This window comes from Microtus pennsylvanicus, chromosome 13 (genome assembly GCF_037038515.1).
Source record: "Microtus pennsylvanicus isolate mMicPen1 chromosome 13, mMicPen1.hap1, whole genome shotgun sequence".
Taxonomy (NCBI): Eukaryota; Metazoa; Chordata; class Mammalia; order Rodentia; family Cricetidae; genus Microtus; species Microtus pennsylvanicus.
The window spans coordinates 77,115,232-77,217,597 of NC_134591.1; the positions used below are offsets into that span (position 1 = coordinate 77,115,232).

Below are 102,366 nucleotides of genomic sequence, written 5' to 3' on the forward strand. Positions count from 1 at the left end.
CCACACGGCAGCTCGCAACTGTAACTCCAGTTCCAGGGAATCTGACACCTTCACACCAATGCACATAAAGCTAAATAAAATAATAAAAAATGTTAAAGTGTGCTATCAAGCAGTCAGCTCTTACTTATTTTTATCACCATCAAATCGCCATATTATTTGAGACTATACTATGAGAGGAGTTTGTTTAGGGTTCTGGTAAGATGGCTCAGGGTAAAGGCACCTGTTGCTAAGCCTGACAACCTAAGTTCAGTCCTGGGGACCCACATGAAAGCAATTAATGTCAATGATAAAGAGACAGGTAGTTTAGGTCAGAGTAAACGTTTGCCAGAAATGGATTGTAGCTCATGGCCATGTCTATGGTTTGTCCATGGCCGTAGGAAATCTGGAGCTTTGCTGTTTCATCTTTGGAAACAGTGGCCTTTTGTTAGAACCTGAAGTTCACAGCTAGTTGATCCTGAGTCTTGACGAATGTACCTGAGGTCTACTTTATGAAGTTTAGACCTACTGAAATACCATCTCATGCTTACTCTGAGCATCTGTTCTCTTGGAGCACACACAGCCAACCCTGTCCCTGGCCTCGGTCTCACGGCGCCTCCCTCAGGCCATCTCCGAAAGTATGAGCGGCTTGTTCTGTGCCAGTAAATAGCAAGAGCAAGATCCCACATGAAGTTTTTAGACAGACACAGTGCTCTCAGGAAGTCAAAACATGGACCCTGCTCTGCATCTCAAAATAGACACCTCTCGGGCTGGAGAGATGGCTCAGTGGTCCTGAGTTCAATTCCCGGCAACCACATGGTGGCTCACAACCATCTGTAATGGGGTCTGGTGCCCTCTTCTAGCCTTCAGGCATACACGCAGAAAGAATATTGTATACATAAATAAATATTTAAAAAAATAGACACCTCTCTTCGGGACATCAGACGGCCAGCAGAACCCTCCAGCTCGGCATTTCTGACCACCTACTGTGTGACTTGTACCAGAATGGGAGGTACATTGTGCCAGAGTTCTTTGGCTTTGGAGAATCTCGCCCTGTGTATTTATTAAACAGTTCCAGGGACCAAACCTCAGAGAGCACACACACATACTAGGCAAGTGCTCCACGTTTGAGCTCTACCTCCAGCCCTGCAATTCTCCTCTGACCCTAGTCCCATCCTTCTTTCATACCTGCTTTTTAAGTTTGTGTGTGCGCGCGTACCATGATGCACAACGTAGAGGTCAGAGGACAACCTCCAGGAGTCAGTTCTTTCCTTCCACGATGTTGAGCACCACTGCTGAGCAGTCTCTCATGACCTGACTGACCTCAGAATTTCTATGTAGCCCAGGCTAACCTCAGTGTTCTTGCTTCAGCCTCCTGGGTGCTGGGGTCACAGGTTTACTTCCCATTCTCTCACTTTTCAAGGGCCTCTGTGCGCTCATAGGTGTTTTGCGAAAGGCTGCTTTGAAGCTGCAGTGTGTACATTGTGTGCAGGCTAGGGAGATGGCTCAGTGGAAAAGGGTGTTTGCTGTGCACACATGAGGACCTAGGTGTGGATCCCAGCACACCGTGAAAACAAATGGGTATGGCTGTGCAAGCCTGTAACCCCAGTGCCGTGGGGAGCAGAGATAGAAGGATCCCTGGGACTTGCTGGTCACCAGCCTAACTCCATGCTCACTGCGATCTCAAGAGTGATAGAACAAGACTCCTGACATCCTCTGCTGACCCCCACATGGGTGTCCACTCTCACACACGTACATACATCAAACTATAAATGCAAAATAAACCAGCGTGGTAGCGTATGCCTTTAATGTCTTAACTCAGGAGGCAGTGGCAAGAGGATTGCTGTGAGTTTGGGGACAGCTTGGCTTACACAGTGAGTTCCATTACAGCTAGGGTTACACTGAGACCCTGTCTCAAAAGATAAATAAATAAAAATTTAAGAAAGAAGAATACTGGCTTTAAAGCGGGGGGAGAAGGGGAGCTGGTGAGTTTACTCAAAGGGTAAGTAAGAGTGCTTGCTGAGTGAAAACCTGACCTCAGGCTCCCACGGGGAAGAGAACCAATCTCTGAGCACTGTCCTCTGCCTTCCACGCATGTGCCATTGCGTGCACCACCCCTCACCCCACCCCCATATACAGACTCAAAGAACAGTAAAAGTGGGCAGTGGTGGCTCAGGCCTTTAATCCCAACACTCGGGAGGCAGAGGCAGGCGGATCTCTCTGATTTCGAGGTCAGCCTGATCTACAAGAGCTAGTTCCAGGACAGGCTCCAAAGCTATAGAGAAACCCTGTCTCGGAAAACAAAACAAAAAAAACCCAGTAAAAGTATTAAAAAATACTTGGTAAAAGGATGACACTGTGTCTGGCTTAACTAAGGCCATGTGTGTTGAGAGTCTAGGTGTCTGGAGGGATGGGAAGGTCTTGGGCGACACTGGAGCAGCCAGTGCAGCCCACAGCTCACAGCTCTGTCCCTCCAGTGGTACCCTCTCCTCGAGGTGAGGTGAAGAAGGACTTTCTGTTATATTTCCTCTTAATGATGCAAATGAGCTTTAAGAGACCTCGCCATAGCTGATCAAGAGTATGAATGGGCTTGTGGGGTTGTCTCAGCAGGGCGCCATTGGCAGCAGAACCGGAAGGCAAATTAAAACTAGTTCCTTTATCTCTTCCAGCCCCTGCAACCCTTCTAGCTTGCTGCTTCTGAAAGGCAAAGGAGCGGAAAGGGCAGCTCCAAGTTGTTTTTACAAGTTTGTGTCACCTGTCTGCATGCTCAGAGACTCCCTGCCTCCCTCCCTGCGAGCCTCATTCCTACTACTGCTTTTCTGCTAGTTAGTGAAATACGCGTCCCTTTCTGTCCTGTGCGTACTTAGCGGCCAATTAGTCAGACGAGCAGAAAAGCTCCCCTGCTGTGCACTGTGCCAGGGGCGCGAAGAAGCCAACAAGGCGTTGCTGCTGTGACTACTTTTCAAGCTCTTTTATCTCTCAGGAAAGGGCCTCTCTGGATCTGGTCTCCTCCCCGGAGCCTGGAGCTATTTCAATCTAACTACTCATTAAAGTCAATTTAAGATATTACTGAAACCTTTAGATTCTTTACATGAATCACCTCTACTTGAATTTGGTTAAAAATAGCTCACTTTCACAGCTCACGGGCGCCGTCTCCAGCAGCCTCAGCCCCCAACAGAAATATTGATATCCAACAATACTAGCTGCTTATTAAAAGCCCAAGCTGCCAGGCATGGTGTCACGTACCTACCTACACTCCCTTACCTCCGAAGTTCAGGCCAGCACAGACTGTGTGTCAGACCTCATTGTTAAGTTGGGAGCATAGCCCCCAGCCTCCAGGCCTAAACGTTGTATTGGTCTGGACTCCAAATCCCAGCATGCCAGGTCCTGACACCCACACAGCGTGTTTAAGATAGCTCCCAAAGGATAAACGTGTTCTCTTTCTTCCTCATCCCCACCCTCCCACCCCTACTCCCCCACCTCACCCCCATGGTGGTTGCCTTAGCGGCCTTCTGGTTCCCCCTCGGGACCACCCGAGAACACAGGAATCCCATTAAACCTGGATATTTGTGATTTGGCTTGATTGGGATTTTTGCATCAGCAGAGAGCTTGCATTAGGAAAAATTCCTAACACTCATCTCCAAACAACGAACAGTCATGAAAAAGGCTGAGATTTTATTTTACAAGCAAACAATTATATCACCACCCAAACCAGGTGTGGTGGCACACATACCGATTAAATCCAGCTTTTGAAGCTAGGTGGTGGTGGCTTACACCTTTAAAACCAACATTCGGGAGTCAGAGAGGCAGACAGATCTCTGAGTTCAAGATCAGCCTGGTCTACAAAACAAGTTTCTGGATAACTAGGGCAGTTACACAGAGAAACCCTGTTTCAAAAAACAGACAACCCAGCATCTGAGCAACAGGGGCAGAAGAATCAGAAGTGTTTTTTCTTTAGGGGGACTGGGAGGCGGGGGTTGGTCCTTGGGTACACAGAAGGAGCTCAAGGTCATCCTTGGTCAAGTACTGAGTTCAAAAGCAACCTCGGATGTACGAGACCAGGTCTTAAATGTGGGTGTGTTAGGTGGGATGTGAGCTCGAGCCACGTCTTCTTGGGAGGTCAGGGGATAACTCAGGGTTAGGCTCTCTCTGCCTGCTGCGTGGATCCTAGTATTGAACTAGATATCAGACTTGGTGGCGTGTACCTTTAATCACTGAGTTACCTATCTCTCCATGCCCTGTCCCTACTCCCTCCTCTGTCTTAGAAAACAACAAGAGGAACAGGAAGCTCCTTGACTATAGCTGCTTTGAGAAACTGCAGTATTGCACCGAGAATTATTTTTTCACACCTCCTCCCTTGGGTGGAGTATGCTTCCTTGCCTAGTCGCTTGTTTGGGCTTGGCCAGGGGACAATTGGCCACTGGAATGTTTGTGGTTCTGGCTCCTGGAAGGAGCTTCAGGGAGCTTTCACTATTGCTCTTTTCTGCCGTCCATCTTTGAAGAATATGGCTGACTAGCCCCTGGGCTAAAGAGCCGTGGAGACACGTGGAGCAATCCTAGTCCAGACTGCTTCTGAACCCTCTTGATCCAGCCAACCAGGCAGAGTGACTGGCCAGCCCACAGCCTGAAGCCTGACAATTTTAGCCCTTGAGAGAGAGAACAAAGAGTTCCTAACCAGCAAATGTCAGGTGGCTCTTGTGCTAGTTACTTTTCTATTGCTGTGTCAAAACATCTTGGCCGAGCAGGGCGGTGGTGGCGCACGCCTGTAATCCCAGCACTTGGGAGGCAGAAGCAAGAGGATCTCTGTGAGTTCCAGGCTAGCTTGGCCTATAGAGCTAGTTCCAGGACAAGAAGAGCTGCATAGCAAAAACCCTGTCTTGAAACACAAGCAAAAAAGACTTAAACTTTTATTAGTTTTTATTTGGGGATTTTTTTTCCTTTGCTTTGGTTTGCTTTGAGGCAGGGTCTCAGCCAGGCTGTCTGTAAACTTGCTATATAGTGAAGAGGGCAACCTGAATTGCATCCTCCTGCCTCAGCTTCTGTAGTGCTACCATATCCAATTCAAGTGTAACCTTAAATGTTACCTTCCTAAGGATGAAGGATCCTAATGGAGCCTTGACCCTAATACAAGGTTGTCTTCCTAGCAATAGTTCAGCCTCCGTCGCTTAGCTACAGTTACAAAGAATCACTCTTTGTTCTTCTCATTCACGTGTGTCATACCCACCAGGAGGGCAAAGGAAATCTAAGAGATTTGCTGCCTTAACCCCTGCCTCCTAGGGTGCTGTGTACCTGGGAAGTACTCAGTGACTGTTCCTAGAGTGACTGATAGAGACAAGTTCATGTCTGGACCCTAGAGAGCTGGCTCAGTGTTTAAAAGTGTATAGCTCTTGCAGAGGACCCAAGTTCAGTTCCCCAGGTGGATCACAAACACAACTAACTCCAGCTCCAGGGGAATCTGAGGCTTCCGGCCTCTGAGTGCCAGCTCACACATACCTGTACACATAATTAAAGATAATAAAATATGGGGCTAGAGAGATCCCTCCCCGGTTAAGAAGGCTGACTGCTCTTCCAGAGGTCCTGAGTTCAGTTCCCAGCAACCACATGGTGGCCCACAACCATCTAATAGGACCTAATGCTGTCTTCTGGCATGGAGGTGTACATGCACAGCATTCATACATAAAGTAAAAGTAAATAAATGAAAATTAAATAATAGTAAAGTCACTCTTTAAAGGAATTTGTGCTTTATCTGAAGTAAAGGCTGCCTGTGGCATTGGCAACAAGTGAATCCGTGATTAGAAGGTCACATGGGAGCTGAGTATAGAGTGGGATGAATATCAAAAAAGAGACTTGGGGCCAGGCAGTGGTGGCGCACACCTTTAACCCCAGCACTCGGGAGGCAGAGGCAGGCGGATCTCTGTGAGTTCGAGACCAGCCTGGTCTACAAGAGCTAGTTCCAGGATAGGCTCTAAAGTTACAGAAAAACCCTGTCTTGTAAAACAAAACAAACAAACAAACAAAAAAAACCAAGCAAACAAAAACAGGCTCAGGGGAGGAGGGGGAGGGAAATAAGAGGCGGAGGCGGGGAGGAGGCAGAAATTTTTAATAAAAAATAAAAAAAAAATGAAGAAAAAAAAACAGGCTCAGGAAAAGATACCTGCAAAGGAGACAGTCTTGCTGGCCTCAGAGGCCAGTTAGTTACAGTAATAATGAGAGGTGTCAGAGTGCTACTGAGCTAGAAGTGGACACTATGGTAATACAGTAAGAGGAACATCACTAACAGCAAGGAGGCTGGCAGCCTGGGAAGGTTAGACCATAATCGAATTGCCTGTGAGTTTCAGACAAGTGACAACAGCCCTAGAATATGAAAATAGCATCAAAACCGTGCCCCCTTTTTGGTTCTTAACTTTAAAAATAGTGTGAAAGCTTTTGAAAGACGCTATTCTAAGTACCACAGGATGTACAGACAGCAAGTAGAGCCTTATAGGATTTGATTGTTGAGTTGAAATTCTCAGCAGAGCCTGGTGGTACGCACCTGGGATCCTGGCCCCAGGAGGTGAGAACAGGAAGATCAGGAGTTCGAGGGCATCTCACAAAGCCAGGAATAGCGCGGCTGCTGTAGGAGGATCGTGAGTTCAGGGCTATCTCACGAGCTCAAGGCTCTCGAGGAGCTAGGACTGCTTACTGCGCAAGCATGAGGACCAGAGTTCAAATCTGTAGTGCGAATTCTAATTGGTCTTAATAATACAATCCCTGAGTCAGGTATTAGGGGTGGAAGCTGAGAGATCAGAGAAGCAGAGCAGCCAGCCACTAGACATACCTTTTTCCTCTATCAGTGCTCAGGGCAAAGGGGCGATCCCATCCTCAGACTGCATCCTCAGACCACATCTCTAGACTGCATCCTCAGACTGTATCCTCAGACTGTATCCTCAGACCGCATCCTCAGACTGCATCCTCAGACCACATCTCTAGACTGCATCCTCAGACTGCATCCTCAGACTCACTGCCTCCTCAGACTGCATCCTCAGACCACATCTCTAGACTGCATCCTCAGACTGCATTCTCAGACTGCATCCTCAGACTCACTGCCTCCTCAGACTGCATCCTCAGACGTATCCTCAGACTGTATCCTCAGACCACATCTCCAGACTGCATCCTCAGACTGCATCCTCAGACTGTATCCTCAGACTGCATCCTCAGACTGTATCCTCAGACTGCATACTCAGACTGCATCCTCAGACCACATCTCCAGACTGCATCCTCAGACTGTATCCTCAGACTGTATCCTCAGACTGTATCCTCAGACCACATCTCCAGACTGCATCCTCAGACCACATCTCCAGACTGCATCCTCAGACTGCATCCTCAGACTGCATCCTCAGACTGCATCCTCAGACTGCATCCTCAGACTGCATCCTCAGACTGTATCCTCAGACTGTATCCTCAGACCACATCTCCAGACTGCATCCTCAGACTGCATCCTCAGACTGCATCCTCAGACTGTATCCTCAGACTGCATCCTCAGACTGCATCCTCAGACTGCATCCTCAGACTGCATCCTCAGACTGCATCCTCAGACTGTATCCTCAGACTGCATCCTCAGACTGCATCCTCAGACTGCATCCTCAGACTGCATCCTCAGACTGTATCCTCAGACCACATCTCCAGACTGCATCCTCAGACTGCATCCTCAGACTGCATCCTCAGACTGTATCCTCAGACTGTATCCTCAGACCACATCTCCAGACTGCATCCTCAGACTGCATCCTCAGACTGTATCCTCAGACCACATCTCCAGACTGCATCCTCAGACTGCATCCTCAGACCACATCTCCAGACTGCCTCCTCAGACTGCATCCTCAGACTGCATCCTCAGACTGCATCCTCAGACTGCATCCTCAGACTGCATCCTCAGACTCACTGCCTCCTCAGACTGCCTCCTCAGACTGCATCCTCAGACTGTATCCTCAGACTGCACCCTCAGACTGCATCCTCAGACTGCATCCTCAGACTGCATCCTCAGACTGCATCCTCAGACCACATCTCCAGACTGCATCCTCAGACTGTATCCTCAGACTGTATCCTCAGACTGCATGCTCAGACTGTATCCTCAGACTCACTGCCTCCTCAGACTGCATCCTCAGACTGCATCCTCAGACTGTATCCTCAGACTGCATCCTCAGACTGCATCCTCAGACTGCATCCTCAGACTGTATCCTCAGACTGCATCCTCAGACTGCATCCTCAGACTGCATCCTCAGACTGCATCCTCAGACTGCATCCTCAGACTGCATCCTCAGACTGCCTCCTCAGACTGCATCCTCAGACTGCATGCTCAGACTGTATCCTCAGACTGCATCCTCAGACTGCATCCTCAGACTGTATCCTCAGACTGCATCCTCAGACTGCATCCTCAGACCACATCTCTAGACTGCATCCTCAGACTGCATCCTCAGACTGCATGCTCAGACTGCATACTCAGACTGCATACTCAGACTGCATACTCAGACTGCATCTTCAGGTGACTGCTTCAGACTGTACTGAGCTCCTGTCTCCTCCCGCCTTATATTCCTTTTTCTGTCCTGCCATATCACTGCTGTCTCCACCTCCCTAGTGCTGGAATTAAAAGCACATGATCCCAAGTGCTGGGGCCACCTTTGTGTGAGCTCTATTTCTATTAGACAGATTCAGTCTCACGTAGCCCAGGGTGGCCTTGAACTAACAGAGATCCGTTTGCCTCTATCTCCCAAATCCTGGGATTAAAGGTGTGTGCCACCACTGCCTGGCCTCTAGTGGCTTAGCTCTGCACTCTGATCTTCAAGCAAGCTTTATTTGTTAAAACACAAATAAAATCTCACCACACAAATCCACAGCACCCACACAAAAAGAGGGTGTGCCGACATGAGCCCATAGCCCCAGTGCTCTGCAGAGCAGATGCCTGAGGATCCCTGGGCTTTGCTAACTGCCAGGCCATGAGAAAAACGTGGCACTCTAGATTCAGTGAGAGACCCTGCCTCAAGGAAACAGAGTGGAGATTGAGCAGGACACCCAATGTCTTCCTTTGGCCTGTACGTGGGCACACACGGGTGTGCACCCTACACATAAGTGTGCACACTCCGTACATACATACAGCACATGCATAGACAAATCTCACCAACATTTCATGCCCTTTCTTTGCTACCATAAAAGGAAGCCTGCTGAAGCAATTTTGTTTTTAAATTCTACTTTGTCCACCATGTTTCCAAGCATAACCTAATTTGTCATTTTTTAAAGGGAAAAAGCAACAGAAAAAAATATTCTTTTGCTGGTATCATGATATATTTCTCTGGGCACTATAGCTTCTGTTAATTAAAATGATTTAAACAAAAGATCCAAGAGTGTAGCTTCCATAAAAAAAAAATGGCCTGTGTTGGCTCTAGTGTTCATTGCTTAAATAATTAATAGTCATTACTGCCTGTCATGTAGCACGTGGGAGCAGAGTGAGTAAGCTCAGATCCCCGCATATCTGCCCCGTGCCTGTCCCTTCCGCATACGCGTTTGTGTGAGGCTCATCATTAGCAGACATGGGGCATAGAGGCGCACCCTCAGCCGTGACTATTATCAACTTTTAAAAAGCAGCCTCTGGTTAACCAGCTGGGAGGCAGTACTGCCGACGGGAAGTAACTTCCCATGGAAATTGTAATGAGGAAACAAGGAGGCTGGGTTGTGGAGAAACAAATTACAAAGTTCGTTTAGATTGAACAATCTCCGCTGGACAGAATAAAATCTGGCTGTCCCAGTGTGTGAGGTGAGAGGGCAAAGTTAGACCTCAGTGGTATAAATCCCAGAGGACTCTAGCAGAAGAAGCCTGTGGCACAGGAGGGTGTTGTCTCGAGGAGGCTGACAACTTCTACCATCTTGTGAGGTGGACATGCAGAACAAAGCTACAGATAGTAGCAACAGGCTCTGGGCTTGTTTCTCACTCCGTCGAACGGTCTGTATCCCTCACGGTGGCCAGGAAGGAGTTGCTTGTCAGCCGTGGTCCCTTCGGCCTCTCGGGATACTCTGACTGTCCCGCAGCATCTACGGGTCTGCAACTCAGTTAGCTGTGTTCTAGGAGGGAGTCGTGGCTGTGTTAGCCCTCACAGAGAGATTTGCTCTTAGGGATTACCTTTTTCTTCAGCCCTTAACTGGACAATAACCAGGGTCAAACGGTAGTAGACAGACTACATTTCGAGGCAACAGGCCGAGTGTATGGATCCAAGGTGAGATCTCAGTTGCTCTGTCTTTACCGCGATTAATATGTCTGAAGCTGCGCCTGCAGTCCAATACAGTACATTCTCAGAAACATGCAGGTCTACTGAACTACCAGGCTCAGGAATGAGGTGTGATTTCTTTTCTCTGACCCCTAACAGGTATATCAGGGCTTTGTGATGTGGTGGGGAACGTACTTATCAGATGCTGTGGAGACCAACGAACGCTCTGGGAGCAGGCTGGCAGCTAGCCAGATGGTCACAGCTGCACCTACCGCACTCAGAATACAAAATATGTATATGCACTCATCTACAAAATGCTTTCATCATTACTTTTAATAATTCCTTATTATCTCCAAAGGAAAATTGGTGGAATTTTTGCCAAGGCTCAACCGAGGAGAATGGAACATGACTGCCAGTCTTTGTCCCTCGTGCATTTGGCCTCCAAATATCTGTCCTCTGAAAAGTTAAGAGCCACGCCAAATATAAGCAGATCACAGGCGTAGGGACCAGAATGAAAGGTAAAAACACAAACCTGTGTGTGTGCACGTGTGCGTACATATTCCTTGGTGCACATATTAACGTCACAGGAGGATTGTTGAGCGTCAGTTTTCAGCTTCCAGTTTGTTCAAGGCAGGGTCTTTTATTCAGCTATGTGTACACCAGACCAGCTGGCTGTGACCTTCCAGGGATTCTCGTGTCTCTGCCTCTTTACCAGGGCTCTAGAATTAAACATAAACCAACATGCCTGGCCTTGTATGAGTTCAGGGAATCAGATAATTCTTGCATAGTGATTGCTTTGCCCAGTGAGTCACCTGTCCAGCCCTTGTGAGTGTGTGCATGTGTAGGTGTTTGCGTATGTACGTGTGTGTGTGTGTATATGTGTGTGTGTGTGTGTGTGTGTGTGTGTGTAGTAGAACTTTTGGAGTTGATTCTCTCTTTCCATGTTTACACGGGTGTAGGATAGCAAACGCGCAATCAGGCTTGTGAGGCAAGTACTTTTACCCCCTGTGCCACATCAGTGGCCTTTGTTAGCATTTCTGAGACAGGATCTCATTTCCATAGCCCAGGCTAGCCTTCAGCTCAGTATGTAACTGTGAGGTCTCACAGCAATCCTCCTGTTTCAGCTTCCTGAAGTTACAGATGTGAGCTACCATGCGTGGCTTGGTATTATTTGTTAGTTAATAGTTGTTACATTTAGATTTTTTGAAAATTGGTTCATCCCCTCCTTTTGTAATGCTGGGTCCATCAAATTCAGTGCCTTGTTCATGCTAGGTAAGCATGTCACCACGGAGGTACACCATGGGATGGTGCTGTCCACATTTAATCCACCTAGTCCAGATGATACCTTGCAGACATGCCCACAGACTTGTCTCCAGGGTGATCTAAGACCCTGTCACATTGACAATCAATATAAATATCACTGTTGATTTATATAAATTGGTTATCTTTATTATCTTATGTTTTTTCTGTTTCTGAATCTGTTCTGAGCTGTGTAACTGGTGCCCATCCTGGCACTGAGCTTATGTTCTTCCTGCTTTTGCTTGGCAACTGCCCAACTCTGGTTGCCCTTTAACTCGCCAGGAAGACCAAGTTGGCTTTAAACTCACAGAGAAAGATGGTTGTCACCATTCTCTTCTCAGCTTTATTTTTGCTAGTGCGTGCGTGCGTGCGTGCGTGCGTGTGTGTGTGTGTGTGTGTGTGTCTTTGCACGTATGGGAGGGGGAGCTGGTGTGCCATGCAGCGTGAGTGCACAAGCCAGAGGGCCACTCTGCGGGATCTGTTCTCTTCTTCCACTTCTGTGTGAGTTCTAGGGCAGGGGGAGGAGGCGGGACTCAGGTGATGGAGCTTGCGCACGAGCGCCCTTTACCCACTGAGCCATGATGTCTTCCATTCATTGCCAATTCTGAAAGTTTAAAGGAAGACTTCAATTGGTCCACGTTGTGTCACGTGTCTCCCCTACTTCAGGGGGAGGTAAATACTGTAAGGGGCAGCCTCACGAATGCGCCAGAGGGCTCAGGCTAACTTCCCCTGGGAGGGGAGATGGCTTGGGGGCTGTCAGCACTGACAAATGCTCCTGTTTCCTAGGCAGAGGGTGAAGCCAGAGCGAATCTAAAGTCACAGTGCTGCCTAGAAATGCAAATTGCTCAACTCTGAGCCCGTGGGGTAGTTGAGAGACTGACTGTATTGATGAACTTACTGTAATTTTAAACTATAAGAATAATACAGGGGGCTGGAGAGATGGCTTAGTGGTTAGGAGAACTGGCTGCTCTTGCAGAGGACCAGAGTTAGGTTCCCAGCACCCACAAGGTAGTTCACACACATCTGTCCTCCAGTTTCAGGGGATCCAGTGCCCTCTTGTGGACTCTGAGGGCACTGCATGCAAGTAGTAATACATGCAGGCAAACACATATAAAACAAAACAAACAAATCTTTAAAAATTACATGTGAAAAATTTGGGAAGAATAAGAAAAGTATCCATTATTTTACACTAACGCATCTTAATCTTCTGCATTCCTTTCCCACCTGCTCCTTAAACATATCTTAAAAAAATATAATCCAGCCAGGCGGTGGTGGTGCACGCCTTTAATCCCAGCACTCGGGAGGCAGAGGCAGGCGGATCTCTGTGAGTTCGAGACCAGCCTGGTCTACAAGAGCTAGTTCCAGGACAGGCTCCAAAACCACAGAGAAACCCTGTCTCGAAAAACCAAATATATATATATATATATATATATATATATATTCCATCCCGTATTCACCAGGAATCTTGGAGGACCCATTGATAAGCTGTATTGGCAAAAGTTTGTTGAAATTTTGCTCCAGGCGCAGGATTCTTTGGAGATCTAGTCATGAATAAGACATTTCTGGCCTTGGAGGATTCATAATCTCATAACTACATGTCCCTCAGTCATGACTACAATACAGTCTGTGGAATCAAGAGTGAAGAGTGATGTGGGCATTTCCAAATAGAAGAAGAGCGTTTTTAAAATGTTTACTCTGAGAGTCGGGAGCTTGGTCACTGAATCTCCAGCACCCACGTAAAAGCTTGTAATCAACTTGCTGAGTAGGCAGAGCTCTGGGGCTTGCCAGTCTAGCCAATCTAGACTTAATTAATCAAAAGAAAATTTAAACAAGTTAGAATGGAAATGCTCTCTATGGATGGAAAATGCTACCCCAGAAGCCATAGGTCTCTAAGCAACAATCCCAGGGTCAGGTATGGGCCTCTCCCTGTCAGCTGGCCAGGGAGCCACAGAGGCTCCAGAACAATAGAAGTCTATTGCATTGGATTGCTCCTGATCACCCACCCACGATACTGAAGACACCGACCACACACTGGAATGTATCACACCGCCAAATCAAGCTGGAACTGAGCCAGCAGCTTCCTCCCTCCTGGACGGCAAATCGTCATGAGGTGCTGTGCAGGCTGCTGGGTAGGAACACTCAAGAGGCTGGAGCAGTGGCTCGGTGGTTAAGACATGGGCTGTTCCTCCAGAGGACCTGAGTTCAATTCCCAGCACCCAGATGGCAGCTTACAACTTCCTGTAACTCCAGTTGTAGGGGATCCAATAGCCTCATACAGACATACATGCAGGCAAAACTCCAATGCACGTGAAATAAAAATAAATGTCATTAAAAAAATCAAGGAAACCTCATCAAGTGTTTCTCAGCTCCACATTCTGTGAGAGACACTGACTGACTCACAACAAAACAAAAACCATAATAGAAGAAGGTGGAAAATAATAGGGGGAGATACAAGACTTGACATTCACACACATGTGCACACACAAACAATATGTGCACATATAACTGTTGTATAGCAGTTTCCTCCAAGATTATAACCTGTCTTTGTAGCGAGCTCCTTAAGATACAGGATGTTAAGCTGGGGCAGTGCTGGGCATATTCTTTTAATCCCAGCACTCAGGAGACTGAGGCAGGTGGATCTCTGTGAGTTCAAGGCCAGCCTGATCTACAGAGTAAATTCCAGGACAACTAGGGCTACATAAAGAAACCCTGTCTCAAACAAAAACAAAACCAACCAACCCAACCAAACAAAAAAAGACACAGGCCAGGTGGTGGTGGCTCACACCTTTAATCCCAGCACTTGAAAGGCAGAGGCAGGCAGATCTCTGTGAGTTTATTTTATGGAGCTAGTTCCAGGACAGCTAAGGCTACACAGAGAAAACCTGTCTCGAAAAAACTAAACAAAACAAGACACAGGATGTTAGGGGGCTGGAGAGATGGCTCAGTGGTTAAGAGCACTGACTGCTCCTCCAGAGGATCCGGGTTCAATTCCCAGCACCCCCATGGCAGCTCACAGCTGTCTGTAGCTCCAGTTCAAGAGAATCTGACATCGTTATACCAATGTGCATGAAATAAAGTTAAATAAAGTTTTAAAAAAAAGACACAGGATGTTAAAGTGGAGTTGAAGCACCTGTATGTTCCAAGGGAAGGTGTAATATTCCATCCCACAGCTGACCTCATTAAGCCCAGGAGGTAAATAATTCAGTGGCTTCAGGAAGTTCCTGAAATTGATCAGATTCACTAGGCTCCTCTCTTCCCAAGCATATATAGGCAGTAAGGCCTGCTGAGCTGCCTAGAAGGGGCATGGGCTGCTGAGCTGCAGGGAAAGACTGTTCTCCAGCCTGTTGAGCTGCCTGCAGATTGTGCAGTGTGTCCCAGGTTTCCAGCTTTTGTGAGCTCACAGGATATGTGGGTGTGGGTGATACAGCTGCCTTCGAGTCATTTCTGTGCCTGTAACTTCACCCATGCTCCTGGAAGTAATACTAATAAGATTCATTTGGTTTTACCAAGTTGAACTTAGGTAGATAGTTGGCCTGTAGTTAGCACCCTGTCTGAGAGGAGGAGGTGCTTGCTCAAGGCTCCCCAAGAATAGTGCCATACAACAGCAATACACAAAAGTTTATTGTATTTTAATTTTTGTCTTTCTTAACTTTATTTTCAAATAGGAAATGCTTCAGAAATTTGTATGTCTTCTTTGGGCCGGGGCCATGTTGATTCCTATATCATTTCAATTTTAGTATACAACTTTCAATTAATAATTTATACAGGTGTATACCTGTTTTATGTCCACCATGTGTAGTGCCCATGGACACTAGAAGAGGGTGTTGAATCCCCTAGAACTCGAATTTCAGTCATAGGTGGGCTACCTGATGTGGGTGTTTGGAACCAAACCCAGGTCCTCTGCAAGATCAGTTAGTGCTCTTAAACACCATTTTTTTCCACAGCTAATTTTTATTTTTCAATTATATGTATATGTGATATATTATATGTATATCAGAGTGTGGTTTTGTACATGTGAATGCAGTGCTCACAGAGGCAGAAGAGGGCATTGGATCCCCCGGAGCTGGAGTTAAGGTGGTTTGTGAGCCATTTGACATGGACACTAGGAATGGAATCACGCTTGGGGCTTCTGCAAGGGCACTATGTACTCTTAATCACTGAGTCATCTCTCCAGCCCCTCCCAAGAGGAAGGGGGAAATGTACAGAAGAGGGCGGAATAAAGAACAGAAGACACTGGAAGGTGGAGAAGCTGTTAAGGAGGGCCTCTGAACTGACAGCACCCTTTGTAAACGGTGGGTCAAAACATTTTAAACCAGGGGCTGAAGAGATGGATGGCTCAACTGTTAAGAGCACTTGCTGCTTTTGTAGAGGACCAGAGTTCAGTGTCCAGACTCACATGGCTGCTCACAACCATCTGTAACTCCAGTTTCAGGTCAGATATACACGTTACACAAACATGCATGTGGATACACACATAAATCTTTCAAAAAATAAATACTGGAAATGAGGCCACACTTAAACATTCTCGTCCTTTTAAAAGGATGTCGAATACCAAAAGCAATTCGTGTTTTACTTAAAATGTGCTATTACCCTTTTTGACCCTCTCCAGATACAGCAATATTTTTTATCACAGGCCCTGGGCACTCCGGGCGACACAGATCCCAGGCTAGGCCACAAATCCAAGAGCGGACCTAAGTGTTTCAAGGCACCACGCCCCTAAATAGTCTGCAACCTCTTCCATTTCAGATTCTTTCGGGGTTCTGGGTCAACTAGCCTTAGCAAAGAGTCTACCCTATGTGACCCCTCGGTGCCCACAACGCCCGCTCCTCCCCTGGGTTTTCCTTACGGAGTCAACTACTACCCCTCCACCAGGAGACCCCGCCTCCGAGCAGAGATGCCCAATGAACTGCCTTCCTCCCAGTGAGGCTCCGGACTCCGCCCTCCAGCCAGCCCCACAAGCAGCGCTAACCAATACCAGGCTCTCTCCCTCCCTCGGGCTCCGCCCCTCAAGGCCCCGCCCCTCGCTGGCACCGCCCCCAGGGGCGTGGCCTTTGCCGCGCCTCCGCCGAGCGCGCGGAGCCCAATGCCGCCCCCTCCGCCGGTCCCTCCTCCGGCGGCCTGGCGCCTCCCTCCTTCCCCGCCGCGGTGACTCACGGAGAGGCGGAGGCTGAGGCGGCCGCTCCTGCTGCTGCTGCTGCCGCCGCCGCGGCTGCTGCTCCGGCTGAGCGCGCCCCGGAACAGGCCGCCGCGCTCCGGACCCGCAGCCCCCGGCGCCGCGCGCTCGGGCGGCCCAGGTAAGCGCGAGGCCGAGCCGCGACCGCAGCACGGGGTCGGCGCGGCGCAGGGGCACGGGGGAGCCGCTGGCCCTTTGTCTCCCGGGGAGGGGCCGCGGAAGGCACCTTCGACCCCGCCGAGACCCACCGGGCCGGCCCCGCTGGCGCGACGCCCTGGGCCTGGACCCGTCGTCCCCACCACGGCCGGCGCTGCTACCTCCCGCCTCAGACCCCCCTGCTACCTTCTTCCCTTTCCTTTGGGGTTCTCCCCCTCCACAGGTGTCCCAGTTGCTCACCCTCTGGGCCCGTGTGCTTGACATCGCCTGTCCACCCTCCTGGTCCCATTGCCCTGTCTCCTCTTTACCTCACGTACACCCCTCTCCCAGCATCCTGACTCTCCTTGTTTCCCCTACTAAATGCTGCCAAGGTCTCTCTGGCTGCCCAGCCTCCCTTCCTCCCTCTGTAGTTTGAATGCACTGTCCGCTCCCCCAGTACCACCTCTCCCTTGTGTTTTTAGAAGGTATATGTGAGAGACACATGGCTCATGTTCGCAGGGTATTTGTGAACATGAACCTGCAGGTTTAACCACTTGGACCTCCAAACTGCCCTTAACCCCTCCTCTTTGCCACCCCATTAACGATGCACTTCCCTTTCTCTTGAGCCTGGAGCTCTGGACACCCTGCCTCTTGAGGCCCTGCAGCCCTTGCTTGTTCCTGTGTATGGAACTTGTCTGAGCAGTATCTCTGTCGAGTTAGCTTATGGGAAGGCCCAGGGGTATTGTGCTGGGCACAAATCAACAGTTTTATAAATAATGGGACGTGTGGCTTGCAGCACTTCCTATCTGAGGATCTAACTATGCCCCTAGCTGTTAATTACTTTGTCTCCTGTTGCAGATGTCAAGGAAGTGTGCTTAGATAACTGCTGGGTAAATTGAGGCACAGATATGGTATAGGAGCTGGAGGCAAGTCAGTTTTTCTTGAGATTTACCTCCCAAGTGCGTTGGCTTCTGGTTCCCTGCTGCAGCCACTGGGCTCTTGTTCCTGGCTGGAACCCTGTGATAACTGATCTCTTCTGCCATTAAAGTGTTCGGAGATGCCAGAACTTCCTTGGATTCAAAGCAGGACTTTGAATCACAAATAAAGGTGCCAACTGTTAAGTGCCAGTGTGTCATTCATGGCTTCCTGGTAGAGTCATTGTGGTCCATGTGGACAGAAGTCACTGCTGTGAGATGGAAATTCATTCACGAACTCCATGCTCTGAGGCTTACACAATCCTTGTCTTCTGGGAGATGACATTCCAAGAAGGAAAGAGGACAGATAATAACGAGTAAATAAGTAGGTGGCTGAAAGTCATTTCAGTGTTAAGTGCTGCGAAGGGGCCAGAGCACTAAGAATCGACAACAGCCTGGATGTGGTGGCGCAGCATTTGGGAGGTGGCGGCGAGGAGATCAGGAGCTCAAGGTCAGCCTGGGCTTCTTGAGACCCTCATAGAGAGAGGGAGGGTGTTGGGAGAGAAAGGAAGAACCTGTAGGTTAAAAGAATACATTTTGTAGGTTATAGTATATTATCCAAAGAGTTAGAAGCCATTAGAGTCTGTTAAACAGAAAGGTATTAAGATATGATCTAAGTTTTAAAGGATTGCTCTGGCCGCCATAAAGAGACAGAATTATGGGGTGTGGAGGTGGAGGAAAAGGCACTAGTTGATTGTTGAAATTGCCCAGCTAGAGATGGTGGTGATTTTGCATCTGGGTGATGGTAGTAGAAGGATGGAACAAGAGCCAGCCCTGTTTGTTCCTCCCACCCCTCTCCACACACACACACACACACACACACACACACACACACACACACACACTCAGGTATGATGTTGCTCCTGCCTTTTGCAGTCTGGTGGACTCATGACTTAGCTCAGAGAGAAGTCACCATAGTACAGCAGTGTGCTCGTGGGATAGGCTACCCCTGTGATGGAAGAGAGCTTGTGGGCTTATAAATTAGAGGTGGAGGAGAGAGAACGCATTGGGCTTCCTTCCCATATCCAGCTGCAGCGTTTAAATGGAGACATTAGTGCCCTGCCTCTGTTGTGAAGTGCTGGACAAAGACACTGAAGGGGCTAAGAATGCAGCTCAGTTAGAGGAAATGTGTGAGGCTCTGGGTTTGGTACCCAGTACTCCCAGATTAAGAAATTTGTCTCTGAGCTGTCTGAGGCCAGGGTCTCCACTGGAATTGTCTTTCAGTGTTTGAGGTCAGTGACCTTTAATCCCAGCCCTTGGGAGGCAAAGACAAGCAAATTTCTGTGAGTTTAAGGTTGTACAGAGTGAGTTCCAGGACAGCCAGGAGCTATCGGGAAACTCCGAAGTTAAACAAAAAGCAAAATCAAAAGATTAAAATTTTAAAAAAGGTGAGGGGAGAAAGAAAAGGAAAAGTAGTAAGCTAGGATGGTTTGTTACAGCGAGGGAACACCTGAGTGTCATGAACTCGAGCTATTTAACAGAATTAAACTTGCTCTATGCTGCTGTAATTCTAAATGTCACAGAGGCCTTCGGAGGTGACACGTGTGGGCAGTGGGGACCTAGGGGCTGGACTCCTTGGAAATCCCGGAGCAGGTTGTGCCTTTCCTTTGGTGCCTGTCATGTCGTCTGTTTCAGCTTCGTGTATACATATATGTGTCTCGGAGCGGTCTGAGGCCACGGTCTCCACTGGACTCATCTGTGTCTTTCACAGTGTTCGAGGTCGGTGACCTGCACAGTGTAAAGGTTGACGGCCAGCGGTGCCGCCCGTGCCCGCGTCTTTTCTCATCATCTGAGGAATCCCAGCAGGCTGCCGTTGACTGTGCTCACTGGAGAGAGCAGCTCTTCCTAGATAGGGCTGTTCTCTGTCCAGCCCTGCCCCCAGAGAACAGCTGCCGAGGGTGCTGACCACGGAGTTATTTAACACCCCACAAATATGAGATGTAGCTCTTAATTAGAGCGCGAACTTTATACCGAGACTCTGGGCTTGGATCTCGGTTCTGCCGTCTTTGACTCTGCGAGCTTCAGAACATTATTAACCTCTCCATGTCTGAGCTTGCCTCATCTGTAAAGTAGTGCTTTTTCCCTTGTGGAGTTGTTGAAAGGGTTAAATTAGCGAGCCCTATTCAGTGCCCAGGATGGCACCTTGTATTTAGTGTTCGCTTCATTGAACTGATAGCTATTGTTTCGCTTTTCAAAGGATTGGGGCTGGGGAAATGGCACAGATGGTGAAGTGTTTGCCATACAAGAGTAAGAACTGGAGTTTGGATCCCCAGAACCCACACCAATGCTGGGTGGGTGTGGTGGCCTGCTGTAACTCCCCAGAGTAAGCCTGCTAGCCAGACTAGCCGCAGGAGGCTTTGGCCTTGATTGAGAGACCCTGCCCCAGTGAATGAGCAATCAAAGATAATCCCAGGCATGAACTTTGGGTTACCTCATGCATATGCACACGCACATAAACCTCCACACATGGAAAACATGCATGTACATGCACACCACATACATGAGACTGGAAAAGGAAAGTTAATTAGTTTGGTGTGGGGCATGTGTGCGTGCACGTAACACACTCTCGGGAGTTGGTTCTCCCTCTTTTCTGTGGGGTCTGGGCTTGAACTCAGGTCACCAGGCTTGCCAGGCAAGTGTTTTCACGTGCCGAGCCTCCATCAGCCCTGTTATTCCAGTTTTCTTTCATCGATTTCTTACTTCCTGCGAGAATTTAAGCTCTTCGAGAGCAGAGTTTGTTTTTGTTTATTATTTATGGTCCAATTCAGCAATTCGGTAAATCATTGTTTAGTTGAAGCTGGGCATGATGGCACACACCTTTAATCCCAACACACAGGAGGAAGAGGCAGGAGGATCTTTGTGAGTTTGAGTCTGAGGCCAACCAGGGAGGACCACATAGTTGAGACCGTCTTTCAAAAAAGAAGTAAGCCAGGCGATGGTGGTGCACGCCTTTAATCCCAGCACTCGGGAGACAGAGGCAGGCGGATCTCTGTGAGTTCGAGGCCAGCCTGGTCTACAGAGCTAGTTCCAGGACAGGCTCCAAAGCCACAGAGAAACCCTGTTTCGAAAAACCAAAAAAAAAAAAAAAGAAAAAAAAGAAAAGAAAAGAAAAGAAGTTAAAATAACTGACACCAGACACCAGTCACTACTGTGTTGCAGATGTAGCCAAGATTCATGGTCTAATGAAGTTAGTTTTAAGATCTAGCATTTCTTTAGTTCTGTTGGAAGCTAGACTTCAGGCCTCAGATGTGCAAGGCGGGGCTCTCCTACTCAACTGCTGCCCAGCCCCACTTGCTTCCTCTACTGATCCTGTCTCCTAGTCGGTCAGCTTCTTAGCTCAGTGGTAGCGCACACACTTAGTATGCCTGAAGCCCGCTGTTCTATGTTTAGCAATGAAGAATAAAACAAAAAATAAATAATAAGTGAGCAAAAGACTGTGGGGTATTGAGCTGGGGCATGATGTCATCCCAGGGAGATCAGGAGCTCAAGGCTGTCCACAGCTTTATGTATGAGACTTTGTCCCAAACAAAGAACGTGGGATGTTGAGGGAATAAACCTGGTTATAGCCGAGACAAATGAGTGTGAGGGTCTAGCTAGTTCTGAGGGGTGACTTTTTTTTTTTTTTTTTTTTTTTTGGTTTTTCGAGACAGGGTTTCTCTGTAGCTTTGGAGCCTGTCCTGGCACTAGCACTTGTAGACCAGGCTGGCCTCGAACTCACAGAGATCCGCCTGCCTCTGCCTCCCGAGTGCTGGGATTAAAGGCGTGCGCCACCACCGCCCGGCTGAGGGGTGACTTTTGAATGATGACCTGGTGAGCCAAAGGGACAGCTTGTAGGCAGCAAAGTAATGGGGGGCTGGAGTGTGGTGAGCTGAGTCAGGGCTGGATGGTGGCTGTGGTAGGAATTTGGGTTTCTCATGGATTCTGTACAGTAAGGACTTGCTGCATGAGACCTTTTCCTGGAGCTCTCAGATGTCTGAATGCATCCTTGGAGAAGAAGCAGGATGCTAGCAAGAACAGTTGGAGTAGGAGCCTCTTGTTCTGGCCAACAGAGTCTGATTGAATAACCCTCAGGTAATCTAGGAGTCATAGGCTAGGCTGACCAAGATCTAGAGACTCAACTGAGCTTTCTTTCCTCCTGGAATCTGCAAATCAGCAAGCATTGCCTAGTGCTAAGGCACTGGGTGAGCATGGGCAGCCCTTAGCTCCTTGCCCTCCAGCAGGGGATATCTCATGAGCTTTGGTTTAAGCTATGTAAATTAGTTCTCCCTCCCCCTTTTCTCTGCCCATGTTCCTTCTCCTCTTTATTATTATTATTATTATTTTGCAGTGCTTAAGTCTAATGCAGGGTGTTGCACATGTTAAGCAAGTGCTCTCCCAGCCCCGAGCTTCTGATATATCATGATTGAATAGGTAGCTTTCCTGTCTCCTCTTTGCTTCTACACTCGTGCCAAGTATCAGCAGGCCTGCTGCGGAGTCAGGCACGCTGTCGCCTATGAGCGCCTGCTGTCTGGTCACCTGATGAGAACACAGTGATGTCTAGAAAGCACTGGCCTTCTTTGCTGTGAATGGAGCAGAATTGGAAACTTATTGCAGTCAGAGAGAAGCAGGCAGAGGCACAGCTCACTGGGAACCGAGCTGGCATCTGGCCTGATCCAGCGGCCAGCTCCCAACCTCCCTCAGGCATGCCATTGTCCATTATGAGCGTGATGCCGCATGCCTGCCAACCTTGAGAGGCCAAAGGCGTTAGCAGGGATCAAGCTAGTCTCCTGTTGTGTAAGTCACACTTGGGGTCCTGAGGCATTTCATTGACAGAGTCTGAAGCAGCGATTAGTCACACATTGTCTGTGTAGGTGCAGCCTCAAGCTCGTGTAGCAGGGCTTCTTAAGAGAGTAAGAATGACGTGTGCTTATTTAGAAGACGAGGAAGTGAGCGGCAGTGACGCTTGTGTCCATTGTCTCATTTGAGCTTCACTATGGTTTTGGAAATGTGTGGTTATTACTACTTATATAACCGGAAGTGGAGGTCTGGAAAGGTGAGCAAGCTTGTTTGTGGTCCAGCTCATCCTGGACAGAGAGCTGGCTCTCTGGCTGTGGCCCTTTTCTCTTGAGGGGGCTAATTAACCTTTCTTTACTCACTTTCCCTGATGGTAAATGGGAATAATGATACTTAGGCTTGAACTTGGTTTATGAGAGAGGACTGGGCACCAGCTGCAGACTTGCTCTGTTATTAAAGGCCTGTTATGCTCTGGTCCTCCACAAAGCCTTCCTGTGCTTGGAATAACTGCACTAAAACATTGTTCTCCTCCTTTGGAAGTTTCTGAAGGACTGAGGGTCACCAATGAGTCTGTTTTTTATAGTTGTGTTCTGTGTAAGCTTCTGTAAGATGTGTGTAAACCATGCATCATACATGATGGTCATTTGTCATACCCTGATGTCATGTGTGGAGCAGATAAAGCTGATCCCTAATCTTGTTCTGATGCCATTTGTCATTCAAACCAAGACCAGAGATGGAGAAGTGTTGTCTCCTACTTGTCCATCTTTCTTCTAATGAGCTGTTACTCCAGTTTATACATAGTTGGGGACTAGGAACGTAGGTCAGCCAATACAGTACTTACCTGACTTGTAGGTGCTGGGACTATGTGGTAGATAGCAGAAGTATCACCAAAAGGCTAACTGTCTAATGGAGTCATGTGAGTCAAAAACACAAGAGTGTTTTGAATTCTCGGGAACAGACCAGGGGTAGAGTTCTCAGAGGTGCACAACAGATCAGGTGCCACATCACTGGGAAGAAGAACAAGGGGAAGAGTTAATAGCCCAGCGCCTTTGTGTCTGGTGACAGATGTGACATTTAGTATCTAATGATAGCCACAAGAACACCTTGGAGGCCAGGGTTAGCCAGACCTTGCTTCCATGGTGGGCATGCTGGTGTGTTCCTGTGATCCTAGCGCTTAGGAGGCTGAGGCAGAAGGTAGAAGAGTGTAAGAACAGTCTTGGCTACATAGCTAATAGCCTGAGTGGCTGTCAGGTACTGTCTGGAAAGAAGGAAGTTGCTTCCTCTTAAAGGGCTACTTTGGTGGTTGGTGGCAGAGGCAGACAGATCTCTGTGAGTTTGAGGCCAGTCTAGTCTATGAAGAGAGTTCTAGGACAGCCAGGTCTGTTCCATAGAGAAATCCTGTCTCAAAAAGAAAAAGGGGGTAATGGCCTTGAACTCACTGTGTAGAGCAATCTGAACTCACAAGAGATCCACCTGCCTTTGCCTTTCTGTGTGGGACTATCGTGTGTATTGCCACGCTGTGTGAGACTATCGTGTGTATCGCCACGCTGTGTGGGACTATCGTGTGTATCGCCACGCTGTGTGAGACTATCGTGTGTATCGCCACGCTGTGTGAGACTATCGTGTGTATCGCCACGCTGTGTGAGACTATCGTGTGTATCGCCACGCTGTGTGAGACTATCGTGTGTATCGCCACGCCAGGCCACCTGTTGTGTTTCAGTAGCCATTGCCTTTCCTTGTTTCTGCAGGATTCTTTTCCTATCAGTCAGGTTCCTCTGCTGCCAACTTCAGACAAGGGCGCATGGTGGTGGGTAAGCTGTGGGGGCCTCTGCTGTGTCCACGGAGTTCATCATGGAGCTTGTGCATGCGGAAACCCTGTTATTGCCCCTGTTTCAGGTCAAATGCGCAGAATGGGGTGGGGGCAAGACTCTTCTTCCCCAAATCTGCCCAGCACCAGGCCTGCCCATCTCCTCAGAGGTCAAGGTGAGGGAGATCCAGCAGGTTACATGGAAGCACACAGTGTTCCTTCCCCCTCCAGTTTGGCCAGGTGGAGGGAGCAAAGGGCTGGAGAGGTAACTTCCCACATTTGGAGGGAGAGAGGAAGGTGGAAGGCCATTGTGCAGCCCTCCTGGGCTAATGGACTGCCCCGCCCCCAGACTTTGACTGGGGCAGAATCTGTCTGATTAGAAGGTGGGCCCAGCAAGGACACCAGGTCACTCAGTGCCCCTGTACTTCTACAAGTGAGGTTAGAGCCTGTGGTGATGCTGTGGCAGTCAGAAGAATGTGACCCACTTCTGCTGCCTCTTCTGTGTAGGGAGCTGGGCCGTAGGCTTTGAGACAGGCTCCAATTAAGCCTTCCTCGGGCCTGCCAGTCACCTAAGTGTCTAACCACATGTTTCCTGCTGCTGGATCCTGTGGTCCTTGTCCCTAAACTGAGCAAGCAAATGAGCTTACCGCCTGTTATTCTGCAACCTTGGACTCCACCAGTGGGGTTTCCTGTGGAGATCAGGGTTCTTCATGGATCAAACACCTCTCACTGTGTGGTCCCACCCCTGTTCTTCCTGCTAAATCATGAGGCCAATCGTGAACCAGTTTCCAAGGAGATGGTTAGCCCTGCCCATACCTGAGTCTCAGCATGCTGCCCTAGGCAGCCCAGCTTCCCAGAGACCCATCCCAGCCATCTCCCTGTCTCTGTCCCATTGAGGACTGGGGAATAAGACCCACTTCTAGTTTCTATCAGATGGCAAGTATTTAATGCCCTTTTGATTGTTATGTGTCTCGTGTGTTAAGTGGGGGCTGCTGATGTAAACACACAAAGGTATGAATACTGCTAGTATAAAACCTGGTAAATCTGTCCTCTGATTGGTGCCGTTTTCTTTATGAAGGCCACAAAAGGTGGAAACTGCAAAGGCCAGTCATGGCTATGCTGTGTGAATCCTTTCCTAACTATGTTTCTCTTGATTTCTAGACTGAGGAAGAGGGGCCCCTCATCCTGTCTGTCAGTGTTGATGACAATGCTTGCAGGCTTAGGAACTTGGCCTTCCTCTGGCCAGTCACTGGGGCTGGCAGAAGATGGGGTGCAGGTGGTTCTTAGAAGGGTATGGTGGGGCTTTCAGGCAAACAGCTGGCTGTGAGGCATCCCTCCATCTCTCCTCCCCATTTCCACTTTTTTCTCAGCATAACCTGCTGCAGCTTGAGACAGAACTCACTGGGGTGCAGACAGCTAATGCTGAGCTGGGATCACCTCCTCCTGGGGATGCTGCCACTGCCACCTGAGAGGCCTCAGGCTGTCCATTCTCGTTGCACTTTGGGTAGTGACCAGTTACACTCACTCCTTGATCTCTGCAGAGCAAGGACTTCTGAGGCCTCTCAGTACTATGGATGCTATCAAACACTGCCCGGGACCTGCAGGCCCACTCAGATGCAGTGTGCTCATTTATCTTGATCGTTGGACCCTGGGTCGTTCCTCTTTCTTTTTTTAAAGATCTATTTTTTTTAAATTCTGTGTGTATGAGTGTTTTCCCCCGTGTATGCATGTACACCATGTGTGGACCTAGTGCCCAAGAAGGCAGAGCAGGGCACTGGATCCTCTGGAACTGGAGTTACAGATGATTTTTAGCTGTCATTTGGAGGCTGAGACCTCCAATCAGTGCTCTTATCTGCCGAGCCATCTCACAGGAGGAGGACAGGCCCTCTGGCATTCTATACACACAGGCTTCTAAAGATTTAATTAAGGCTTTTGTTGTGAAACGTGACAGTCTTTGGTGAGTGACTTTAATTTAAAACCAGGAATGTTTGCCGGTTTCCCCAGGGACTTCTGCTCCCTTTTGAGGCTTGGTGGTTTGGGGAATGAGGGGTGTCACTACAAGTGGGAAGTATGGCTTTAGCTCCTGAGCTAGATTACCAGGGTGTGTCCAGTTCTGAGTAGATCCATCAGCCTATTGGCAGTAGGGACAGTTCCTTGGAAGCCTCCTGCCAGTCCCTGTGGCTTCCAGTCTTGTTTCTGATCACTTTCCTGAGCTTGCTTTCCTTGGAAGCCCTGGTGTAAGCCCCATCCTACCCCTGTTTCGCTATCACAGGAGCTAGCTCCTTGGAGCATGCACTGCCTGGTCGCTCCTCACCTGAGCCGTGGCCAGCACTGCCCATGCCTTCAGGATGGACGAGGCCTTGTGACCCCTCTTCAGTGTTCTTGGTACCATGTCCCAGTTATTGAAGAAACACCTGGGAGATCCCGAGGACATCTGTGTTGGGAACAGCCTGTCAGCAGCTGGGGAGGAAGGAAACTAAGTCCTCAGCAGCCAATGAAGGGGAGGTTCCTCCTTCCTTGGATTATGTTCTGTTCCGAGGTAGCTGGGGGCGGAGGAAAGGGAAGCTTGCTGGCTGTGGCTCAGCAGAAGTGTTCCCCGGAGGCCTTCAGCTGCATTATTAGGAATGTGAGAACTGAAGGAGGTACCTGTGTCTTAGCACAAATTCCCACGTTCCTATGTACTAAGATTCCGTTCATTAGAAAGAGGCAGAGACCCTACAACTTAGGGTGGTCACTAGGAGTCAGCTCAGGTCGTCACCCTGAGGTTCTAAGCTGGATCTGAGAATACAGATTTGTCATTCCCAAAGCTGGGCAAAGAAATGGAGTGGCTTATAGGCCAAGCCTGCTGCCTCTGGGGACACAAGTAATGATAATGAGCCCTCACGCCACAGGCCAGCCTATTGATTTACGTTCTAGCCCCAATGGTAGAAGGCTTGGGGTTCCCTGGGCCATCAGAGGTGGCTGGGGAGGCCAAGGCAGAAGACCTGTGGAAAGATGTTTCTATTTGTTCGATTGATTATTTTATGTATATAAATGTATGTCTGTGCACCGTGTGCATGCCTGGTGCCCACAGAGGCCAGAAGAGGGCATCAGATCCTCTCGGTTGGAGTTAGAGATGGAAGTGAGCTGCCTGTGCATTCTGGGAATTGAACCCAGATCCTTTGGGAGAGCAGTCAGTAATTTTAACCACTGAGCCAGGGAGGTTATTCCTGAAGCAGTAGGCTACTCTAGGTTAGTCTGGGAGAGAGACCCTGTGGTCCTGTGAGGCTTGGGCTGGCTACCCAGGCCTGCTTTTGAGGTGGGCTTGGCCCATAATGATGAAGGCCACTAAGTAGGTCTATGGCTCAGCGAGGAGACCGTATGCAGTTCACAAAGAAGCTGGAATGGCCTTTCCGTGTAAATACACAACACCATCCTAGTTTCCTCCTGGGTCGGGGTTCTCTGGCAGTGCAAGAGGTGTTGTACACTCTGGGAAGCTGAGGGAGTTGCTTATAAATAGGCCAGGGCCCTAGACTCCGTGTCAGCCGCCCCTCTGGGGCTTGACAGGCTGATGATCCTGGGACAGGTTAGATTAGAGGAAGATCCGAGCCGGATCCTGTAGGCGAGCTGGTTCCTGACTTAAGGTCTCAGACCATGACTTGGCCGGGTTTCAGTGTGCCAGCTGTTCTCTAGGGAGGGGACAAAAAAGAACTATGCCTTTCTTCCCCTCATCTCTGTCTCCTCCTGTGCAGAAAAGAGACCTCTCTGGTTCTCGGTCAGAACTCTGGAGGGACAGAGCTCAGAAGCAGGAGTGTTGGGAGCAGTCAAGAAGCTTCCTTAGCTCAACATCCTCTTCCTGTGTGCTTTGTTCTCTGCTGACATACCAGGGCCTGATGCCTTGCTCTGGACAGTGGCATACAGTCTCTCTGTTACGGATTTTCTGTGAGTTCTATCTAATGGGAGGTGTGAGTCCATTGTAATGCATTTCTGAGAACAAGGCCCTGGGCCAGCCTTAAACTGCCCCCTCTTGCACTCAGCCACATTCTGGACTCAGTGACCTGAGTAGATGGAGGTGCAGGCAGAAGTGTAGACACGCACTGTGACATGCATGTCACATGGTCATGGGTTGGTGTTATGGATCAGGGCGGGAAGGAAGAATGTTTGAGGCTGAGGAAATAGATGCAAAGGCCCAGAGTATGTAGAGCAGGGTGTGATTGGCAACTGTGATGTGGCCATCAGACGGTTTTTCTTGGCCTTGATTCCTGGCTCTGATATAGTACAGTTGTGCCTGGCGTCCTTAGAGCCACCTGCAGACACTAAATTCTGCGGATGCTCAACTCCCTTGTGTGAAGCGATGTGTTTTCACACCACTTGTGCACATCTTCAAATATACTTTGTTTTTTAAGATAGTCTCATAGCTCAGCGTGGCTTCAGACTCCATTAGTACCCAAGGATGATCTTGAATTTCTGATCTTCCTGGCTTCACCTCCTAAATTCTGGGATTATACATGTGTGCACAGTTGGGCAATGGTGGCGCACGCCTTTAATCCCAGAACTCAGGAGGCAGACGCAGGCGGATCTCTGTGAGTTTAAGACCAACATGGTCTATAGAGTGAGTTTTAGGACAGTTCCAAAGCTACACAGAGAAACCCTGTATTGAAAACCAAAAAAAATAAATACTAAGTGTGTACAACACACAGTTTTGTGTGATGTTGGGGATACAGCTCAGGTCTTCCATAGGCTAGGTAAGCACTCTGAACTGAGCTACACCCCATGCCCTCCAGTATTCTTTATTTTTCTGATTTATTTATTTGCTAAGCTTGGTGTCACATTCTAGCACCAAGAGAGAAAGAGGCAGGCTGATCTCTGTGAATTTGAGTTCAACCTGGTCTATATAGTGAGACCCTGTCTCAAAAAAACCTTACATGTAAAGTGGGCAGTGGTGACACTTGCCTTTAATCCCAGCAGTCAGGAGGCAGAGGCCAATAGATTTCTGAGTTTAAGACTGGCCTGATCATGCTGGAGAGGTGGCTCAGTGGTTAAGAGCATTGACTGTTCTTTCAGAGGACCTGAGTTCAATTCCCAGCAACTACAGGGTGGCTCACAACCATCTATAATGAGATCTGGCGCCCTCTTCTGGCCTGTAGGCATACATAAAGGCAGAATGTTGTATACATAATAAAAAAATAAATTAAAAAAAAAACTGGCCTGATCTACTAAGTGAGTTCCAGGACAGCTTTCAGAGAAACGGTGTCTCAAAAACCAAAACCTTCCATGGGCTGGTTCAGAAGTTTAGAAAGATTGCTATTGTTGTAGAGGACCCAAATTTGGTTCTGATTATTCAAGCCAGGTGGCTCACAACCACCTCTAACTCCAGCTCCAGGGCATCTGATGCCCTCCTCTGGTCTCCACAGGCATATATCTGCATATGCATGTGCTTATACCTACGTACAGACACACATCAATAAAAATGAATCTTTTTTTTTTAATGCTGGGGCTAAAAAGATGATGGCTCAGTGCTTAAGGGTGTACTGCTTTTGCAGAAGACCTAAGTTCAGTTCCCAGCACCCAAGTGATGTAACTCACAGCCATCTGAAACTCCAGCTCAGGGGACCTGAAGCCTTAGCATCCTTGGTCACTGCACTCATATGCACATACCCATATTTAGCACCCACAATTAAAATAAAGTGAAAATTTTTGAAAAACAAAATGTTTCTAGCTGGAAACAGTGGTACACTGCACTCAGGAGGCAGAGGCAGGTGCATCTTTGTTAGTTCGAAGCCAGCCTAGTCTACAGAGTGAGTTCTAAACCAGCCAGCCAGGACTATGTAGTGAAATCCTATCTCTAAACAAACAAACAACAAATAAACATATAAACAATGAAAGTCTTGTAGGGTTGGAGAATGTAGCTTAGAGGTGTGAATGTGTGCATGTGTGAATCTGTGTTACAGGGCCAGAAAAATTATCTTTAGATGGTGCCAAATGTCTCCTGGGAAGTGAAATTGCTCCCGTGAGAGCCACAATGTAGAAGGAATAATGGTGAGCCTGGATCTGTCCCTGTCCCTGCTATGGGCAGGATGAAAGGGGCCCTTTTGGCTTCTTTTGTAGCCTGTTAGTCTTGGGAAATCTGTCTCCAGGTGGGTCCTGGAGCCCTTTTGTTTTATGTGATGGTGGCCTTTGGAACCTTCACTGAGCCAGCCTCACTGCCCAAAAGGGAAGAGTCACACACATCTCCAGGGCTCTCATGGACTTTCCGTCCTCCCCATCCTGCTGTGCTGTGGCGTTTCTCCTGTGACAGGTTGGAGTACTAGTTAGATTCAGTACAGTCAGAGCCTTCACTGAAGGATGGTCATGAGGGCTGTGCTCCTGGATTATCCTGAAGCCCCGTGAGTGGCGCTGCTGTGACTGGGACAGGCAGCAGCTTGGCTCGGAAGGGAAAACATGTAGTTAGAGTCAGAGAGACTGCATCACCCCCGCATGGCCTCACAGCTGTTTCCTACTTGATGAAGCCTCATGCACTGAGACTAAGGTGGGCCATCCTGGATGCGACTGAAGCCAGGGCCTTTGGAGAACCACTGCGTCCTCCTCCCTTGCCCAGAAACAACCAAGAGTTAGTTGACGCCTCGGATCTTGTGCTTCTTAGGAACCAGACAAATGGGTCTGGAGAGATGGCCCAGAGCTTAAGAGCACAGACTGCTCTTTTAGAGGACCCAGGTTTGGTTCCTAGAACCCACGTGGTGGCTTGCAACTGTCTCTGATTCCAGTTCCAGGGGTCCTGGCCTCTGAGAGTACTGTACGCTCCTGTGCACAGTCGGAGACCCAGGGAAAACATCCATACACATAAAAATAAAGAGATAAAACCCCGATGTAACCACAGTATAATCATTCCACTCCACATGGATAGCCCTGACACAGTATTCTCACGTGTTACATGATCTCCAGTTGCCCAGTAATGTCCTCTGTAGCTCTGCCCTCTGCTTGTAGGATGCAGCTCAAAGCAGGGACTCAAATCCAGGCTGTGCTTTGGAGTCCTTTGTGGCCTTGGCGGATTGCTTAGCTTCTCCCGATCCTCAGTTGCCTCACCCATAAAATGGAAATAATTTCTACCTTGCAGGCTTGTGAAGACTAAATTTAACTAAGACAATGTGTAGACCATGACTGGTTCCACTCCTGGCACTTGGAAAATGCCACAGCAGCAGTCATAATTACCATTGTTCTGCAGCATGGCCTGGCTTCATACAGCAGGAAGGAACTGGAGGCAGGTTTGAATTTGGGTTGGCATCCTTGGGACAGATTCCTAATCCCAAACTCATTTCCCAAGAATGGCACTGCGCCCTGCAAACTGCGTAACTTGCCCGAGCCATCATCAGGAGCCACGTTGTTGCAGGTTAATTGCTGAGGATGGAGCAGGTGGAATTTTTCTGTGGCGCCCATGTTTATTAAGTCCCTAGAGGACCTTAGGTGCTGCCCTGTGTGGGATTCCAGCAGAAGACATAACTCAGCCCTCCTCCCTCTCCCTGACCCAGAACACATTTTTACTGATTACCAGGAGGGTGACAGAGGAGCCCACATGACCTGGGTTCAAATCCTGATTCGGGTTAAAAAACCTGAATCATCATGGTGCAGTTTACATGGTTGGTGGTGATAGAGATGGTGTGGCTTATTTGCAGAGCCAGGGGAAGTGCTTTGCCCGCATCCTGTTTAATATAACGTTCTCAAGTGGCCATGGTTTTGATTGTCACGCCTGCAGAGGAGGTACTGGCATCTGGTAAGTAGAGGATGCTGGTGGTCATCGTACAGCACACAGGACAGCCTACGACGAGGACCCAGCTGTTAACCGTCCTCAGGGTGATGCCCAGATACCCCTGTGAAAGATCCCCAGTGATTGGGGCATAGGGGGTAGGAGGGAGTCCCCTCTAGATCCTCTCCCCTCCCATTCCTGTGAACCAGCTGGGGCCTGGTGGTCAGATTCAGAAGGGGAATGAAGAGAAAGAAGCTTGGAGATTTTAAGCATGTAGATTTTTAAATTTTTATGTGTATTTATGTGTGTGTACTGTGTGTGGAAGCAGAGGACAGCCTGTAGAGTTCTCTCCCACTAATAGAAGTTTTACATATATATATGTATATATAATATATATCGTTTAATTTTACTTATTTAACTTGTATTTAATTTATATTTATATTTTATTATATATTTATTTTGAAATTATATAATTCTATTTAATTTTTATTTTACTATATTTAAATATATATTTAATGTATGATACTATAGGCGTGTTCTGCTGTGGTGGCCCCGCTCCTCAGCCTCTTTAAAGAGAACTTTTTATCTTAGAACAGTCTCACTAAGTCTGGCCTTGACTTACTCTGTAGCCTAATCAGGCCTGGAAATTACAGTTCTCTGCCTCAGCCTCCCCAGGCCTACAGGCCAGCAGTGGTGTGACAGTGACTTCCTGTTTGCTGCTGTCATCCTCATGCCGCAGGTCAGGAGTCTGAGAAGGCTGTCCCTGTAAGAGCCCCAGTGTGCACCTTCATGCTTCCCCCACAGAATGTGGGTCCTGAGGTCTGTCAGCACAGTGGGTCCCCAACCTGGGGACTTCCTGTCACCATCCTCTTCTAAGACTCTTGCAGCGCCTCTGCCTTCACCCTGTGCACATACTGATGGTGTAAATGCACACATTTTCCCAAGGCCACTCGCTGTTGTCAGGGACCGGGTGTGTCTTCAAGTTCCAGTGTCTTGCCCTGGTGCCTGGCAGTCAGTCACAAAGCCTTACATTGGCCCGACACAAAGTTTTCTTGTTCCTGCTTTTGTTGGACCCTTCCCTGCCTGTTTGGGCTCACTGGTGTTGGTTAGGTAATATTTGGGGTGCCTCTTTGCCTCGGCATTGCTCTGTTCCCTGCCCCCGTATGTCACATAGTTAGAAGGCTGGAGGAGGCCACTGTGACTCAGTTCCTTTTCACCTGTAGGAGGACAAGGGCTGGGTTCCTCTGGCAGCAGACTCTGAACTGATGACCAATGACCTGGGCTGGATAACCAGTGATCTTGTCCTCTCATCTCAACCTTTGACTGGAGGTTGTGTGGGGGGACAGGAGCTTTGTACAGCCAGTCTGTCTCCCATTTAGTTCCTGACCTGCGGTGGAGGCAGAGGGTGCTGGTACTGTAGCAGTGAGGGCCTGCATATCCATTCTGCAGACTCCAAAGTGGTCATTTCCTTTTCCTCTTGTCCCCAGCCCCAAGGCTGCATCTGCTTGGGAGAAAACCTGAGCTTGGGAGCTGACCTCTGCCTTCCTGTTTCAGGCTTTGCCTGGGATGATTCTAAGAAACAATGGCCTTTGTGTTCACTTAGAAAGTCCTCCCTGACACTGGAGTCATCCTAGCCCACAGCCCCAGCAGTGCTTGCTTGTGCGCTCTGTGTGTATGTGCGTGTGTTCGCAGGTGGGATCTGTGCAGGCTTAGCACAAGCGATTGATGCCTGTAGGTGGTCCTCCTTTTCCTGTCTGTGCCTCCTCCCCAGGTTTCTCTGTGCTCTGCTTTCTTCTGTCTTCGTGCTGTGATCTTTGTACCCTTTCTCATGTGTAGACCCCTCTCTTCTTCCTTTGCTTGCTTGATTTAGTCAGTTCATTTACATATATATATTTGTTGTTGTTGGTTTTTTTTGTTTTTTTTTAGACAAGTTCTCAAGTAGCCTGGACTGGTCTGGTCTCAGGTCCCTAAATAACTGAGGATGACTTTGGACTCTTGCCTTCATCTCCCAAATCCTGGCCTTCTAGACTTGTACCACCAAGCCTGACTCCCTTGTTCATTTGGACTGTGTGGATGTGGCTTGAGAATCACCCCCAAACACACTGTTGGCTGGCCCCACCTTCAAGAGGCAAAAGGAAGATTAAGAGTAGTTCCAGACAAGACCCAGGCCAGTCTCCAGCAAATAGTACAGTGGCCACCTAGCAGGAGTGGACCCGTACAGGTACAAGGACAAATAGGACTGTCTCTGCCCTGCTTCTGAAGTGGGACAGAGAGGTGGCTGTCAGCACCAGTGCTGAGTTTGGGGGTGGGGGACTGCTTAGAGCCATAAACCCAGGAAGAAGCCGAAGCCGAGGAGTGCCCCTGAGGAGAGGATAGGTTAGCACTCTCCCACGTGCAGTAGGTGCTGGCTAGCAACTGCTCTTACTGTGCCCTGTCTGCCGCGCTGGGGTGGGAGGGGCTTCTCCCGTGATGGCTGGGTTAGTGACAGGTGAACAGTGGGGCCTGACTGAGGCGAAGTGGGTAGAGGGCTCGCAGCAGAGCTGTTCTCGCTTGCTCGTCATGCACGCTGGGGCTTCGCCTAGGCCACTTAGCTCGGTCATTTAGTTCCCTAGACCAGGGCTTGATGCTCTGGCAAGCTGGGTTTGGTTCAGGGAGGCCCAGACACCTTGGGCCTCAGGTTTCTCTGCTGTTCTGGGTGTTCTGCAGCAGCCCAGGCCTTCCTGTGTTATCACCTGTATGGGCTCACAAGGCTTCTCCCCCATAGCCCCATAGGAGGTCCTGATGCCTCCACTCTGGTCCCAGGCATCTTTGGAAATGTTCACTTGTGCTTACTCTACGCCAAGGAAGAGTCTGCGTCATCTCTCTGTAGGCTTCTCAGTCCTGCTTGTCCAGCTTGTCCTCTGGACTGTCACTGGGGCCCAGGTAGTCTCCTCACAGCAGTTCAAACAGGCCAAGCTCCAGGAAGCATGTCCCCAGGATGCCTTATATTTCTTTCTGTGTTCTTTGTCACCCTGTCAGAGAAGCGTTGTTGATGTGGGATTCCCTGTGTATGCTGTGATGTTTTATTACCATTGGTTAATAAAGAATCTGCTTTGGGCCTATGGCAGGGCAGAATAGAGCAAGGCAAAAATTCCAAACAGAGATTGAGGAAAAAAGAAGGCGGAGTCAGGGAGACGCCATTAGCCATCCAAGGAGACAGACACCAGACGGAACCTTACCTCCAGAATATTAGCCTCGAGGTAAAATACAAAATAATAGCAATGGGATAATTTAAGATGTAAGAGTTAGTTAATAAGAAGTGTCAAGCAGTGTTTTAATTAGTATAGTTTCTGTGTGATTATTTCAGGTCTGGGCAGCCAGGAAACAAGCGAACAGTCTCCGTTCACATTTTGTCCTGAGTATGATTTGCATGGTGTCTGTCTCCCCTCATCGCAGGTCGATCTTCCTATATATTCTCAGTGCCTGCTGTCGAGAAGATAGATGCCAGTAATTGTTGTTAGTGCCTGTGTCTGCACCTTCCTCTTTCTCTTCCAGCTAAGTCCTATTCATCTATCAAGACCCAGGTCCTGTGCTTACACACACACACACACACACACACACACACACACACACACACACACGCTTTGCTACTCACTGCTTTGAATTAGGCCTTGGGTCTTTCCTTCTCCTGCCTCTGAGCTCCTGTAGTAAGGGAGGCAATCCCTGGTACAATCTGTAATCTTTGTTTGGCATTCTAGAAATGTTTGTGTTTTAATCTATCTTTGTGGCTCATCATAGTATCTTTATTTGTGCTATTGGCCATGTGTAATGTGATTTCCTCAGCCATTTGGCTATCTCTGGCAAAGAGGCCCCTATGTTAATGTCCCTTTTCTGTATCCCCACAGCCTGAGCCCAGAACAGAGCACAGTGTGCCTAGAACATCTTGATAAGTCCTCAAGTCCAGGTAGTGGTCTGTGTAAGACTGTGGGGCCCTTGGCATGTTGGGAAACCCCTTTCATTTTGGACCAGCCATATAATTTATGAGGCCCAATAATGGACTCTTTATTTAAAATAAATATTACAGAGATTGGAAAGATGACTCTGTGGTTAAGAGCACTAACTACTCTTCCAGAGGTTCAATTCCCAGCACCCACAGGGTACCTCACAACTGTCTGTGACTCCAGTTCCAGGGGATCTGGCATCCTTACACAGACATGCATGCAGGCAAAACACCAATGCACATAAAATACATTATTACAAATTTCATAATAAGTTTGGGGGTGTATACCTCAGTGATAGAGTTTTGGCTTAGTATGCATGGGGCCCTGGGTTTGATCCCAGAACAAACAATCAATCAATCAATCAATCAGTCAATCATTAGATGACTCACAGACAAGAAAATCATAAAGAGCTCCCAAACATGTGTAAGTATCTTGGTGATATGTGTCTGTATTCCTAGTACTTTAGGCAGTAAGATCAAGTAAGCCAGACTGGACTATATGAGAACCTATCTGTAAGAAGGAGAAAGCTGAGTGTGGTGGCACACACCTTTAATCCCAGCTCTTGGGAGGCAGAGGCAGGTAGATCTGTGAGTTCGAGGCCAGCCTGGTCTACAGAGCAAGTTTCAGGACAGCTATACAGAGAAGACCAAGGCTACACAGAGAAATATTGTCTGGAGAAAAAAGAATAAGGACGAGAAGGAGTTTGTAGCTTGTTAGAGTGCTTGCCTAGCATATATGAAGCACGAGTTCAATCCCCAGCATTGAAAAAAAGGAAAAACAGGAAGGAAGAAAGAAAGAAAATGACAGAATTCCAAAGCAGTGGTAGCAGAGTGGTAAGGCCTAGCCACCCTGCAGCCCCAGTGCAGGAAGCAGCCGGCATCCCATGACTACCCTGTGAGGCACACAGCTCAAGCCCTTCTGACATACTGCGGAATGAACCACATGGGTGGTGAGCAGCCTTGGGTTACACTGCTGGTCAGCGACAGCTGGCTGGAAACAAGCCAGCTCCTGGAGCTCGCTAGGTGTCTGGTGCTGCACAGGGCCATGGCACCATGAGCCTTAGTTTCTCTCTTTGTAGTCTGGGACCATTGGCCTGACAAACAGGCTAGCTGGCTGGGAGGCTGGGTAGCCCTGCCCTCCGATGCCTTCACTTAAAGCCACACAGTTGCCCTCCCCTCCTTGGAAGGTCCTGCGCCCCGTGGACAGGAGGGATAATTAGTGGTCTCGGCAGTTGAAGAAATGAAAGCCCCTCAGAAGTAGGAGGAGGTTCTTCTCCTTTCATCTCTTTCTGAAGGAATGTGAGGGCTTGGGTGGAAAGTTCCCCAGGGTTCCTTGGTATTTCAGAGCTTTGATATCTGGAGGAAGAAGAGAGCAATTAATTGCTATAAATGGCCTGTTCCTATAGGGCTGCTCGGATGGTGGGTGGGGGTGTCTGGCAGAGTACCCGCACTCCCATCCCAGCCGTCCTCTAGATGGAGGGACCCACACGGCAGACTCAGAGACTCTGAGCGGTCTTGGAGTTCCACTGTGTGGGGCTGGGGAGATGACTTAGTGGGTAAAAACAGTTCCACTGTAGACTTGAGGACCTGAGTTTGAATTCCCAGCACTATATTAAAAAAATGGCCATGTGCTTGTAACCCATTGGGGGTGGGGGTAGGCAGAGATAGGCAGATCCTAAAAAATTGCCAGCTAGCCCGCCAGCCTCATGGTAAGCTTCAGGTTAAGTTTGAGTCCCTGTCTCAGAGGAATGAAGCCAAGAGTAGGGGGAGAAACATGCTACATCTTCCTGTCACCTCCACAATGCGTGTTCAGAAGTGTGTGTGCACACACACACCCATGCACTCACACTGTGTTTGCGAAGATCCCCTTGTAGAAGCTTGCCGCCCTTAGCCTCTTGGCAGCTTTGACTACAGAAAGGGGATAAGGAGATATTCCCAGGCTGCCTTGGTCCCTCCTGCATCAGCCTCAGAAGCCATTGCCGTCAGGCTTGGCAGGGCTGAGCAGGGCTGAGACTTGGAGGCTACTCAAGGCTTGGTGAGATACAGAAGCTCACAAGCCCTCAATGTCCTGAAGTGGTTGTCACAGGTCCCTTCAGTAGGCCACACTGCCACCAGGTTAGTTAGCATATATTAGCCAGGTGATGAGATTGGTGGGGAAAGTCCAGAGAAGCCATGTTCTTTGGTTCTTGGAAGAGATGTTCCTGGGGCATAGACTTGCAGCTAGGCCAGTCAGAGTATAAGCCTCGGTCGTGCCTTTTATATATGTGACATGCATCTGTACCAGTGCACAGCTGCAGATACCAGCTACACACACAGGTGGACACAGCTGGAACACACAGGAGGCAGAAGATGAGGACCTAGCCTTGTTGTCTGAGGTGTTTGGTGGGTGGGAGGTCGTCTCGTGCAGATGCAAGGACTTGCCCATCACTGTCACAGTGAGTCACTCTGGTCCCATGTCTCTAGACAGGGTGACTGGCCCAGAGAAGGAGGTGTGTGTTGTGTTAGCGGGCAGACCGGTCTGAGCCGGAAATGACAAGCCTGGTGCACACTCAGCACCCTGTCTTAGGTGCTGGAGCAGGCTCCCTGGGCTTGCCTGACACACAGGTATTTCTGGACTATGACAGAGCCCATGGCCACGTGCCAGCACTTCTGTTCCCTCCGCGTGGGGGTGTGCACCAGGTCCTGCTGCAGCAGCCTCTGGGCCCTTCTGGCTCCTCCCATGACCGTGTTCTATGTTTCCACAGGGCGGCACCTTCTTATTTCTTCTCAGTCGCAGCCCTCCCCTTAGAGTTGAGCATCAGTTTGCCTGAAGTTCATTTCCAGAAGCAGGTAAGGACCTGGGGGGAAGGCTCTGTTGTGTGGCCATGGGACAGTGCTGCTGTGGAGGGAGATGGGGGAAGCCTTGACACACCAGATTCACCCATCTTTCTGCCTTCCTCCATGGTCCTATACGATACTTGTTTCTTCCAATATGAGGGTTCTTTTTCTTTCCTGTTTTTTTTTTTTTCCTTGCACTGCTGGGCATTGAACCCGGGCCTTGTGTATGGTAACCGTGCTGCACTGCAGAGATGCCCTACTTGATGTGTGGATTCTTACAGCCAGTGTCACCATGCTGCTGATTTATCAGGCTAAGATTGAGCAGACTCTGGATTTAAATATTTTATTATTGTGTCCCATATGGGGGGCAAAGGCGGAGGGCAATACCAATGCCCACGTGAGGTTGGTTTTCTGTTCACCTATGCATAAGTTCTAGGATTAGACTGTGGAGCAAGTGTGTTTACCTGCTGAGCTATCTTGATTGCCCTGGGTTAATATTTTCTGTAAACTCTATAAGCTACATGCTGTGTTTTTTATCTGATATAAACCCTGTGAAAACATGGATGCATTTAAAAGTCGCAGAGGTGTTTCCTTACTGTGGTACATTGTGGGTGGCACTCAGGCCTTGTGCATGCTACCACTGAGCCGCAGCCCAACTCCCCTCTCCGTGTGTCCGTCTGTGTTGCCTGTTTGTGTTTTGGAAACAGGGTTTGCTGTAGCCCAGGCTGGCTTCAAACTCACTGAGTAGCTGAGGATGACTTTGGAAGTCCTGATCCCTCAACTTCTACATCCCGAGCAATGGGATCGTAGGCGTGTGCCACTATGCATAGCTCCTTAAAAAAAAAATTGTTCCTATGCTTTAAAAATTTTGACCCAGGCTGGACAGTAATGGCATATACCTTTAATCTCAGCTCTTAGGAGAGACAGGCGGATCTCTGTAAGTTCAAAGCCAGCCTGGTCTACAGAGTGAGTTCCAGGACAGGCTTTGTACAGAGAAACTCTGTCGTGAAAAACAAAAAAGAACAAAACAAAAAAAATATTTAACACGGGCATGGAAGCGGACATAGGCTTTTAATTCCAGCAGTTGGAAGGCAGAGGCAGGCAGATTTCTGGGAGTTCAAGGCCAGCCTGGTTTAAATAGTGAGTTCCGGGATAGAGCTATGGAGAGAGAGAGAGAGAGAGAGAGAGAGAGAGAGAGAGAGAGAGAGAGAGAGAGAGAGAGACAGAGAGACAGAGAGAGAGAGACAGAGAGAGAGAGACAGAGAGAGAGAGACAGAGAGAGAGAGACAGAGAGAGAAAGAGACCGACCCTGTCTCAAAAAATAAAACAAAACAATTTTTGACATGTGTTCTCATTTTATAGCCCAGGCTGACTTGAAACTCACTGCATAGCCCAAAGTAGCTCGAAGCCCGAGAGCAAGCTCCATGCCTCAGCCTCCCGAGTAGTGGGATTCCCGCTGAGTGTCCATGCCCAGCTCTCATGGCATGTGTGTGCGTCCTGGGACTCAGTGCGTAGACTAGGCTGTGACATCCTCTTGCTTCCCATGCTGAGATTATAGGTGAGAGGCACCACACCTGGCTTTCCTAGGATATTTTAACATGGACAAAATGAAAGGCAAATACTGCAGTCCACAGGGCAGCGACCCTTGAGACCCAGCAGGACCCATGCTGTGGTCTGGCGTAGCTTGCGGTTGAGTTTTCTAAGCAGATGCGAGACCCCCATTGTTCTAAGTGCGAGTGTGCAAACAGCATTAGCTTCAGGTTTATAAATAAAAATGTACTCAGGGCCACTCAAGCAGGTCAAAGGGAAGTCAATTGTCAGGCTCTTATCAGCTCTGATAGAAACCCACGTGGGCAGCGCTAGCCTCCCAGCCTCCAGCCGCTGCGTGTCACATTCTTGGCCTCTCCTGCGCCGACTCCTACTTCTGAAGTGCCATCAGTTGGTCCATGTAAGTCTACAGAGATCTGGTGGGAATGTGACATCACTGTCCTTGATGTCTCCCACACCTCGGTGCCCATCTCAGCTCGTGACCTCAGTTTTCTCCCCGTGTGGGTCTTGCACAGTAGTTGGGAACCAGCCATGCTTCCTGCAGCAGGGGGCGGTCTCAGAACCACCAGCTGTCCACGTGTGCAGTGTCTGCCTGTGCGTGGTGACCCTTAGTATTTGTGTTTATTCCGTCACGGGATTTTCTGACATGGCACCACTTCATACATGGCTTGTGGTTTACCACCACATGATACAAACCCACCTCTCTCCTCCTCATTTGCATGTTGACAGCTGCCTGTTGTTTCTTTCCATTTTCCTTTTCAGTTCTCTGACTCCTGAGAAATCTTCTTAGTGCAAGGGAAGCACTGCCCTATTTTTAGGGCTGGTATGTGTAGGAATAGCTGAAACCACTCCTACGATGCATCGTTATTTTTGATTCTTAGGTCTGAGCTTGGATAAATAATTAGTATCTAAATTAATTGCAGTTTGAGCTTATGTAATTTAAGCACAGTTTAATGGAGACCAGTTCTTGATCCCTACAGGGGAAATAGGAATCCTCCAGTGACATTAGTGTACTTGACAGACTTGTGATGAAAATTTAATAACACATTCGCCTGGATAGGCAGCAAATCCAAGTACACTGTAATACGCTTACGGCACACCAGCAGCCATTTGTCTGGGATGATTATGACTTATTCTCTTCAATTATTAATTTTCCTCACATCGACACCCTTACAGGGAATTAGGACAGAATTACATCAGTTAGGACGCTTTCTGGAGCATTTGGCCTGGAATGTGAAGGGCAGGGACCTGTGCTCCACTTTCTATCCCAGAGCCAGCCCTGGGCGTTCCTTCCTGGCAGGCAGCAGGACAGGGTCAGCAAAGCAGAGCTTTAGCAGCACCAGTGGGTAGAAGTCCTTGCCACCCAATCCTTGCGCCAGAGTTCAGTCCCTAGGAGAGAACTGAGTCCTGAAGGTTACCCCTTCTGTCCTCCACATGTGTGCCATGGTGAGCACACAGACAAGCAAATCAATCAATCAATAGGTATAAGCAGAATACTAGATTAAAAAAATTTTTCAAAATGCTAAGTCGGATTCTCCTGAAGTTTAGGAAGCAGCTTGTTCTAGGCAAGTGTGTTAAAATAAGAATGACCTGACTCCAAAGACCCCGTTGAGCCCTGCTGCCGCAGACCCTAAGGCTCACAGCAGGACTGCAGCAGCAAGGAGGATGGGATCTGCCCACCTCCGGGTGTGGAGGGGTAAAGCTGTGGGACAGAGTCTGTAGGGCAGACGCTGTGTGAAACAACTGCACAATGGCGGTCCTCCAGTGAGCACCAACGTGGCAGCACTAGCCAGACCCTGTCCTGTAGGAGCAGCCCACCATGACTAGAGTGTAAGCGCTTCCCACCGGAGTGACTGTTAGGAATTCCCCTGTGTTGCCAAGACACCCAGAAACCTTGGTGTATGGCGGCACCTTGTGGCCGGTTCCTTGAATGCCATGCATCCTTCATGGGGGATGGCCTTCTGAAAACTAGCTCTGACTCCCAGTGTGAAGGCTCCATAAAATACTTGCGATATTTGCTGGAGGTCACAGTGGCTCAGGCCATATTATGTACTTTGGGAGGGGGAGTCCTTTGGGAAAGTAAAATTTGGTTGCAGGACTCTGGGTTAGTACTTAAGTCTCTTAATACAATGACATTAGTTCCAAATTGGTATATATACAGTAGAAAGGGGGTATCTGAGACACTAAAGACTGCTCCCCTGTTCCATTCAGCCAGAAGGGCAGTACTTACTAAGAGCCTGCTGGGATCCAGGCTCTAGGAGGACAGGGCAGGCAGAGCAGACAGCAGGGAAGGGAAGAGACAATAAACAGATGGTCCAAAAGATGCTCAGAAAACTAGGACGGTGAGACAGGGCTGTGTGACAAGAGGTGGAGGCACAGAACTGACCCCTGGAGAGTTACCTTGAAGCCAACATGAGGACAGTTCTGGGCCCAGGGGATGGATACCCAGTGCAGAGGCTGACCAGCAGAGGAGCAGGGAGAGCTGGGCTTCAGGGGGCAAAGATCACACTTGGCCTCGCAGGCAACTGGCCAGGGCTAGGAAATGTACTTTCAGGAAGAGCTAAGAAGATTTCTCAGGAGTCAGAGAACTGAAAAGGAAAATGGAAAGAAACAACAGGCAGCTGTCAACATGCAAATGAGGAGAGAGGTGGGTTTGTATCATGTGGTGGTAAACCACAAGCCGTGTATGAAGTGGTGCCATGTCAGAAAATCCCGTGACGGATTTCTCTTGACACACACACACACACACACACAGCGACTCTGTAGGGGAAAGGACAATGGAAGATATCAGTGGGCTATGAGGCCAAGGCCATAGTAGCCCAGGTGGAGCCAAAACATTGATACTCGAGGTCCAGGAAAGGATCAGCCCTGTGCAGTTCATCCCCAGAGCCGCAGTGCTGGTGCATGAGCTAGAGGGGCGGAGAGCCTTGCTTCCTGCTGGGCTCTGCCAGAAGTGAGGGCCATCCATAGGATGGCGTGTGCCCTGGAGACTGTGCTCAAAGCCACTGTGCCTCTTCCCAGTCCCTGCTTCTTATTTGACCCCTTTCTGAGCCCAGGGTGAGTTGGAAGGGAGCAGACCACAGAAGTAAGGAGTCTGGGTTCTAGGGCTCCAAGGGTGGATACAAAGACTCTGGAAGGATCCTATGCTGTGTCGGATATGCAGACATAACGTCAGCCCCAGCTGGCCAGGTTTTTAACCTGTTGTGTGGGCTTGCAGGGCGAGGGCCCCATTAGGCTTTTGAACAGCTGATGAGTAGATACTCAGGAGCTGTTGCCCAGGCTCTGGCACATTCCCGGGTGCGCCCTTGGCATGGAGTATTGCCTTGTCCAGCATGTCCCTGTCTAAGATTCATGGGCCACTGGGAGTAGATGGTGTAAGGAGTGTCCTTAGCCTGCCAGCCGGGTTCCCTGTTCCCCGAGTGCAGCTCCTTGGTAGCAGGGCTGCTGAGGCTCCACCCCACCAGCTGCTGCGTTATTTCTGACTTGTCCAGGAGTTCAAGTGTGTAACCCAAACCCCTAGATCCTGTCTCCTCTCCCCCAGCTCCTTCTGCAGGAGGAGGCTCTGGGCTTCTCTTTCTGGGGCTGGCTGTAGCTCAGGCCAGAGACACCTGGACACCGTTGGCCTTTACAGCTGTCTTCAGGAGCTACCCTCTAACGGGTGGGTTTGTGGGGTGGCAGTAGCAGCCCTATCAGTGCCTCTGCTCCATAGCCCTGGACCAGCCACCCCCGTAGAGGGAGTCCTCGGTGCCTTGCCCAGGAGTTGGCCTCTTGAGTTTGGTAGGGGCTTTTGCACAGGGTGCCGTCGCTGCCATGGGTGCTGTCACTGATCTTACAGTTTCCTGTGCCAAAGGCCCCGGCTAGTCACCTCTGACCAATTCCTTTTACTTCTCACTCATGTTGTCTGTGTTGAAAACCTAGAAGTCTTGGGACTTCATGCCTCATTTCCCCTGTGGCTCATAACAGAAACCGTGGCTGTCCCCTGCAGCCTATTCTCTAGAATGAGTGCTCCTCAGCCGTGCTTCCTGGGCCTCAGACAGGAGGTAGTCTGGACCCCCCCCCCACCTCTTCTGTGACTTCTGTGCTGTCAGGATGGGGCCCCTACTGGGGAAGGACTACTGAAGAAAGGTGTCAGTATTAGAATGATCTCATCCTGGCATTTTCTCTGTGACGCTGCCCCTCTCCTTGCAGGAGTCCCCAGAGCTGGACCAGGGGGATGAACCGTGAGGGAGCACCCGGTAAGAGCCCGGAGGAGATGTACATTCAACAGAAGGTCCGCGTGCTGCTCATGCTGAGGAAGATGGGGTCAAATGTGAGTGCCTGTAGGGTGTCAAGCATCTGGGTACCTGCCGCCCTGAAGGAGGGACAAGGCAGCAGGGCCAGTTCAGGCTCCCCCTACACAGAGCCCTGCATGTCCAGTGTTGGGGGACATTGCTAAGAGAGAACCTTTCCACTTCATTGTTGATTTTCAGCCAGGGACTATGGGGGTTTTAATTTCTGACCCTCAGTGACCTCAGAGAGGCTTCTCTCCTGGGAGCAAGTGAGGGGCACCTGGGCAGGGTGGCCACGGAGGAGAGTAGTAGACAAACATGCGCAGGGACATCTTTTGAAAAGAAATGGAGGGATTTGGAATGGCTGGTTGGCGGCTGGTCTGGCCAGGGCCTGGCTTTCATACCTGCTCTCTACCAGAAGAGGAGAGATCTAGAGTCAAAGTGGCAGGACATGTGAACTTCAGGGACCTGGTTTTCAGGGTGGAAGCAGGGAGGGATTGCTGGGAGACTAGCAGCCACCCCAGGAATAGAGGGTAAGAAGCACGAAGGGAGGTACTAGTGGGATCAGGTAGGGTGCCTTTTGGGGACCAGGTACGTGCTCCCCTCACCACAGCACTCTCACCCTGCAGCTGACCGCCAGCGAGGAAGAATTCCTGCGCACCTACGCGGGGGTCGTGAGCAGCCAGCTCAGCCGGCTGCCACAACACTCCATCGACCAGGGTGAGTCAAGGGCCAGGCGCCAGCCAAGCCCTCCCCAGCGCACTCAGCAGTGGCTCTTCACAGAGCTGAATGGGTGATCTGGGAGTCTAGGCAAGAGAAACGAGGCCTTTGTTCTTCCTCATCCACAGACAGCCTCCCCTCTGTCCCATCCCCATCCTCAGGTGGGAATCATGGTAGATCCCTTCCCAAGCATGGAGGAAGGAGATAGTCATGTCTGGGAGCCTGTGTAACCTCAGAGGGTCTGAGCCCTGTCCTCTCATTCAGGAGCAGGGAGCTGCTCTGTGTATTCTTGACAGCACTGTCCCTGTGTGGCACCACTGTGCAGTGACTGGCCAGCCTGGCACTAGCAGGAAGGGATAGCTCAAGGGGCCTGATGTCTTCATATAACCAAGGGAGTTCTGAGGATCCTCATGGTCCAAAGTCCCACAAGTGTTTATTGAGCAGCAGGGGCTATGCCCAGGGACCGTACACATCATTTGACAGTTGCCAGCTGTTGCTCGTGTGACTTCCATTTGGCAGGCAGTGGTTTGGAAGCAGAACTCATTGCCATTGACCACACAGAGGTGCCAGGAGTCAAACCCGCTCCTCGCTGACAAGGCTGCCGGGCAGCTCCCTTGGCTGCTTCTGGAGGCTTTCCCTGTCTGAAAGCTCAGCCTGACTGATGCGTTCTGAGCAGCATCTCGCACTCCTTCTCTGTCGTTCTCACGCTTCCTTGGGATTTCGGCTACAGGGTACCTGAGTGACCCATGGCAAGTCCAGGCAGGGGCAGCCACCAGAGCAGAGTGTGCTTGCTGTGTTGAGGCTGCTTGCAGGGGGAGAGGTCTAGAACATTGGGCTGCCTGGCTATCTGTCCTACATGTTGTGGGCTCAGCCCTGATACAGGGTCTGCTTCCCTAGTGCTGGTGCTGTATGTAGCCCAGTCAGCTCGCCAGAAATCTCCAGGGGACCTCTGCTAACTCAGAGTGGTGCAGGACTATGCGTGTCTCGTCTCATACTCAGCCTGCCCAGGTGTGCCCGCCTGCTCAAGTGTGCTGCGTGCTCACCAGCACCAAGGCCAAGTGTGTGTGTAGTCTGTCCTACCTTTCCACTGTCTCTTGGAGGAGTCCTTTGCTTTGCCATCGCTGGTCTGTGTTTTCCTCTCCTAGCTCCAAAACCAGGTCCCCCAGAAAACTTCAGACGTCTGAGTTCCCAGGGTCTTCCTTTCCTCCCATATGCTCCTGAGTCTCTGAGTCTCTGTACAAATGTCCCTAGTTGGGAAGAGACAATAAGCAGATGCTCAGAAAACTAGGACGGTGAGACAGGGCTGGGTGACAAGAGGTGGAGGCACAAAAAAGTAAAGAAGCTGTGGGACCATGTCAGAATAGGCAGCACCCAGCACATGTACCCTGCCACACACATTCAATCATGTATGCATATAGAAAAGACATTGGGATACATCCTGAGCTGTTAGTGGGAAAAAATGGTTTATATGGTATTGAGGAGCAGCCCTGGGGCCTCATGCGTACTAAACTGTGCCATACCTCTGGCCTGCACCCATTTGATAGAACATACTGACTGGATATAGGTTTTCTTTTCTTTTTTTCTTTTTTTTTTGGTTTTTCGAGACATGGTTTCTCTGTGGTTTTGGAGCCTGTCCTGGAACTAGCTCTTGTAGACCAGGCTGGTCTCGAACTCACAGAGATCCGCCTGCCTCTGCCTCCCGAGTGCTGGGATTAAAGGCGTGCTCCACCACCGCCCGGCTGGATATAGGTTTTCATAATGGATTTTCACTTTCCAAGTTAGCAAGTTTTCTAAAATATTTTTTGTATGTTTTGCATGAATCCTTATGTAGTAAGAAGTGAAGGATATATTTTGTGGTACCAGGGATCAAACCCAGGGCCTTGCACATGCTGGGTAAGGATTAAACTATTGAGTTCTAGCCACTTGCTCTTAAGAAGCCACATTGGCCCAGAGAGATGGCTCAGCAGTTAGAACAAGTACCTGAGTTTAATTCCCAGCACCCATATCAGATAACTCACAACTGCCTGTAACTCCAGTGTAATCTAATGTCTCTGGCCTCCATAGGCACCTGCACTCACATGCACAGACCCACACATACACATAATTAATAATAAGACAAATACTTTTTAAAGTTACATTATTTAGCCTGACATGTTGTACACTTTAATCCTGGCCAGAGTTCAAGGCCAGCCTGGGATATATGAGACTATTTTAATAAACCATATATATACATATACATGAAAGCTCACTTTGCTGAACCAACAGTTGGGGATACAGTGCAGCCTGCTGTGTTGTTTAAGGAGGTCACAGTTAAGGTTGAGGACTTAGCTCAATGGTAGAGTGCTTGCCTAGCATCCATGAATCCTTAGGTTCAGTCCCCAGCACCAAGTAAATGAGTGGCTGGTAAATCCAGCACTTGGGAGGCAAAGGCAGAAGAATCAGGTAAAAGTTGTTGATCACACAGTGAGTTTGAGGTTGGCCTTGGATCACAGTGAGCTCACTGTTCACTGTTGCCCTTGGTGCAAAGCTGCTGACTCGGCCATAGCACCAGGCAGGTGGGTGTGACCATCCATAGACACTCTGGAATCTGGGGCCTCTTGGGTGTGTGGCAGCCGTAGATCCTTTCTTTGCCATGGTATGAGTTTCGGATTGAGGGAGATCGTATCAGACAAAGGATGTAGAGGATCTGTGCTGCTGATGCCGCTGTAGACTGCCCCTTACCTCAGCAAGTCACCTCACCGGGAACAAATGCTACTCCTCAGGAGATCAGGAGGAACCCAAACATGGAAGTCTCAAGCCTTCTTTTATTTTCTCTGTTATAAATAAACCACATACAAACACCTATTAATAGAACCCAATCTAGTCTATAGTCTAGGTCAGGAGCTTGTGTTTGTCAGTCCTGTGAGGCTGAGCGGGTTTCCAGTAAAATTCTAACCTACCTACTTCTCCGTTGTCAGAGCCAATCTCTGCTCCTGCACCAAGGTGTCCTGCTGTCTCTTTGCCGGGGGGGGGGGGGGGGGGGGGGGGGGGGGGGGGGGGGGGGGGCAAAGCCTGGACCTGGGACTAGGAGGAGTCTGGCATCTTCTGTCCACTAGGTGGCTCTGTTTCTCAGCCAGATGGCAGGGCTCCACCCTAAGGTTCCCTGAGCTTGAGAAAACTTCGTTTGGACTGTTCCTCTACACAGAGGTCCTGAGGCAGACCCACCCAAAGGACAGCACTCAGCTTCACCCCTGGGAACCCAGCTACCATCTAGGCTCATACACTCTTGCCCACTGGGGCGGTGGGTGGGGGGTTGGTACCTGAGTAGTTGGTTCTCTACCCACCACACACAGTCTAGCTGTGTTTGTAGAGAACGGGCAAATGCTGGAAAAGACCCTGAGCCAGAAGACTGCACCTAAGGGCTGATCAAATGGTCTCAGCAGTGGCCTCCCAGTACTAAACAGTGTCCCCCTGCCTCCCCCAGTTCTCAGCCTGCCTGATCCCTATTAAGCAAAGATTACTATGACTGCCTCCTTCCTCTCCTTCATCCTCAATGCTCCCCCTTCCTGTCCTCTCCAGTGCATTGGTGTCTTTAGATTCAGTACTTTGCCTTAACCCTTTCTCTCTCTACCCTATTTCCCATGACTTCCACAGACCTCAGGTCAATACCTTCCAAATATTCCCTTAGCCCAGCCCCCTCTCCAAATCCCCAGAGCGTCGTCTGACTGTCCTGACACAGCTCCTTCCCTGCATGCTCAACAGGTCCAACTGGGCCCTCCTTTCCAGACCCACTTCTCCACCTGTGTTGTCACCAGGTGCGGGAGCAGAACATGGGCTTGGCTTATTTCTAGCACTGTGGTTGTTCCTAATGGCCTTGATTCTCTTGCCTTAATGCTTCCCAGATGGGCCTCAGCCTCTCCTTGTTTGACTTCTTGTCTTATGTTTTTGTTGCTGTTGCTGTTGTTTTGTTTTGGTTTTTTAAGATTAATTTATTTTTATTTTTATGTGTGTGTATTACACACACACACACACACACACACACACACACACACACACGCACACACACCCCACATGCCTGCAGTACCCATAGAGACCAGAGAGGGCACTGGATACCCTGAACTGCAGTTATAGATGATTGTGAGCTGCCATGTATGCTGGGAACCGAATGCAGGTCTTCTGCAGGAGCAGCCCGTGCTCTTAATCTCTGAGCCATCTCTCCAGCCCCAGTTGTCTCAGGCTTTTTGTGTGTTTCCAGATAGGGTCTTGTATGGAATAGGCTGGTGTTGAACTTGCTCTGTTGCTGAGAATGATCTTAAACTTTCAAAAATATTTTTCATTTATTTATGTGTGTGTGTGCCTGCCATGACACACAAGTGGAGATCAGAAAACAATTTTCAGGCGTCAGTTTTCTCCTTCTATTATGTGGGATCCAGAGATTGAACTCAGGTTATCAAGCTTAACAGCAGGTGCCTTTCCCTGATGAATCATTATGCCCACCCTGTCTTGAACTTTTGACCATTTTTAGTGCTAGGATTATTGGCATGCTGTGTTGAGGACCAAACCCAGAGATTTATGCATGCTAGGCAAATACCCTACCAATTGAGCCATTCCCTATCCCTGCTAGCTCAATTATTTTTAAATTAAGCAACAGCTTATTTTATTTTATTTGAAGATTTGTTTATCTATTACATTTACAGTGTTCTGCCTGCATGTATGCCTGGAGACCAGAAGAGGGCACCAGATCTCATTATAGATGATTGTGAGCTACCATATGGTTGCTGGGAATTGAACTCAGGAAGAACAGTTAATGCCCTTAACCTATGAGCCAACTTTCCAGCCCCAGCTTAATTTACTTTTGTGTGTATGTTTTCTTTGTCTGCATATGTGTGCCTGGTGCCTGCAGATGCTACATCATATGGAGCTGGAGTTATGGATAATTGTAAGTTGCCATGAGAGTGTTGAGAATCAAATCTAGGCATCCTCTACAAGAATGGCAAATGAGGACTGGAGAGATGGCTCAAAGGTTAAGAGTACTGGCTGCTCTTGCAGAGGTCCTGAATTCAATTCCCAGCAACCATATGGTGGCTCAGAGCCATCTCATAATGAGATCTGATGTCCTCTTCTGGCAGGCAGGCAGGCATACGTGGAGGCAGAATGTTACATACATAATAAATAAATAAATCTTTTAAAAAAATGGCAAATGATAGCCACTGAGCCATGTCTCCAGCCCCTTTCCAACTGAGCTTCTAGAGAGGTCCTCAGTGGCATCTTTTTAGTTTTTCAAGGCAGGGTTTCTCTGTGTACTAGCCCTAACTATCCTGGAACCCACTTTGTAGATCAGGCTGGCCTCAAATTCATAGACATCTGCCTGTCTCTGTCTCCTGAGTACTGGGATTAAATGCGTGCACCACCACTGCCTGACTCGTAACTGGCATCTTGATTGATCTTAGTCCCCTGGTCCACTCTCTATTCCTATGGCCAGAGTGACTTTTGAAGGCTTAGAAGGAACAGTACTGAGGACGTACAGTCTTACACTTGCACGGTACCCTCACCCACACCTTACAGTCACAGTGATTGACTGGCATCCTAGACTGCTGTGCTCACCTCTCTGCCTCTGCACTGGCACACCCAAGAACTCAGCCCTTAACCCCTGCCTCCTGCGGCTTGGCCCAGACCCTCTGCTGACCAGGTGCTGAGTTCCTTGAGCTTGGGATTGAGGCTTCCTTCTAAGTGTGCATCTGTGTGGCTGTGTCGACCTCACCAGGCTCTTGGTAACTAAGGTTGAGCACAGTGATCGAGCAGGTTCTAGGAGTCAGAGAGGCAGTGAATTTTGTGGGTACTATCTCCTGGTCCCCAAGGATGGCCTAGCAGACGTGACAGCCAGGCATGACTCTGCTTTGAACCAAAGGAAATCAATGCTTCACTAGGCAGCTGGTCCTCCGCAAAGGTCCAGCTGCAGACATGGTAGAGGGTGGGGGATGTGGGGTTGGAGCTGCCGCTCTTGAAACCACAGAATGCTGAGCTTCCCTGTGGCGTCGGTGCTAGCACACAGTGTGCATCAATTCTCTTTCCTGGCTCTGAAGGGATGCGTGATCACAGTGGAAATGAGAGAGGAGATGCAGATGAGCTTAGACTTTGCACAGACTCTGTTTCCTTTTCTTCATGTTCTTCTTAGCCTCTCATAGCCTTTTACAAGCTAGGCAGTCACTTCTGTCAGCGTTGGCTTCAGAGCATACTGCTTTGATACTCGTCTAAGCATACATACATACATATATGTATATTTGTAAGATTTTTTTTTTACTTCAGGCAATTTCATTGAGCTCTTCAACAATTCCCAAGAAATCGTTTTGGTCGTTGCATAATATGCAGCATCTGTCTATCATAAGTTATTGACCAGTCTCTTCCTGTTGGATCTCATTTCTGCTATTAATCATCATGATGGCAAGCATTCATTAGGCTGTTTTTCCGTGCCAAGTTCCTTGCAAAGAAATACACAAGGGCTCACCCAGTGAGTGTCGTTAGAACCCTGTCACATGGGTTCTCTCTGGCTGAGAGAGGTAGCTGAAGACCATAGAGTCAGCCAGTGTGGGACTTGAACCCAGGCCCTATAGAAGAGCAGCCTAACCACTGAGCTATCTCTCCAGCCCCCTAGGGATGTTTTTATACGACTTGATTTGGTTTTTTAATATATTGGCCTTGAACTCACGGTGTGCCTTAGCCTCACACTGGGATTACCACTGAGTGCCACCATACCTGGCAGAATTGTGACTCTTGTGCTGTGCCTTGGGTGGGCTCTTGTCCAGTGTCCCAGGGCTGACATGACTCATTTTGACAAGGAACCTCCTTGTTCTTTCTCTGCCAAGGGAATTCCGGGGGACACTCCTGGTCTGCCTTTGAGAGCTATTGTTTGTCATATTGGCTCCCTGGGCCTGTTATAGCTTCTGTCTGAGTCTGCTTTCTCGGAGGGATTTTCAGGAAAGGGCTGTGGGCTTTTTCAGGCCTACTGGCTTTCCCCTGCAGAAACAGAGGCACCTGGTTCAGGGTGCTACCAGAGAGCCTAAAATAGTTTCTTGGTCTCATGGTTAAACTGAGAGTTTATGATAGCAATGTTACGGGGGAAAACAGCAGGAATTAGGCACTTTGGGAGTGGCCCAGTTCTGCAGTCTCTGCCCTTGACCCTTAAAGTGCCCCGAGGCCAAGGATGTCAGCTTGAGCATCTCCATTTTTCTCTGGAATTTTCTCTGGGATCCCCTGCCCCCACCATTCAGCCTCTGTCTTCTCTCTTCCTTCATGTGCCCTCTCACGGCCCTCCCATGCCCAGCTGGTACCCGGCTCTGGCTCCCACTGCCCATGCCAGTCTTTGTCCCACAGTAGCAGGACTCTGTGGAGAGAGGGTCTGTGCTTAGTTTACGTCACACATTCAGACCCAGAGCTTGCTGGGGTCCTGCACAGACCAAGCCCCTTGGAGGCTGAGCAGCTCTGAGCGTGCTGACCCCCCACTGTGATTTTTGGCTCTCTCCCCAGGCCAGCTCCTTCCAGGCGCCTTCTAGAAGCCCCAGGTGAAAACTGTCAGTGCTGAAATTAGAGTCAGCCCAGGGAAGGTTCATCTGGGACAGGAAGCTCAGCCTCTTGACTTTAATTAACACTTGTGTGAGAATTACCTGTAACCCAGTAACAGGGTTGAGGCAGAAGTCACATGCATTGTACAGAAATCCACCGGGATCTGGTTTGTAACACTGGTATTGACAGAGAAAAGGAACCCCAGAGAGGAGTGGAGAATGTGCTGCGATGAGGCCTTAAAACCCCTGGCATGACTTCCCAACACCCTGCTAAGCGGTGGGTCCCTGTCCTGGGCGGGGCATGGGGGCCACTCTGTCCAGCATTTGGACAGTTCCAGTCACATTGGCCTCTCTTTACTGTAAGCTCAGCACGGTGTCAGATGACAGCTGTCCCCCATGAAGGACAATAGGGTACGTGTACAAATGCCTAAGAGCTTTGAGTACGGAAGCCCACCCAGGAAGCTAGAACGCAGGCTCAGCCCCAGTCAATCACAGTACTTTGCCAGAGAGCCTGGTAATCTGCATTTTTAGCAAAGTGTGGCGTGGTGTTGTATATCTGCAATTCTAGCGCTCAGGAGTTGATGCCAGCCTGCGCTCCAGAGAAGGAACCTGTGCCCTTCCCTAGATTCAGGGAATAGTATGACAGCTAGATGTGCCTAGCTTTAGAGCCTGTCCTGGAACTTGCTCTGTAGACCAGGCTGGCCTCGAATTTACAGAGATCCCCCTGCCTCTGCCTCCCAAGTGCTGGGATTAAAGGTGTGGCCACCACCGCCTGACTGGACGCCGCCTTTTAAACAAAGCTAGATATGATGAAGTTGGGCTATTGCCTGGCTACTATGGAAGCTGAGGTAGTAGTGTCACCTGAACTCAAGAATTCCAGAATAGCTCAGGGCAAAGTATCAAAACTGTCGGGATGGGAGGATGAGGTTGAAGGAACAGAGCAAGCAGCAACAAGGAAATGGCTCCAAGGTGATTCTAACGCTCTGCTGCAGGGTCTAATCTGAGAATATGCAAGTTCTATAGTGAGAACCTGGTCATCCCTGAGCCCTGGTGACAAGGCCATGTGTCCTTTTATTCTGTTGCTGTGGACACTCTGACCGAAAGCATCCTAGGAGAGGAAAGGATCTATTTCACCTTACAGACCAGTCCACTGTTGAGGGATGTCAAGCAGGAACTCAAGGCACACAGCGTTTCTTCTAACCAAGGACCTCCCTCACAGCCACGGAGGCACAGCAGACGCCACGCTTCCTTCTACAGCTCATGCCTAGGGTATGCTACCTCACACAGTGGGCTGAGCTCTCCTAGATCAGTTAACAATAAAAGTCTCCCAGAGGCCTGCCCACAGGCTGTTCTGACCTGTGCAATCCTTGTTTGAGACTTCCTTCTGGGTTGACCTTGAAGCCAACTAGGACACCTCTGGGACATAGTCACATTTTCTGGTCTGGAAGAACCTATGTTTGGGGGAGATACTGGAAAAATTTATATGGGGAGAAGAAACACCTCGCCTGGAAACTTTAAAGGTCGTGTGTGTGTGTGTGTGTGTGTGTGTGTGTGTGTGTGTGTGTTGCAGGCTCAGTGGGGTGGGGGGGGTAGTTGTGGGTGCAGGGCCCCAGGGGACGCAGCTGGAATTTGTCACCACCGATGTCCCTGGACATTATTCCCGATGTGTTAGTGAGGACACAGGTGCCATTTACCTTACTTCACAGATGAATGAACTGAGCTTGACTGCACAGGGACCTCCCTGACCTCCACAGGTAGTCAGAGTTAAGGTCGGGTCCAGGTCCCAGGAAACAGTGGAAGCTGGAAAGGGCCTGTAGTTGTTGTCTCCTGTACTCTTTATTGGCTTGTTTTAGGAAGCCACCCATGACATCTCTGGCTTTGGAACCCAGTAGGCACCACAGAGCCTAGTGCTGCTCCTGCTGCTAAGCCATTGGTGAATCAGAACCCCCTGTTCCCATAGCAACCCAAGTGTGGCACTACCTTGGGTAAAAAGCCTCCCCTGGGAGCTTTGGGCTATCAAAGCGGAGGTGTATAGAACACCTGGCTCATAGCCTTGGGATGCTAAAAACAGCACATGCTGCCCAGTGGGTGTTGGTTTATGTGGGAGGAAGCCCCGTGCAGGAGGAGCACCAGCCTTGCTCCCCTCAGAACTTCTTCCCTTTGGGGCCAGTTTTTCCAGATAGCAATTCCCCAGAACTAGTAGCTGAGGCCTTGCAGTCTTGGATGGCTTGCTGACATTCCAGATAATGAACTCATGGCCTGAGGAGGTGCTGCACCCAACCCAGGCAGTCAGGGAAGGGGCTAGAGCATTCAGAGCGGGAATCACACCGTGTTCCTGGGGTCGCTTGCTCTGTCATGAATGGGTGTTGTGTGTGCTGAAAATGTCTCACTGAGCCTGGAGTTCACAAGGCTCAGCAGTGGTGCTCCTTGGGAATTTAGAGGTACTCATCAAAGTGCCCTACATTGATGATGACTCACAAAGGGGGTTCCCTCTATCAGCTTTGGGAATTTGGAGTCTCTGCAGCCATAGCTGCAATTTTTTAGCTTTTCAAAGAGCTGATTTAAAAAAATGATTTATTTTATTTTATATGTATGAACGTTTTGCCTGCATCTATATCTGTGTGCCATATGGATACGTGGTATCTACAGAGGTCAGAAGAGGGCATTGGATCTCCTGGAACTAGAATTACAAACAGCTGTGACCTGCCAAATGCTGGGAGCCAAACCTGAGTCCTCTGCAGGGGCAGCGAGTGTTAACCACTGAGCCATCTCTCCAGCCCCGACAGGCTGTGTGCGTGTGTGCGTGTAGGTCAGAGGAGAGCTTTCAGGGTTGTTCTGCTCCACATTGTTTAGGCAGGGGTTCTGTGGTTGTTTCTGCTGTGCTTCATACTCTAGGCAGCCTGGTCCCTGAGCTTCTGGGCAGTTTTCCTGGCTTGTCTCACATAGGCATGCTGAGATTACAGAAGCATACATTCTGAGCCTTCACAAGACTCTAGGGATTTAATTTAAGTTGGCATGTTGTCAGCTTCCACCCTTTTTTTTTTTTGTCAGAGTCTCTGAGTTTACCAATTGGCTAGACTTGCAGGTTAATGAGCTCCCAGGATCCTCATGTCTCTGTATAACCTAGCATGAAGGTTTCAGACATGCATAGAATATGTATATGTAGCCTGGCGGTGGTGGCGCATGCCTTTAATCCCAGCACTCGGGAGGCAGAGGCAGGCGGATCTCTGTGAGTTCGAGACCAGCTTGGTCTACAAGAGCTAGTTCCAGGACAGGCTCCAAAACCACAGAGAAACCCTGTCTCAAAAAATCAAAAAAAAAAAAGAATATGTATATGTATATACACATGTACAAATACATACAAAGAATATACATATACATATTCTTATGTATATCCAACTGAACCATGCCCTCCCTCAGCTCCGAGGTCTCTAATCTGTACTTGGGCTAGGAAGGTGTAGGGTTCCATAGAAACACAGGAGATGGTACCTGGCCCCAGATGCCTGCAGCTGGAGTAGTCCTGGGACACCTATGCCAGTAAGGGGTGCTGTAGTTTCAGTGACCTTAAAGATGGCAGAGCCAAGGTCCCTATCCCCAGGGCTCAAGCTGTCATGAAAGTTGGGCTTTGAGGAGCTCAAGATTAGGTCATATGGTATCCAGCTGTGGCTGGTGCTGCTCGTATGAGTCCCCCTTTCCCAGTGCCCTGCCCATCCTGGGCTGTGAGGTTCTTGGGGCTTGCAGGAGTCTTACGAGTTCAAGGTCAGCCTGGGCAACATATCAAGACCCGATCTTAAATTACAACAGAAGGGCAGCAAGGATGATGCTTGTCCACCTTCAGGAGCCCTTCTCCCCAAACCACACTGTCCCTGTGGTCATCTGTTTTGGGTGTGAGTGCTGGCTTAAGACAGAGCCTTGCTTTCAACACGGCTGGTGTGAATTCATTCCCAGCTCACAAACAGCAGTGACCCCATTGTCTGGCCCCGCCCCCGGACTAGGGCCAGCTTCCCTGTTTCTGTGCTTCTGCATACTTGCCATTTTTCCCTCCCCAGTCACTTGACTAGCTCCATTAAAAGGCCAGAGCTGGCATTGGACGTGGGTTGGAAGGACCAGGGGGCGCCTGCCCCACCCTATGCAGAGAGCTGAGCCTTAGCCCTGCTTTCTAGATGGATGAGCCATAGGAGTAGAGGCCATCAGAGGATGGTTGACACTTGAGTTCCATGTTGAGTTCCCCTAAAGCTTTGTTGGTGTTTTCTAACCCTGGGTCTTGGTTCCCTTCTCATAGTAACACAGACAGATTGGTCCAGGCTTTGTCTGAGGCTTGGCATTCCTCAGTGCTCTGGACAACTAGAGACAGTTGTTTCGCTTCTCCTAGAGAAATAACAAGGTGCTCTGTGTAGAAAAGGCAAGGGCTCCAGAACCTGGGCCTCAGATTCACCCAGCTGCTTCATGTCTCTGAACAAGGGGCTTTCCCAGGTGATCGGACTATGACTGAGAACAAGGCTAGTTTACAGCATGCACACCATGGCTAGTCCCCGAGAATACAGCATGCACACCATGGCTAGTCCCCGAGAATACAGCATGTCCACCATGGCTAGTCCCTGGTCACACAGCATGTCCACCATAGCTAGTCTCTGTGTCCACCATGGCTAGTCCCTGGTCACACAGCATGTCCACCATAGCTAGTCTCTGTGTCCACCATGGCTAGTCCATGGTCACACAGCATGTCCACCATGGCTAGTCCCTGGTCACACAGCATGTCCACCATGGCTAATCTCTGGTCACACAGCATGGACACCATGGCTAGTCTCCAAGAATACAGTGTGTCCACCACGGGGAACAGATTAATGGCATTGGAGGCATACCCCAGTTGTAGACTGCTTGCCTAGCATTCCTGAGGCCTTGTCTTGATCCCTGTACCTCACAAAGCTGGATGTGAGATATCACCTGTCATCTCAGCACTCGGGAACTAGTAGGAGGGTCAGAAGGTAAACCTCATCCTTGCCTACACAGTGAGTTCAAGGTTATCCTGGGCTTCATGAGAACATGTTTCATCTCTCTCTCTCTCACACACACACACTGCTATGGTGCTGAGAATGCTGAAGATGACCACAGCTGCCTGGGCAATAAGACCCTGGGCACTGTTTCAGAATGGCCGTCAGAAAGGGTGTGAGGTTGTTGGGGGGCTCCAAGGCCTCTGCTTTCTTATCACTTGCTAGTGTCTGTCTCTCATCCTGCCTATCCTGACCACATGTGTGGGGCAGCACCTCCTGGGAACTGTGGCGTGTGTTTCCAGAGTGGTGCAGAGCTGCTCTCAGGAGCTTGCTGGCCATGCCTGTAACCCCAGCACTCAGAAGGGACACGAGTGTCAGTTTGAGGCCAGTCTGGGCTAGCTACCCTGTCTCCTAGAAGACTGAGTTCAACTGGAGATGTAGCTCGGTGGTGATCGAGCCCCCTGCTTCTTGTGCCCTGGATTTGTTTAATCCATCGCTGAAAAGGGGCGGGGTAAGTGATGTAAGTAATAGATTTCAACTTCTTGTTGTTTTGTTTTTACCAAGACAGGCTTTTTCTGTGTAGCCCTGGCTGTCCTGGAATTCTGTCTGTAGACTATTCTGGCCTCAAACTGACAGAGATCTGCCTGCCTCTGCCTCTAGTGCTGGGGTTAAAGGCTTGTGCCACCACTGTCAGGTGACTTCAACTTTTTTTAAATTTTGAGTAGTTAGAGTATAAGGCAGTTCTGTCCCCAGGCCCCACATAGTGGAAGGAGAGAACAGACTCCTGCAGTGTCTTCCAACCTCCGTGTGCCCTATATCACACACACATCCTCACCCACACAGAAAATGAGGACATGTAATAAAAATTGCCCCTAAGTGTTGTAGTATTGTTGATGAATGATACTATCAGTGAAATTATTTTCTTTTTTAATAATTTTATTTATTTTTTATTTCATATGCATTGTTGTTTTGCTTGCATATAGATCTGAGTGAGGGTACTGGGTTCCCTGTAAATGAGGTTGCAGACAATTGTGAGCTGCTCTGTGGGAATTAAACCTGGGACCTCTGCAAGAGCAGTCAGTGCTCTTAACCACTGAGCCACCTCTCTAGCCCCAGAATGATTTTCTTAGTTTCATTTTCAGATTACTCGTTGCTAGTGTATGCAAGTAGAGTTTACCTGTTTGTTTGTTTGATTTTGTTTTTTGAGACCAGGTTTTTGTGTGTAGCTCAGGCTGTCCTGGAACTCGCTCTGTACATCAGCCTGGTCTCAAACTCACAGAGACCCTCCTGCCTCTGCCTCCCGAGTGCTGGGATTAAAAGTATGCCCCACCCTGCTAGTTTGTAGCTTTTCAGTAAGTAGAACTTACAGAGCATTTTCTACTTATAAGATTATGATATCCGCAAATAGAAAGTTTCCTCCCTTTTTCTAATGTGTATGCTATTTATTTAGTCATTTTGTTTTTGCCTAACTGCCCAGGGATGAACCTTCAGAGAAGCCAGGTGAGGTGGCAAATGCCGGAAATGTCAGCACTGGGGAGGCTGAAGCAAGAGGCTTGTCAGTCAGCCGCAAGTCTGGGCTACATGAGACCTGCTCCCAAATATCCAAAACAAATAAAAATCAATTTGAGTAAAAATTTTGAGAACAGACAGGCTTTTTCTTCTTCCCGTCTTTCTGGGGTGAGCTTTAGCCATGCAGTATGGTGACAGTTGTGGTTCTTGTGGGTGCCCTTTATCTGGGTAGAGAAGTCCCATGTTTCCTGTTCAATGCATCTTTGTCATGGAAGGATGCTGGATTCTGTTAGGTTCATTTTCTGTGTAAACGTGATGGTGTGGGTTGTGCCCTTTAGTCTGTTGGTAGACCATGTTACATCACGCGAGTTTCAGATGTTAAACCAGCCCTGCTTTCCTAGAATAATTTGGTATGGCTATATGATCTATTTTTATGTGTTGTTCTATACATTTTGCTAGTGTTTATTAAGCAGTTTTTCCATATTCATAGGAGGTCCACACTGTGGTTCGTGTGTGTGTGTGTGTGTGTGTGTGTGTGTGTGTGTGTGTGTGTGTGATGTACTGTCCAGTCTTGGTATTCTTATTTAATTTGTTAAAGAAGACATTCAGGAGTGTAGCTCCCCCTGCCTGGGCTTACCTGTATCTGGTGGGAAGCAATGAACAGAAGGTCTGAGCCCAAGTTCTGACTTTGGGCATCAGTGGGAAAGATGGGAAAGATTTTTATGCAGTGAAATAGATTGCTGGCCTGGGGGTAGAGGATGGCACCGGCAGGACAGTGAGGAGGGAACCCGAGGGCTGTGTTCCTCTTCTGGCTCAGGAACTGAGTTCTAAGGCTCAAGCCATGATGACAAACTGAGCCGCTCTAACTGAGTGATCCACTGTAACAGAGAGGCTGAAGGATGCTCCGGAAGAACTTCTGCTGCCCTCTCTTTGGCTCCAGAGGAAGGAGGTCCTGGTGGTCAGCCAGTGCTTCAAAGACAGGAGATAGTGTGGGATGGGCAGCACCTCTGGGCTGCTGCAGCCCCAGCCACAGAGCAGAGGCTCGGAATGAGGCCTGTGGATTCTCAGGAAGGGAGGACATGGCCAGCTGGCATGTGGGAGGGTAAAACTCTTACAAAGCTTGCTCTGGGTGTCTTCTTACATACTTACCAGAGTGACTATGTGACCTTAAGAAGGTCATTGTCCTAGCTAGAGTTTCTGCTGTTGTCATTGAAACACCATAACCAAAGCGTCTCGGGGAGGAAAGGGGTTGACCTCACTCACAGTTCCATGTCACTGTTGACCCATTGCCAGGCAGTGAGGGCAGAGCTGATGCAGAGGCCATGAACGGGTGCTGCTCGCTAACTTGCTCCCTGTGGCTTGCTCAGCCTGCTTTCTAATAGAACCCAGGACCACCAGCCCAGGGATGGCCCCACCCACAATGGGCTATGTCCTCCCCATCAATCACTTTAAGGAAATGTCTTACAGCCGTATCTTATGGAGGTATTTTCTCATTTGAGGTTCCTTCCTCTCCAATGACTTCAGCTTGTATCAGGTTGACATAAAACAGCCAGTACAGTTACTGTCTTCATAGCACAGGACGTGTACCCAGCGAGCAGTCTGCAGAGTTCAGTGATCAGGATTTGAGCTTCTCTGAGGAGCTGGTGGCCCACTCCCTCTGCACACCCACCATTCCCTCCTGGGGACCCAGTGCTGGTTTTGTGCCTGCAGCTCACTGCAGAGGCCCAGGGTCCCTTCAAGAAAGCCTACGAGACAGATGAGAAAGAGAGTGGGCTGTCACCATTCACTGCCACAGAAGCATCTTCTGCCGACACTGGCAGTCTTGCTCCGACCCCCTCATGCCCTCGGAAAAACCAGCATCTGTAGGTGCCCAGCTCAGCTGCCATGCGGAGTATGATGTAATCCCGGAGTCTGTGGTTGCTAGGACAATCCTGCCTGCAGTGACAGTGCGTGGTCCCAGGACTGGAGCGAGAACAGAATGTTTCCGAGAAAACAGAAAGGATTCATAGGGCATCTCAAGCAAAGGTGTCTCTTCCCAAGAAGCCAGATATCTGCTCCTTTCTGGGGGCTTGTCTTCTCAGGAATGCTGCTAAGTACAGACTCCCAGAGGCAGAAATGGTGGGTGGATGACAGATTAAGTTGCTTTAGCGCCTCTGCTGATGTGAAGGCGGGCCTTCCGGATGTCATGTGTTCTTATGGGCTGCCCTTCTGCAGCAGCACCTGAGGTGCCTCCTGGCTCCTCCTGGCAGCAAGGTGTGCAGGAAGCACTCCCTGGTCCTGTGGACAAGGAGAGCCATCTCTACGTTGACTCTAGTCCAAGTGACAGAGACCCTATTGCACCCCACCCCCATCCAACCCAATCCTCAGAGGCCTTTCCTGTCCCTGCTGTTCCCATCTGCCTCTTCCAGAGAGATTGCCTCCAATATCGCAGCAGGGAAGTATGAAAGGCCACCGGCGGCCTGACTGTCACAGTTTAGAGCAACATGCTGGACTACCGGTTAGAAAAGGCAGACAGGTAGTGTGGGATGCAAGGACAGAGAGGCACAGGCAGCTCGCAGTTTAGCTTGTCCAGCTCCTTCCCTCCTCCCCTTGCCTCTTTTGGCCAAGTGTCAGAGCATGTCTTAGGGAAAACAAGACAAAGGAAGTGGTGGTACATACCTTTAATCCCAGCACTCAGGAAGCAGAGACTGGCAGAACTTTGTGAGTTCAAGGCCAGTCTAGTCTACAAAGTGAGTTCTAGGACAGTCAGGACTGTTAACACAGAAAAACCTTGTCTCAGAAAACCAGTGTGTGTGTGTGTGTGCATTTTGTTTTATGTCTAAGAGCATTTTGCCTGTGTATATGTATATGGTGCTCATGGAGGTCAGAAGAGAATGTTAGATCCCCTGGAACTGGAATTACAGATAGTTGTGAGCCAGGGTGCACGTGCTAGCCACTGATCTTGGGTCCTCTGCAAGGGCAACAAGTGCTCTCAACCTCGGAGCTATCTCTCCAGCTCCAAGATCTAAACCTGAAAGGTAGAAAAGTTTCCCAAGAAAATCTTACCTCCCACCCTAATGGTCCAGGGCCAATGACCGGTCTCCTGACTTAGCCATGTGGCCTTGAACAAGCCTCTGGACCACACCCCATAGCCTCACAGCAGGGTGGGATCACTGGCAGGTCCAGCTTGGCTACAAGAGGCAGGAAAGGGCTGGATTTCATTAGAAGCACTTCTCCTCTCTTTGCCTCTTTTATTTAGGTTGTCTTGTACCCCAGGCTGGCCCTAAACTAACTGTGTAGCCAAGGAGGGATGCTCCACGGTGAGCACAGCCTTCTGCCCTGTCCTGACACCAGAAGTCATCGATGGGCAACTCTTCTTCCTTGGTTTGCAGGTGCGGAGGACGTGGTGATGGCGTTTTCCAGGTCAGAGACGGAAGACCGGAGGCAGTAGCTGAAAGCCCCTTGGGATACCCTGAAAGCCACCGAGGGCCACAAGATCTGTGGGGCTCCTTTCCCAGTTGAGTGGTAGCAAACCACCTTCCGCTTCCATCCCTCTGCTTCTCTCCCCACCCTCCCCACCTTCCCCACCCTAGCCACTCGGCAGGGCTGGCTTCAGGGAGATGCCAGCAGTGGTTTGTGATTGGCTTGAAGGGATGGACTGTGATTGGCTGCAGGAAGAAACCTTTTTATTTTTAAATCTTGACCAACGGAAACCTTTTATTTTTATTTCTGACTCTTTATTTTTTTAAAAATTTGCGCCTCGGTATCTGGCTTCCCCGGAAGCTCTCCGAGCTCTGGTGCTTTATTTAGGTCATTTTTTTAGGATTGTGAAGAGGCCCAATTGGCTGCTTAAACTGGAAAAAGATTGTGATTGGCTGTCTTGTGGGAAATGGTCTTTTCTTTGATTGGCTGCAGGTGTTCTGCTCGTATTACCAACTTCCTCTCTTCTGAATGCAGAAAACAGGGTTTGGGGATAATGTTATATTTGACTTGAAAAAAGAAAAGAAAGAAACCAAATGAGCTTCGCAATGTTTATTACACAAAGGTCTTGCTGCTGCCTTCATGTATTGGGTCCATATTTGAATTTGATTGGCAGTCAATATGTGGATTTGGTTTCCCATTGGCTCACCCCTGACTCCCGTAGCCATGGGCTTACTTCCACTCTGCTGGTTTTTGGAGGCCTGAGGGCACACCTGGAGATTGTGTGCTTTATTGACCACGTATGCCTCCCCTAGCAAAAGGACTCCAGGGACCATGAGCTGGGTCTACAGCTGGAAGGAGCCCAGAGCTCAGGGCTTACCAGGAGGCAGGATTTATGTACTCAGTTCTGAGAGCTGGCAGGCAGCCAGTTTCCCGGGGTGGGGGTGGGGATCCTGCAGACCCCCCCCCCCCCCAGCCCATGCTAACCAAGCACGTAACACTGACTGGCAGCGCCATCCTCTTTGCTGCCTCCTGTGTCTCACTTCCTTGGGACTTAGCATCACCAGATCCTGAAGAAGAGGGGTCTTTACCCTAGCAGATACCCCAGTTTCACTCTCAGACCCCCATAGACCTTCACTCCAAGCACCAACCTAACTCGGCTTCCCAGGGTCCCTTGCAGGGGTGGAAGGTAGGTCTGAGGTAGCAGGTGTGCTCTGGCTAACCCAAGCCCCCACTGCACAGTACCTGTCCATGTTAGCCTCAAAGGGATCGTAACGTGGCTTGTTTATGAGATGCCCACGAGGAAGACCAGCTAGGCCGCCAGTAAGTGGGCCCCACAGGCTAGCCCTCTGGGATACATTTTACAGCAGCTCCTGAGGAGGGTCTGGGTCATCATCCCACCCACCCTTACCCCTACCCCACCTTTTCTGGGAAGTAGAGGAATGGTAAGTGCCTGGAACATCTTGGCGCCAGGGAGTGTACAGGAGCCAACACGTCTTGAGACCAAAGCCGTGGGGGACCTCACTGTTGGTGGATAGTTTGCACTGATCAGCCTTGTTCCAGGAGGAGAATTCAGATGTCATAGCTAAGGCCCATATCCTCCAGCACATGGTCCCTGTCACTGACAGTAGCATGCCACGGCCATTGAGTTCCAGGGAGCAAGGCCAGTGGAGAATCAGCTATGCCCATGCCAGCCTGACCAGCAAGGTCTGAGGGTATCGCTCCTGGAGAGGAGCCGTGTACGCAGGCACAGTGAAAGTTCACGCACAGGCAGACACTCACACTGTGCCAGTTCAGCCGGCCTGGAGATGCGGCTGAGCCCCTGGGCAGAGATGGGGTTCTTCAGTCCCACTCACTCAGGAGAGTGTGTAAGGTAGGGTGCCGCCACCTTCAGTTGGCTCCTGCGACTCCCTGGTGGTGGGCGGTGGCATGTGCTCACTCTTCCAGCACTGATGGACTCCCCTGCTGAGGAAGTGCAAGTGTCCTGTGGCTTCTTACTCCAATGGAAAGTCTGTCTAATGGAGAAAAACAGAACAATAAAGATTTTTCATAGCTCGATGGGTGAGATGAGCTGGTTTCTCTCTCAAAGCTGCCATTGCTGGGGCGCTTCTCAGGAGCGTGGGGAGGAGGGAGGGCAGTGTGAAGTTTCCTATGTTTATAGCCTGGGCTGGGAATGTAACTCAGTCAACAGCTGATCGTGCAGGAAGCCCTGGGTTGATCCTTAGCATCATACAGACGGGTTGTGTGTCACAGACCTGTAATCCCAGGAATCATGAGGCTGAGGCAGGAGGATTGAGGTGGGTTCCGGTTCAGCCTGGGCTACAATGATGCTCTGTCTCAAGAAAAGGGAAAAAAACCGAGCTGGGCATATTCCCACATCTCTCATTCTCAGCTCTAGTGGGGGAGGGGGAGTAGAACTAGGAGTTCACAGTCAGCTGTGGCTGTATAGTTAGTCCTGGGCAGTCTGGACTGCATGAGACCTCACCTCAGAAGGGGATGGGGCATGGTGCTCGGGCACATTTAATCCCAGCACTCAGGAGACAGGTGGTAGGTCTCTGAGGCCAGACTGCTCTACAGAGACAGTTTCAAGACAGCCAAAGCACATAGGGAAACCCGGTCTCAAAAGGGGGAGTGGGAGGAGAGCGCTGGGCTTGTAGCTCGACTGATACTGTGTTTGTGTAGCACAGCACAGAACCCCTGGGTTTGATTCCCACCCAGCACCAGGTAAGGCAGGTGTGGTAGCACGTACGCAGAATCCCAGCACTTGGGCCTCTGATGGAGGAGAACCTCTGGAAGTGACTTGTGGTTATGCTCACGTCGACTTGGTCTGTCCTCTGTGATTCCACGTCTGTACACAATTCCTTATCTGTACAGCACACTGAGTTAGCCAAACTTACACGAAACGCCTATTCAAAGGGTCAGGCAAAAGAAAGAAAGACGCTTGTGGAATCTACCCTCTCCCTGTGGTTCTAAGCCCCAGGGCAAACTTGTACTCTATCTAGTTAATTGCTCCGAGGGAGGGGCTGGCTGACTCAGGTCCCGCCTCTTAGCCGAGCAGGCGTGGAGCTGGGAGTCATTCACCTTGCGCTGTCTGGGCACACTGAGTCTGTAGAAGGAAGTAGGTCACTAAAATGACGGACGCTCAGCAGTGAAGAGAAAGGGTCCCCGGGGCCCCTGGCCGCACACAGCAGGACCCTCAGGGATCTGCCTTCCTGGTCGCAGATGCTTGGTGCTGATAATGAGCTTGGAGGGCGGGGCTGGGATAAAGATGCAGTGGGGTGTGCAAATACAGCCTGGGGGCGGGGCTCGGGAGCTGGAGGGCAAGTGTTTCCCATTCCCAGCGTAGGAGACAGCAGAGAATGAAGTGTTTCTCTGTTCCCTTAGGTGAGTAAGCAGCTGTAGCATCCAGGCTCCTCTCAGCCTTTAAACAGGATCCTTTGTCTGAGAGAAATCCTTCCCTTTTGTGGCAGCTGGTCCAGCTGAGGGAGGCAGGAGCCAACTTCCTGGACCCCAAGGGACCTCAGCACCGCCCTACACCTTTCCCACAAGATGAACTAGGCTCAGACTAGCCAGGGGAGCCCCATTTAGAAACCATTTACCCTCTCTGAGGTCCTTTGAAATAATGTGATATTCTGGGAGACAGCTGGGTGGGTTAGGAAGTGAAGCCAGTGATATAATCGTACTTTAAAAAAGTCGCTGGGCAGCCGGGCGGTGGTGGCTCAAGCCTTTAATCCCAGCACTCGGGAGGCAGAGGCAGGCGGATCTCTGTGAGTTCGAGACCAGCCTGGTCTACAAGAGCTAGTTCCAGGACAAGCTCCAAAACCACAGAGAAATCCTGTCTCAAAAAACAAACAAACAAACAAACAAACAAACAAAAAAAGTCGCTGGGCAGTGGTGGCGCACACCTTTAATCCCAGCCCTGGAGAGGCAGAGACAGGTGGATCTCTGTGAGTTCGAGGCCAGCCTAGTCTACAAAATGAGTTTCAGGACAGCCTATTACACAGAGAAACCCTGTCTCAAAAAAGAAAAAAACAAAGCTGGGTGTAGTGGTGCACACCTTTAATCCCAGTACTTGGGAGGCAGAGGCAGGTGGATCTGAGTTAGAGGCCAGCCTGGTCTACAGATGAGTTCTAGGACAGCCAGAGCTACACAGAGAAACCCTGTCAAGAAAACAACAACAACAACAACAACAAAAAACCCCAAAAAACAGGGTTTCATATATCCCAGGCTAGCCTCACACAATATGGCCTTGAATTTCCGATCCTCCAGCCTCAACTTCCTGAGTATTGGGCTTACAAGTGTGGGCCAGGTTTATGCAGTTCTGGTTATAAAACCAGTGTCATGCATGCTAGGTGACCACTCTGCCAGTTAAACTATATTCTCAGCCCTCACAAGTGTCTTTAATATCAGCTAGGGTCTTGTCTCCACCTGGACAACCTGGATACTTTCCAGAAAGCCAGCTTCACCTTTCCTGCCTCTGGGCCTCTTCCTAAGGCTCTGGGGAAGAAATTTCTGTTTACACACCTGTGGGAGCCCCACCAGCCCCACCCACCCTGCACAGCCCTGGGAGGTAACATCAGACCCACAGCCTTCTAGAATTTCCACTTCCTGACCTTGCATCCAGCGGAAGAAGGTGAACATTTACAAATATCGTTCATTCCTTTGTACACATGCTGTAATTTATTTAAGTGTGGCCCTTAATCCCTAAATTCATATTTCCATGGTATCTGGGCAGAAGTCATTGGGGTCAGATGATGTCACAGGGTGGGACCCCGTGGTGACACTGGTGCCTTTACTGGAGGAAGAGACCTGTGCGGGCTTAATCTGCATCCCCAAATGCTGCTGTCCACCGTGCCACAGTGCAGCACCAAAGCCTCCACTAGACGCCCACGCCTTTGTACTTCACAGCCTCCAAAGCCAGGAGCCAAATAAGCTTCTTTACGGCTTGCCTAGTCTCAGACATTTTGATGCAGCAACAGAAAACTGTCCAAGACATCGGGCATCTTCCACGTCCCCGTCTTGATAGCACAGCTGATAACTATTAGGTGTTAATGGGCGGTGTATAGCGCTCTGCACGTGCCAGCCCGAGGAGTGGGTGACGTCATCGTATTCCTGGTCTGCCCCTGGTCTGCCATCTTCTCTCTGCTTTCTTTCCTACCATACCATGCAGACATGGCAATTCACCGCTAAGCTAAGCTGGTTTTTCTAGAAACTTCTCTTCCACTCTTGGACTTAGAACATTGTTTGCTCCCACAGAGTACATCTTTATGTCTGGATGAAAAATAAACAAATACAAAAAGGAAGAACATCACTGCTCCTAGGTATGGTGGAAGACAGTTTGCTGTAGATTAAAGAGCTAACATAGCCAGAGGCAGAGACATCTGGGAGAGTCCAGAGTGGACATGACCCTGAGCCCTGTGAGGGAAGGGGAAGGCAGAGAGGAAAGCCAGGTGTAGCAACCAAGTGGGCCAAAGGTAAAAGGGGAAGGTAACCAAAATGAAGAGTCTCTGGGCAGCCCAGCCCCTGGGCCGGAGAGTTCAGGGGAGAGGGCAGGTATGCCTGTAACAGGTAGGGACTGGGGGATGCTGGAGAAGCTGGCTGGCAGCAGCATCCACTTCAACATGTTAAATAGGCACCTCCATTTGTCCCAGGGTTTGAGACCTAACAATGTCCACATGGCCAGGGTCTGGGGAAAGATGGCTTAGAGCGAGAGCTCTGGAGGCCGACAGGCCTGAAAGCCGTGTGACAGAGGAGCACCCGTCCCACGAGGCTGCTCCAGAGGAGTAATGACAACCTGTAGGACATGCTCAGCAGTGTGACCCCTGCACCGTGGGTGGTCAGGACATACGGTCACCATGAAGTCACCCTGGCGGGTGTCCCTTTGCCCCCACAGTCTTATCTGCAGTACTTGGGGAGAAGCCCAGCCCTAGGTCCAATTACGTGCCTATTAATTACTTTCTGATGAGGCTAGACAAGCCAGGATGATCCCCGAGTGGAAGCCAAGGCCGAGGTTTCTTCCCCATCATCGCAGAGCCTCTGCCTCCCTTAAGAGGCTTTGCTGCCCATGGGGGAAGGGTGTTAACTGGAGTGGTGTCCCTTGGCCTTCTCCAGCTGGTGCAGAGAAGGGGGTCCCCCAGATGGCAAAGCAAGAAGAGCCTGGGCACAGCATCTCTGCCTTCCGGGGGCCTCTTGTGTTCAAACTCCAAACGCAATTCCAGCCAGGCAGGGAAGGGGATAAAATTAAATCCTCGATCATGATCAAGTGGTTAAAATAAGCCATCGCAGCCAGAGGCTCCCTCCCACTGCGCCAGCTCTGTTCTCAGCAGGCAGGAGGAGGAGGAGAAAGAAAAGAGAGGCACCCTGTGTGCCCAACACCCATGGGGACCCAGGGCCCAGGCTGCCACCCTGTGTGCCCAACACCCATGGGGACCCAGGGCCCAGGCTGCCACCCTGTTCCTAGATGGGCTGCCCTGGCGTTACTGGGGCTGGGAACTCACACTAAGGGTAGCTGCCCCAGGGGACATCCAACACTTTATCCAAGAAGACAGGTCCTGAGTTTGGGGTGGGGAGTGTCCATGTAGGTCAGGGTTCAAATTCAGACTACCAGTTACTAGCCGTGTATTGTGGGAGTCACAGGAGGTCTCTGAGTCCATGTTTCTTCATCTGGAATGTAAGAACAACAATGGCACTTACCTCATCGACAACTGCCCGCAGTCACCAGCCGTGGTGTGCCAAGGGTGGGATCATGTGGTGTGTGGAACAGCCTGCCTGGGGCTCAGACAGGGACCTATGCTGACTGGAGAGAACTTCAAAATGGTAAGACCAAGTGAAGGCCTGCTCCTTCTTTCTCCCCTATTCCCATCCCCTACACCTCCACCCCACACCCCACTCCATGCAGGGGCTGCTCTGTCTCTCAACCTTTGCCTCCCCTTCTCCCCTTTAGGGAGCCAACCCTGTCTGCTGGCTCTGTTCACGCAGCGCTCCTCCAAGGGTCTAGGTGGGGTGGGGCTAAGGACAACTGGGTGAAATTTCCCTCCATGGTGGGCAGTGCCCCAAGGCCAGGTACCTCTCTGTCTTCCCCGCCCAGCCTCAAAACTGGCATCAGGCAGAGACCTCATCCTCTCACTGTGGATCACGGTCGACCCTGACCGGAGGCAGCGCCTGGCGGTGATGGCTGGTATCGCTGTAACCTGGCAGGGCAGAGCCTGCTGTGCCGGAAGATCTGTGAATATATATGGTGTGCTCCAGGGGTGTACCTTGGCTGAGGATCTAGGAAGTCGAGTGAGAAAACAATGAGGTGGTAAAAATAGCCCTTTGTTTACGTAGCGCACATCCTTGTGTGTCCTTGCATGAAACAGAAACCACAGCAGCAAGATGCGGGGTGAACCATGATGGAGGAGTTCAGCCTCCAGTGCAGAAGGTCCTGGCTGGACAGGACTGAGGGCATCCACCCCTGTGGGAGAGGATCCCACGTAACCTCCCATGTTATCTTGATTTTTTTTTTTTTTTGGTTTTTCGAGACAGGGTCCATGTTATCTTGATAGCTGGGTCCTTTTGTGTGGTTATTGCTATGGCCCCTTAGAAAGGCCTTGCTTCCCATCCCAGCCCTGGGGCCCAGTGGGGCCTGGCTGCTTTTTATTTTCTCCATTCTTAGCTAGGCTACTCGACCAGCTACCCCTTTGGGAGCTTGTTCCCAGGGACATTGCATCATCCTAGGAGACTCTGGCCATAGTGGTCTTTGAACTCTCCTCATGCTGACCCACCTGCCCACCAGAAGTGCTGAAGCTTTCTTCTGAGAGGCAGCCACCTGGTATGGACAACCTGGAATCTGTCTAGAACCTTTCTCTAGCTCTTTCAGAGATCCCCCAAAGCATACGGCTGCCTACTGAGGTGAGCCCCAAGACTCCTCCAGGCTCCTGGAGAGTTAGCCCAATCCACCAACCCACCCTGAGCCAACAGTGCTTCTGCTAGATCCCAACTAGTCAGGACTGGCTGGAGTAGGCCGGGCAGGAGAGATGCAGGACCCAGCCCTGCCCATGAGTTGCTGAGGTTGCTGGAGATGGACTTGGAAAAATTCTCATCACCCAGAGGAGGACAAGTCACAACAGGCAGACCCAGGCTTGCCAGCAGGGAGGAATACTGTCCCTTTGGAACTCCTGCACAGGCCCACGGGGACTTTCTGCTTTGTCGTGTAGCTGATGGGAAAGTCAGGGAAGGTACAGAGGTCTGCGGGTCTGCTGGTCCCTGATCCAGAAAGCTTCAGGTGTGGAAAACTCAGGGCTGATTTGTCTGGACTAGCCCGAAAGCTTTGCGAGAGAGCCAGCTCTGTTTCGTCAGCACCCCAGTCCTGGGTGGGGGTTCCCCAATATGTTGGAGAGCGGCAGCCAGCACCAGTTCTGGCTGGATTTATCCACCCCTCTCTAAACTGTATTGCTTCCTCGGGACATCTAGGGAGGAGGAGGAGGAGGAGAAGGGCTGTCCCACCCAGCTGTCCTGCTGGCACAGAGGATTTACCCGGCCCTACCTTCCAGGAGCTGAGACTTGAGGAGGCAGAGAGGCTTAGGGGATTACTGTCTGGAGGTCACCAGGGGACCACATGGGGAAGGGTAGAGTACCAAGGAGAGCAATAGACTCACCTGCAGCCAGGGCTGGATTTGCCCACTCCCCCTCTGCCCCCCCCCTTTTAGGTAACTCTGTTCCTTGTGTCTGAGCCTCAGGGAGCCTGTGGGTCTCATTGTTGGTTCATTTTCCCCCCTTTTTTGAGACAGGGTTTCTCTGTGTAGCCCTGGCTGTCCTGGAACTCACTTTGTAGACCAGGCTGATCTTGAACTCACTGAGTCCCAGGCCTCTGCCTCCCAAGTGCTGGGATTAAAAGCATGCGCCACCACTGCTGGGCACAGATTCCTAGGCATGCCCATTTAAGTACCTTCCAGATGCTCATATTTCTGTTCCTTTGCTCCCTGGAAGTGTGGCCCTAACTTGCCTTGGTTAATGAAATGGATGCGGTCTAGTAAAGGGTCATGCTGTGTGGCAGCTTTGAAACCACTCTGTAGCATTGCAGAGGTGACTGTCCCCTCAGCCTGAGTCCTGGCAGAGTCGCCTTCTTCTCCATGTATGAGGAAGGAGCCATGGTGGTTCAGGCTCGGGGAGTTTTGGCCTAGTCTGGTTCTGAGGCACAACAAGGCCTCTCCTGGCCATTTGGGTTGTGTGGCCTCATCTCTCAAGCCACTGAAATCTAGGCCTACTCTTGATAGACCCAAAAGTAATCTAGTCTCTGAATCCTAAGATTTCCCAGGCTGCATGATAGCCGTTTGCTTTCTCTGGTGCTTGTGGCAGCACAGGAATGCAGTGCAGAGCCATCCTGGAAGCCATTAGAAGTCAGCGTTCCCTTCCTGTCCCATGCCCTTGGCCCTCTGACCCTCTTCCCATGACCCCTGCTTGCTCCCTCCAGCCACTGGGGTTTTGCTCTCTGTTCTCCAGACACCCTGAGCTTGCTCTTTGTTGTGTGATGTTTTGCTCTTTTGGCTTTTTGGGGGGCCCACCACCCAGCTCCCAAATAAATCACACACGAAGGCTTATTCTTAGTAACAAATGCCTGGCCATAAGTAGACTGGTTTCTAGCCAGCTTTTATCTTAAATTATCTCCACTACCTTTTGCTTCTGGTCTTTTATCTTTCTCACTTCTGGATGGCTTATTTTCCTTCATACTCAGTGGCTTGCTGGCTGGTTGGCCCCTATCTTCCCCCTCTCCTTGTTCTCCACTCCGCTCCACTCTCTGTTTTATTCTCTCTGCCGGCCAGCCCCACCTATCCTTGCTCCTGCCTCGGTATTGGCTGTTCATCTCTTTATTAGATCATCAGGCGTTTTAGACAGGCACAGTAATAGCTTCACAGAGTTAAACAAATGCAGCTGAAACAAAAATCATACACCTGAAAAGAATATCCCCAACAGCTCTTATTTTAGAGCTTGCTTTCGTTCTCTCTCTCTCTCTCTCTCTCTCTCTCTCTCTCTCTCTCTCTCTCTCTCTCTCTCTCTAGTGGTGGTAGTGCACACCTTTAATCTCAGCACTTGGGAGGCAGAGGCAGGTGGATCTTTGTAAATTCAAGGCCAGCCTGGTCTAAAGAGCTAGTTCTAGGACAGCCAGAGAAACCTGTCTCAAAAAACAAAACAAAACAGAATTTCTTTTTTCTGATGCCAGCTTCAGTGATTTTCCCCCTCACATTAGGGTTCCCTGATTGTCTGATTTTTCAGTCTACAAATACTGACGCCTTTGACTTTTTAAGTTTGTGGAGTTTGTTGTTGTTGTTGTTTATTCCTTCCATATCGAAAGGAAGCTGTCTGGGAAAGGGACTTGGATCCATCACTACTGTGTGGACATCTAGGCGTGCTGGCCTTGGCCCCCAGTGGCTCTCCAGGCCCTCCTGTCCCATTGGGTCTGTCTTGTTGATGAGTTTGGGTCTGCTGCAGTGGTAGGGGTTGGAGCATGGTCAGGGCCTTTCTCTTCACCAAAACACAGCTCAGAGGGCTAAGACGGTTGTTGGAACCACAGCCTTGGGGCCTGGGCCTGGAGCCTCAGTGCTGCCTCCTGAATGCTCCTTTAGGACCCTCTGCTCCTTTGGGACTCTCTGCTGCTCGCTTCTGTGTGACCTCAACTTTTGTTCTCACACAGATTGGACCTCTCTCCCTGCCAACTCCCAGCGATGCTGGTGGAAAGGAAGCCGTTTCCTCCAGGTCCCAAAGGAACCCCAAGGTCTGCAACCTGCTGGACCTCTCACGACGGCTGGAGATTGTCATTAAGACAGCTTAGTTATAGTTCCACTGACTATGTGAAGCGGGCGTAGCATCCTATTGAAAGGGACATCTCACCACGGGAGGCACACAGAGACCCTGATGGTTCCTAAGAAGGATGCTACGTGCTTAGATTAGGATGTCTACTGCAGATCTCTGATGCTGGCTAAAGCCTCAGGGTGAGAAATTCTGCTGTAACATCAACCCGCATGGCTCAGTCTGCCTGCCACATGGATAAGAACCACTGAAAGTAAGACCTAAGTCCTTCATGCTTTTGAACTGTCTTCTGAGGTTTATGTTTCTCCCCACAGGTTGTGCTGCTCCCAGCCTTGCCCAGAGAGGCTTCTTCTGCAGTGAGCAGCAGTTAGCGCAGACTCCTGACCATGGAACTGCTGAGAATCAGTGATTATCGAGTGCTCAGCTCTAAGCAGGATCTCTACACTATCACCTCCAAAGCTCAGGGAGCATCGTGAAGAAAAAAAATGCCACCTTTTACACGTAGATCTGCTTGTGCCATCAGAGTGGTACTGTGGTACCATGTGACCTTGCTTGCTGTGCTGGGCACCTAGCAAGTGAGTGACTAGGGACTGTGATGCAGACATACTGTACTGTAAGGGCCTTGAGAAGCCCACAGCAAAGACATCTCAAGTAGACACAAAAGCCAGACAACTGTAAAGACAGCCTTTCCTGCCTACCTGGCCACAGAACTCTTGTTTTTGTTTTGTTTTGTTTTGGTTAACACGGATTTGTTTATTTTTTTTTAAAGGAGACTGCACTTTTGTTTCCTGCCTGCCCAGATCCGAATAATCACACAAAACTATATTAATTACAACACTGTTTGGTCAACGGCTCAGACATATTTCTAGCTAACTCTTATATCTTAAATTAATCCATTCCTAGTAATCTGTGTATCGCCACGAGGCTGTGGTTTACCAGTAAGATTCTGGTGTTTTTCTCCTTGGGCAGTTACATGGTGTCTGCCTGACCCCATCTTCTTTCTCCCTGTGTTCAGTTTAGTTTTCCTGCCTAGCTCTATTCTGCCTTGTCATAGGTCAAAGCAGCTTCTTTATTAACCAATGGTAATAAAACATTCACAGCACACAGAGGGGCTTCCCACATCACGTTTATTTGCGTGTAGCCCAGGATGGCCTCAAACTCACTCTGGTAGCTGCTGCTGGCCTTGGACACCTGATCCTCCTGTCATTGTCTTACCTGTGATTACAGGTATGCACTACCACGCATGGCTTGAACCCAGCCCCTACCCCTCCTCTGCCTTTTATTTACTTATTTATTGATCTATCTATCTATCGATCCAGCTATCTATCTATCTATCTATCTATCCATCGATCCAGCTATCTATCTATCTATCTATCTATCTATCTATCTATCTATCTATCTATGTTTTTTTTATCGCGATAGGATTTCTCTGTATAGCTTTGGAGCCTGTCCTGGAACTAGCTCTTGTAGATCATGCTGGTCTCAGAACTCAGAGATCTGCCTGCCTCTGCTCCCTGAGTGCTGGGATTAAAGATGTGTGCCATCACTGCCTGCCGGCTGCCTTTCTTTTTTTTCCTTTTTGCCGTTTAGTTTAGAGACAGAACAGAATCTTGCTAAGAGGCTTAGGCAGGCTTTGACCTCACTGTGTCTCCTGCTCAGGCCTTGAATTCTCATTTACTCTTTAGACTTTGGACATAACTGAATTAGGTAAGGTCTCACCCTGATGGCCTCATTTTAACTTGATGACCTTAGTAGAGACCTAGTTAAGGTCACGTTCTAACAACCTGGAGATAAGGAATTCAACGTACACAGTTGGGGAGACACAGTTCAGCCCACAATAGTGGGAGTACTCTGCAAAGGGCATCCCGGCTCTCTACCTCGAGAGTGCACAACACCTTAGCCAAAAGTTCATGGCTTGTGGCCTGCTGGAAGAGACAGCGAGCCCATAATCGTGTTAATTGCCGCAAAGCCACGTCTGCAATTAATACGCCCGTGGAACAAAGAGTAAACGCTCTAATGGTACGTAATTAGCCCTCAGCGACACCCTCGGCCGAGCTTTGCTGCCGAGCTCCGCTGTTTACGCTCCTCTCCGAATTAGCAAAGATGAACAAATTAACATCTATTTTCCCTTTCCCCCTGCTGGGAGGGGGGTCTACAGGGGCGTGGCGTGGAGCTGGCACCGAGGGCTGGAGTCAGGTGGTTGGAAAAGTGTGCTTTAGTCTCTGTTATAGTGGGGGAATTCACACACAGGGTGAGGGCAGCTGGGGCCCTGAGACAGGTCTGTGTGGCACTGGGAAATCTGAAGCTCGGAGCTGCAGTCTCTCAGTAGAGGTCACTTCTGGAGTAGAGGTCAAGTCCAGAGGCAGGTGGCTGACTGGTGAAGGGGGTGCCAAACCCCCCACGACCCCAGACACAGCTCAGGACTCCCCTTTCTTACTCCTTTTCCCCTCTCAGCACAGCCTTGTGCTTTGTGTCTCCAAGACCTCAGGGACAGACAGGAGACAGTCCTGCTCCCTAGCTCCTCCCCCTAGCTCCTCCCCCCCAAACACACACAGGAAGGTGCCCTCTGCAGGCCTAGAGGCTGGAAGGCTCGTCAGCCTTGACAAGAGGCACCAGCTACACAGTGCCGAGGCCTGTCAGAGCCTCAAACCTCTCTCTTAACATAGCTGGAACTCTTCTCCGGCCTCCCATCTGCCTCTTGCTCTAACTCCCTGGCCTCACCAAAACACGCCAGGGAAGAGCTGTGCCACTAGCCTATGGTTTAGTCTTTATGCTCCCACCCATCCCAGCTCCGAGCTGGGCCTCTGCCGGCTGGCTGTCAGGAGGCATCCATCCTCACCGACTCCTCAGGGGCCCTCCTCTCCTTTGTGGGTCCCTAGTTTGTCTTTCTCCATCTCCATCCTTAAAGGCGGTGAGGGTCTGTTTCGCTAGCTGTCTTTGTCCGTCCTCAGGTCTCTCTGGCCTTCTCCTGGCTCCTGCTCATCAGTACTCATTGAGTATTCCCTGAGCTCTGTAGCTGGCTGTGGAGGCGACTGTCATCTGAGGCCCGGCACTGCAACCTGACCGAGGTGAATGAGGCCCTGAGGGGACATGGGTGGCAGGACAGGGAGAGGAGCAGGAGCAGCCCTCCTTCTGGGGTGTGAGCACAAAGGAGCAGGGGCAGAGAAGTCCCATCCATCCTTCCTGCCGCCACGGGTGCTCCCTTTCCTTGGCTTTACTCATAGTGCTGGGCCCCAGGGACAAGGCTTGCCAGGATATTCTAGACTCCTGACTCCGGTACCCAAAGATGTCAGTACTAAGTCAAGTGCCTTGACTTAGACTCCACCCATTTTTGTGGATTTATTTTTTTTTTCAGACTGCGTCTCACTATATATTTAGTCTTGATTGGCCTGAAATTACTATGTTAACCAGGCTAGTCTTGAGCTCACAGAGATCTGCCACTGGATCTTTGTGTGTGTGTGTGTGTGTGTGTGTGTGTGTCTGCACACACGCACATGGATGTGTCACCCTGGCTGTCCTGGAACTCCTTCTGTAGACCAGGCTGGCCTCGAACTCACAGAGATTCGCCTGCCTCTGCCTCCTAAGTACTAGGATTAAAGGTGTGTGCCATCACTGCCCCACTCTGCCTCTGCATCTTTTTTTTTAATTTATTTATTTTTTTATGGTTTTTTTAAACTTTTTATTTTTTATGTGCATTGGTGTGAAGTGTCAGATCCCCTGGAACTGGATCTTCAGACAGTTGTGAGCTGCCATGTGGGTGCTGGGAATTGAACCCGGGTCCTCTGGAAGAGCAGTCAGTGCTCTTAACCACTGAGCCATCTCTCCAGCCCCCTCTGCATCTTAAGTGAAGTGCTGAGATTAAAGCCAAGTATCACCATGCTTAGAACTTAAGGGACTCTTCAGAAACCAGCAGATGAAGACATGGTCAAATGTGTCTATGATTCCAGCCTTCAGGAGACTAAGGGGAAATCATGAGTTTAGGTCAGTCTAGGCTACATAGTAATCAAGTCAGCCGGAGGATGGGGGTGGAGGTATTCCCAGCCTGCTCACAGCTGTGGGTGTGAGACGAAGGATCGTATCCCTGCCTGGACGACAAGCATCCGTTATGGAGCACTCGCAAGGGCCACGCTTCCACGCCATCCCTTGAACAGCACACATCGTTATCACCCTCCTTGTACAGACAAATATGGGGTGTGGACAGCCCAGGACTGAGGGAGGTGGGAGAGCCAGGGTTACACGAAGGGACCCAGGAAGTGTTTGGACACTTGTCAGGCACCCTGTGCCGACTAGGAGGCTGTCAGCAGTCTGGGAGGGTGAGACCTGGAAGGGCACAGGGAGACCTCTCCTACAGCTCTCGCCCAGCACTTGGTGCCACCCTGACACCGTGACGCCGTGAGCTCTCAGCGCTGGCGTGGGAAGCGATGAGCTGGACTGTAGGAGGCAGACAGATCTTCATGGCCTTGCAGGCTTCCAATGCTAACATAGTCGTGATGGGATAGCCATGTTCGCCCTAGGGTTGGCATCTAGGGACAGGTGGCTGGCTGGTGAAGAGAGGTGGCAAGCCCTTGTTGGGAATATTATTTTAAGGTGTGTTACTTTTGTTTATGTTGCATTTGTTCAACTCTGTGAAGCTGTGATACTTTGCCTCTCTCGAACGCCTGCTGGTCTAATAAAGGTCTGAACGGCCAATAGCGAGGCAGGAGAAAAGATAGGCCGGGCTGGCAGGCAGAGACAATATATAGATGGGGTTCAGAATAGTAGCCCCAGAAGGAGGAGGACATCAGGAGCCAGCCACCCAGCTACACAGCAATCCACGGAGTAAGAGTAAGATTTAAAGAACTAAGGGAATGTGAAAAGCACAGAGGCCAAAGGGTAGATGGGATAATATAAGTTAAGAAAAGTGGGCAACGGGAGGCAGAGGCAGGTGGATCTCTGTGAGTTCGAGACCAGCCTGGTCTACAGAGCTAGTTCCAGGACAGGCTCTAAAAAAAAGCCACAGAGAAACCCTGTCTCAAAAAAACCAAAAAAAAAAAAAAGTGGGCAAGAAACAAGCCAAGCTGAGGCCAGGTGTTTATAAATAAGAAGATGGCTCCATGTGTGTTTACTTGGGAGCTGGGTGGCGGGTCTCCCAGAAGAGTCCTAATAGCATAAAATAGTATTACTACAAGCCCCCGTCTGAGGCATAGATCAGATTCTGGTCCTTCCGTTCTCTGGCCCTCTCAGCACTTGCTTTGACGTTCTGTGGCCTCAGGGGCATGCTGTCAGACTCCACTGTGTGATTTTGGGCAGACCACTTCGCTCCTCCGAAGGCCAGTGTCCTCCTCTGTATGAGAGGGATTATAATTATTTTAATTGTGTGGGATTACTGCCAGCATGGACTCAGACAAGGTAAGCAGCAGCCTTTGTGGAAAGGCTGGCCCATCACAAAGAACGTGGGAGCTGAGCTGGTTAGGTCTCTACAGGGGCCATTAATTCCCCTCTACACAGAGGTGGAAGGAGGGAGGAGGTAGCCCCAAGCAACAGAGTGAGCAGGAGGCTTAGAAAGGCCAGGGTTTGGCTTTTCTTCCCCCTCCTCCTCCAGTGCCTGGAAATTGATGGTTGAGCTTCAAGGCCAAGAAAAAAGAATCATTACAGGGACAAAAAGACCAAAGAGGAGCTGGGGACTTAGCTCAGTGGGAAAATGCACTTGATGAGCAAGCTGACAACTTGAGTCCAGATCTGAAGGCTTTTACACCAGTAGGAAGTGTGTCTGTGCCTCCCCCAGCTGTCCATCCGAGGGCGGGAGGGGGCTCTGCTGCCCATGGCCTGTGGTTTGTGTTGAGAGGGAGAAGGGACGGTAAGAACGTGAGGTTTTCCTTTCTGGCACTCTTAATCCCTGAAGTGATAGCTGCTTCTCCATACTGGAGATTTTCTTATCCCATACAGATGCAGAGCCATAGAAAGTCCTAGAAAGAGTCAGAAACATAAAGCAAGATGTGGTGGCACAGGCCAGTAATTCTAGTGCTGAGGTAAAACTCCAAGGGTCGGAGACTCAAGGTCATCCTCTACCGCACCAAATCCAAGGCCAGCCTGAGCCGAGGTAAGCGTGACTGTGGGGGGCGGGGAGAAAAGAAGAAAAGGTGTAGACCAGGTGATGGAGTGCTAGTCTAGTGTGCATGAGGCCTCCTGGGTTCAAGTCCTCAGGACAGGTGCAACAGAACTCTGGAGGCAGACACAAGATTAGAAGTTCAAGTGCGGTGGTGGCGGACGCCTTTAATCCCAGCACTCGGGAGGCAGGGGCAGGCGGATCTCTGTGACTTTGAGGCCAGCCTGGTCTACAGAGCTAGTTCCAGGGTAAGCTCCAAAACTACAGAGAGCCGGGCGGTGGTGGCGCTGCCAGGCGGTGGTGGTGCACGCCTTTAATCCCAGCACTCGGGAGGCAGAGGCAGGTGGATCTCTGTGAGTTCGAGACCAGCCTGGTCTACAAGAGCTAGTTCCAGGACAGGCTCCAAAACCACAGAGAAACCCTGTCTCGAAAAACAAAACAAAACAAACAAAAAAAAAAAACTACAGAGAAACCCTGTCTCAAAAACCCCCCTAAAAAGGGGCTGGAGAGATGGCTCAGTGGTTAAGAGCACTGACCTTCTAGAGGTCCTGAGTTCAATTCCCAGCAACCACATGGTGGCTCACAGCCATCTATAATGAGACCTGGCGCCCCCTTCCGGAAATGCGGGCACACATGGAAGGAAGGCTGTACACATAATAAATAAATAAAAAAAAGAACCCCCCCCCCCAAAAAAGAAGTTCAAGTTCATCTTTTGTTTTGAGCTGCATGCAGGCCAGCCTAGGAAACTTGATACCTTGTCTCAGAAGAAGAAAAAAAAAAAGCCAGTGGTGCCCCACTCAGCACTCAGGAGGCAGAGACAGGTTGATCTCAAAAGCAAAACAAAAGTCAAAGTCATGAACACTTAATTAATGGTAACAGTACCAATCATTGCTGTCTCGCGCTTGTAGCTGCAGGCGACAGCATTGGGCCCGGTGCTGTCTGTGTCACCCAGTAAGGGTGCTAACTAAGGCCCTCACCCAGGTCACAGGTCTCAGAGGAAGAGGCACCAAAACGCCCTTCACAAACACAGAAGACTGGACGTGATCTTCTAACAGGGGGAAGTATCCCCTAAGGACCACTGGTAAGTTCCTATTGCTCACGTGGTCACCCAAGCGAGTACTACACAGCCGTGAAAAGGAATGAGTGTGCCCATCTCTCTCCTTCCTGGGGGTCTTACACGCGCTGTGCAACGGCTCCTCCCTGAGCTACACCCCGCCCTGGGATATTTTCTTAAGTGGGAAAAAAAAAAGCAAAATGCAGCGCAGCAGGTGCGATCCGCTGCCTTTCATCTCAGAAAGAGGAGAGAAATAGCAAAAATCAAAATAGAAACCAGGCTGGGCGCGGGGGTGGAATCCCAGCGCTGTGGAGACGGAGGAGGATGGGGAGTTCAAGGTCACTCTCTGATGTGGAGCAAGTTTGAGGTCAGGCAGAGCTACAGGAACCTCTATCTCGGACAACTAAAGACAGACGAAACCTCCAAATATCCGCAAAGTAGAAAGATAACCAAAAGTAGACAAAAATGGTAAAGGACAGGAGGGAGGAAGTGGAAAGGGAGCAGTAGTGAGCCAGGCGGTGGTGGCACTCGCCTTTAATCCCCACACTTGGGAGGCAGAGACGGGCCGATTGCTGAGTTCGAGGCCAGCCTGGTCTACAGAGTTTCAGGACAGCCAAAGCTACACAGAGAAACCCTGTCTTGAAAAGCGCCCCCCAATTGCTTTCTAGGTATTACTTCAGAGCCTGGCAGATATTTAATATAACTATAGAACAACTGATCTGAACTTTTACAGCAGGTAGAAGTGAGTAGGAGTGTGTTCAACCCTAGTGTGCCCCGCTAGAAACCTTCATTCTACATGGTATCTGGGTCTGTAGCTCAGAGGGAGAATGCTTGACAAGGAGGCACAAGGCCTTGAGTTCTATTCCTGGCACTGCCAACAAACAAATAGGAGAAAAAAAAGGCTAAAACAACATCAAAAGACTTTTCATCAGGGCTTGCTGACATATACCTGAAGTACTAATACATGGGAGGATAAGACAGGAGGGGCAATACTTCGAGGCCAGGAGCTCGAGAGAAGGTTCAGCTGCTGCCCTTCCGTGTGCGCGCGCACGCACACACACACACACACACACACACACACACACACACACACACACACACATAAAATGTAGCTGGTAGAAAGAAAGTTCAAAGCCAGCATGAGAAACACATAGAGACCTTATGTTAAATGGGGGGAGTCTTTTAACATCCAGAGAGTGACCTGGTCAAGAGATCAGGCTAGACTATGTACTCGAGGTGCTAAGGGGTGCTGGTGGTTTCTTGGCAGTTAGAGTCAGCATGGAGACTCTTCTAACCTCTGTTTGCAGCCCGAGTGGTTGTTTCCCCGGCATATCGTTAGGTGAGTGCCCATAATAACTGCCCTTGACTCCCTGCTGCAGACACTAGCCAAGCACGGTCTGTGCAAACTGGTAATAACGCGCCGGCCTGTGAGCGGCTCTGCGTTGCTGGCCGAAGGCCTTCTTGCAGACAACCTCATTTCATCCTTGCTGCAATTCTGGACTTAGGCTCCCGCCCCAGCCAGGAAACCCAAGCTCTGAGATATCTGCCCTTCAGTGCCTTCTACAGACAAAGGGTGGGACTCCACAGCTAGGGGCTTCCCTTCTCCTCTTTATCTTTTCTCTCCCTTCCTTCCTTCCTTCCTTCCTTCCTTCCTTCCTTCCTTCCTTCCTTCCTCCCTCCCTCCCTCCCTCCCTCCCTCCCTCCTTCTCTTCTCTTCTCTTCTCTTCTCTTCTCTTCTCTTCTCTTCTCTTCTCTTCTCTTCTCTTCTCTCCTCCTCCTCCTCCTCCTCCACCTCCTCCTCCTCCTCCTCCTTCTTCTTCTTCTTCTTCTTCTTCTTCTCTCTCTCTCTCTCTCTCTCTCTCTCTCTCTCTCTCTCTCTCTCTCTCTCTCTCTCTTCTTTCTTATTTTTTCGAGACAGGGTATTACCATGTAACTATGGCAGACCTAGAATTTGATCTGTAGACCTGGCTGGCCTCTGGCCTTGAACTCATAAAGATCTTCTTGCCTCTGGCTCTAAAGTGCTGTCTTCCTCTTTTTGTTTGTTTGTTTGGTTTTGCTTTTTGAGACAGAGTTTCTCTGTGTGACCCTTTCTGTCCTGGAACTCACTCTGTAGACCAGGCTGGCCTAAACCCAGAGATTCACCTGCCTCTGCTTCCCAAATGTTGGGATTAAAGGTGTGCTCCACCATGCCATCTCTGTTGAGCTACCTTCTGAGGTGATGGAGCCAACTGTGGGATCCTGGAGGGTGTGTGTGTGTGTGTGTGTGTGTGTGTAGTTCATATATAGGCTACTGTTTCAGGCTCACTCATAAAATTGGTTCCCAGTAGTCCTACTCCGTAGCAATGAACCTTCAAGGAAATTTGACATTTTCCTCCTCTGTGAAACAGGAACAAGAGCACCTTCTGGAAAGGGTTGCTGGAGATATGACGTAAGCGTCATTGGCAGGTGAGAGCTGGGAACAGAGGCTCTTGTTATTAAGAGCATTTTCCCAGGACTCAGTGTCTCCAGAACCCTGTCCTCACCCCTCCCTGCCTCACATACGGGGTTCCAGTTTTCCTTGACCAACTAACAAAGCACCTATGTATTCTTGATCCTGAAGGCAGGCCTGGGAGACGGCTCACTCCTACTGTTCCTCAGTTCCTCCCGGAACCCCAGACTCTGTTGGCAGACTCTCTCCGCTATCCCGATCCAGACTGAGCCCTGTTCCCGAGCTGTTTGGACAGCTAACAGTCCCTTTGGAAAGAGCCACTGTGGCTGAGGCTCTGGTCAGGCAGACTAGAAATCAAGTTTACTGGCTCCCAAGATTCTCAAATTGACCTTTGTAGCTGGACAGACTCTTCCATGGGCAGAGTCTCAGCATGGGCAGCTTGCCCACGCTCACCAGCGTACACCACCTGGTGCTGGCCTTTTCCATCAGCCTCTTTGTTTCTCTAAGGGACAGTGAGGATGAGCGATAAGAGGCCCAGGATTCCAGACAGGGAAGAGCTTTGTTTCTGGTTTTCACAGACCTGAATACATTGAATGTCCCTTGTGGTACCAGTCTGTCGACACCAACCAGTTCTGAGATGAGACCTTGATTTCATGTTCTGAAAATCTCAAAGGTCCCCGAGAAACCTACAGAGTACTTTTATTTCTTTAAAAAAACAAAAACCTGAATGTTGAGTTACATATTAACACTCTAATAACAAAATGGGCACAGAAATTCATTCAATTCACCACTGGGCTATTTACTGAGTACCTACTATGTGCTCAGCAGTGTGTCAGGAGCACAGAAGCCGCCTACTCCCAAGGGAAAAATGCATGCTATCATCTATTTACATGCCTGTGTGCCGGGCTCTATGACACATGTTAAATTTTTTAGGGCCTAGATCGATGGTTAAGAGCACTGGCTGCTCTTGCAGGGGACCTGGGTTCGATTCCCAGTGCCCACATGGTTGCTTACAACCCTCTGTAATTTCAGTTCCAGGGGATCCAATGCCTCCTCCTGGCCTTCCTGGGCCCCTCCTCATGGTGCATGAAAATGCATGTAGGCAAACACCCATGTACATTAATAAATTAGTTTAAGAAGAAGCCAGGCAGTGGTGATGTACACCTTTAGTCCAAGCACTTGGGAGGCAGAGGCAGTTGGATCTCTGAGTTTGAGGACAGCCTGGTCTACAAAGTGAGTTCCAAGGCAGCCAGGGTTACACAGAAAAACCCTGTCTCACAAACAAAAACAAAACAAAATGAAACAGAAAGCCAAAACTCAACAACAGCAACAAAAACGCAAAACAAGCCAGGCGATGGTGGCGCACGCCTTTAATCCCAGCACTCGGGAGGCAGAGGCAGGCGGATCTCTGTGAGTTCGAGACCAGCCTGGTCTACAGAGCTAGTTCCAGGACAGGCTCCAAAGCCACAGAGAAACCCTGTCTCAAAAAAAAAAAAAAAGAAAAAAGAAAAAAACCCAAAACAAACAGCAACCTCCCCCAAACCAAAAATTTAACTTACATTTTACTATTGTGTGTGTGTGTGTGTGTGTGTGAGTGTGTGTGTGAGTGTGTGTGAGGGACACAACACACATCCAGAGATCAGAAGACAAGTTGCAGGAGCTGGTTCTCTCCTAGCATATGGGGCCTGGGGACCCACCAGGCCTGGTGCAAGAGGCTTTACAGCCTTTGTCTACTGAGCTGTCTCTCCAGCCGTGGTTTAAGACAGGATCACATGTAGCCCAGGCTGGCCTCAAATTCCCTACGTAGCAGAGGATGATCTAAATTTCTGATCTCCTGGCTTCTACCTCGTGGATATTAGGAGTAAATTATGTGCCATCCAGCCAGTTTACAGAGTGCTGGAGAGAGAACCCAGGGTCTCGGGAATGCTAGGTAAGCACCCTGCTGACTGAGCCGCACCCCCAATCTCCTGCGAGACACTTTAATTGCACCATCCGGCATAAATCTCCTGACTCTAAAGATGTGGGTATCGCTATTGCATTTCACAGGCGAGGAAAAAGATTTGGAAAGTTTCATGATTTGCTCACAACCACTTGCAGAGTGAGAGCAGAATTCCAATCCTGTCTGCTGGAACTGTTTTGGTCTTTCCCACTAGGTTACAGGGCCGGGGGCAGGGGGTGGGGTGGGTAAAGGACTCAGTTGGATTAGTGACTGCTGAGCTGGTGGCAGCCGTCATCATGATTGGGACTTTATGGCCACAGCAGGTGAGGCAGGGACTGCTAGGTGGATTTCCGGAGGGAGGCAGCTCTGACACACCCTGGGCAGGACTGAGAGAGGCTGTGTCGGGATGCTGACCCTGTGTTTGAGTGAAGACAGACAGACAGCCTAGTCATAGCTGTGTCCGGCTGCGGCTGAGAGGTGGGAAGCCTTCCCAGAATGTCCTAGAGCAGCTGAGGTGGTAATCTTAACTAGGAAGTCTCCCAGAGTCAACAACAATGCTGGCAGTCGCAGCCGTGGTCAGAGGATGACATCTTTAGCAGAAAGGCGCGCTGGGTGTGGTCTAGAGGTGGGGATGGGCAGCAGGAACTTTGGGAGGGATCCAGCCGCAGGAACCTGTCAGACGTTACCAGTATGGAATCTTCAGGCTTTGTGGGGAAACAAAGGAGAGAGAGGAGAATTTCCATTACAGTTTGCTTTGGCACTCTCTCGGGTCATGGTGCGTCTCTCCACAGCGGTTGAAGGTCTTCCTGTAGCATCTCCCATCCTGTCATGTCCAGGCACCTCAGTCTACCCTAATGGGCTTCTCGCCCAAACTGTCCGAAACAGCCCTCTCTCGCCACAGGCCACCCACTCTGCGCAGCCTCGTCACTGCCCCCCCTCCCCACCCTCACCCCAAGCTGGCCTGCACAGCTCGCCAGTACCTATCCTCTCCCAAACCCGGCCCTTGACATTGCTGGTGACTCTTCCAGCTTGGGTTGAATAATTGTTTGGCTGCTATTGGGGTTTTGTGTTGTAGGTGTTTCCCTAAGGAGGCCACCCTGCCCTCGAGGGCTGAGGGCTGACTCTTCTTCTGAAGGCATCTCACTTTCCTGTCAGTAAAATGGAACAAATTAAGTCTCCCAAAGCCTTCAGTGCCTACTGAAGCCCCCTATGACTCCGTCAGCCCTGTCCTTTACTGTGGGACAGTTTGTGTGCGTGTGTGTCCAGATTACAGGAGGCAGATAAGGACACAAGGAAAGGGGGAGGACCCCAGAGAACCCGTAGAGGCGCACAGAAGGGGCCCTTCTTTTGGACCAATATATTCTTAAAGGCTCCTTAACATCGTACTCAGTGCGCTACAAGCTCATAAGCCACAAAAGGTTTTTTCGGTAAATCAGGACTCCCTGGAGACAGCCCCTTTCCAAACCCCCAGACTGGAGCCGGAGAACAAGTCCAGCAGTCACCCTAGGCTGTTTACCAAATGCACTGGGGGGCGGGGGGCGCTGTGTCCCTGAAACCTTTTCCCCGACCCCACAAGCTCCGCTCATTGCCTCCGCTCCGCAGAGGAGGTCACCGAGGTGTTTGGAGGAGACACTGCTCTGCTCAAGTGACCGGGTGCTGGAGTTCCGAGGTCCTGGGATCTGCAAACCTAGAGGGTGAAAGGGCAAGTCCTTGGGTTCGAGAACCGAGGCACGGGTAGCTAGGAGCCTTAGGGGGGGTTTCCAGGTGTAGCGTCCAGAGACGCCGCGGGGAGGAGGAGGAGTGGATGCTCTGGGGCGGCCGCGGGCAGGGGGCGCGTCCTGCAAGTCCCCGCGGGTCCCTCTGGGCTGCTCCCGGGCCCATCCTCTTAGGCGCGTCCCCGCGGGCGCGCACCGCGGGCTCAGCCTGTGGGCTCGCGCTCCCGCGGAGCGGGGAGCGTGCGCGCGCGCCCTCCCTCCCTCGCTCCCTCCCTCCCCGCCCCGCCCGCCCGCCGCCACCCCGCCCCCGGCCGGGTACCCTCGCCGGACCCGAGAGAGAGCGCCGCCGCCATCTTAGCCGCCGCCTCCAGCGCAGCGCAGCCGATTAGGGGAGGGCGCGCGCGGCCCAGCAGCACGGCGGCTGCTGCTCCCATCCCGGTGCTCGCCGCGCCGCCCAGCCGCCGGGCCCCTCGCTGTCTGCGCCCCTCTTAGCGTCCCGCGCGCCTCCCTGCCGCTTCCGCGTCGGGCCGGCCGCGGCGCCCGGAGCCCGAGCGATGCTGCGCCGCCCTGCGTCCGCGCTGGCCCCGGCCGTCCGGCTGCTGCTGGCCGGGCTGCTGTGCGGTGGCGGGGTCTGGGCCGCGCGAGGTAAGCGGCGGGGCGCGGTGAGCCGGGTGAGGGTACCATAGCCGGGTGCACGGTTGGGCGGAGCGCGGGAGTCATGCGGGGCTGCGGGGTTCGGGTCGGGGCCGAGTACTGGAGCCGTATCCCCGGTTCAAGGTGGGGCCCGAGGGCGGGAGTCATGCGGGGCTGCTGGGTTATGGGCAAGGTGGGTACAGCGCTGAAGTCGTGCAGGGCCTCGGGGTTCTGGGCCGGGTGCGGGAATCGTGCCAGAGCCCGGGGTTCGGGTCCTAGTGCGCGCAGTGTATCAGGCAAGGTTCGGGTCCGAGTGTAGGAATGCTGCCAAGGCCCAGGGTTCGGATCCGAGTACGCGAATCGTATTGAGCAGGGTTTGGGTCCGAGTTCGTGAGTAGTGACCGGGTGCAAGGTGGGGACAGAGTGCAGGAGTCGTGTAGGGCTGCAGGATTTGGGTCCGAGTATGGGAATGGTGCCAGGGCCCAGGTCCGGTGCCAGGTCCGAGTGCACAGGCGATGTACGGATTCGAATGCGCTAGTCGTATCCGGCAAGGTTCGGGACCCAGCGCGGAGATCGTTATCAGGTGCACAGGTGCAGGACCTACTGCGGGAATGGTGTCAGCGCCCAGGGATCGGTGCCGAGCGACGTGATGTTATTGGGGCGCAGAGTTCTGGCCCGAATGTGGGACTGACTGCTTGGGTGCGGGGCTCCGGGCTGAGTGCAGAGCACGGAGCGGGCTCGCTCCGGAGGGTCAGGTTCAGGCTTGCAGAGCCGGCCACTGAGCTGCGGAGAACGTAGGCGCGCGCTGCAGTTGCCTGAGGAAGCCAGTTTTATGCCCAGGCGGGGCACCTGGGCCTTGGACCGTCCCGGTTGCAGCCCCAGGGTAGTGGAGGTGTTGATCTGAGAGATCAGGGGACGCACAGAGGGGGGGGGTGTCAGCCCACTTTCCGGTAGCGAACTCAGCCTGGGGGGTGCGCCCCTGGGTGGGATGCAGTGTACGTGTGTTGGGTGCTCAGAAGTGCATCAGCCTGGGGATGCACGCACGGATTTTGGTGTGTGCTTACATAAGAATCCACTCCTCCGCACCCCTTTCCCGAGATCCCGGTTCTCTGCTGCAGCTAGGTGGACACCACGACTTAGCCCCTCTCCGCCTCCTTTCCAAGTCTTTAAACGTGATTTCCGAAGTAGCAGAGGCGAAAACTCGGCTTCCTTCCCACCCTTTTACCCAAAGGCGAAATCGAGAAGGTGTTTGTGACCACTTCTCACCCACCGGGTGTGAGCCAACTATTCATCGCTTGAGCTTTACTCACAGCAATGTGCAAGGCTTGTATGACCACCACAGAAACCAGAAGCACCGTTAGTTAATTCCTTAGGATTGTAGGTGGCAAATAGTCTTTCTTTGTTAACCGATTGCAATTATTCATCCACTTAGCTAAACATTTTACCTGCCTTCGGATATTGACTGAGCTTGCCACCAAGAAACTTACGCATTGCAGATAAAGGCTTTTGAGTGGAACTTGAAATTGTAAACACTGGGCCCTGATCTTCAAGTATTCTTGGTAAATAGTCTATAGGATGCTCGAATCTGTTTTCTTCGAGTGTGTGTTTTGGTAATGAAGAGAACTTTGGGAGAAGTGGATTAATAGAAATCTGGATGAGATGGTCACATTATAACTTTGCAAGCTTTAAAATAAAGGTTGCTTTTTCTCCTTTGCCTGACTTTGGAAAGTCGTGTTCACAAATTAAAGGGCAGAAGAGGCCAAGGCATCCTTTGTTCCAGTGTGCCACCCAGAGGGCGATAAACTGTGAAAACTGCTTTTATTTCATTTAGAACATTCTGTCCATTCTTGTCAAAGTCAGCTCCCCCTCGACACTAAGTATCTAATTAGGCTGCATTGGATTTTTTAAAAGTTACATCAAGCCAAGTTTGAAATGATGTTTGAAGCCTGATATATATATATATATATATATATGTATATATATATATATATATATATGATGGGGGAAAAAGTCAGTTTTGGGAAAAACCCCATACATTAAAAAAAAAAGTGCTTAGGTTGGGTATTTTAGAAACAGTTCAAGTCATATTTGGTTTAGTTGTCAGTAAACCCTGCCTTTTTGAATCTGTGATTTTTAAGTTTGTTCCTATACCTACGTCCACTGTCCATTTAATGGCTTTGGTTGAACTATGGTATCATCTCAGCTGATTGTCCGCCGTACGGCAGACCGGCTGTGAGGAAGGGGAAGCTTCCACTGGGTTGAGTGAGTCATTTGTAATCTGATTTCTCTAGCTTTTCCCTGGTGCAGTTATGGTCCACTGGGGTTCTTAGTCTTCAAAATAAAAACATTTGAACATCAGTTTTTCTTTTGCATTTGTTGTTTCTTATTTTTTTCCGCTTGCCCATTCATGAATATTCCATGACATGCTAATAAAAAAATTTCAGTTCAAAATGTTACAAATGAGTTTTATATGTAAATAGCCAAGTTGTGGCAGTGTTTTCTGTAGATTCATTATTTCAGTTAACATCTGAGTCCTCCCAGCAATGCTGGTGTTGGAGACAGAGCCCAGGGCCTTGCCTGGGCTGGGCAGGTACCCTGCTACTTACTGGACCATATTTCCAGTTCATTTCATGTTGCCAGGCAGAATGGCGTAAGCTACTATTCATATTCCATATGCCTTGAAAAATTATTAATGGAATTGAGCTCACATGCAAACTTAGAGGGAAAATGATAGCTATCCTAATATAAATTGCATTGGATTATTAATTGTCTTGAGACTCTTTTATTCTTTTTCTTTTTCCATCTTTGAGGTAGTCTCACTCGGTAGCCTGGAGCTTGCTCTGTAGACCAGGATGGCCTTGAACTCATGGGGCTTCCCTCCGGCTCTTTCCTACTGCTGAGGTTACAGCAGTCTAGCTAATTAGTTGTTTTATTTTAGAGTACTATAGGATTTCACTTTAATTAAAAAAAGATCAAGTAGCCGGGGGCAGCAGCACACACCTTTAATCCAGGACAGGCTCCAAAGGTGCACAGAGAAACACTGTCTCCCAAAACAAAACAAAACAAGTAACTTTCTCTTTTCTTTTCCTTTTTTTTTTTTTTTTTTTTTTTTTTGCTTTTGAAGCAGGGTTTCTCTCTGCAGCCCTGGCTCTCTGCTCAGCAGAATTTTCACACAGACTTCTCACAGCCTAAAACTGAAGTATTAGTTGTTGTTGTTTTTTGTTTCAAAATCAAATACCAAGAGTAAAGCATGTGATAGGAACGCCTAACCCTTCTTCACTGTCCCGTTTGACAGCTGAATTTTCCCTTGAGATACTCTCTCTCTCTCTCTCTCCCTGAGTCTTCCTTTCTCTATTTCACTTGTTCAGTTTTGCATAGCATTTACCTCATTAATTTTTTTTACATTATTTGTTTATTATTTTGGGAGAAGGAGGCATACCTTTTAGCCATCTTGCTAGCTCTTGTTAAATAGGTTTTCAGAAATAACTTTGAAGCAAAGGAGCCATTTCAATATAGAATTATTGTTCTTAATCTAACATGTTTATTTATTTGGATCTGTAGATGTAGAAGAATTAAGAAAACATTACTAATTCTTAGTGGGTCATATTTCAGTCTTTAGCTTGATTAATTGGAGTACTGGATTAGGGGTAATTCATTCTTTGACCATATACTTTAGGAGAGAGACAAAACCAAACAGTTTCATAGAAATTGCTTTTCTATAGGATGATTACAAGTTCATTTCGAGGCTGGGCATGGTGGCGCACGCCTTTAATTCTAACACTCAGGAGGCAGAGGCAGGTGGATCTCTGTGAGTTAGAGATCAGCCTGGTCTACAGAGTGAGTTTCAGGATGGCCAGAGCTACACAGAGAAACCCTGTCTCAAAAACGAAACAAAACAAAAACTCGTATTTTAGATATGAAGAATATGGCCTAAAATGACATTATTGTGAAATACAGCATTTTTATATTGAAATCAGAAAATGCTATAATTGTTTTTTATTTATTTATTTTTTAGAAAATGCTATAATTGTAACATGTTTCAATAATGGGGTAAACTTATTAAAAACAAGTCTGAATATTTAAAATGATATACCTGAGATAAGTGAAATTTCACAGCACTAAATTATTGCAACTCAGGTGCCATCATGCGCATCTATAATCCTAGCACTTGGAGGTAGAGGCAGGAGAGTCAGAGCCTTGAGGGCTCTCTTGGCTGCAGAGACAGGTAGAGGTTAGCTTGGGCCATATGAGACCCTGTTGCAAACGATAAACTAATTCCATTATTTTCATTATTAAGACAGGAAAATGTGATTTTTTGATAGAATTTTATTTCACGTGAAAGAACTGAAACAGAACTGGTGAGATGGTGAGGTCATCAAGACTGATTTAAGTTCCTCCATCTCCTGCAGGTAGTTCTCTGATCACCATACTTGTGTCGTGACACGTACAAGCTCTCCCACCAAATAAAGAAATATAATATAAAAAACCCTTAAAAACAGAAGCAGGGCTGGAGAGATGGCTCAGTGGGTACGAGGGCTTATTGATCTTGCAGAGACCTAAGTCTGGTTCCTAGCACCCACCTGGTGGCTCACTACTATCTAATTCCAGTTCCAGTGGATCTTGTGCCCTCATCTGGTCTCCAGGGGCACTGCACACACATGGGGGCACAAACATACATGCATGCAAAACACATAAAAAATAAAGGTAAATAAATCCTTTTTAAAAATGGAAACAAACCAGGCATGATGACTTATACCTGTCATCATAAAGTTCAGGAGGGTGAAGCAGGAGGATTGCCACGAGTTTGAAGCAAGCCTGGGCCATGTAGTGAGCTCCAGGCTATTCTAGTTGAGGCTTCAGAACATTCTACCTTGCTTTTCTTGATTTGGGAGAAGCAGAGTTTCTCAAACAAAATCCACGTTTGCAAATGGAAATTTAAAATAAAATACAGCTTATGTAGGTGAGGAATATGCTCTCTTGTCTGGCGGAGGTGATTTCTGCAGAGTCATGTTTTTCATTGTTAAAAAACCCAGACCCCACGGGGTCCTTAGACACAAACAGAGGCTCCCAAAAGGTCCTCGGTGGGAGCCTCATGCTGGACAGCCCCGTCCTGGACAGGTTACCTGAAGAGACTTCACCTGCCCTTTGTCTGCAGCGTTTAGGTATGGCTCCGCTCATTTGATCATTTAGCTTTAGGATGATATTATTAGACTGGGCAATTTCACAGGACGCCTTGCTGAGTGTTTTTTTTTTTTTAAAAGGTTCTCAGCAAAGATTCAGTTATTTCAAAGTAACTGGATATGAAGTGTCTTAAAAGCCTGTAAAAATGCATTGAAGGTCAACTTTCTTCCATGCCGGACCCCAGCAGGAAGCTGGTGGCAGGCAGCGTACCAAAAGAAGGCCCGTGTTTGCCTCTGTGCCTCTTTGGTCGGGTGGGCATTGTCTCAGTCTCCTGTTTCAGATCAGGCTGCTTCTCGGTCCAAAGAACGCCCATTGAGTCTGTGCTCAGATTCTCTGTTTAACGCGTTTCTTTTCTTCATCTTTTGCTTTTGGGTCTGGGAACCGAACCCAGGGCCTCATGCATGCTCATGCTAGGTCACCACTCAGCCTCTGAGCAGAGTTGAGGTCGAAAGAAGACCTCTGTTTCCTATAACCATTTAAAAATTAATTAAGTACTAAGTAATCACACTGCAGATGGAACCTTGTGCCTGCTAGGCGAGTGCTGTGCGCTGAGCTACCTCCCAGAACTCCCTTTGAAACAGTGCTGTGGAGATGCATGTGCCATAAACTCTGCGTGTGCGTTTCTATCTGTGTCAGAGGTTGACATCAGGTGTCCTCCTCCGTTGTCCTTATACTTTCATCCAGGGGCTCTGACTGAACCAGCGCTCACCAGTCGGCTAGACTGGCTAGTCAGCGAATCCAAGTGTCTCCATTTCTCTCCACCCCAGGAGTAGGTTCACAGACTTTCTTGAGCACACCTAGCTCTTCCATGGGGCTTGCGGTCTGAACTCGGGACCTCCCGCTAGTGCAGCAGGCAGCAGGCAGCAGGCACGGTCATCACAGGCTGAGCCGCCGGGCCGTGGCACACAGTCTCCTGAGCTGGCTTCTGACTACGTGTGTGACCTTGCAGTTGTGATCCTGATGTCACTTGCCACCCCCAGTGCTGGGATTATAGGTGCGCGCCACCACTGCCCAGCCTTAACCTCCTGCTTAATCTCCTTATGTTTAACTGTTTAACCTCAGACTTTCTCAGAGGCTGCGGCGTCCTGTGACCTCCACAGTCGCTCAAGGGAGCAGTTTTCTGCTCAGACATTCCCAGTCGTCTGTTCTTCAGTTGGAGGTTGCTGGTTTTTTCTTAATGGGGCAAAGAAACATTTCACCTAACCAATTCCTTCCTTCATGTTTGTGCCCCAGGTTTTGAACTGAGCTGGAAGGAACTTTGAAGGCATTGTCTTCTGTTAGCGCAGCCGGTCCCCCACCCCCTCGGACAGACAGCCTGTGTGCACCTATGGGACTCTGGATACAAAGCCTCTCTCATGCTCTGCTTTCCTTTGGACCCAGTCCTATCTTTCCTATCTTGGCGTCATCTCAGCCTGAGACTCTTTGTCACTTGTCGCTCTGACCCACAACATTTTGTGACCCAGTATCTCCCAGGTTCTCATGTTTGGTGATCTGCGATGGAGCCAGCTTATGTTGGGGACACATGCAGACTTCATGAAGGGCCGAACTTCATGAAGGGGTTGGAAATGCCACATGAATTCCTAGGCTACAGGTAGCTTAGACAATGACAATAGCTCATTCATTATATTTTTGTCATGCTAATTGAAGACTGGGTTTGAAAAGAAAATTGTTTTGTCTGGTTCGTTGATTTTATTCTTTAATTAATGTTCCTTATTTACCCAATCTTAACCCTAGTACAAACATTTAGAGAGATGCTTTTAGAATCAAATGTACTTTGAAACTTAGTAAGAATAAATGCCATCTTTAATACCTCTTTAAAATGAAAGAAACAAAAATATTCTAAGTTCTTCCCAGTACTTAAAAATTTTTTGAGACAGGGTCTCAGGTAGCCTAGACTAGCCTCCAGCTCCATACGAAGAAGCTGAGAATAACCCTTGAACTTCTGATCCTTCTGCCTGTGCCCCATGTGCTGGGACCAGGCACATGCTAGTTAATCATGCCCAGTTTAAGGGTGTTGGGGATCACAGACACATACCCCTCACACTCGAGTGTGACTTTGTGCTTGCTAGGCAAGTACTCTACAGCTCAAACCGCACCCGTGTGTGTATACTGCACACATTTTTTTTGACAGAGTCTTACTATGTATCCCAGACTGTCTTAGAGCTCACACTCTCACTCAGGCTGGCCTTTAGCTTTTAGCAGTACTCCTGCCTCAGCCTTTCAGATGGACTGGCTAGGGCGCAGTCTCCCGGCTGATGCTCCCAGCTGATGCCCGCCTCCTGCCTCATGGGGAGACTCTGGCCTTTTATTCTTCAGTAGCCTCAGGATGCAGGCTGCCCCTTCTTTGTGTGCACAGCACCTTGTCAGAGCCATGTTATTCTAAGTTCAGCAGAGACAGTGAGAGCAGGTGGGGTTGATGCGTGATTTGGGGGGATTAAAACCCTGGGTCAAACAGATTGTGTTTACCTTTAAGTACGATGGCTAATTCCTGCCAGTTTCAAATTGCATACAGGATTAGTGCCTAGAATGACAGTAATTAAAATTCCCAGCTAATCCCTCATCTTTTTTTTCCCTGCCATGCATTTCAAACATTTATCAAAGAAATAGAGCAGTGTGCGCTGACGTGTCTCTAATTTTTTTTTCTGGTCTCCTCTGGGTAAAGTGTGTGGAAGAACAGTGGGGCGGGAACTGGCAGTGGGGACTGGCGGCTTTGTGCCTGAGCCCCCAGGGTATCTCACAAATCCTCAAGGTGGATTATAAACCCTGTTGGTGAGGGCTGATCTGAGATTCTCTAAATAGCTGTTGACACCTGTGTGTGATTCCCAAGCAAAGCTTGGCAAGGGTTTAAAAGGGCTGTGCCCAGGTGTGTGAGTGCCTGTGCTTGGTTAACCCAGGAGTAACTAGTACTTCAAAGTCTCAGACAGAAAACAAACACCCCCGGGCTGCAGTGTGGCGCAGCAGTGAAGTCGCATTGCTGCTGTTACTCCAGAGAACCTGCTGAGTTCGGTTCCCAGCAATCTTAGCCAGGCAGCTCGCGACTGCCTGTCACTCTAGCTTCCGGGGATCCGATGCCCTCTCCTGACCTCCTTCACGCACAGGCACACGTGTGACATACACATAAATAAAAATGATAAGTATTATGGCTCAAGTGTGGCTTTGTGCTAGAGCACACACTGTGTATGTAAGGTCCTAGATCCTCAGTATTGCAAAAGCAAAACAATTCGGGGGCTGGAGAGATGGCTCAGGGACTAAGAGCACTGACTGTTCTTGCAGAGGACCCAGGTTCGGTTCCCAGTGCTCAGGCAGCTCATGACCATCCATAATTCCAGTTTCAGGGGAATCTGTGGGGGCACTACACGTACATGGTATGCATACATTCATACAGGCGAAACATTCATACATGTAAAATAAATAATATTAAGATAGAATGCAACAAGAAAAACCTTAACTGTTGGGCGAGCAGGTCTGCTCAGCAGGTAAAGGTGCCTGCCCCACAAGCCTGGAGAGCCGAGCTGGATTCTCACATCTTTATGATGTGTTTAACTGTGAGGCTGTTTAAATAGTGTGGCTGTGATTTGTGTATTAAGTTCTTAGTTTCTGGTTTTTGTGTTTAGAATATAGGGAAGAGGGAGCTGCAGTGTTGGCTGCTGGTGCCCTGGCTGGGAAGCTCTCCTGACTTCACTGCAGGGTTGGCCGCTGGGTCTGGGTTCTGAACATTTCTCTTGGGCTTTAATTTGCTAAAGCTGTGCACATATGTAAAGAAAAAAGTAGATTATTTTAGGGAATATGTAGTTGTAGAATTGTTGCTTATGTCATTTCTTAAGCAGTTATGCTGTTAATGCTTAAAAGAAGGCTAGCATTGTCTGCACAAAAAATTTGGTGACTTCCCTCCCCTGAATTAGTAATAAAATTACTTCTGTTGAGTAAACTTTTTATGTCATCTTATAATAAAAGCTGAAAAATACCTTTGTTTCTATTTATTTAAAAAAACTTTTCTATATGTATCCTTGATAACAGATTTTGAAGATATCATATAAGATGATAGAACATTTGAATGGGGCAATAGATGTAAGAAAGTTAAGTTTAAAAAGAAACATTTGTTTTTTTACATTCAATGTTTATTTGAAATCAAAAAAAGAAGAAAGAAACGTGGTAGAAGGAGAGACTCAAGTTCTGAGAGTTGTTCCCTCACCCCCACATCTTTTGAGGTGGATGCCCCCAAACTCCTGTGGTGGAAGGAGAGACTCGAGTTCTGAAAGTTGTTCCCTGACCCCCACATCTTGCTGAGGTGGATGCCCCCAAACTCCTGTGCACACACACATATTAGGGAAAGAATGAACGCTTTTCCTAGATGAATTGGATATATTTAAACCTCTTTTAAGCCGTGTGGTGGCACATGCGGACCACAGTTAGGGGTGATTCTAAGATGACCCAGAAGGTCACTCGTCCAGCCGTTTGTTGATCCGCGAATACAGCAACTTGAAACTCACATTTCATTTTATTTCTTTATATTTCTAACGTTTCAAAATCCTTGGAGTTTGCCAACTGACCACTGACATTCCCTCAGCCTGTAGTGAGCGTGAGTGGAGATTTGTAGGAAACCGGCTCAGTCACACACAGCAGCACCTCATTGGAGCCAGAAACTTGCGCATCACGTGCGCTGATGAGATGGGAGGGAGAGTCCTGCTTGTGGAGGATGGGTCAAGGGTGGACAGCAGCCTGCTAGTGTGAATGGAGGCAGAGACGAGAGATAGTGCACGAGCCTCCTGCTGCAGCTCTTGATCAGGGCAGGTATTGTGTCCACTATGGGGACTGTCTGACCCTTTCTGACCCTTTCTGACCCTCGGTCTTGCTGTATATAGCCCAGGCTGGGACCATAGGCATGGGCCACTTCACATGTCTTTCAGGAACTGTTAATATTATATAAACTAGTGACTGATCAAACTTGCCTAATTGTTTGTACTAAAGAATTCAACTTGAGTGGCTGTTTGAAACTGTCTCTTGGGTTTTCCAAATTATTTAATCTATAAGAATCAGATTTGTTCTTGTAGAAGTATTTCACTAGCGTAAAGATAAAAAGTGTGTTTTAGAGCCAGCCAGATAGCTCAGCAGGTGGAAACATTTGTGCAGAAGCCTGTTGACCGGAGTCTGGGGCCTGGGCGACCCTGGCCCTTCCACGTGATAGTGGAAGGGGAGAGCCAGCTCCAGCTGCACACATGGGCTATGGCACTCACGTGCCCACGCTCAGACGCAGCACCTCGTGCACACTTACACACACACCTGATAATAAATCTCGGAAGGGGGCCGGAGCGATGCTCTTGCAGAAGTACCTGAGCTCAGTTCCCAGCACCCATACTAAGAACTGTGTGTAACTCCAGACTCAGGCAGGATCCAACACCCTCTGCAGCAATGCATGCCCACACACACACAGATACATGCAGACAAGGCACGTGCATAGTAAATAAAAATAAATAAATGCAAAAGACATTTAAAGTGTGATCTGGAGAGATGGCTCAGGGGTTAAGAGCACTGGCTGCTCTTCCAGAGGACGCAGGTTCAATTCCCAGCACACATAGCAACTCATAGCTGTCTGTAACTCCATTTCCAGAGGATCTCTCACCCTCACATAGACATACATACAGGCAAAACACCAATGGACATAAAATAAAAATAATCTAGATTTTAGCACAAGCTTTTACAGAGCTGATACACAGCTCTGAATGTCCTGGAACTCAATTTGTAGACCTTGGACTTACAGAGATCTGCCTGCCTCTGCCTCCCAAGTGCTGGGATTAAAGGCGTGCGCCACCACTGCCTGGCTGAGATATTCTTAATGGGGTGTACATGTTCTTTGTTATCTTTCCTGGAAGCCATTCACTGAAAACACGCTGCAGTGCTGGACGTGGTGGCTCACTCTCTAATCCAGCACTTGGGAGGCAGAGGCAGGCGGCTCATTTGCTGTTTGTACCAGAGTTAGGTATGGTGGCACACACCTATAGTTCTGGCACTCCAGAGACTGAGGCAGGAGGATCATTTTAGCCCAGGAGTTTGAGACCAGACCAAGCCACATGTGTGATAATCACTCGGGGGAGAAGCAGAGCCTGCGCTACCAATTTTCCGGGTTCCTGTATTGTGATCTCATATCCCCCTCCACTCAGAACTTGGTGTGCCTGTTTTGAGACAAATTGGTCTCAAGTGTAGCCTACGGTGACCATTAACCCAGTCCTCCATCTCCCGAGTACTAGGATTACACTCTAGGCCATTCTCTGACTTAATTAAGGATTTTAAGGAACTTATGTTAACACGGTTTTGTTTCTGTGCGTATTTACTGTATTAGAAGGCTGGTGGTGGCGCATGCCCTTAGTCCCAGCACTCTGGAGGCAGAGGAAGGAGGATCTCTGTGAGTTCCAAGCCAACCTGGTAAACAGTGAGTTCTAAGACAGCCAGGACTAAAAAGCCAAGAAACAAACAAAACAAAAAGAATCAAAAGTAAGACCAGTTGAGCAAATTAATAGTGACAGTAATAATAACGCCACCACATGGTCATTTAACACATTCATTTCTTTTCCCTAAAACAGAGTTTAGAGAGCTGGAATGTGACTCAGTTGTAGAAAAAAACACTTGCTGACATGCAGTTGTCCTTGGGTTTGATGCCAGCACCCCAAAAACAAATAGTTAACATTTAGTCAGAAGAGTGGCCCTGGTTTGTTTTCTAGTCTCTGATTGTGAAGTGAGCTGAATTCTCTATCCAGTCTGTTCTGTTTGAAATAGCTGAGGAAAGTTCAGCCTCACACCGTGGCAAAGGTGTAGACCTCCCAAAAAGAGCCCCCCCAAGAGACGGGAGCCACCTAAGCAAAGGTGTAGAGCTCCCAAAAAGAGCCCCCCAAAGAGACGGGAGCCACCTAAGCAAAGGTGTAGACTTCCCGAAAGGAGCCCCCCCCAAGAGACGGGAGCCACCTAAGCAAAGGTGTAGCCCTCCCAAAAAGAGCCCCCCCCAAGAGATGGGAGCCACCTAAGCAAAGGTGTAGAGCTCCCAAAAGAGCCCCCCCAAGAGACGGGAGCCACCTAAGCAAAGGTGTGGACCTCCTGAAAAGACACCCCCCCCCCAGGAGACTGGAGTCACCTAAGCAAAGGTGTGGACCTCCTGAAAAGACCCCCCCCCAAGAGACTGGAGCCACCTAAGCAAAGGTGTGGACCTCCTGAAAAGACCCCCCCCCCCAAGAGACTGGAGCATACCGTCCAGAGTGTACTCACTCCAGCCGCTGTCCCTCTGGGGTAAGTCACCTCTAGTTTGCCTCTGACTGCTGGGTGACAGTGCAGAGCGCAGTCTGCAGAGGCCTTTCTGCGGCACAGGGGTTCGCTTGCTGCTTCTTACTGTGCTCCTCATTAACCACGAGGGGCCCCCTGAGTGCAGGAGAGAGTGGCGTTCTGGCCCTCAGGCCTGGCATTGCTTGTGAGCTGTATTATAGATCTCATCCAGCCAGTGCTGACCTCGAACTCACGACCACCCAAGTACTGCGGTTACTGATGTTCACTACCATGCCTGGTATTTCATTAATTTTTATTTTATATATGTAGGAGTTTTGCCTGTATGTTTGTATGTATATATGTGCAGCACATACATGCAGTGCCTATGGAAGCCAGAAGAGGACATTGGAGGGCCCTCTGGAAATGGAGTTACAGAAGGTTGTGACCACCATGTGGGTGCTGAGAACCAAACCTGGGTCCTCTGCAAAAGCAGCCAGCATTCTTGATCACTGCAGGCTGCTCCCCAATGCACCTCCCTTTCTCTTGGAAGGTGGTGGCAGTGGGACAAGGACCACTGAGTTGGCTCAGTCAATAATAACAAATTCTCACCTTTGTCTATCTGGCCTCAGCAGGCCCTGCAAGCCTTTAAGTGGGTGCTTTCACTGTAAAGTGCTTCATGATGAATGGAGTCTGTGTTTGCTCTTGGCTTTATTTTCTGAGAAATCCTCTGAGATTTCTCGGCATCTGGCTTTCCCCCGGGACAGATCCACCCTCAGAAGCCTGCCTGGGTGCTCATGGGAAGGGCTGTGAACTGGTAGCTCTGGGCATTTTGTTTTGGTGTTGCCCTCGACAAGGCCAATGCCTTATTTTTGCTTCGACAACATCCCCTGCATCTGGCTTTGCCTCACTGTGCTCTACTCCAGTCCTACCCTTTGTGTGTGACAGCCCTTGGTTGTAAAGCTGACACTTGCCTGCCCACTTACACAGGCTCTGGTACCTTGGATAGTATTGCATTAGGACATTAGGGACTTAAGACCCTTAAATTAAAAAAAAAAGTTAGTTATCTAAATAACAAAATCCACCCCACCCCCCCAGCTTCTGACTCACGGTTGCTGGAGTTCTATAAGTAAAAGGAACTTCAGAAACCCTGTTGCTCACACATTTTACCAGAGCAGAAGTCACCTCTTATCAGTGATTTTGTAGCTCAGGACTAGCAGACTTAAGAATGAACATGGAGGTGGCTGAAGGGATGGCTCAGAGGTTAAGAGCACTTACTGCTCTTGCTGTAGATCTGGGGTTCAGTTTCTCACACCCACACGGTGGCTCACAACCATCTGTAACTGCTGTGGGATAACGCTCTTGTACACTGTAAAGATTTGTCACTCATACTGGTTTAATAAAATGGTGATTGGCCGGTAGTCAGGCAGGAAGTATAGATGGGGCAACCAGACTAAGAATTCTGGGAAGAGAAAAGGCAGGGATGCATTCGCTAGCCAGACACAGAGGAAGCAAGATGAGAATGCTTTACTGAGAAAAGGTACCAAGCCACGTGGCTAAACATAAATAAGAATTATGAGTTAAGTTGAAAGAGCTAGTTAATAATAAGCCTGAGCTAACAGGCCAAACAGTTTATAATTAATATAAGCCTCTATGTTTCTTTGGGACTGAACAGCTGTAGGACCAGGCGGGACAGAAATTTCCATCTACATGTAACTCCAATTTCAGGAGATCTGACGCCTTCTGGTCTCCACTGACTCCTGCATGTATATGGTACACATAAACATACATGTAAATAGAAAAAAAAAACTTAAAAATAAGCAAAAAGAGCTGGGCGGTGGTGGCGCACGCCTTTAATCCCAGCACTCGGGAGGTAGAGGCAGGCGGATCTCTGTGAGTTCGAGACCAGCCTGGTCTACAGAGCTAGTTCCAGGACAGGCTCCAAAGCCACAGAGAAACCCTGTCTCGAAAAACCAAAAAAAAAAAAAAAAAAAGCAAAACCAAAAAAAAAAAAGCAAAAAGTTCTGGTGCAATTGGGAGTGTAGTAGCGCCATATTAGAGCATGTGCTTTCAAGTGCAAAGCCCTGATCCTGAATTTCTGGTAAACAACTTGTTTTCCTCTGCTCTGAGACAGCCTTCAGCTGCTCTGAGCACGAGACCCTCAGAAGTTCCTGATGGCAGGAGAGTGGTTTCTGGTGCGTTTGGCTGGGGCGTGGCTATCAGTTAAGAATCTCTGTATAAGCGGCTCTGGTACACAGTAAAGGGGCATTCTGGTTTCAAGGATGACCCGTGTCTCTGTGTGTCTCTGTGTGTTTCAGTCTCCAGCCGGGTCCACGAACTGTATGGCAGCACATAGAGTGCAGAGGGCGTGATGCGCCGCAAACCCCAGCACAATCCCGAAATATTTTTGATAATTACTACACTGTATTTATATTTATGTATT

The 102,366-nt window shown here is 49.5% G+C and overlaps 2 protein-coding genes and 1 long non-coding RNA gene across 9 annotated transcripts in view; all 3 read left to right on the top strand.

The window, feature by feature from the left end:
* The first annotated feature begins 16,596 nt into the window (after positions 1–16,596).
* Positions 16,597–63,455, top strand: Ctnnbip1 (catenin beta interacting protein 1). Of its 3 annotated transcripts, XM_075945795.1 has the most exons (5): positions 16,661–16,801; positions 38,813–38,897; positions 44,622–44,742; positions 45,331–45,421; positions 62,831–63,455. In XM_075945795.1, exons 3-5 carry the CDS (start codon positions 44,647–44,649, stop codon positions 62,887–62,889), a joined length of 246 nt encoding a protein of 81 aa, XP_075801910.1. In that variant the 5' UTR covers positions 16,661–16,801; positions 38,813–38,897; positions 44,622–44,646; the 3' UTR covers positions 62,890–63,455. The 3 variants fall into 3 exon arrangements, with proteins under 3 accessions (XP_075801912.1, XP_075801910.1, XP_075801911.1); XM_075945797.1 differs by lacking the exon at positions 38,813–38,897 and having other exon boundaries at positions 16,597–16,801; XM_075945796.1 differs by lacking the exons at positions 16,661–16,801; positions 38,813–38,897 and adding an exon at positions 43,974–44,091.
* A 5,750-nt stretch (positions 63,456–69,205) lies between these two features.
* LOC142833647 (uncharacterized) lies at positions 69,206–75,180 on the top strand. 2 transcript variants are annotated; one of them, XR_012907428.1, is made up of 3 exons: positions 69,206–69,674; positions 73,528–73,825; positions 73,958–75,180. It is a non-coding gene; the product is annotated as an uncharacterized LOC142833647 (long non-coding RNA). The 2 variants fall into 2 exon arrangements; XR_012907427.1 differs by lacking the exon at positions 69,206–69,674 and adding an exon at positions 70,033–70,155.
* A 12,032-nt stretch (positions 75,181–87,212) lies between these two features.
* Positions 87,213–102,366, top strand: part of Clstn1 (calsyntenin 1) — a 67,815-nt gene continuing 52,661 nt past the window's right edge. For 2 of the 4 annotated variants that reach the window (XM_075946234.1, XM_075946236.1), the window contains exon 1: positions 87,270–87,509. In XM_075946234.1, coding sequence (XP_075802349.1) covers positions 87,419–87,509 — 91 coding nt within the window. In that variant the 5' untranslated portion in view covers positions 87,270–87,418. Of the gene's footprint in view, positions 87,510–102,366 lie in introns of all 4 variants that reach the window. The other 2 variants (XM_075946233.1, XM_075946232.1) reach the window with 2 other exon arrangements.

What these genes read in the sequence shown, in the direction of transcription:
- Ctnnbip1 (XM_075945797.1), top strand. Translation starts at nt 44,647, where the DNA reads ATGAACCGTGAGGGAGCACCCGGTAAGAGCCCGGAGGAGATGTACATT. An exon ending in TGAGGAAGATGGGGTCAAAT is followed by an intron (nt 44,743 to 45,330) that starts GTGAGTGCCTGT and finishes CTCACCCTGCAG; the next exon opens with CTGACCGCCAGCGAGGAAGA. An exon ending in ACAACACTCCATCGACCAGG is followed by an intron (nt 45,422 to 62,830) that starts GTGAGTCAAGGG and finishes CTTGGTTTGCAG; the next exon opens with GTGCGGAGGACGTGGTGATG.